The 141,104-nt window shown below is 44.2% G+C and overlaps 5 protein-coding genes across 15 annotated transcripts; 3 read left to right on the top strand and 2 right to left on the bottom strand.

Moving 5' to 3' along the window:
- Positions 1-23,907: 23,907 nt before the first annotated feature.
- On the top strand, positions 23,908-29,208 carry LOC100934407 (retinol dehydrogenase 8). 6 transcript variants are annotated; one of them, XM_003760647.4, is made up of 7 exons: positions 23,908-24,055; positions 25,245-25,413; positions 25,886-26,047; positions 27,264-27,443; positions 27,539-27,632; positions 28,190-28,373; positions 28,520-29,208. In XM_003760647.4, exons 2-7 carry the CDS (start codon positions 25,317-25,319, stop codon positions 28,760-28,762), a joined length of 960 nt encoding a protein of 319 aa, XP_003760695.2. In that variant the 5' UTR covers positions 23,908-24,055; positions 25,245-25,316; the 3' UTR covers positions 28,763-29,208. The 6 variants fall into 6 exon arrangements, with proteins under 6 accessions (XP_003760695.2, XP_031803590.1, XP_012397523.2 ...); XM_031947730.1 differs by having other exon boundaries at positions 23,993-24,055; positions 25,211-25,413; XM_012542069.3 differs by having other exon boundaries at positions 23,999-24,125.
- A 322-nt stretch (positions 29,209-29,530) lies between these two features.
- Positions 29,531-36,958, bottom strand: GPR108 (G protein-coupled receptor 108). 2 transcript variants are annotated; one of them, XM_031947729.1, is made up of 18 exons: positions 36,743-36,958; positions 35,219-35,338; positions 34,901-34,951; positions 34,424-34,506; positions 34,137-34,228; positions 33,969-34,024; positions 33,235-33,303; positions 32,915-33,019; positions 32,691-32,824; positions 32,456-32,531; positions 32,127-32,200; positions 31,754-31,871; positions 31,349-31,479; positions 30,807-30,850; positions 30,652-30,701; positions 30,025-30,108; positions 29,814-29,941; positions 29,531-29,699 (listed from the first exon to the last, which is right to left on the bottom strand). In XM_031947729.1, the coding sequence occupies exons 1-18, from the start codon at positions 36,941-36,943 to the stop codon at positions 29,627-29,629; spliced, it is 1,689 nt and encodes a 562-aa protein (XP_031803589.1). In that variant the 5' UTR covers positions 36,944-36,958; the 3' UTR covers positions 29,531-29,626. The 2 variants fall into 2 exon arrangements, with proteins under 2 accessions (XP_031803589.1, XP_031803588.1); XM_031947728.1 differs by having other exon boundaries at positions 30,652-30,850.
- An 11,105-nt stretch (positions 36,959-48,063) lies between these two features.
- On the top strand, positions 48,064-59,054 carry TRIP10 (thyroid hormone receptor interactor 10). Of its 2 annotated transcripts, XM_031947726.1 has the most exons (15): positions 48,064-48,162; positions 52,271-52,386; positions 52,636-52,692; positions 52,812-52,959; positions 53,092-53,154; positions 53,573-53,677; positions 53,757-53,885; positions 54,029-54,175; positions 55,123-55,317; positions 56,385-56,549; positions 56,865-56,974; positions 57,410-57,542; positions 57,751-57,881; positions 58,121-58,242; positions 58,571-59,054. In XM_031947726.1, the coding sequence occupies exons 1-15, from the start codon at positions 48,139-48,141 to the stop codon at positions 58,717-58,719; spliced, it is 1,794 nt and encodes a 597-aa protein (XP_031803586.1). In that variant the 5' UTR covers positions 48,064-48,138; the 3' UTR covers positions 58,720-59,054. The 2 variants fall into 2 exon arrangements, with proteins under 2 accessions (XP_031803586.1, XP_031803587.1); XM_031947727.1 differs by lacking the exon at positions 56,385-56,549.
- On the bottom strand, positions 59,033-65,021 carry SH2D3A (SH2 domain containing 3A). Of its 3 annotated transcripts, XM_012542072.3 has the most exons (10): positions 64,959-65,021; positions 63,531-63,620; positions 62,714-63,111; positions 62,079-62,164; positions 61,388-61,965; positions 61,187-61,302; positions 60,501-60,678; positions 60,316-60,427; positions 60,042-60,227; positions 59,033-59,962 (listed from the first exon to the last, which is right to left on the bottom strand). In XM_012542072.3, the coding sequence occupies exons 2-10, from the start codon at positions 63,609-63,611 to the stop codon at positions 59,802-59,804; spliced, it is 1,896 nt and encodes a 631-aa protein (XP_012397526.1). In that variant the 5' UTR covers positions 63,612-63,620; positions 64,959-65,021; the 3' UTR covers positions 59,033-59,801. The 3 variants fall into 3 exon arrangements, with proteins under 3 accessions (XP_012397526.1, XP_031803584.1, XP_031803585.1); XM_031947724.1 differs by having other exon boundaries at positions 59,033-60,227; XM_031947725.1 differs by lacking the exon at positions 64,959-65,021 and adding an exon at positions 64,849-64,948 and having other exon boundaries at positions 59,033-60,227.
- Positions 65,022-67,303: 2,282 nt separating this feature from the next.
- On the top strand, positions 67,304-102,608 carry VAV1 (vav guanine nucleotide exchange factor 1). 2 transcript variants are annotated; one of them, XM_012542073.3, is made up of 27 exons: positions 67,304-67,620; positions 79,880-79,996; positions 81,000-81,058; positions 81,328-81,396; positions 81,686-81,794; positions 81,912-82,007; positions 82,098-82,166; positions 85,569-85,672; positions 86,199-86,298; positions 92,140-92,235; positions 92,494-92,562; positions 92,890-92,976; positions 93,088-93,173; positions 93,784-93,916; positions 94,122-94,231; positions 94,500-94,601; positions 94,983-95,080; positions 95,284-95,306; positions 95,673-95,718; positions 95,902-96,038; positions 96,509-96,574; positions 96,718-96,749; positions 99,564-99,680; positions 100,293-100,380; positions 100,674-100,788; positions 101,860-102,014; positions 102,363-102,608. In XM_012542073.3, exons 1-27 carry the CDS (start codon positions 67,417-67,419, stop codon positions 102,414-102,416), a joined length of 2,541 nt encoding a protein of 846 aa, XP_012397527.1. In that variant the 5' UTR covers positions 67,304-67,416; the 3' UTR covers positions 102,417-102,608. The 2 variants fall into 2 exon arrangements, with proteins under 2 accessions (XP_012397527.1, XP_031803582.1); XM_031947722.1 differs by having other exon boundaries at positions 67,417-67,620; positions 101,866-102,014.
- The last annotated feature ends 38,496 nt before the right edge of the window (positions 102,609-141,104 follow it).

Raw genomic sequence — 141,104 nt, 5'->3', positions numbered from 1 at the left:
CAACATTGAGCTTTCAGATGCCCTACTTTACCACATTGAAAGTATCGACGAATCTCTCTGGAAGTCTCTTGCCAAAAGGGACCCTGTCTTCCCATGTTGGGATCTTGGGAAATCTGCATCATAGCCTGGCTATGAAAAGTATTTGTGCCCACTGTGGCACATCTTGTGATCCCCTCTAAAGGAGCATCCTTGTGTAGTTCTAGTATAATTCTTCTACAAACCTCATTAGCATTTTCTTTAGCAAGTTGCCTTATCATAATGTCTGTTACTGCATTTTCACCATTAGTTTGTATGACAGCAGTCTACAGATGTCCCACAAAATCAGCAAAGGGTTCATTTGGCTCTTGTGTAATTTTTGTGAAGGCTTCACCCTTGTCGTTTTTACTGGAGAGAAAAGCCCATACTTTGATAGCAGCAGCAGTAATTTGCTCATATGCTGCTATGGAGTAATTAATCTATATTGAAATGTCTGCATAAGAGCCTACACCTGTTAGTTGGTCATAGGTGACTGGAGGATTAGCTCCACTATGACTATTTCATTGGGCTTGTATCCTACAGAGCTCACTATATTCAGAAAGCCACAACAAGTTTAGTCCAGGTTCTAAGCATGTCCTTGCTATAGATTTCCAATTACTAGGGGTTAAAACTTCATAAGCCAAATTCTGTAATAACATCTTAACATAGGATGATGTATCCCTATAAAGAGTGCAAGCCTTTTTCAGGTCTTTGAGGATTTCTATATCAAAAGGAGCGTATCTTCTACTTTCTTGACCTGAAGAGTTAAACTGTTGAATCACAGGATACATTTTCAGTTGCAAATCTCCTAAATTCTGCCCTTCTATGGTAACTTTAAGTACTGCCTTTTGCAAAATAGTCATGAGAGGGGGTGAATTTGGGGGGGAAGGTGCTGGTGGTATCACTGCCCCTCCCAGTACTCCTCCCCACTCCATCCCAGAAGGTGAAGTTGATGGGGGCATGTCAAGAACCAGTTCCAGTTTAGGCAGGGTTGAAGCTGCTTTGTGAGAGTGAGAATCACCACACCCTTCATCCTCACTTGTAGAGGGCTGAAACTATTGAGTTGACGCATTGAGGTCAGGATTGCTGAGCACTTAAGGCTAATTACCGATTGGACAATACTCTATGGGCATATACTTGGGAAATGGTCCTTTCCACTATCTGTGCTGGCTCAATGATTGGTGTATACAGAGGATTGTAGGAGGGACTAGGGGGTAGAGAAAAACTAGCCAGAATCACATTTGGGCAGTAGACGGGGGAGAAGGCGGTTGCAGAGATTCTGCTTCTATCCTGTTCAATCCTACATCTAAGGACCAAGGATAAAGACTGAGGACGTTTGCTTATCCTGACTTTGGCTGATTCTGAGGTATCCTGGGTGCTAGTGCGGTCAGCATACTCACTTAACTTCCCATGCCCTCTGGTGATATTGCTTTTAATTCCTCCTTTGTCCTCCTCATTTTCCTCATACTTCCTCATCTGACCATTCTGAAAACTTTTTTTCTATAACTTGCAGGATTTTTTAAGGCCAATTTTATTATTTGTATATATATATTGATGAGGTATGGATCGGGGAAGGAATATGGGTTTTTCTCCTAGTTCTCCAACACATCAAGTTAGGGCAGGTTCGAAGCGAGAAATTTGCTAACACAAAAGGCTGTGATAAGAAAAGGCTTTTTATTAGCAAGACACCAAGATGTTCTCTTGGCGGGCAATGTCAAGTGATTGCAAAAAGACATCTTCTAGAGACTTATTTTTTTTTCCTTTTTTTTAAAAATTTATTTAATAGCCTTTTATTTACAGGTTATATGCATGAATAACTTTACAGCGTTAACAATTGCCAAACCTCTTGTTCCAATTTTTCACCTCTTACCCCCCCTCCCCTAGATGGCAGGATGACCAGTAGATATTAAATACATTAAAATATAAATTAGATACACAATAAGTATACATGACCAAAACATTATTTTGCTGTATAAAAAGAATCAGACTCTGAAATATTGTACAATTAGCTTGTGAAGGAAATCAAAAATTCAAGTGGGCATAAATATAGGGATCGGGAATTCAATGTAATGGTTTTTAGTTATCTCCCAAAGTTCTTTCTCTGGGCATAGTTGGTTCAGTTCATTACTGCTCCATTGGAAATGATTTGGTTGATCTCCTTGTTGAGGATGGCCAGGTCCATCAGAACTGGTCATCATATAGTATTGTTGTTGAAGTATATAATGATCTCCTGGTCCTGCTCATTTCACTCAGCATCAGTTCATGTAAGTCTCTCCAGGCCTTTCTGAAATCATCCTGTTGGTCATTTCTTACAGAACAGTAATATTCCATAATATTCATATACCACAATTTATTCAGCCATTCTCCAATTGATGGACATCCATTCAGTTTCCAGTTTCTAGCCACTACAAAAAGGGCTGCCACAAACATTCGTGCACATACAGGTCCCTTTCCCTTCTTTATAATCTCTTTGGGATATAAGCCCAGTAGTAACACTGCTGGATCAAAGGGTATGCACAGTTTGATAACTTTTTGAGCATAGTTCCAAACTACTCTCCAAAATGGTTGGATTCGTTCACAACTCCACCAACAATGCATCAATGTCCCAGTTTTCCCACATCCCCTCCAACAATCATCATTATTTTTTCCTGTCATCTTAGCCAATCTGACAGGTGTGTAGTGGTATCTTAGAGTTGTCTTAATTTGCATTTCTCTGATTAATAATGACTTGGAGCATCTTTTCATATGACTAGAAATAGTTTCAATTTCTTCATCTGAGAATTGTCTGTTCATATCCTTTGACCATTTTTCAATTGGTGAATGGCTTGATTTTTTATAAATTAGAGTTAATTCTCTATATATTTTGGAAATGAGGCCTTTATCAGAACCTTTGACTGTAAAAATATTTTCCCAGTTTATTGCTTCCCTTCTAATCTTGTCTGCATTAGTTTTGTTTGTACAAAAACTTTTCAGTTTGGTATAATCGAAATTTTCTATTTTGTGATCAGTAATGATCTCTAGTTCTGCTTTGGTCATAAAGTCCTTCCCCTTCCACAGGTCTGAGAGGTAAACTATCCTGTGTTCCTCTAATTTTATAAAGAAACAGAACAATAGAAGGGAATATGTAAAGCCATTTAAGTTTTGCATCCAAAGAGGTGCATATTTTAGATAATTTTTCTTCCTGCGAGGGTGTGGGACCATATAAGTTTGTGTATGAAAAGAGTCTGTCTCTGGAGTTTCTTCCAGAGGATGTAAATCCACTTAAGTTGTTCTGAGACAGGCTGTCCGGTTTTGTCCTCATCATATATAGTGTTTGGAAATTGACTCAGAACCATTATCATTATAATATTCACATAGTTGATATCCTACAACTTTCCAATTATTTAGACTTATTTCTTCTCCTAAGAAACAAGGGAACCTATATTCGAATGTATCCAGGAATCCATCAATCTGCCCACAAGTCATAAATAAGACCTATCTCTTTATCAGTCTGAGTATGCTTCCTGCAGATCTCCTTTGGGGTAGGGTTGGGGGAGAATCTTTTCCCAATATCTGCCCCATTGCAGCTAGAAAAGATTGCTAGTTTAGCCCCTAACAAAGTAAGTTGCCTGTTTGTCTATTAAAATACTCACCCTATTTCCTGGTCACCTGGGACTTCTGTGAAATTAGGGTTCTCGGGTCCCATGCTTGGGCACCAAATGTGATGACCACATTAGCATCCTGGATACCTTAGAATCATCCAGAGTCAGAATAAGCAAAAGTCCTTGGTCTTTAGGGGTAGAAGTGAAGGGGATGGAAGTAGGATCTCCAAAATCTCCTTCTTCCTTATCCACCGCCAAAATGATTCTGGCTAGTCTTACTTACTTCACCCCCTAGTCCCTCCTACAATCCTCTGTATACACTAATCATCAAGCCAGAACAGGATAGTGGGAAGGGCCATTTTCCAAGCATATGCTAATAGAGTATTGTCCAATTGGTAATTAGCCTCAAGTGCTTGGCTGTCCTGACCTCAGTGGATTGACCCAAGAGATTCAGCTCTCTACATACCACAATTTATTCAGCCATTCTCCAATTGATGGGCATCCACTCAGTTTCCAAGTTCCAGTTTCTGGCTACAAAGAGGACTGGTGGGTAAATGTTTTAACAGCTCTCTAGGGAAAAAAATACACAAGATCCATTTTTTAGTTTAATCTGCATCATTAATATTTTCTCTATTATTTTCTGAAGTCTAAACAACCAATAAAACCATTCATTGAGCCCCGATCTGTAATATATGCTGATTTCTGAGGTATAAATACTTCACACTGAAAATTTATCAACTTGGCTCATTTGGTTCAGCACACCTCTCCCAATATGTCATAATAAGAGTGGGCTCACATGCACAGGGAAGTCCACTTGAGGTGAGGATTATCTTTTTTAGATTTGAAGAGAGCCATCTCTTCTCTCTACTTCTCCAATTTTAATTCCTTCCAGAAGAGAAAGCAGGGACCACCACTCTCCCCGCAGTGGGACGGGGTTATTGAGATAGAATTAGATCTTTCTGCTCCCTTAAATATTCAAAAAGATATAATCAAATTTCATCTTACTTTTGATCAGCTTATCATTTTGGAGGGAAGGAGGGCCCTAAACTCTATAGTCAAAGCTTGGCCCATTTCCTATCAAATGCCAACTCTACAATGAATACACATAACAAATAGCAAAGAAGTCCATTGATCCAAATCTCAGAAATCAGAGAAGTATACATGAGAGAATATATACAAACAAAATGAAGGGAAGGAGCCCTTCTATTGGGAACAAAATAACTTAGGTCAACTACAAAAGAAAAGGTTCTGAATCTCATCCAAGGAAAAACTCTAAATCTCTAGATAGCAAGCTGAAGGTGGGGGAACATGAAGGAGATTGCCAGCCACTTTCATATCTTCCCAGAATTTTTCCTTCAACAACTAAAGTGGGGTTGATCTCCTACATTTTCCTTTCTTAAAGCTGAAGGCCAGAAGCACCCAGCTTCACCCAAGGCAGGGCTGGCCAAGGTCAGAGCTTTTCTGCTGTCACCAATTCCACCGGGCCCCTCAAATAGGGCAAGGGAATTCATCTTCACCAACAAGGAGAGAGTCCCATACCAATGGGCTTTGAGACAGGAGTTACCAAGCCATTTGGATAAGTTCTTTAAAGATACTGAGACAGGGAAAGAATGGGAAACAAAATGCATGAGGGCATGAATGAATGAATTTTAATGACTTTAAATACATATTTAATACATATGTGATTGTGATGGGATACTATTGTGCTGTAAGAAATGATGAGGGGAATGCTCTCAGAAAAACCTAAGAAAACTTAACATGAGCTGGTACAAAGTGAAATCTACTATATACAAAGTAACGGCAATATTGTAAGGTGACCAGACTTATCTATTCTCTGTAACATAAGTATCCAAGATAACTCTGAATGACTTATGATGAAAAATGCTTCCGAGAAAGAAATAGTGGTTTCTAAAGACAAGATTAGAACATACTTTTTAAACTTTATTTTCCTTGAGGATTTTTTTGTTCTATATTTTCTTTCACAACATGTCTATTGTGAAAATGTTTTGTATGACTGCATGTGTATAACCTATATCAAATTGCTTGCCTTCTCAATGAGGGAGAATAGGGAAGGAGGAAGGAAGAGAATTTAGAATTTTAAATTTAAAAAATGAATCTTTAAAATTGTTTTATATATATATATGCAATACATATATAATATATTATATATAATGATGCATATAATGCATAATGTAGGAAATTCATGTATGTAACTGGGGGAAATAAAATTTTTAAATAAACTTAATAAATGAATAAGTAGATAGATAAATATATATACCTCCAGATGGAAATATGGCATCTAGAAAGCACTAGGAAGAAAAAAAAAAGGATATGTGGGGATGACTAATGACTTTCTGCACATTCACTTTCCTAAGAGCCACCTAATAGCTTGTGTAGATACAATACTCCAAGCAACTACTACAAACCTCATTGCCAAAGAAGCAGTTAAGTGGCACAGTGGGTAGAGTGCTAGGCCTACAGTCAGTAAGATCTGAGTTCAAATTCAGCTTCAGATACTTACTAGCTGTGTGACCCTGGACAAGCCATTTTACCCTGTTTGGCTCAGTTTTCCCAACTGTAAATGGGGATCCTACCTCAAAGGATTGTTGTGTGGATCAAATGAAACATTTTTAAAGCACTTAGCACAGAGCCTGCCACATAGTAATGTTAGAAATATACTGCAAAGACAAAAGGACTCAGGAGTGTATGAAGTAAGTTGGTTTATTTACAATTCTTACAGGAAAAGGACCATCCATCAAGGAGCAGTCCCTGGGCCGATCACATTTATAGAAGCATGAATGGGCCTTTTATTTCCTATCCTGAAGTACAAGGTCCCTTCCTTGTCTCCCCAATTGGCTGGGGATGACAAAGTTAATAGACTTCTTGACCCTCCTATTGCATGTTCCTCCTTGACATATTCACCCTTCCTTGTCATACAAGCCATGTTCAAAAATGGTGAAAAACTCCTTTATCATAGAAAGAAAAGTACCCACATGTGCAAAGATGTTTGTGGCAGCCCTTTTAGTGGTGGCAAGAAACTGGAAACTGAGTGGCTGCCCATCAGCTGAAGCTGAATAAATTATGGTATATGAATGGTATTCTATAAGAAATGAACAGCAGGATGATTTCAGAAAGGCCTGGAGAGACTTCTATGAACTGATGCCAAGTGAAGTGAGTAGAACCAGGAGAATATTGTAATAGCAACAGCAAGATTATATGATGATCCATTCTGATGGACTTAGCTCTTTTTAACAGTGAATGTTAAATCAGTTCCAATAGTCATGATAAAGAGAGCCATCTGCACCCAGAGAGAGGACTGTGGGGACTGAGTGTGGATCACAACATAGTATTTTCACCTTTTTTATTGTTGTTTGTTTGCATTTTGTTTTCCTTCTAATTTTTTTTTCCTTTTTTGATCTGATTTTTCTTACACTAAGAATTGCACATGTTTAACATATTGGATTACTTGCCATTTAGGGGAAGGGGTGGGGCAAGGGAAGGAAAATAAATTTGAAACATAAGATTTTGCAAAGGTGAATGTTGAAAACTATGCATATATTTTGAGAATAAACAGCTTTAATGAAAGAAAAGAAGAGAGAGAGAGAGAGAGAAAGAGAGAGAGAGAAAGAAAGAAAACTTTCTCTTTTGGGGAGGAGAAGTTAAAATGAATTACCTCATTAAGCCGGTGCACTCAGTGCTTGCAGTTACCTTTCACCCACTTCTTGTTTTGGGGTGATTTTTATCAGTTTATCAGCTCAGTAGCTCAGTATCTTGTTTTGTACAGCTCAGTCAGTTGACTTGGCCTTTCTCTTGAGTCTTTGTCTGTATACGGAAATACAATTCTATACGTTGCTATAGAAATACTTATTCCCTTCCCCATCAGTAAATGTCCAATGGAGAGACAAAAATATTGATGAGAAAATAATAGAGTAAGAAAAATAACACTATAACATGGGACCTATAAACCTGGGGCACTTCTTCCAGTTTGTCATGCTGCTTTCTTCTGGGCCAGCTCCCAACGTATCATGTCTCTGTGTCTCTGTCTCCCCTCCCCTCCCATATCTGCTGGGCTCTCCTTGCTGCTGCCATCTGCCAGGCTCGGCTATAGTCCAAGGTAATGTGGGTTTCAGGGGGCCTAATTCATCTCCCCATCACAAAGCAGTAAATACTTGTTAAATTCGCCCCTTTTGTGTGGTGAATGAGCAGCCACAGCAAGGAGTGAAAAGCAAGCCCCCAAACTGATGAATCTGCATCTACATATATTGAAAGATGTTTTAGGGGTGTTTTAGTCAGTCCTTGGTCTCTAGTACGTGGGAACTCCAGTACTGAGCAACCTGGAGCAATTCCCACTCAGAACATGCTCTCCCAGGCTTTGAGCCCGGTGTGGATCATTCTGGTGGAAGCGTAACAGCTTCGGAGCTGTTGGGATCTGCCCAGATCCCAAATGGCAGAATTTCATCTGAAGTTGTTGTTCTTGTTAAACAATCGGGGTGAGCGGCAATCAGATTAATTTTTGGAAGTCAGGAAGACACAGGAGATAAAAAACAAAACAGAAAAAAAAAAGGAAAAGGAAAAATCTTTTGGGCCCATATGCTTTTTTTTAATCATGAAGGGAAATGTCTTTTAAAAACCACTTTAATTATTTATTTAGCAAGAGAGTTTCATTAGTTGGGCCTCCCAGGCCTTCTGGAACACATACCTTTCTCATAAGCTGCAGTATTCCTTGTGGCCACTAGAGGGACTTCAAGATTGCAACACCAAGGCTATTATCCTTATCACCATGAGGAGGTCTCAAACACATCGTTTAGTAACCCTTCTCTCATATGTTCATCTTGGAAGAAATGGCTCTTTCTTCTGATCAGTTCCTCCTGGGACTTACATTTCAAAGTGTCCACTCTGGTTACATTCACTCTTCTATTTGACTTCAGAGAGTATTTTACATTGCCCGTATTTTTCAGACTTTTTCATTGTATTGAGCAGTTATGCTGATTTTATTCTTTTTCCCCTTTTGTCTTAAAAAAATCCAACATTACTGGATGTCTCTCTGGGAAGGGGAGGTGGAAGGATTCTGGTAGAAACCGGGAATGTAAAAAACAAAAGACATCGAGAAAAATAGTTTAAAATAATACTATTAATTAATATATGAAAAATAATTTAATATATTGATCCAAATGTTCAATGATATATACCTGGTGAAATAGTTTACTCTCCCAGATTTCTTCTCAAACACAACTTACATTCAGTCTTAGCCATTCTGGATTCCTATAGCTATTGTACGGTACTGTGAGACTTTGAGTGACCCATTCACACAAGAAAATATGAAGAAACCACTAAAACTGGACAAAAGATAATGGGCTTCCCCCTAGAAATGGATAGCTTCATAGGGTTATTTTAAAATAATAGTTTTTTATATTCAAAGTATCCATAGGTTTTTAAAAAACCTTTGAGGGAATCAGGAAAGAACTCAGAACTTTGGAGATAGAAAACTGATATGACATTAAAGAAATGAACTGGACTTTCCATTGCTCCTGGAATAAGGAGGAGGGTTCTCTTTAAATAAATGTAGAAGGGAATACGAGTTTATTAAGAATCTACTATGTGCTAGGCACTGTTATTAAACATGATCTCATTTGTTCCTAACAATTCGGTGAGGTAGATGCTATTGTTATCTCCAAGTGAAGTAACTTGACCAAATTTACATAGCTAAGAAGTGTCTGAGGTCAGATCTCCTGCCTCCAGATCTAGCACTGCACTACCTAGCTCAATGGCTTCAGCTGAATCATAATGTGAATGTGTGGATTTTGTTGCCATCATTAACCCTGGGATATGCCTTCCTTCATCCCTCTATTGAATCCCTTTGGGCCTCTGTTTTGGGGATTGGCTCAAGTTGGCCATACTTCATTCCCTCCCGGCTGTGCTCCTGACTCTTCAGAGTTCATCCCTTTGTCCTTGCCCATGGTACCTTCTCTCCCCCTATTCCTTTTAGCTTCCTTTTATGGATTGCCTTCTCCCATTAGAATAGGCTCCTTTAAGGACAGGGGCTGTCTTTATTTTTGTTTGCATTTGTATCTGCAGTGCTTAGCAAAGTGCCTATCACACAGTAAATGCTTAATAAATGCTTATTGCCTGCCTGCTTTGTAGAGGCTGTGGCCTAGCAGCAAAACCTAAAGTAGAGATGTTGCAACCCAGGGAGCTGAGCGGAGAAGCAAATTTTGTAGAACAGAGAATGTAGTGAAAAGCAGATTTAGGACACGGTGAAAAGATATCAAGCGATCTGCAGCATCAGATATGCTTCCCTTCCACAGATTATTTTCCATTTGGAGAAGTATGTACAGTATATATATATATATACATACATATATTGTATATGTATATTTGTGGGATAATTTACTATAGATTTATGGGAGAATGCTATTATTATTATTATTTTATTTTATTTTATTTTTTTTGCTGAGGCAATTGGGGTTAAGTGACTTGCCCAGGGTCACACAGACAGGAAGTGTCAAAGTGTCAAAGTGCCTGAGACCAAATTTGAATTCAGGTTCTCCTGACTTCAAGGCTAGTGCTCTGTCCACTGCACCACCTAGCTGCCCCAAGAATGCTATTCTTTTACTGCCTTTTTTATTCCTGTAAATGTCGTTTGCTCTCAGCTAATTTTCTCCTTTGGCTGACTATTATTGGTGGGGGCTTATGAACTATAATTTAGTTTTAGTACCATTAGAGTACCTTGAACTTAGGGTACACACCCACTGGAGAACACAATTTTCAAATCCTTGAGACAGAGGAAAGAGACAAGAGTAGTCCAAAGGAAAGCTGTAATAAATAGAATGAAGTGAAAAGAAAATGGGCATAATACTACTGTTTTAAAATAATCACCCCCACCCCCAGTCATTTTCATTTCCTAGTCCTTCCATTTCACTGTGAGAGCTTTGCAAATGGGGTGAAATTCTGACCACAAACATTTTTAACTCTTGAAAAGGAAGTGGAAGAGATGGAGAGAAGCATTTACTAGACATTTTAACATCATAGACTAAAAAGGGAAAATGACTCATTCGCCAACCTGGATTCTAGAAGCTTTGCTGTTCAGTCATTTTTAAGTTGTGTCTGACTCTATGATTCATTTTTAGGGGTTTTCTTGGCATAGATACAGACTTCTTTGCCATTTTCTTCTCTGAGTCAGTTTACAGATGAGGAAACTGAGTCAAAGAGGGTTAATACAGTCCAGGGTCCACAGTTATTAAGTGTATGAAGCCACTTTTGAACTGAAGTCCTTCTGACTCCAGGTCTAGTATTCTAAATTGGATGAGTCACCAAGCTGTCCTCCCAGGTCCTCCCACTCATAACTTTTTGAAATTTATAAGTCTATATCCTCCTATCTTTGCCTCAGGAGGAGAGGGTCTGAATCTTCTCCCCTTGCAGTATTTTCAGTCATTGGATGCCATCAATAGAGTCAAACCAAGAAAAGCGGTCCAGTTAAGAAGGAAAAAGGCTGAGATTGACTAATGCCTCTTGAAGGCACCCTCAACTCCTATTCTACTGTTGTAGCTGATCAAACTGGATGCTCTTGTTGAAAAGTTTGTATATCAGAAGCAGTTAATGAAGTCTAAGTTTGGTGCAAAGTCCCTAAGGCACTTCCATTATGTTCCACTTAGGAAATTGTATCAGTGGAGCAAGCTGAAACACTAGGCTCTAGATCATAAGCCTTATTGACCTTCCCTCATTACATCAGCCCTAAGAAAGAAAGGATATAGCACTTAACTCGGGAGATACTCCAGCCCCTCATCCTGATTTCTAAATGGATCTGGTGGGAATTAATGACTCCTTCAGTGTTGGAATGTCTGCCAAGTCGATGGAAACTAAGCCAGTCTCTCTGGTCTATCAAGTCTTAGGAACAGCTTCCTTGACGTCAGGGCAAGACCTTGCCTAACCTATTGGTGAAAGTGAGGGAATCCCAGTAGTTATTGAATCTATCACACAGGGTAGTGACAGAAGTCCTGCCCCTCTGGACTGAGGGGCTACTCTGGAGCTGAGTATGTGCCCCGGCCAATTCTGGGTACATGTGTGCTTTGACTGCCCAGGAGGATGAGAATGTACCCTACTCCTTTCAGTGGCCTCATGCCACTTTTGGTGGCCTGAGTGTCAAGACCTTTTGCTGAAGGTATGTTGAAGCATACCTAATTTGTCTTTTGGTCCCCATCATTAGAAAAGTTTACTTGACAGAATTAGCTGCAGAGTTATTGACTGAATAAATAGATTTAAAAAAAAAGGGGGGGGGGAAATAAATAAGTACTTACTATGTGCTAAATACCAGTGAAAACAAATGCAAAAGCAAAGACAGTCCTTGCCCTTTAAGGCTTACATTCTGATGGGGAAAGAGAGAAGAAATACACAGAAGGGAGACTAGGGAAGGATCTCTTCCAGAGTTACCAGGATGCTCATTGGGACCATAAGAGGGTAGATCTAGAACCCACCCAGGAACAATGACAGAGTTGATTTGATTCCAAAACTATTTGGAGGACAGGGGTTGAAAGAGCTGGTTGATAGAGAAGAAAAGGTACATGATAAAGCAGTTGAAAAAAGTGGAAGATTTAGCCAGAGAGTAGAGAGTGAAGTCAAGTATGATAGCTGGGAATATTAATCTGGAAGAGGTGGTCATCCATTAAAACAGTGAGACCCCAAGGCAAAAATTCCTCTGGGACAAGATGATTGGTAATAAAAAATTATGAGAGCTTATGTTATAAATTGCACATCTGCAGTTTATAACTGCATTTTAGGGAAAAAAAAATCTGGCACAGGTGGATTGAAATAGGAGTGTTGAGGTAGGGAAAAAGATGGCTATTGTCATTGTCCAGGTGAGAAGAAATGAAGGCCCGAAGCAGGCTAATGGTTGTATAGTAGAGAGAAGAGGATGCGGGCAAAAGATAAAGAAAAAAAGATTGCAAAAGATTACAAGCCTTGAAAATGGATTGAATATGCAGTAATAGAAGGAAAGAAAGAAAAGAGGGGGAAGGGAAAGGAGAAGGAAAAAGAAAGAAAGGAAAGAGAGAGAGGAGAGGGGGAGAGAGAGAAAGAGAGAGAGAGAGAGAGAGAGAGAGAGAGTAGGAAAATCCAGAATAGTGGAGGGTTTGAGGAAAAAGAAATTTTTGGACATGTGGAATTTGAAGTGCCTATGCTACATCCTATATGGAACTAGAAGTCTGAAGAGAGTCTACATAGTAGTTAGAATCATCTGCATAATAATGTACAGCAATAGAGGGTGAGGTTCTGCCCTCAACTCCCCCAATAATGTAATCAGGAAGGTTCTGATATGAAAAGTGAACCCATTAATCAATCAAAAGTAAACTAGGTATAAATATGAATAACTTCTTAATCAATTTTGAAAGGATGGGAGTGTGGTAGGGAGGAGACTGGATGAAAACAAGTGATACAATGCAAATATTCCAGCATTGGGTTGGTTAAGTAATGATTAAGTCACTCAAGGATTTGTAAGAGAAAATTGACAAAGGAGAGAACATTTTCTTTCTCCCCTGCCCTCCCTTCTCCATTGACCAGATAATGACAGTTTAAATTTCAGAAATACTAATGGTTCTGTAATATTAAATAGCACTTGTAGTGTTACCCACTAATGCTGATAATAGTGTCTTTGGAACAGCAGTGACTGACATCAGCATTAGTGCACTGGGAACTAAGAGATAAACCTTGGACATTTTAAATGTGGTGAAGAAAGTCAACTTTTGTCTTGATACTAACTTTCAGAGCTGAATAAAGCACTTTAAACACCATAAGGAGTTATTATTAAAAACCCATTCCCTTCCCTTGTTTTCCTTCTCACCAAATCATCCTATTAATTCTACCAGGGTAATGTCTCACCTTTGTCTTTATGCTGGACCCAATAAGCTATTGCTAAATTTTCAGCCTGAGCATTTATACTTCAGAAATCATAGAGTGGTACAAATAAGAGCTTAATTTATGTTTTGACTTTATATGTTTATATGTTTAGACTTATGAAAGTGTTAATAAGGAGCAGAGCTAAGATGGCAGAAGAAGGCAGAGACTTGCCTGAGTTCTTCCAAATTTTCCTCCAGACAATTCAACAATAATGGCTCAAAACAAATTCTGGAGTGGCAGGACTCATAAAAGGATAGGATGAAACTATTTTCTAGCCCAAAACAACTTAGAAGGTGAGTAGGAAAGATTTACTGCACCTTGGTAAGAGTGGCGCTTAAATCAGTACATGAAGCCTAGAAAGATAGCAGCAGCCCTTGAGGGCAACAGAATCAATAGCAGTGGCTCTAGAGCTATCAGCTCACAGATATTAAGGAGTTGGACAACAGGTCCGAAGGAGAATAGAGGGATTCCTTTGCTTGCACTGGGTATAGGACTCTTTTGTATACATAAATCCAGGTTGCAGTCTTAGGTTACCATGCCACGAGTGAGGAGTGCTAACACATCAGAGCTTGTGACTTTGGGGGAGTATGACTCTAGTGACAGTTCAAGAATAGACAGGAGTTCTTGTGGTCACTCACAGGCCAAAGCAGTAGTAAACATACTTCTCCTTCACTCATACCAACTTGAAAAAACTGGTAATTTACAGACACTCTTCCTGCCTACCAACCACCCGTAAACACAATTAGCTCTGAAAAGAGCTGCACCAAAAAATCCCTTTATCTTAGGACAATATCCCTTCCATCTTGGAAGATGAACTCAACTTTTATATAAAATTCAAAGTTAAGAAATAGGTTGGGAAAATGAGCAAACAACAACAAAAGGACCTGATCATAGAAAGTTACTATAGTGACAGGGAAGATCAAAACACAAACTCAGAAGAAGACAATAAAATAAAATCTGCTACTTGGGTCCCAAAAGAATTTCTAGAGGAGCTCAAAGGAAGTTTCAAAATCAAGTAAGAGAGGTAGAAGAAAAATTGGGAAAAGAAATGTGATGTAAGAATATTATGAAAAGAGAACTAACAGCTTAGCAAAAGAAGTACCAAAAATACTGAGGCAAATAATACCTTAAAAAACAGAATTAGCCTAATGGCAAAAAGAGGCACAAAAAAATCACTGAAGAAAATTCTTTTAAAAGTAGAATTGGCCAACTGGAAAAAGAGGTATAAAAATTTACTAAAGAACACAATTCCCTAAAATTCAGAATTACACAAGTAAAAAAGTAAAAAATAAATAGAAAAAAGAAGAAAATGTGAAATATCTTCTTGGAAAAACAATTGACCTAGAAAACAGATCCAGAAGAGAGAACTTAAGAATTATTAGACTACCTGAAAGTCATGATAAAAAAAAACAAAAAGAGCCTAAATGGAATCTTTCAAGAAATTATCAAAGAAAATAATCCTGATATTCTAGAACCAGAGTGTGAAAGTGAAATTGAAAGAATCTACCAATTACCTCCTGAAAGAGATCCCAAAATGAAAACTTCCAGGAACATTATAGCTAAATTGCAGAGTTCCCAAGTCAAGAAGAAAATATTGCAAGCAGACAGAAACATTTTAAATATTTTGGAGCCACAATCAGGATACCACAATATTTAGCAGCTTCTACAATAAAGAATCAGAAAGCTTGTGAAATGATGTAAGGCAAAGGAATTAGAATTACAACCAAGAATCACCAATCCAGCAAAACTAAATATAATCCTTCAAGGAGAAAATAGATATTCATTGAAATAGAGGACTGCCAAGCATTCTTGATGAAAAGGGAAGAGCTGAATAGAAAATTTGACTTTCAAATACAAGACTAAAGAGAAGTTCAAAAAGGTAAACAAGAAAGAGAAAACATAAGGGATTCAAAAAGATTAAACTGGTTAGATTCCAATATGGGAAGATGATACTTTTAACTTCTAATAGCTTTCTCATTATTAAGGCAAATAAAAAATCCAACCTAGAAGAAGAAAAAAAACTTCCTAACAAGTACTAGAAGAAAGTTAGGGGGAAAAAATAGATTTTCCACAGGGACTACAGGAATACCCAGAAGAAATGAAGGAAAAAATTCAAAAACAAAACCAAAAACAAGAACTCTGAAGGAAAGAGTTAGGGGAAAAAAGTTCAGGTAGAAAATAGTAAAACTCACTTTTACAAGTAATAAACTGCAGATTCCCTGAATATTAGAACAGACAAAACAAATCCATACCACAATGACACATCAAGAAATACTAAAACAAAACCAAAAGACTGAAAAAAAAATCTAAATAAAATATCAAGTGTCTATTATAAAAAACAATTGACCTGGAATTGATCAAGGAAAGATCATTTAAGAATAATTGTACTCCCTAGAAGTTATAATTTAAAAAACAAAAACAAAGACAAAAACCAATTCTGAGTACTACATTTGAAGAAATGAAAACTGTACAGGTCTATTGGAACCAAAGGATAAAATGAAAATAGAAAACATTTACCCCTTCTCATAAGAGAAACTTCCAAAAGGATCCCAGGAATGTCATAATCAAAATCTTGAGTTTCTATATGAAACAAAATTGCAAAAAGTTCAACTGTCTGAGAAACATAGCTAGAGTCACATAAGTTGAAAGCTTTTAGTGTAAATGAGAAGAAATGAGAAGAAACAATCATTTCTCACTTAATTTAAATGGACTTTTCCACATACCTTTCTGTCCCCTCAGGGAGCTCAGAGTGATCCCACCCCTTTTGCAACTTTACAGCATTTGCATAATGCAAATTTATGTGAATCAAGAGTTATATTTCAAATGGCAAGTGACATAGACTTATAAATAAGAATAACTTATCCTGAGAGAGTTTATACTATCATATAGGGGGAAAATGGATTTTTAATGGAAAAGACTTTTAAACATCCCTGATGAAAAGACCAAAGCTGAGTAGAAAGTAAAATATAAACAAACACAATGGTCAAGAGAAACTGACAAAGATTAACTGATTTGAGCAACTAGAAGGGGCTATAGGATGGTGGAATACAAACTTTTAATAAGGGAAGAAGAAACAAATGTCCCCTCAAAACCATAAAATATTCAAAGGTTAGAGAAGAAATTAAATTAAAATACCCCCTCCCCCAAAAAAAGGAAGGATTGGTTCTTTTCTGAAGTTCTTAAGAAAAGAAAGGAAAGAATGCAAAAAGGAAAAAATATACTAGTGAAGAAATAAAATAAAAGGAGGTAGAACTTACTATTTTTTGGCATCAGGGGAAACTCACTCCTAAACAAAGGAGGGTCAAATATATGTATAATATACAAAATTTAATGTGGAAACCATGCATCAAAACTCAAGAAAGAAAAAGGTGCTGGACAGAAGGATAGAGGAGGAAGGAAGGAAACAAGAGTCTGTCTATCTGCCAGCTGCTGTGCTGTGTTTGACATATATTAATTATCTCATTCATGCTTCACACCAGCCCTAGGACAAAAGTACTCTTATAATCTTTACACTTAATTAAGTAGATAGGCAGAAAAAAAAAAAAAAAAGTAGGAGTAGGGGCTTATTTCTCAGAAGCCACAGAATCTTGACAGGGAGAAAGCCCTAAGACCTTGCCTCTTCTTGCATTATTACTCAATGGATACTGTGAACCAAGCAGCTGAAGAGTGACCAAGAAGCACAGTTGGGGTTGATGAAGACTTTTTGAATGCCTCTAGAATCAAGGCAGGGCAGTGCAAATTTTTTTTTCAGTCTTTTGGTTTTGTTTTAGTATTTCTTGATGTGTCATTATGGTATGGATTTGTTTTGTCTGTTTTAATATTCAGGTAGTCTGCAGTTTATTACTTGTAAAAGTAAGTTTTACTATTTTCTACCTGAACTTTTTTCCCCTAGTTCTTTCCTTCAGAGCTCTTGATTTTGGTTTTGTGGTGCAATGGATAAAGCACCAGGTCTGGAATCTGGAAGATCTGAATTAAAACCTAGCTTCAGAGGCTTATTAGTTTATTATTTAGGTAATTATTAATTACTCTAACTTATTAGTGTGACCCTGCACAAATCACTTCCTCCTGTTTCCTCACCTGTAAAATGAGATGGAAAAGGAAATGATGAACCACTTCTTTTCAAGAAAACCCCAAATGAAGTTATGAAGAGTTAGAAAGACTGAATGATAAACAACAGCCAATCAAATTCACCCGTGGTTAGTGGATTGATAACAGTTACAGAATGTTCACATATGCTCCAGGCTCTCCAAGCCAACTCCATTTTGTTTTATCACGATTTTCCTGGAGGCAGATGTCTCCTTATGGGAAGACACTAGCCAAGAATCTCTGTGCATGTACCAAACCTCCACTGAAAAGAGAGAGAGAGAGAGAGAGAGAGAGAGAGAGAGAGAGAGAGAGAGAATGCAGGAAAGGAAGGAAGGGAGGGAGGGAGGAAGGAAGGGAAGGCGGGAGGAAGGAAGAGAGGAAGGGAGGAAGAGAAAGGGAGGGAAGGAGGGAGGGAAAGAAGGGAGGAAGGAAGAGAAAGGGAGGGAGGGAAGGAAGGAAGGGAGGAAGGAAGAAAGGAAAGAAGGAAGGAAGGAAGGAAGGAAGGAAGGAAGGAAGGAAGGAAGGAAGGAAGGAAGGAAGGGAGGGAGGGAGGAAGGAAGAAGGGAGGAAGGGAAGAAGGGAAGGAAGGAGGGAGGAAGAAGAAGAAAAAGAAGTAAAGAAAAGAAAATTAAGACTGATTTGTTTTCATCAGAAGAAAAGGGTTGGGATAGACAGGACTCAGACCCAGACTCATCTCTGCTACTGGTGCAGAAGTACATGAAGTTCAGTTTGAGCTGGGATTGCCACCTGGTGGTTGGTGCAGAGATCACACATTGACCAACTATTCCTGCCTATTTAACTTGTATTCTTTCCCATGCCCATATAAGGTAGATTCTCTAGTGGAGAGGACATTTCTGGCATCTTACATTAATGATAGTTATCTGTGCTTGTTCCTTCTTGGCCTATTAGACTGTAAATTCCTTGAAGGCTGGGGGACTAAATTTTGTCTCTTCCCACACTCAGCACTGGACTTTTTGCACAAAAATGGATATTGAATCAATATTTACTAAGTGAATAAATGAATGAATTCTTTGCTCTGCTACCAGAAATTTTTTTCCAGTGTAGGATGTTGGAACTGGAAGGGACCTTAGGGATGATCTGGTGATCGTATTTTATAAATGAGGGAACTAAGGCTGAAGGATGGGAACAGAGTCAAAAAAAAAAAAAAGGTCATGAATTACATTTATGGGAGAGCTGGGACTTGAACACAGGTGCTCTGACATCCTTTCTAGTGTTCTTTCTGTTAAAGTTTTCCTTAATCCCTTTGGGGAGTCAAGCCTGAAAACCTGAGCTCAGAGAGCAGAATTGGCTGCATTATTTTATAAAATGAAGTTTTGATGTTTTTTTTTTTTTAATTTAAAATTCTCTTTTTGGTCATTTTCCAATGTCTTCTTCCCTCTTCTTCTCCCTTACCCCCCCCCCTCCGCCCCATAGTAATTCTTTCCTTTGTTTTTACTAATTAAGGGCTCATAGAAGTGGGAAAAAAAATGTTTATTAAGTCCCTAATATCTGCCAGGTACCCATTCATTTATATGGATAAATGGAAGAAATTCATAAGTAAAACTTGGGAGAATCTAGAATACTAGAGATAGTTTGTGGTTATTGGGGAAAACAAGCGTTGCTTGAGTTATAAATTAGCCTTCAAAGTTATAAGTTTAGGAAATACATTGGCTAATCATCAAAATAGGATGAGGTCTCTGACAAGAGCAACTAGCCCCACATAAAGAAAGAACTGTGGTGGGGAAATAATGTTTATCCTGAAAGTGATAGCTTGCTGTATGATTTTTTTTTTAATCCCAAAGGGATTACAATCTAGAGTTTAGAATGACCTTGGGCATTTGATTTCCTAATGTTAACGTCTCCTACTTCTCACCTCTATACAGTTCCCTTCTCCCTGGTGATTTGTATGTTTATAGTAGAGTTTATCAAAGATTTAAAAAGGAGATGCTAGGATTCTTATTATGCCCCTTCAGTAAAAGCCTTTTCTTTGAACTAATTGTGATCTGTGTTTTCCATCTGATTATTGCTAGAGGAACACTATAGGGCCTTCACAATTATAGTTTTGGGAGTTTAGACATTCAGTAGCTTAAATCTTTCTGAGTCTCAGTTTCCTCAGCTATAAAGTGAGGAAATTAGGCTTGATGACTTCCGTTCCTTTCAGTTCTAAATCTATGATGTGGTGAACCTCTTCGGATCTCTTATGAATATTATTTTATTTTTCATTTGTAAAATGAAGGGGTTAGTTTAGATGAAATCTAATGTCTCTCCTGTTTTTAAATCCCAGGATTCTAGCATTCTTTCCAGCCTCCTCCTCTCCAAATCCAATGATCTTTTCTCAATCATTATGCTTCTTGACTTCATGGCAGTTGTTTTTACTGCTGATCACCCTTTTCTCCTGGATACTCTCTTCTTTCAGGATACCAATCTCTCTTGGGTCTTCTATTTATGAGTCCATGCCTCTGTTTCCCTTGCTGGATTTTCCTCTAGATCATTCCCTCTAACTATAGATGTCCCTCGGGTTCTTGTCTTGGGCTTTCTTCTTTTCTCCCCCATCTTATTTCACTTTGTGATCTCATCACCCAAGGGTTTAATTACCATCTCCATGTTGATGATTCTCATGTCTATCTATCCTGCCCCAATCTTCCACCTCTGATTGCTAATCTCACATTTCTAAATGTCTTTCAGACATTTTACAATGGTGGATGTCCAGTAGATACCTTAAACTCAATATATCCCAAATTGAATTCATCTTTATCTTCAATGCCTTCCCCCCTTCCTAATTTCCCTGTTCTGTGGAGGACAAGAACATCTTCCCAGTCTCCCAGGCTAAGTATACTTTTCAACTCCTCACTGTTTTAAATACATTCTCTTTTCTCCTCAAGTACAACTCTATGAGATGCAGGCCCTTGCCACCTCATAGCCTGTTGGAGTGTTTTCCTGACTCAAGTCTCTTCCCATTCTGATGCAACCTCCAATCATCCTCCTACCTGATTTTTCCTAAAGCACAGGTCTAATTATGTCACCCTTTTATTCAGCAAACTCCAATGACTCCTATGACCTCCAAGGTCAAACATAAAATGCTCAGTTTGGTGTTCAGAGCCTTTCATAACTTAATCCTCTTCTTCCTTTCTGACATATACTCTTTGTTCCAGTAACACTGGTCTCTTGGCTTTTCCACAAATAAGACACTCCATCTCTACACTGCAAGCATTTTGTCTAGTTGTCGTTCTCCCCCTCCCCTCCCCTCCCCCAAGCCTGGAATGTTTTCCCTTTTCATCCCTCCCTAATGGCTACCCTACTTCCTTTGAGTCTCAACTACAATCCAATCTTCCACAGAAAGCTTTTCCCAACTCTTCTTAATTATGCCTTCCCTCTATTAATCACTTCCTTTTTATTCCATATATATAGCGTATTTATACATATTTGTTTGCTTGTTGTTTCCCCCCATTGGACTGTGAGGTTCTTGCAGATAGGACTGTCTTTTGCCATTATTTGTATCCCTAAAACTTAGCACATAATAGGCATGTTACTGATGTTTATTAATTGATGATTCTTTATCCCTTCTCCCTTGACTCAATCTGATCTTTTATTTTTATTCACAAAGTTCCTCCAACCGATTTCTCGGATTCTACTCAGATCTTCACCTTCAACTCAAAATCATTCCCTCCAAGAAGCTGTCCCTGGATGACCTCTTCTTCCCTACAGCCCTTAATCTTTTCACCTCCCTTGAGCTCCAGCAAGCCTGAGAGCCTAAATCACACAATAGTTTATTCTCATTTTCTATTCATTCTGATTTTCTTTCTATATGTCTCCCTGGGATCTGGAGCTACCTGGGGCGGCAGCTAGATATTTTCTCCTCTGATCTCCCCCTGGATACTGTTGAGGAATGTTAATGGGTTCCCTGAACTTGTCTTTTTTAGTTGTCATGTTTTCCAAAAACATTGGATCCAGAGTATGCAGGAGGCCCTGAATGTGTCAAGGATGAAACTCTCCAGCGCCCCCCCACCCCCAGCTGACATAATTTGTCATTTGCCCCTAAAACTGGATTCCCTGTGTATCCTTGTGAGTCAAGACAGGCACTAGTCAGGCTGCACTATACTGGAAAACTGCTTGTGCATCAGGGTAGCCTTGTAGATGAGTAGACCATCCCATCCCATCTTTATGGTCTAGCAGCTCCCAAGGGAAAAGAACTTGGCTTTTGACATCTCCATCTCCTTGTTCTTCCTCTTTGGAAGAGATTTTGTAGTTTTTTCACCCTAATTGCACCTTTCTACCTCTTGTGCCAAACCCCTTTAGGTTGAAGATTTATGTTTCCTCCCCCTTTCTTTGTCCTATTATTATAAATATGAAGACTTCTGTATGGATTGTGAATTTTTGGAGTCCAACATGTATGTCCATTTTTCTTGTAATGAACCTAGTTTTCAAGTAAGTCTTGTGGAGTTATGATTCCCTGTTTATAATACCAAGCTTTGATTTTCCTATAAAGTAAGAGAGTTAGATTAAATCATTTTCAAGGTTCTTCACTGCTCCAAATCTTCTCATTTGCTGAGAATTGTAGCTAAGAATATTGGTGCTTGGGGAGATCACAGACTATGCTAAGCAGGAAAATCAATCCATCAATAAAGACATCAGCAACAAACAGCACAACTTTTCACAACTTCCTTGTGACTGGGTTCAATAAAGGCAATAATAAGGATTAAATGAGGGAAGAACACAAAGGTCAGCTAGATGGTGTATAGTGGATGGAGTGCAGGGACTATAGTCTAGAGGAATTGAATTCAAATATGACCTCACACACTTGTATGACTCTGGGCAAGTCACTTAACTTTATCTCTGTCAAAATATTTTGCTTCTCAGGGTAAGGTCCAGCAAATAGACTGTGCCCTGAGCTTGACATAACAATAATTCTTTGCACTTCAAATCTCATCCTCTAGCAAAGTGAATTGCTTTATTAACTGAGGATTTATGATTAATCACTAGCTGCTTATTTGTTGGAAACCACCCCCTCCCACCCTAAATTTCCCAGGGACCTGAAAGCCATCTATCACATCTCTTGATATGTTCACAATCCCTTTCTTGTAGTTGCCAAGTAAATTGAACCAGGTTGGTTCTGAAGTCCACTGTGAGAAAAACCTAGAAACTGTTCCCACTGGACCCAGGATTGCCTGCATTATCCATGCATAAGCCTTCTGTGAGAATTGCTAATCAAGACTTAAGAATGATTGTGTCATGATCCAGCCCACTTGTGGTTTTTCATGATAAGTCCTGGCTTTACCCCAGCATGTTAAGCTCTTCTCCTCAGAAAGACTTCTGTTTGCAAGCATTTTCCTAGCTTTAAAATTAAACTTCTGCTTGATCCCTGTATCTCCAGTCTCTATGAAATACAGATTCAGTAAAGATACTACTGGATCAAAAGTTATACATAGTTTGATAGCCCTCTGGACATAGTTCCAAATTGCTCTCCACATTAGTTGGATCAGTTCACAACTTCACCAACAATGTATTAATATTACCTATCTCTAGCCTGCTCTGTTCAGCTGTAGTCACCCAAAGGTCAGAGGCCAGTTCCAGTATGGTGACACCTCAGTTTACTCATCTGTAAAATGAGCTGGAGAAGGAAATGACCAAAGATTCCAGTAGCTTTGCCAAGAAAACATCAAATGGAGTCTAACACACTGAGAAAGGACTATACAACAAAGAGTGAAGAACAGTGACTGCTAAGATTTCCTTTTCTTTTTCTTCTGGTTTAAATATCTTTGCATTCCCAACCAGAGAGGACCTTGGGGAAGCCCACTACTGTTAGACAGGGTGAAGTTTGACTGGAGAGAAAATATTCTATGGCTCAGTCGGCCAAATTTGGTTCCCTGATGTTCTTTCTCTTAGTTCCAGCCCTAGAGCCTGGGGTCCCCAGGCTAGGTACCCCACACTACCAGGGGAGATAAGTACAACTGAGCGATGGGAGCAGGTTTCAACTCTGGGGACTCAGACTATGATCCTGGTCTTCTCACTCCCTCAGCGGAAGAAAACCCAAATATTTCCTCTATCCCACAGGATTCCAGGCTCTGCCACTGACTTGATATTTGACCCTGGGAAAGCCTCTTCTCCCCAATTGGCCTCAATTTCCCCATTTGTAAAATGAGGGATCGGCCTGGTCTCTAGTGAAAACAAGCTAGAGGGGGTCCGGCTCTGCTACAACTCATTGTTTGATCTAAAACAAGTCACTGCTTCTATATCTAGGCCTCAGTTTACTCGTCTGAAAAAAAAAATGACAGGTCCCTTCTAATTCTGAACGGGCATTCCCATCCTATAATCTCAGGGTTCCTCCCTCGATTTTCTAGAATTCTGTCTCACCTCAGGTCCGGAGGGCGTCCCGGAGGCGGTGCCGGCTCCGGACTACAATCCCCGGCCTGCCTCGGGCCGGGAGGGGCGGGGCCGGAGCACAGGGAGTCGGAGCCCAAGCCTGGGCAGCAGCCGAGGTGCAGCAGGTACTCGGGCCAGGGCTGCGGCCATCGCCTTCGCGGGGCAGTGGGACGGACGGACTGGGGAGGCGCCGGGGTGAGCCAGTGTTTAGAGTGACCGGGCTGGCTGCCTGGCCCTTTAAATACCGCTGGATTTGGGGAGTGGGGGGGGCGGGAACAGCCCCCAGCCCCTCCCCCCCTGGGCTGGGGACCGCCCCGAATCCCCCAGATCCTGGTATCCTCCCTTTTTAGCCCCCGGGTCAGGGTTTTGGAAGGGTCTATCCCTCTGTAATCCATCCTTCCTCCACTTACTTCCCATCCCCCCGTCCTCAGCAGTGCCCTTATTAAGCCCCTAAATCCAGAACCTAAACCTGCCCGGAATAGCCCTGCGGGAACCGGGTCCCGGGCCAGGCGATGTGTTGGGTGGAGGAGGGGAAGGGGAGAGGGATGGTTCAGGAACACCCCCTCTTGCCAGAACGCACGGAATTGGGGGGAACGTAACCTCCGCCCAAGCCCCACGCCCGAGGGATTCCCAGTGAGCGCCCCTCAGTCCAATTCCTGTCCTTTAATCCAAGGGACTTCCCCCAGGTACCGAACCTCTTCTCCGCCTCCCCGACACACACCTGTCTGACTTCCTGCGCTTCCCCTCCCCACCCCCTAGCATCTTGGGGCCCCGCGGAGCCTCGGTGGAGTCAGAGGGAGAGTCCCTTGACCTCAGGTGGGGGTGGGGTGGTAGGAGATAATTGCCTCTTAGTATTGATGGGGCCCTCCTGCTAGGAGCAGGGAAGGCTAAGCTGTTGTCTAAGAAGGGGGGAGGGGGAGAAGAATAGTGAAAAGTCCCAGCTCTGCAGCTGAATTTTTGTAAATGCCTTCGCCTTCCGCTCCAGGTTCCCGCTTTGTCAAATGAAGTGCTTGTTTTTTTGTAAATCCTTAACGACTCCGTGCCTCAGTTTCCCAGGATGTAAAAGGAGCGGATTGGACTAGAGCCAATCTGCGAGGTGTCCCAGAATTCTTAGAATAGTTGTACACAGTGTATCCAGATCCTCACTATGTATCTGCATCCACGTGTGATACTTTGTCACCTTTAGAACCCACATTCATATCATGATGCTGAAATTATGATGCTGATCTCTGAGCTCTTCTACAGTATCAATATTGTGTTCACATGTCTTGCCTTCCGAGGTCCTCCATTGTCTGAGATGTTCTGTGTTTTAAGGATCCTTCCGAGGGGATGCTTTGAGTTCTAGGATTCAGCTGCTCGGCTGCGCCGGTCTTATCCAAAACACCCATGGCCTACAAGAACGTGTTGATCACTGGTTGTTCTTCGGGCATTGGCCTGGCCCTGGCTGTGCGGCTGGCCAAGGATGAGCTGAAGAGGTTCAAAGGTGAGCGGGGAATATCCTGGGCTCTCTTCTCAGGACCCCTTGGAGTTTTCTTCCTGCTTTTTGCACACCTGGGTCCAGGCTAGGAAGCATTGACTGTGGGGCCTGGAGAGGAGGGCACCTCAGTCTTGGTCTTCTCAGACTACCTGACCACATATACTTCCCCCATCAGAAGCAGAAAGGTGCTCAGAGCTTTGGGGCTGCCTAAGACCTGAGGAGAGAATAACACTGTGTTAGCTTTAGTTTTTCCACCTGTAAAATTTAAAGATTGATCTCCATGACCTCTGAGTTTCCTTTCCGCTGACATTTTGTGGTGAGTGGAGAGCTTAGCGGTGGGAGGATGGGGTACCTGCAGGAGATGGGGAAGACACATTTGGACTTTGACATGTAGAGTTTTGGTGGCTTGTTCTGGGATTTGGGGGCAGCTGCTGGTCTAGGCCTTGGTGGGAAATTTCTATTACCTCCTATCCTAAAGTGATCGCTACCATGCGGGACATGGCAAAGAAGGGGCCTCTGGAGGAGAAAGCTGGGGAGACACTGGAGAAGACACTTCAGATCCTGCCCTTGGATGTCACCTGTGAAGACTCCGTTCGTCAATGTGTGGCCACTATACCAGACCAAAGGGTGGATGTTCTGGGTGAGTCTGACCCAGTTCTTGCCCGGAAGGCTTCCCACAATGGGGGATCAGAAGTTAGTTTTGAGGGTCCAAAGCCAAGGAGGTCCAGCCTTGGAGCTTTGGAGGGGGGCAAGGTAGGCAGTGGTTAACAGGAGGAGCCCTGCCTCTAGCTTTTGGGGAAGGGAGCACAGTTAGCATGCAAGAAAGATATGATCTGTTTATTCTCGAGGTTAAGAAAGGACCTCAGAAACCATCTTCTCCAACCTTTACTTGACCTAAAACCCTTTCTGCCACATAGCAAACCTAGTTATCCAGTCTTTTCTTGAAGGTCTTTCACAAGGGACCATTTTTTTACTCCCAAGGCAGCCTATTCCTCTAGGGAATGCTGGAATGATTGGGAAATAGTTCCAGAAAGCAAACATAAAACTGCCTTGGAGTAACTACCACCCACTGCTCCCAGGTCTCTCCTCCAGGGCCAAGCAGAATAAACCTAGGCCATCTTTCCCAACTCAGGTTTCCAAATACTTGAAGACAGCTCCCTAGTCCCTTGAAGACTTAAGTCTTGTTTTCTTTAGGATAACATTCTTTATTCTTTTATGGGATCCTGGAATGACAGGAGCCTAGAACAGGAGTTTTTAACCTAGGGCCTATGAACTTAAAAAAACAAAACCAAAAACTGGTATTTCAATAAAATTGATTTCCTTTGCAATCCTGTTTTATTTTATGCACTTAGAAGTGTTATTCTAAGAAGGGGTCCTTCCTCTTCATCAGACTGACTGCCCAAGTCATGCCCATGACACAAATAAAATTAAGAACCCTTGCCCTTGATGCTCTTTCCTATCTTGGCCATGCCCTTATGGATGTTTCACTGCTTCTTAATAAGAGGAATCAAATTATATTAACTGTCTTCAAGTATTTCCAGGGATTGTCATGGGGAAAAGGCATCTTTTTCTATCCGGCTCCAGACTGTGGATGGGTATTGGGGTGGAGGTGGGATGAGAGGGAGAATGTGGAGAGGGAAATGTCAGCTAAATATAAGAAACTTCCTAAGTTGTGGAGCTGAGAAGGAAAACGAGCCGTGTTGGGAGGGAGTGGGCACCCCAGCTCGTTGGGTGGTCTGGAATGGCGTCTGTGAGGGGCAGTCCTGCTTGGTACAGATTCGGACAAGCCCGTGTTCCCTTCCCTTCTGGCCTTGAGATCTCTCTTCCCTTCTCTTCTCCCCCCTCCTCGTTGGCAGTGAGCAATGCTGGGGTGGGTCTGATCGGCCCCCTGGAGTGTCACAGCATGGCAGCCATGCAGCGGGTGCTAGACGTCAACTTTCTGGGCCTGGTGCGGCTGGTCCGGGAAGTGTTCCCCAGCATGAAGCGGCGCCGCCAGGGGCACATTGTGGTCATGAGCAGCATCCTGGGCCAGCAGGGTGAGGTCGGGGCCCCGGGACGGCAGGGCGGGGAGGGACGGAGGCCTCTGGGGCTCAGGCTCGAGCCCCCAGCCCCCTTTCCTTCCAATCTGCAGGGCTCCTTTTCAATGATGTGTACTGTGCTTCCAAGTTTGCGGTGGAGGGGTTCTGTGAAAGCCTTGCCCTGCAGGCCCTCAAGTTTGGGGTGAAGTGAGTGGGGGTGCGGGATGTATGTGGGAAGGTGGAAAGCAAAGGGCACCCAGCGGAGCACTGGGACACCCAGGCTGACGAGCCCGTCTCGGGTTTGCCAAGGGCCTTCCTCCCGCCAACCCAATGAGGCATGAATTAGTGTCTTATTTACAGATGAGGAAATCGAGTCTGAACGAGACATGATTCGGGGTGAAGTTAGCACCCCACCTTCATGGGCCGCCTTGGCCAAGCCCAGTCCAAACTGGGGTTCATGCCGTTAACCCTGCCCACCCTGGGCTGAATACCTGATTTTCCTAACTGGTTGTGAGATCCCTGAGCTTCATCTGGCTCATGTGAAGAATGAGTGATAGTAATGCATACTCTGCGTCCATACAGTGATGACATAACAGATTGCAAAGGGTTTTGGGCACGGGTCATGAAGCTCCAGGGTCCGATGTGCCCCTTATCCCATTCCTTGCCCCCATTTGTGGATCTGTTCCCCCGGGGGTGGGGCTAGGAGCTGGCTGAGGGGTCTCAGGCCCCAGAGGCAGCTGGATCCTGTGTCCCCCAACTCCCAGCATCAGCCTCCTGGAACCGGGTCCTGTGGTGACAGAGTTTGAGAAGAAACTGTACGATGAGGTGGCCTCCATGGACTTCTCCAAGGTGGACCCCGAGACTCGGGACATCTTCCAGGGCTTCTACATGGCCTACTCAAAAGATGTCTTCTCTGCCTTGGGCCAGACCCCCGAGGAGGTGGCAGAGGTAACCTCCCCCAGCACCCCCGGGCCTGGCCAGCTCCCGGCCAGATGCCCCCTTCCCTTCCCAGATACTGCAGTTTTCCCCTTTGGGGAGGCCGGGCATTGCCATGCCAGAGAACCAGCCCCAGATGATGCTCTGCTCTCTCCCAGCATGCAGTGCAGGTGATTGGGGCGGCCAGGCCTCCATTCCGCTGCCAGACCAATAGCGTGTACACGCCACTGACCACTCTGAAGCATGCTGACCCCTCGGGCCGGCTGCCCCTCAGTGCTTTCCATCAGCTGGTCTTCCAGCATGACCGGCTCTTCCGGGCCAGCCTCAGCCTCCTGAAGATGCTGCAGTGGAGGAAGCGGCGTGACCTGGGCCCTCTGCCCCGGCCCCCAGCCCCGCCCTGACTCCCAGCCCCTAGCTGTGGCCACCCCCGCCCCCCTTCTTCCAACAGCCCCAAGGACCCCAGGCTAGCATCGATGACGGTGGGAGTAGAAAGAAGTCTCAGGCCCTAAGCCTGCTGTTCTTTCTCTCCTCTTCCTAGGCGGCTGGATGCCCCGGGGTGTTGGAAATTCTAAGTGTGCAGGGCAGGTTGGCTGGTCCTACCCCCAGTTCCTACTGCAGATGATGGCATATTTTCTTAGTATCTCTGTCTCTTGCCCTCCTCCCGCCCAAGTTCCTCCCAAAGGGCTGGAAGCCCATCTTCAGGCCTGGTCCAAAGACCCCAAACATTGGGCAGTGACCGGCATGGAGGCAGGGGCTTGCCCCGTAGCCAGCACAAGCACAAGCCTAGGTGGATCTAGGTCCTGAGGGAGGGGAACCTTCCCCTTCTAATAAACGTGCATGTCTGAAACTCGCTGTCAATTCTGCTTCGCCTCCTATAGCTCGGGCCTGCGCCCCGCGGGGAGAAGTGGGGCAGAGCAAAGGAAGGCAGACTCACACAGACCGTTTAGCAAAAAAGACTGATTATTATACAGCAGGAATGTGTGTGTGTATGTGTGTGTGTGTGTGTGTGTGTGTGTTGAGAGAGGGGGGGGTGTCGGAGTGAGGGACCACCCAAAGCTGCCCTCCCCCACTCACCCGGGGCAGTGATAGGCATTGCCCTTCAAACCAAGGGGAGCTCCTCTGCTTCCCCCAAATCAAGTTCTCCCTGCTCCCTTTTGGGGGCCTTGCCCTGGGAGGGAGAATGGGGAGGAGTGTAGAGGCCACGGAACGTGGACAGTGGACGCCTGGTGCCGGAGGGGCCCCCTCATGACAGGACACACGAGGTTTCAGAGGGCTTCTCTGCTAGTGGCTGTTTTGTTGACCTTGGACAGGCCCTCCCGGAGTCCAGATTCTGTCATCCTAGTGAGGGAAAAGGATGGAGAGGAGGGGGCTCAGGGCCTGAGAAACGGGGCCCTCGCCTGCAGCCGGCAGTCTGGGTCAGCGCTCCCTCCTCCCCATTCCCAGGCTGCTTACACTTGGTCCATCTGCACATCTTCCTCGTCGTCCTCCTGGGGCAGCTGCAGGTAGGGATTGTTGGATGCCGGGCGGAACTTGTAGCCAGTGAGGATGAAGAAAACCAAGGTGGAGACCTCCACCAGAAGCTGGGACAGAGGGAGGGGAGAATCAGTGGCCAGCACCCGGGCCCAGTGCGTGCCGGCAGCAGTTGGTCTCCGGCCCCACTCACCTCATACAGCCACTGCCACTGAAAGGGCACACTGACCCGGAGCAGGACAGCCACGATCCGACTGAAGTAGATGTAGCACACCGTCTAGAGGCAGTTACCCGGGGAGACAGACGGGTAAGGGACAAACACAGGCGCAAACAGGTATGGACAGACAGGGGCAGCTCCCAGTGCACAGATGGACAGAGAGGGGCAGCTCCCAGGGCATGGATAAACAGGGGCAGCTCCCAGGGCACAGATGGACAGATGGGCAGCTCCCAGGGCACGGATGGACAGATGGGTAGCTCCCAGGGCATGGATGGACAGAGAGGGGCAGCTCCCAGGGCACGGATGGACAGAGAGGGGCAGCTCTCAGGGCACAGATGGACAGATGGGCAGCTTCTAGGAGTACATATGGACACATATGGGCAGCTCCAGGGGCATGGATAATCAAACAGACAGCTCCCAGTGTGGGAGACAGACAGGCTCAGGTCTGGGAGCAGCTATGGAGAGGCAGGATCAGTTCCCAAAGGGATGGCAGGAAGAGCTACTGGGCCAGTTCCCAGGATGAAGGTCCCAGAGAACAGATACACCCCAGGATACAGTCCCCCTCCCCTACCCCAAGCAGGCCCTGGTCCTTCTTGCCCCTACCATGACGTAGTAATGCCGGAACAACTTGAGCTTTGCCAAGTTCACTGCCACTGAGAGAGGGGAGAAATGAAGGATGTCAAGGACCAGAAGGAGATGAGGAAGCAGGGGAGTGGGGACAGGAAAGAACTCTGGAGCACAGAAGGGGCATGACTCACCCTTCCCATCAGTGCCCGATGCCTCTTGGAGATGGCGGATAGACCTGCCATTTGGTAGGAAGAGTGGAAACACATGGTCAGTGGAATGCCCTGCACTAGAGGGTTTCCAGCCACCCTCCCAGAATCCCAGGATCAAAGGCTCTTGGAGATTTGGCTAGTTCAAGCCCTTCTGTGTGATGAATGGAGATGAACTAAAGCCCAAGGTCACCCCCGTACACAGCAGACGTGCCTCCAAGAGGCACAATCCCCCATCTGCCATGCTATCCATGGCCTCTCCAGGAAGCAACCCCTGCCTGACGCCTCTACCCGGGATCAGAGATCCAGAGCAGGAGGGGAGACCAGACATCACACAGACTGAGCCACTCATTTAACAGAGGAGAAAATGGAACAGATGCGGCCCTGACAGAAGAGGGGAATTGCTCCGACGCCTCAAGGTCATGGCCTCTAAGGCAGGCTCCAGCTCCAGAGGCCTGCTGTGAGGAGACTGGGCCTGGGAAGCTGGAAGAGGAAGAAGGGCCAAGGACTGAAGGCCAGGTCCTCACCATACAACAGGAAAAAGGATGGCCCCGCAGCAGATGAGGTCGACCAGGAACAGAATCTCCTTCCACAGGGCATAATCGCTGGTTCCCTCCTCAGTGGACTCGATGATGATGTAGGCCACGTTGGCCAGAACCTGGACAGAGTTGGACGGGGGTCACCCCTTGACCTCCCCTCACATTCTGGCACCTCAATCCCCAGGGTAAATCTGAGGGCAAAGGTGTTTCACAAATGGAGAAACTGTGGAAAAGGCTTGCTCAAGCCCTAGAGCTACTAAGGACAGACACAGGATTTGAAACCTAGGTCTCTAGCTATAAGCCCAAGTGTTCCTCCATCTAGGGAAGAAAGGATCCCTGCATTCTGGGGGCAAGGCCCTGTCTAGTAGATCCAGGGCCAGGACAAGCAAGTACCTGCAAGGGGATGACAACCCCAAAAAGCTTCTTCTCCTTGTCGGAAAGGACATATTTGACAAAGGCCCAGCCAGAGCCAATGAGAGCAATGGTGATGAAAAGGAGGGCTCCTTTCAGCCTGTGATAGGAAAGAGGAGGAGGAGAGGGGAGGGTGAGAATAACTGGAATGTGAGTGCTCCTGAGTACTGGCCCAGAGAATGGGAAATAGCCTCCCTTTTCTTCCCATCCTTTCCTTCTGCCCTCTTCTTTCTCTTCCCTTCCCTCCCCTCCCCTTTCCTGGGTTCCAAGGCTGAACAATCTGGAATGGGGGAAGAGGATAGATAGCCCCCACTTTCCACCCTGGGACCAGGGAAGGGTTTGGACCCTCACTTACAGGTGGGTGATGTAATCAGTGACGGCAAGACCCTCGATAGGACGGCCCTGGCTGTTGATGAAGTAGTAGTTGATCTAGAGAAAGAGGCCCAATCATGGGTGGATTGGTTGGGGATGGGGAGGAGGCCAGGCGCCTCTGGCCCTGGGCTGACAGTTCTATAGAGGGTCAAGGTTTTCTAGCTGAGGCTCTCACGATGAACCACGCTTGTGGTCACCACTAAAACGGTCGGGAGTCAGATTCCCAAGGGTCTCTGGGAAGCCTGGGCCCTCCCTTCCCAGGCCTAAAGTCCCCCTTGCCCTTTCCCCATTTTGACCCAGCTGGGAACTCACACTGTGAAAGAGGAGAGATGCGCTCTTGGTGAAGGCCAGAGCCGCCATCAGCCAGTGGATTTTGAAGACGTTGTATCTGGGAAGAGGAAGACATGCTCAGAAGGGGAGGCTAGGGGAATGCCTTGGGATTTGGGAGGGGCAGAAGTCTGGGTCTGGGGGAGCTCCAGGGACTAGGGGCTTCCAGAGTTGTGGGAGGGGATAAGGGCTCCCAGTGTGGGGTAAGCAGGATTGTTACTTGTGTTTGCAGAGAACAGAAACCCATAAGGCTCCAGCCCCCAGAAAACAGGCCGACATGATCAAGTAGAGCTTGAAGAGGGGGATTTCAGTAGCAGACAGAAAGCCTTCGGGGTTCTTCTCTCGGATCATTATCTGAATGAAGAAAACAGGATGAGGGGCGGGCCAGGTCAGCATGAGGGCTGCGCTTCTGACTCTGCCCTTTCTCAGGGAAAAGAGCCTCACCGTGATGTCAAAAGGCCTCTCGTGACCAGGGATGGCATTGTAGCAGTTGTGAAAGTTGAGATTGTAAAGTCCTTCCTCAGCTGGGGAGCCAATCACCACGTGGAACTGGTTGGGGAGAGAGCAACTCTCAGGCTTCCTGCCTCTGAGGGCCTGGAGGAGCCCAAGCTTCCCTCTCCCTTTCCCAAAACAGGGGGCCGATTTTCTAGGAAAGCAGGAAGCTGCTGTGCCAGGGAGGGGAGGGAAGAGGTCTGGGTGGATGGGGATGAAGATCAGACATTGAGGCAGAGAAGATGGGGCCCTGAAACCAAGAGACAACTTACACTGAAGTTGTAGGAATCGTTGTTGTAGCCCAAGCTCAGGACCAGCCCCGTCTCCTTATGGCTGGGGTCCTAAGGAAAAAAAAGCCCAGCATCAGGGCCCACTACCTGTTCATCTTGGCAGTGGGGCTTCCATTGGGAATATTTATTGCCTGAAACAGCTCTTCCTGCCTTACACTCAGGGTTCTGAACCATGCCCCATCCAGTCTGGTCTTGTCATCCCCCTACCCGATCCTGTCTATAATAGGAATGACTTCACTCTTTGTACTTATATCCCCACTGCCTGGCACACAGGAGATGCTTAATAATGCTTGCTGATTGGCTGGACAAAGCCCAATGACATGCTTTCCCTCCAGGAAGTCTTCCCAATCCCATCCCATTTCCCTCTGAACTCCCCTCAAGTCAGGGAGGCCTGAATTGTAGTGAGAAAGCTCTGGATTTGGAGAGAGAGTTCCAGTCCTGGTTTCATGGGATCCCTCTTGCCCTTTCTGAGTTTCAGTTTTCCCCCCTGTAAAAATGGGGATGGTAAACCTTGTGCTCTCGTACTCTCACATGGCTGATGGGAGGAACAAATCTTGTAAACTCTAAACTGTGCCAAGTGGCATTGACCTTGTGGGAGAAGCCTCTCCTCCAACTAGTGGGGTATTGCCCATGTCCAGTGCTCTGCCTGCTCCCCTAGTGTAGTCCAGGGGCACCAGTAAGTGCTGGCAGCTTGATGCTCCCAGAATCCTCCTTACCTGGCTCCTCAAAGACAGTGATGATGATTTCCCATCCTGCTTGGCTGCACTAGTCCCTGCAAAGCAAGCACAGGCCTGTCGACCAAGGATGGCAAAGGGTCAGAAGGTGGGGTGGGGATGTGGACAGGCCAATGGTGACAGACAGACAGGGCTCCTACCGGAACGTACCATTGCCTGAACTAGACAGGGATATGCCTTCCTGGAGAAGTCCTGGAGAAATCTGGAGTTTCTTTTGCTCCCCAAATTGGTATACCTGAACCCTATAATCAGGAGAAGGAAGTTAAGAATTCTGGGTTCTAGCTCTCCTCTTGACACTGGGTTATCTTGATCTGGCACTTCCCATTTTTGGGGCCTAGATAATTTCCAAGACCTTTTCTAGCTACTCTCCCCCTTCTACCCTTATACCCCTCAGGCAATATCTAATCTCTGAACTTCTCAAATATAATAAAAATCACCGTTTTCCCTTGAAGTCAATGAGGAAAGTGGCCATCAAGTTGCTCCCATTGTGTTTGAGAGCACAGGTATGAGGTTCTGGGGCCTGGAAGGGAGAGAGAGACAGGATGGGTAGGAAGCTCAGGTTTATACCCAGACTCTGCTAGAGGTACCTCCTCCAGCCTTAGTGTTTTATTCCTCATACAGGAGCAGGGGTATACAGTGTACACACACATACACACACACACACACACTTCCCCCTCCTGCTTCCTTTCACTAGCAGGGGAGGGCCCTGGGAAGGAGGAAGATGACAAACAGTAGGCAGGCGGGCAAAGACAAATACCTGGAAGGGAAAAATACTGGCAAAGAGCCCCTTCCCCCAGTAATAATAGTCAACTCATTTCTAAAGAAGCATGGCAGGTTCTACATTAAATGTATAGAAAGCCAATGCTCCCCTATCTTGGGAGACCCATCCTCAATCCACCAGGCAAGGGACTCACAGAATAGGATCGAATGCTGCCAGTTCGAGCTCGGGACAGGCTAAAGCCCACCTAAGGTAAAAAGAAAAAGAGTTATTTGGAGACCCCAAAGGGGTGTCCTCCCTTTTTTTCCCCTTCCTTTCCTCCAATTCCCTCCAAAAGACTCCTAGATTTAGATCCCTTCCTTTTCCCTTCAAATTCAGCCTCACCCAGCCTTTCATTTGGAGACAGGGTATCTTGACCACCCCAGGTCTAGGGCCCTGTTTTTCACTTCCCTGAGTTTCAGATGAGGGTGTCCCCTCAAACCCTAAACCAAACCCCAAATGTCTCTGTCCTCACCAACTGGGGTTGTTCTTCCTTGCTTTCCAAACGGAGACGAAGGAGGCTGAGTTCCACTTCCAAAGAGCCATTGGTAAAGAAGCCGAAGCTGTTCAGCTGGATGTCGGCCCGCTTTTCCCCCTAAGAGAGAGTCCAACTATCTAATCACCAGAGCCAATGGACCCCAAAGGCTCAACAGCCAATCCCTGATACAAATCTTCTTCTCATATGATGGACCTAATCTCACCTCCTGGGTAACATCCAGCCCATGGCCTGTATTAAGGTCTATGAAATCATTTGCTAAATGATGAGCGGAAATCTAGTTACAACAACCTACCACTGATCGAGTTCTAGAAGTTGATAATTTTGTATGGCCTGAAAATGCTGTTATAAATATCCAAATGTTCTTGGCAGAAAAAAAGCTTCCCAACTCCTGCCCTAAACAATACCTAGACCCAGAACGGAAATGGAATTTTCTCAGGATCAGACACCCGCCTCCCTTTACTCAATTTACCCTTCCATCCCCAGGTTCTTTCCCTCCTTCAGCTCAGAAGCAACACAAATAAAGCGAATGCTCTCGCTCATCAAGATACCCATGCAGGAATATCCAGCCAGGATCTCCACCCATCAGAAAGAAGATAGACTACTAGCTCGGGAGTCACGGCCCCCTTCCAGAGATCATGATTTTAAATGCATAAGATAAAAAACATAGGACTACAAAAGAAACCAATTTATTGAAGTGGCCATCGAAATATTAAGAAAAAAAAATCCCAGGCCCCAAGTTAACAACCTCTGGTGGATCAAGCCAAAGATCTTTTTTCCCCATCCCCCTTCCGTCCCACCCCCTCGAGATAACAGCAGCCATTGGAATTCATGAGGCTTTGGGCGAGGAGAGCTTCCCGGGGCTGGCAAGCACGGGCTGCGAGACCCGACCTGGGGAAGTTTTTTTTTCCTGTGTTGCCGGGCTTTTATAAATTACAGGACGGCGCTAATCGAAACAATTCCGGGAGGGAGTTTCCACCCCGGGAGGTTTCGAATGAAGATGAAATCTCTGTCCCCGCTCCAAGGAAAGATTCCAGAGCTGCTTTCTTTCCCAGCGCATCCCTGCGCGTCACCGCGCCCCCGGGAAGGGAAAGCGCTTGCCTCACAGGGCCACCAGCACAGACTTAGAAAGCGTCTCATCCCGGGGTCCTCGGAAGGCGAAGTCATTCATATTTTGGATGCTGGGGGGGGGGGGAGGGGAGGACAGTACACGCACGAGGGAGGAGGAGTCGGGAGGAGGAAACAACCCCGCCCGGGGAAAACCAGGAAATTGGCGGGGGAACCAAGGATGGGGAGGCGGACAGTCCCATCTGGGCGGGAAAGGGGTCCGCCGCTGGGGGTTCTGGCCGGACGAGCCCATGAGGAGAGGCGGCGGGGGGACGTGCGTGTGGGGACGCGCTGGACCGCGCCATCGGGAGAAAAGGAGGGAGGGTGGACGAGTCCACAAGCCGGGGGGGGGGTCCCCAGGAAACCCCCCACTCCCTGCATCGCCCGCAACCTCACCGTCAGCACCAGCTGGTGGATCCTCCCCGAGCAGCCGTCCAGCAGCAGCAGCAGCCCCAGCAGCAGAGGTAGAGGCAGCGGCGATAGAACCCGCTTTGCCCGGGTCCCACCGCCGAGCCCCCTCCTCCGGTCTTCGGCCATCGCTGGAGCCGCCGCCGCCTCCGACAACGCCCCCGGCACTCTAGAGTCCGCCCCCCACATGGCCAATCGCGGCGGACGGAGGCAAACCCTACCTCCCGGGGCGTAGGAAAAGCCAATTCGCAACCAGGATTTCGACAACTTGGCACCTGACGGACAGCAAGTACAACAAATCGGAGAGCCGGACACTCTCGTCCGACCCCCCCTGGCCACACCCAATAAGAGATGAGAATCCATCGGGTGTGCCTGACAGATAAGCAGATGAACCAATTGCAATGCGTCCGCTTCGGGTAGGGACGGAAGAAATCTTCCATCACCCTAACTGACAGAGTCAGGACTACCATTCCCAGAATGCAGCACGTCAAATGACAGTATCCGAGAAAGGACAGCGAGGTAGTGGGACTACATTTCCCATAATACACAGGAAGGCAAACCAGTAAATTGGAATGTTTATTTCTTTCTAGGTCCAGAGCCAGGCACGCCCAACCCTGCGGCGGGCCTGATCCGGCGTCTGCCCTCTCCTTACCCTCGTCCCACCTAGTCCCCGGGCTTAAATTGTTGCGTGGGCTAGCGAGCGCTTCAGGGATCATCTTCTAAGGGTCCCTGGGGTCTCCAAGGTCACACGGCTAAGAATAGAATTTACGGAGCGCTTTAAGGTTCGCGAAGGTCCTTAGCGAGTTTGTCTCCGCCGATGCCGAGGATTCTGGGAAGTTGGTGCTTTTCTTGTTCCCATTTCACAGATGAGGAAGCTGAGGCAGAAGGAAAGTGACTTGCCCAGGGTCACATAGCTAAATTTGCGTTTAAGACAGGATTAAACCGCTCAGCAGTGCCTGACACACAGTAGGTACTTAAGTATTTGCTGAATGGAACTGATTCCAGATCCTGAGCTCCCTTCCTTGTGTTTGCTACCTAGCTGCTTATGAATTAAGCAGAATTTAGATTCCAGAACTAGTTAGTTAATAACTAGGTCAAAGAGGATTCGAACCCTGGTCATTTAATTTCAAGGGGCAGCAGGCTTGCGTGAAGGAAGTCTCCTCTTGCTGAGTTCAAATCTGACCTTAGATACTTTCTAGCTGTGTGACTCTGGGCAAGTCACTTAACTCTGTGTGCCTCAGTTTCCTCATCTGTAAAATGAGCTGGAGAAGGAAATGGCAAACCCCTCCAGTATCTTTGCCAAGAAAACCCCAAATGGGATCGGGAAGAGTTGGACACAATTCAACAACAAAAACATCTAATTTCAAACCAGAGTTAGATATTCCCTCAATATCTTCTTATCTCATTCTGACACCCTCTAGAACAGTGGGAGTGTCTATAAGGGATTCCCTCTGATTTCCCTTTGCTTGAAGACTTCTCTTTAAGAGGAAGCTGATTTTTCTAGGATTTGGTCATTATGTTACAGCAGATTTGTAGAGAATTTTGCTGCTGTTGCTAGATCACTGAAGGATCTCCCTAGTGGATATATAATTGAAGAGGAGAAGCAGCAACTACTACTGCAAGAAAAATCTGTCTGCTTTGGAATGAATCCATTTGGGGCTGTTGGATTGGTAAAGATGAAAAGGATTTTAAAGATTGTCAATGGCCTTACATGGGCGCCAGTGTTGGATTAAGCAGATTTGTGCAAACCTTCTGTCCTGTATACAGGTGCTGCCCTCAGTGGCTTTAGTGCCAAGAGTGGGAGAGGACTTCCTGACACTGAGATTTCGCCCCATACATAAACTGAGTTATTAGTTTTGAAGGAGAGAGATTCCATATGTATAAAGCTAAATTTCAAGTGTGATTGAACAGCAATCCTTTGACATATTTTGTATTATAAATTTAAAAAAAAAAATCTTTGGTTACATTTTAAGTTCTGAACTTCTGTACTTCTTGTGTACTTCTAGTTCACAGTTCCTTTTCTGGAGCTGAATAGCATTTTCCTTCATTGGCTTTTTGTGGTTGAGTATTTATACTAACATTCATTCATAGTTTTTCTCCGAATGCTCCTGCTGTTACTGTTTATAACATTCTTTTGGTTCTGCTCATTTCACTCTTCATTATTTCATGCTTGTCTTTCTGTGTTTTTCTAATCAACCAGCCCATTATTTCTTACTATCCAGTAGTATTCCACATTTCAGAATTTTCTTAAGTTCTTTACTTAACAAACATCACATAGATGTTGTCCTATTTGGACATTCTCATTTACATAGTAAAGCCAAAAAGAAGATTACACATGAAATTGTAATTATAATGTATAAGACAGCTTTCTTGTAAATATATATATTTTCACATATATACCTATATTTATGTGCATATGTGATTTATCATTTATCATATATATCATCTTGTACCTATGTTTCATATTATCATTATCATGATGTTTAGATGCAATTTTCAAAGCTGTCCTTGTCTGTGATTCTTTCTGGCTTTCTTTCTGTTTTGTGCCTCTCTGACTTATATTTTACCAGTACCAAGGTGGATGTTGCCTGCCAGAGATAGATAGCAGTGCTAATTGACAAGATTTTGGAAGGACATGAATACAGATGTTCTGTTGCAGAGGTCAAAAGATAGTGAGATTGTGGCAGGAAGGGAGCAAAAACTATTTGGGATGCCCAGGGAGTTGGCTACTGTTAAATAGAAATACAGCTGAGAAGTTGGGATTTCTGTCCAACAGTTTGACCGCGGTGTGTGTTAATTTTGCTCTATTGGTGGGAAGTTTTCACGTTGGTATTGCTATAGCTAGCCTTTCTAGCTTTATGTTGGTAATGGTGATAACGTACTTACTTGCTTAGAATCGGCAAACAGTGGTGTGAGCATTTATACCTCAGAAATTTGGCCTGTGCCACAAATTAGGCCTTGATTTACTGTTTTGTATTGTTCAGACCTAAGAAAATGTGAATGATGCAGATTAAATTTAAAACTGTGTCATGGATACATTTACCTCTTTGGAGAGCCGATTGTTAAACATTTACCAGTGTTCCCTGTCCGGCCCAGCTCCCTTTCCCCATGTTATTAGAAAGACTTTTAACCTTTCTCTTGTTAAACAGTATCACAAGTCCATGAGACACGTGTTGCAAATGGATACATTACAAGAGAAAAGCACATGCATATGGGAACTCCTTATACAAAGGAGGCTAGAAATATGGGGAAAATCTTGGTATTTCAGCTACAGGGATGGGGGAAATCTTAGGGATTGATAAAGAACTAATCACTTCCAAAGGGAAGGAGAAAGGCAAAGGCAAAAGCAGCATTTTTTCCCTTGGGAACTGCTGGACTGCTGGAGTTTGGAATGGTCTGCTTATCTACAAGGGTCCCAGAGGCACAAAACAGTTTTACAGTCTGGGGCAAACCAACTGGTGCTTGTCTTGACTCCCAAGGATACACAGGGAGTCCAGCTTGGGGTGCAAACAACAGATTATGTCAGCTGGGGGCAGGGAGGTTTAGTCCTTGATGCTCTTAGGGCCTCCTGCATACTCCATTTCCAATGTATCTGGAAAATATGGCAGCTTAAGACAATTTGGAGGGCCTTCTCATTCACCCCATTAGTCCAAGATAACCCCTGGATACACAGAGAGTATACTTGGTAAAATGTTATCATGGATATTATCCAGGAAAGGTCTCCAAAGGTTAGGAGGAAAAAAAAACACTTCACAAAGATAAAGGTCAAAAGACAGAAAGCTTACATCTGGGGGTGATACAAGATATTTCTAATTACAAAGTGAGGTCAGAACCATTAACCAAGCACAGTACAAGCCAAAGAAGACTATTTAATCTCAGGGACTAATCCAGAGGGAAAAATCATACAACATCAAGATCACCAAGAGAACTTATTATACAAATACAGAAAATAAAAGCCACAGGGGTATAATAATAGACATCAATATTAACACACAATAAGTCTCCTTGGAATTTTGTAAGCCATTCCCAATGTTCATTGGAGTAAACATTTCATAGGGATCTCAGAGGCACACACAGATATCCAGATGGTTTTAGGACAATCTGAGGGCAAAATACCATACTCTCAGAGGCAGTGCTTTGGTGGATTTCCTTTCTGGTTCCCTGTAACTGTATATGTTAATAAATGTCAATACTTGTGTCAATTGTTATTGCATGTCTCCAGTCCTCTCTTTTTCAGATTGTTTTGATGCTTACTTATATTTGCTTATATGTTAATGTTATGCTCATATGGTTGCTATGTAGAAGACAAACTTTTTACTCTGCATTTTAAGCCAAACTCCCTTAGACACTATTAATCTGTTAAGTATTTTGGAAAGATGTTCACACAGGCAGAATTCCCTCTACTAATCAGAATTCCTACTCTTCCTCAAGAATCTTCTAACTTATGTTGAGGAACAGAACACAAAACTATCTGGCAAAATCAAAGCGGAGATACATAGTTTAAGTTTAGGGTTTATGATTTGCCAAATAGAACAATAGAAATGTTAATGCCTGAAGTACTCTTGGGAAAATATCTTCCTGAAACCAACTCCTCCTCTGGACTTGAAGTCAGGAAGGTTTGTCTTCCTGAGTTCAAATCTGGGTTCTGATACTTACCAGCCATGTGACTCCGGGCAAGTCACTTTTAACCTTATTCACCTCAGTTTCCTCATCTGTAAAATGAATTGGAGAAGGAAAAGGCAACTCACTTCAGTATCTTTGCCAAGACTACTCCAAATGGGATCACAATTTAAACAAGAGAACAATTATTTCCCTTTCATTCAAAAATGAGCAAAGATAGATCTCTCGTAATTGGATTAAACCTTTGTTTAATGTTCTATAAACAAAGGTATGTCCATTCTATGGTTTGTTTCTCAAAAACAAGACAAACCTCTCTCTGGGCTCCCTTAGCCATTAAATCTCCCCTCAGGGTTATAGGAGCATCTCTGAGGGGTTGGAGTGATGAAAGCAAATTGCAGGTAGAGACTTCTAACTCCATGGTTAGCAGACCAGAACCAGTTTCAAAATGTCTAAGCCTGCTCCAGAGTCCCTCCCAGGCACTTCCATTGCATATAATGGGGAGTCCCTTGGAAGTAGGCTTCCCAGCAGCCTCTTCCACGTAGGATAGTTCATTAGCTGAGCATACTGATATATTCTGTCCAAGCTCAAAAGCACTGGGCTTATTAGCCACTCCTACATTATACTCTAATGATTCTACTTTTAAGGGATTGGATCCTCCCTAAAATGAAATCTTGAATTTAAGGAAGACTAAATACATCTTTGATTCAAATAATCAAGATCTTTAGACCAGGATACTGCCATTATTTTACTTTGTTTTTACAACACAAATTGGCCCTCAGACATCTTTATCAGCCGCTGTCTACCCTCTTTCCCAGCCTTCCCACTTTCCAATTATAGCTCCATAATCAAGTCAGCTCTGTAATTTCACCTGGAAACCGTATGTCAGTCTACTCCCCTATGTTTCCACTAACCATATGGTTACATACCTGTAACTTTCCAACCAAAGCACCCCTCTCTCACAATTACTTTTCTGCCTGTGTGTGCCCCAGATCTGGGCAGCTTGGGGCTTGGAATGGGAAATCATCTTCATGAGTTCAAATCTGGCCTCAGATATTTACTAGCTGTGTGATCCTGGACAAATTACTTAACCCTATTTGCCTCAGTTTCCTCATCTGTGAAATGAGCTGCAGAAGGAAATGGCAAACCACTCCAATATCTTTGCTAAGAAAAACCACAAAATAGGGTTACAAAGAATCAGACAAAACTGAAATGACCAAACAAAACAGATGTTCTAGGTCTATAGGCAAAATGTCCTACTGCTATTTTTCTTAATGTTTTCATTCAATGAATGCCTTTTCCCCTCAACAACATGTCTTCTAGCTTCCAGCTTCTTAAACTGTGGTTTGCTGTCCTATCTGGGGTCTCATAACTGACTGTGGGGAATCACAAAATTATGATTTCTTATTAGTAATTGTTTGATTTATATACCTATATATCCAGGGTCATGTAAAAATTTCTTGGACAAAAAGGAGGCACAAGTGAGAAAAGTTTAAGAAGTCCTGAGTCTAACTGACTTGTAAAAGTAAACACACCAATGAGGACTTGCGAACTTTATTTCTGACTAGGATTGGCCCTCTGATTACCTTAAAGCTTTTCTGAATGGACTCATTAGCAAGTTGGTTGGTGTCCCAGGTATTCTAATAATAAACTACAAACTCACCTTTATATGTTACTGAAAAGTTTACAGAATATTAGACCAGTACTCTTTCAGTTGACTGGAAGGCACTCTAGAGGGCTGATCATCTAGGATAAGCCCCTCATCCCAGAGAGGAGCAAAATAAAGCAGAGGCATGTGAAATACTAAACACATAGCCACCTTGGGCCCTTTAGAAGCCTTACCATTCATTTTAGTCCCTCAGTCCTTATTTATTTATGAGTACCTCAGGATCTCAGAGGAGAGAGAGAGAGAGATGTGGTATAGAGTCAGAGCTTTGGACTTTGGAGGCTTTGGAGTTAGAGCAAGTAAGTCCAAATCCTGTATCTGAAGCATGTTGCTTGTGTGATGTTAAGCAAGTCATTTAATTTTCCTTAGACCTCAGTTTCCATGTATATAAGTTGTGGGTATTGGACTAGATGACTTCTGAAGTCTCTTCTGGTCCTGGGGCTCTAATTCTTATTTTTCCCCCATTTGTTGCATCCTTTTTGATCTCTCTGGAACCTTGGGTATGACTGACCTCCTCTTCCCTCTCCTTGTCCTTGTCTTCCTCCTCCTCCTCCTTCTCCTCTGTATTTTCTCTATTTTTGACTTTCATAATGCAGTTTTTTCCTGATTCTCTTTCTTCTCATTCTCCCTTGCTGGACCATTATCCATGCCTTCGCTCTAACTCTAGGTGCTCCCTCCATTCTCTGTCCTAGCCTTCTCTTCTCAATGCCTGCTCTCCATCTAATTAGCTCCCCTAGATTCAAAGGCCATTTCTTTTTCCTAGTCTACTCTGTCCCTTTTGTTCTTTCAGGCCCCAACAGACCCCTCAGGTTTCTTAACTCTTTTATTCTTCTTCACTCCCCTCAACCCACCTTCCTATTGCCCCTTCCCCAAATTTCATGCCCCTTCAGTCCATTCTGTATATATATAGCTCTGGGCTCCCTAGCCTAGTCCTTCTCTTAGCCTTGTCAGCTCATGCTCCATCCTCCAGTCCTACCGTCAACTCATCCTTCTAAGCCTCTTCAATTCAATCACAAACATTAGGTATCTACTCCATGAAGATAATATGGAAAAAGTTCCTGCCTTGAAGGATATTACATCCTATTGGGAAGACACAAGGTAGATACAAAGAAATAAATACACAGTTTATAAAACATGTAGTGGGTGGGTACATACACCATAAATAAGGAGTTTTAAATACCTTGCTCAATGTAACAGTTGATAACCTTTCCTCATTGTTGCTCCCCAAATCCCAAGCTTCTGTTCTTGTGGCACTTTTTTCCAGATGAAAGGAAAAACACTTGCAAAAACAAGATTTACATAGAAAATGATACAGAGTAAATTCAGGAGGCAGAGAGTGCTCAGTAACCAAGTGACTAGCTCAGGGTGAATCTGAACTACAGCTATGGTTTATGATGTGTTTACCTTTCAGAAGTTGAACCAAGGATAGAATTAGCTCACAGCAAAATTAAATAGCAGAGTTAAGAAAAGCAGAAACATGTCTGGTCCATAAACTTGAGGAACACTCTGCCACAAATCCACCCACAGGATCAGCAAGAGTATGTACACAGAGCATTCTCAACTCTGGCGACAAACTGGGATGAGTTGCAACTGCAAGGTACCCTGCCTGTCACATGTCTTCTTGCCATCTCCTTGTGTTAATCCTTCAACTACTGTGAGATTAGGTGCAAGGGGTCCAAGCCTTCTAATGTCTCCCCCATCTACATTGACATCCAGGCCGAGGGTACTTTTAGAAAGAACTGGAACCCTGATTTAGGACCAGTGAGAGTTTTGATTCAGGGGGTTAGTGCCTCACAAGCAGGATCCTAACTTGAGTTCCTTTCAGATAACTCAGCAATTTTACTTAATACTACAGCTGTTCCCTGCTATGTGCTTTGGTTGCAAGGTGCCACTGCCAGTGGGGAAGGATACTCTATCTCTCCATCTGTTGAAGGAAGGAGAGAAGGAAGGAAGGAGGAAAAGAAAGAAGGATAAAGAGAGAGAGAAGGAAGAAAATGAGGAAGAAGGGAAAGAAGTAACCAAGCATTTATTATTTACTCCATAAAATATTTCATTTGACCTTCTAAACAACTCTGTGAGGTTGGTGCTTTTATCATCCCCATTTTATACTTGAGGCAAACAGAGATTAAGGAATTTGGCTGGGGTCAAATAGTAGTGACTTGAGGCCACATTTAAATTCCTGGATCTCTTACTCCAGACTAGAATTTGCATTGTAGTGATTTCATTGTTTGGATCAGTGAGGTTCAATTGATCAGGATCAACTCCTTTCTCCCATGTGTTTTAAGAATGTTAGCTTTGTAACTATTGGAATAATACATTAGAAATGGGTGAGATTGGAAAGAGAGACTAATCAGAAGGCAATAGTCCAAGAGGAGGAAATGAGGGACTTGACTAAGAAGTGGACTGAGTGGAGATATTGATGCAAAGATGTCATAGAGACAGAATCTAATATTAATTTATTTATAATTTACTTATTTTATTTCCAGTTTTGAATTCTCTCTCCTTCCTCCTATTAAGAAAGCAAGAAAACCAAAATCCATTACATGCACATGGATAAGTAAGTAAAACAAATTCCCTAATTAGGCATGATGGAGGGAGAATCTTGACAAAACAAAAACTTCCCCAATTTCCTGGATCACAAACCATGTCCTGGAATAATTAATCCTTTGAGCTCAGGACCTCATTGTGGCCCCCTACATCAAGCCGACTCCAGTCCCCCACCATTTTCTCCTCGGCTGCCTCCAACCCTGTAACTCTGGGACTATAATCAGATCAACACTGCTATTGGAAAGAATGAGTCAATATACCTCCCTGGGAAGATGAGGGTCAGAATTAGGAGAGAAGTCGAGTGACTGAAGATTTGGAGAGAGATGCAGATGCTTCAACTCCTTCTGTTTCCTGAATCCCATAGCTTCTCTCTAACTCTTCAAACCAAAACCCCCTGGCCCGGCCTTCCCCTTGTTTATTTCCCTCTATTAAAGTGTGCTCTTGAAAGAAGGGACTATCTTCCCTTTTGACTTCATAGCTCCAGAACTTGGCACAAAAACATAAACTGAAATAAACGTTCACCTTATACATAGCCGTTGCTTAAGAAATGCCTGTTGGTTGGTTGGCATTTCATTCATCGATTCATTTATTAGGTGCGTCGGCACGTAGTAGGCACATAGTAAATGTCTGTTGGATTTATTGGACCCCAGCATGGCAGAGAGAGCTAGCCTCAGTACAAGTGACTACTCTGCCCCTCAAGAATATGCAATCCTGCACAAGTTGCTTAATTTTTTCCGTGTGGTGCAGCCCTGGACTCTGAATTGCAGAGATGGTGCTGACTCCGACTGGCAGAGATGATTTCCACATTTCAATAGTTCCCGGTATCAATAAAATCACAGGTCCAATCTCTATGCCCTATCACTTCTTGGGAGGGGGAAACTGAGGAAAATAGACCCGAGAGAGAGGAGAGGAAGGAGATCTCCGTTTCTGTCTCTTCAGGAACTGGATTTGCTGCACTCTGAGATGTGTGCTAAGTGATAGGTACAACTTAGAGCGGTTGCTTCAGCTTCCAGGTAGAGGACACCATAGCAATTTAGGGGAGGATTTGGCCCTGCTTCGGCATGGCGCAAGGTTCGTGTCCAGAATGGCCAGTAGGTGGGGCACTAGTCCGGGCAGTGACTGAACTTCGAGGTTCCCAAGTCTGCCCTTATTTTGGGGTATGGGCTCCCCACAGTGCAGACACCCCTCATCCTAGATCCTCGTCTCCCCCCAGGAGGATCTGCAAGCACTTAACTCCTTGAAGGGAACAACAACTTAATGGACTCTAGGGTAGTCTGAGGGAAGGAATCTTTTTGGCTCCAGCTGTGACCCCAAAGTGGCTGGGAACCAGGTAGCTCTGGACCCCAGCCCAGGCAGCTCTAAAGAATAAAGCTAGTCTAGGCGATAGGATAAGAAGGAAGATGGGGGCAGGTTGGAACCTTTCGCCCCAATCTCTTTTCATCCCAGTGCCTCAAAGAGTTTTACAAGGTGGGAACTGACTTTTATGGGTTCTGAGGTAGAGAGGTCTCCAGGCTTGGGATGGAGGTGAGACTAACTTCCCAGTCCCTCAGGGCAGGGTGTCTGGGGTGAGGGGAGGGGAAGGGGGCTGGGGCAGATCTAGGTGGAAATGAATCAGATGGTAATTAGGCCTGTCTGAATCCCAGGAAATGGGATGGTGTTAAAGCGAGCTGGGCAAAGGGGATGAGACAGCTGCTGAGGCTGAGGAGCTGGGGACTGCTCCCCCAGCCAAGGTCGGTCTGTCTCTGCATTTCCGATGCAGAGAAGCTGGGGGCCTTGGCGTTTGGGCAAACCGGGCCAGGAAGCCGCGAGGGTTTTTGGTAGGGGGGGGAGTCACTAATGGAGCTGACCGCAAGGTGGCCTTGGAAGAGGTCAGCCTGGGGTAGGATCGAAGCGGCTCCATTCGCCTCCTTCCCTCATCTTCCCCACCTCTTCACCTCCTCCCTCCCCCCCGCGCCTCCCACCGCACACCCTCTGTCCTTGTGGCCGGAGACCATTAGTGGCGACAAGGTAGCTGTCTGGAAACTGGCCCTGTACTCAAAATAACCGAGTGACCTCAGCCTCCTGTCTCCTCTTCTGTGTGGTCTGGGCTGGGGAGCTGGGGAGGGGATTCTGGCCGTGTCCCTTTAAGGGGGGGGGAGGAATTCGGCAAAGGGTGGTCTTGGGAAAGCAGAAATAGCGTCTAGTCCCTTTAAGAGATGGGGGGGTAGAGAGAGCGGGAGTGAGGGGGTGGGAGGTCCCTGGAAATCGGATGGAGCTGGATAATGAATGGGTTAAGTGGCTGAAGGTAGCTCCGGGGCTACAGAATGAGTCCTAGGTCTTTAAAAGGGGGCGGGGAGGATGCCGCTCCATTCCCACTCGCGGCTCCGCCTCTCCCAGAGTTTCCATTCCCGGGTTCGGTGGTGCTGGGGAGGTGGGAGGTGGGTCTAGCTTTTGGGGCGGAACCGGGCCCGGCCGGGGGAGGGGCCTAGAGGCGGAGGGCGGGGTTGGGCCGCGCTGGGCCGGGCCCGGCCGCGCGGGGCTGGGGCAGTGTCTCGGGTCTGGCGGCGGGAGCAGCATGGATTGGGGCACGGAGCTGTGGGTGAGTCTGGTTCCGGCCCCCCCCCACTCTTTCCATCAGCCCCCTCCGTCTCTTGGGAGCCCCCCCCCTCTGTTTCCCAGTGCCCCCTCCCAGTTTTCTCCCTTAGCTGCTATCCCAGGTCAGTCCTCGTCCCCTTCTCTCCCCGCTCCGGGTGAGTCCTCTTTCCGCGCCCTCTCTCAACTCTTCCACCGGCCTCTTCGCCGTTCTCTTCCATTTCTTTCCCATTCCCCTCCACTTTCTCTTCCAGTTCTCTCCTAGTTGGCCCCTCACGTCTATTCCAGTGCCCCCCCCCCTCAATCTTTTCCAATTCCCTTTCCTCTTAACCCCCCTTTGCAATTCTCTTCACTTTGATTTCAGTTTCTCTTCCCTGGCGGCTGCAATCATCTCCCTTAAAGTAATTTCTCTCCAGTTCCCTTCTATTCTCAGTTTTCTCCTAGTTCCCCTTCTCCTCTCCCGCTCCTTTCCCCCGACTCCCTTACAGGTCTCTTCCACTCCCCCTCCCCCGGTGCTTTCAGGCCTTCTAACTCCCCTCTTTTCTCTTTCTCACGCTCCCTCCCGTTTGCCTCCTTTCCTCAGTTTCTTCTCCCAGAATTCTTCTCCCGTTCCCCTTCCCACACCTCCCCGGTCTCTCCTAGCGTCTTCCTCCCCACCGCGCTTAGAGTGCTGCCTTTTGTCGCCGGACTAGCCTCCCTCTCCCCTTTTGAACTCTAGGGTTGGAAGGGTGGCGGAGAGAGCTAGGAGACTCCTCCGGGCCGGGAACTCCCCTTTCTCCAGTCCTGACCTAATTGACCTCAGCCGAAGTTATTTATGCCTCATTTCCAAAGGGCCCTCTGCCAGTCGGACCCTGTCCCTCCTGCCCCACCCACACAGGATCCCGATATCCAAGAGGTCCGAGGTGGAGGCTGGACTCCTTGGAGTCCTGTAGCCAGCTCCCTCTCCTTCGCATATATGCCCCGCTTTCATAGCCCTGAGGAGGCCGGGCCGGCTAGCCCGGCTGGAGGGGGACCGATGTTCGGGGGAACCGAAGGGTTTCCCAGTGACTAGGACAGGCCACTCAGCACCCGACCCTTGATTTTTGGGGGGAGAGTGTGGAGGGTTGTCACTAGTGACCCCTCCCTTGGCTTGAGCTACTGTGTTTACATCCCTTGCTCTCCTCCCCCTCCCACCCCCCCAACAGGAAGTGGATTTCCTTCCCAGCCTAATGCCTGGGCCAGGGATCCTAGCCCTCCCCCCACCCCACCCCCAAAAGGCCCAGTCCTTAGACTGCCTGGGTCCCTTCCCCTGGCTGGGCCTCAGGCCCTCTTCTCCCTGTTTTGTTTTCCTTACCCCTGGCCCTCTGGCCCTCAGTCTCTCCCTCTCCCTGGCAAACCAGTTTGTCCTCGATGGATGTCTCATAGTTTGGCTCCGTTCAACTTGGACCTTTGGGAAGGCTCCTAATCTAGGGCTGGAAGGAAGATTTCTTCCCACCCCTAGCCCTGGCTCTGGCTCTGGCTCTCCCCCTGCCCTCCTTGACCCTCTGGCTTTGGGAGTTCCTGGGGGAGGGGGAGGGGTGAGTGGGGGTGGGAGCTTCACTCCATGGACTCTGGCCTTGGGTCCCTGGTGAGCATCGAGTTGCCCCAAGTTACTGGGGCCTTCCCTTGGGGAAAGACTTGATTTTTGATGGGCCCGGCCTTAGTTTCTCCTCTCACTTTGGGGCCTGAGCTCAGTGGAAGGCGGATGAGCTGTGTGGGGGCTCCGGCACTAGGGTCATTCCCTGGGAATCGAGCTGGTGCCAGATGAAGGGGGGGGGGAGTGTGTGGCAAGCTGGAATAGGTCACCTATTTTGAGCTCCCTGACCAGGTCAGGCTCCTTCTTATCTTACTGGGTCTCTGGGTCTTTGCCCAGGGGCAGCTGGTTCAGTACATAGCTGGAGGGTTAGGGTGGGGTAGAGTGTTAAGCAGAGAGCTACCAGGTGGTTGTTAGGACCCAGGATTTCCCCTTGTCTCCAGTAATGCTTTCTTCAGCCATATTGTCCCAGGAAAGCTCTGACACTTCTTCCAGTGTGACTTGGAGACATCTTTCCCTCCCTTGTTCTCTTTTAGGGAATGGGGGCCTGGTTCCTGAGCTCCTCCCTCTTCCTGGCTGGGATTAATCCATTTACTGGGCTCTAAAGGACTGGCCTGAGACTGATAACATCCCTGCGGGGAGAGGGAGGGCAGACTGAAGGCTAAAGGCCTTAAATAGTGGGAGAGGGGTTGTCCTGCCTTCTTTTAGAATCTAGGGTCTTCTCCCATGAAGGGGGAAGGGATAGAGAAGCTGAGGACTCTGGGGAAGGAGTCTAGTTAGCCATGGGAGGTGTGAGGAGTCTGGTCTCCAGAAAAAGTCTTAATTCCTCTTTCTCTAACTCTTCATCATCATCCCCCTCCCTTGGCTGCTGGGAGTTCCCATCCCCAGGGGCCTGGAAAATCCAGGGCCCTCCAGAAATCCCCAGGAATCCCAGTCAAGGAGGGGGATCTTATGCTCTGCAGTCCTGTTCCCCAGGAAAGTAGGAGTACTCTACCTGGGAGGAGAAACTTCAGAATAAATGGCTACACCAATTTCTTGCCACTTTCTAAAGCCTGACTCAGATGAGGAAGGGCAGGGAGATAGGTTAAGAAGGGAGTATTAGAATATCAAAATTGAGAGAGATCTCAGACATCTTCTCATCTTACAGATGAGGAAACTGAGGTCCTGAGAAAGCCAGGAATTTAACCTAAGGTCACCGAACTAGGAATGGGGAACAGAACCCAGTCAGCTTTTGAAACTCCACCTAGTGTGGGATTGCCTAATGGAATAGCTACATGCTATTGGGGGACAGGGGTGGGGAAGAGAGTAAATATGGACAGGAGGAGGTGCTTTGATGTTATATGATGGGGCCTGGAATAAGAGAAAAGGAGCACTCCAAAATACTTGGGATTTTATGGATACTATTTGTGACTCAGGGGGGGACTGAGTCAATGAATAGGGTTTAGGATAGGACTTCCCTTGAAACTCTTGAGGGGGAGGGACGGAGGGAGGGAGGGAGGGATGAAAAGAGACAGAATGTGTGTGTGTGTGTGTGTGTGTGTGTGTGTGTGTGTGTGTGTGTGTGTAAAATGAGAATTTTCCTCATTTGGGGAGGGCAGTGATGATATTTCCTTTTATCTTCCTACTGCACCCAGGTAATTGGGGAAGTAACAGGTTAATAGATTTTAGCGGGGAAACCCTTTTATGGGGAGACTGAGGCCATGGGAATTAAGTGATATCCTCAAGGTCAGATAGGGAGTAGAACCAGTACTCTAAACCACAGGCCCATTTTCTGATTCTTGTGTTCCATGTGGGCCAAACAGCTAGGGTCCACCTAAGCTGTAGACTTCCTGGGTCCCCCTGGAGGAACCCCTGATCCCAGGCCTTGGGGGTTGGGGGGTTAAGTACTATTAGCCTCTGGGGCAATGCCCGCCTCTTGCCTGCCAGTAACACTGCCCCCCTCTCTGTCTTTCTGTAGTGCCTGACTCACCCACTCCTGCCCGCCCAGCCGGATTTTCCGGAATGGAGGGGGATTAGGGGTGTGTGTGGGGTAACCTGGCTGGAGCTGGGGCCTTGGGGGTAAGGACCAGGGAGCAGGCAGGCTCCAGGCTAATTTTGTCCCTGGGAGAAGAGCAAAGATTCTGTGAAGCTCTTGTAGAGTCCCCCCTCTCTCTTCCAGCCCTGCCCTGAAAAACTCTTGGTTTTTGGTGGATGGGGATTCAGTCCCACCACCTTCGCTCCTTCTGGCTCTGGGACCCTGATGGGAGGGGGAACACCTTCTGCTGCCCATGGCTTCTCTTTTCTCAGGTCCCTCCTCCAGAAGGGCTGTTTTCCTGGCCACTCCCAGTCCAGGCCTTTGGGGTGGGGCTTTGTTGGCTACACCCACAGAAGGGGGGGGGGAATTGAAGCTGGGAGCCCGGACTCCCCGGGCCTCTCTGAGGTCATAAATTTGGAGATGGCTGCCCCTGGAATGAACATTAGATTTCTCCTTTTACAGAGAAGGAAACTGAGGTTCAGAGAGGGCACAGAATGTGTTTAAAAGTCATGTCCCTTTTCTTTCCCCACATTTCCTGCTCCCCTTCAGGACCAGTTTGAGGTGATCGAACGCCACACGCAATGGGGCCTGGACCTGTTAGACAAATACGTGAAGTTTGTGAAGGAACGGACAGAAGTAGAACAGAGCTATGCCAAGCAGCTCAGGTGGGCCTCAGGGTGGGGTAGCAGGGCTCAGCGTGGGGACCCGGGCTGGTTAATTCAGCTGCCAGGCTCCGGGGAGCTTAGGGGAGGCTCAATCTGGGGTAAAATCCCTTAGGATTTGGGCTGTGAGCGGAGGTGGAATGCTGGGAAGGACTATGGGACGAACCTTCTTGGGATCCTTTTCAGTGTGGAGGGGGCCGAACTTAAACTTAACGGTTCTCTTCCTTTCTCTCCTACCCATCTTCCTGACAGGAGCCTTGTGAAAAAATACCTACCCAAGAGATCGACAAAGGATGATCCGGAGTCGAAGTGAGGAGGGAAGATGTGGCTGGGGTTGTGGAATTGATACCCTTCTCCCCTCCTGCATCCCCTGGATGCAGATGTCAATCATTACTAAGTTCTCCCCTCTGTTTCTGTCCCTGCCCCAGGTTCAGTCAGCAACAGTCTTTCATGCAAGTTTTACAAGAGCTCAATGACTTTGCTGGCCAGCGGGAACTGGTGGCTGAGAACCTGACCATGCAAGTGTGTCTGGAGCTGGCCAAGTATTCCCAGGACATCAAACAGGAGCGGAAAATGGTGAGGGCATCCCCAAAACTCCAGGCCTTCACTCTAATTTCCCCCTTCTGCCAAGGCAGTCCCCCTACTCCATTTCTGCTGGTCCACTTGGGTCCCAGGACCTCATTCTAAGCTCTCCCTCCAAACCTGCAGCATTTCCAGGAGGGCCGCCGGGCGCAGCAGCAGCTGGAAAATGGACTCAAGCAGCTGGAGAATGTGAGTGCTCCGAGAGGGGGAAAAAGAGAAGGAGAGAGGGCGGAGAAGTGAGCAGAACCACACCTGGGGGTCCTACAGACCTCTCAGCTGCTGGGCCAGCAGGGCCAGGACACGGGGTGGTGGACCGCCTTAAATGTCCCTACTTAAGTCCTGGCCACAGTCAGTGAGAAAAGCCCGGGCAGAGGGGCAGGAGCCTCGAGTTTTTAGTCCTACATTATTACTAATTAACTCGTTTGACTGTGATACATAAAATAAAAACTCTGCCCCTGATAGACTGGATTGGGAGTGAGGGGCTTTCACCTCGGGACTCAATTTTTCCTTCTGTAAAATGGGAAAAGGAGCCCCTCTCCCTCTCCCCCCGGGGTGAGGGGGAGGGCTCACCCTTAGGTGACTTCTTTCTCCTTGTCACCTTCCTCAGAGCAAGCGGAAGTTTGAACGAGACTGTCGGGAGGCCGAGAAGGCGGCTCAGACGGCCGAGCGGCTGGACCAGGACATCAACGCCACCAAGGCTGATGTGGAGAAGGTGGGAGGGCTGTGGGACTTGGGGGTGAGGGTGGGGCTGTGCGTGGCGCGGGCCATAACCCCAGAGTGACCTCCCGCAGGCAAAGCAGCAGGCCCACGTGCGCAGCCACATGGCCGAGGAGAGCAAGAACGAGTACGCCGCCCAGCTCCAGCGCTTCAACCGTGACCAGGCCCACTTCTACTTCACGGAGATGCCGCAGATCTTTGATGTGAGCAGCCCGAGCCTCCGGGGGTTCCGGGGGTCCAGGCCCTTCTCTGTTTCCCCAGATTCCCTAAAGACCCTCCTCCGAGCCCCAGCATCTCAGGTACTCCCCCTGCCAGCCCTTCCCCTCACTCCCCTGTGCCTCCCCAGAAGCTCCAGGACATGGACGAGCGGCGGACGGCCCGGCTTGGCGCGAGTTACGGACTTCTGTCCGAGACCGAGCTCCAGGTCATGCCCATCATCGGGAAGTGCCTGGAAGGCATGAAGGTGGCTGCTGCCGCTGTGGACCCCAAGAACGTGGGTGCTGGGCCCCGGGGGGGCTGGCAGTGCCAGTGATGGCCCTGGGGGAGGGCGGCTGCAGGGAGGGCCAGAGCCCCGAGGAGGCCCGAGAGCCGAGCCCAGGGCCAGAGCCCCGAGGAGCCCCGAGGAGGCCCGAGAGCCAATCCCCAGGCAGGGAGCTCCGAGGAGGCCCGAGAGCCGAGCCCAGGGCTGGAGCCCCGAGGAGGCCCGAGAGCCAATCCCCGGGCAGGGAGCTCCGAGAGCCGAGCCCAGGGCCAGAGCCCCGAGGAGGCCCGAGAGCCAATCCCCGGGCAGGGAGCTCCGAGGAGGCCCGAGAGCCGAGCCCAGGGCCGGAGCCCCGAGGAGGCCCGAGAGCCAATCCCCGGGCAGGGAGCTCCGAGGAGGCCCGAGAGCCGAGCCCAGGGCCAGGGCCCCGAGGAGGCTCGAGAGCCGAGCCCAGGGCCAGAGCCCCGAGGAGCCCCGAGGAGGCCTGAGAGCCAATCCCCGGGCAGGGAGCTCCAAGGAGGCCCGAGAGCCGAGCCCAGGGCCAGAGCCCCGAGGAGGCCCGAGAGCCAATCCCCAGGCAGGGAGCTCCGAGGAGGCCCGAGAGCCGAGCCCAGGGTGGGAGCTCCAAGGAGGCCCAAGAGGCAATCCCAGGGCAGGGAGCTCTGAGAGCCAAGCCCAGGGCCAGAGCCCCGAAGAGGCCCGAGATCTGAGCCCAGGGCAGAAGTTCTGAGGCCTGCTCAGGCACAGGTGATCCTGTCCTGGGGCCCTCCTTGCCCTCGGCTCGATTCTCCAGCCGTAAAATCAGATTGGTGAACTTAGATGATCCCTGAGGTCGCCTCGGCTCAGGCGCCCAGAGGGCCCTTTCTGCTATAATCTGTGAGAAGCCACCAAGTGGGATAGCGGCCAGATGGCAAGAACCTGGACTGCCCCCAACCCCCCGTCTTCCGCCTGCTTCCCAGGATTCCCAGGTGCTCATCGGCCTGCACAAATCTGGCTTCACCCGTCCCGGTGACGTTGAGTTTGAGGACTTCAGCCAGCCTATGACCCGCGCCCCCTCAGATAGCAGCCTGGGACTCCCCCCAGACGGGCGCCCCGACCCACGAGGGCCAGTCAGGAATCGCCCCAAGCGCTGGCCCTTTGGGAAGAAGAATAAGGTAGGGGTCAGGGAGGCCTGGGCGGGCTCGCCTTGTGTGCAGGCATGCTCCATTCTGAGCCTTCCCCTGATGGGGGCGGGAGCCGGATGGGGAGGGGTATCACTGACCAGAGACACGAATGACTGGGGGTGGGTGGGGCCCGTTGAGTCAGCCCCCTCACCCCAGGGAGCCACCGGCCGGAACACCGAGTCCCGGGCTGGAATCTTCCTCTTGGCTCTTGTCCCAGCTGGGATTGAGAACCCAGTCCCCTGGGGCTGGAGCTTCAGGGCGGGGGCAGAGGGGCTGAGGAGGGTTCCCAGCTTGAAGGTTTAACGTGGGGCTTCCTGCTCTGCATGCAGCTGGCTCTCACCGAGATTGGGGTCAGAGAGAGAGCTCTGGGGAGGGGGCGTGTGAGAGAAAGTGTGTCTGTGAGTGTGTGTGGGTGTGGGGAGATGGGGAAGTGGGGAAGTGGCTCGCAGGGGAAGCTGTTCACTGTTCCTTCTCTCATTCTTGGGGACATCACTTCGTGGGGGGGCGGCGGTTGGAGGCTAAACTTTCTTTTCCCGCTGACCTGGCCCCAGGCCCACTCCTCCAGGGCTCTCCCCAGTGCTCCTCTCAGGTTCTCCTGCCTCTGACCTAGCCCCAGGCTCCCAGATCCTGAGGGTGACCTTTGATCCCAAGGGATTTAATCTTTGACCTGCCACCTCTTGCTGTCCTGGATCTGCTCCTTCTGCATGTGTGGACTAGGGAAGACAAGGCCTGAGATGGGGGGGCTACAGTAGGGGAGAGCAGGGGAGCCAGGATTCCTTGCCCAACAAAGGGAGGCTTGGTAAACAGTAGGGTGTTCTGGGCCTCCTGGGAGCTCATGGCCTTGTCTTCTTGTCCCCCAGCCCTCGCTCCGTATTTTGTGTTGCTCTCTGGAATGTGCATGTTTTGTGTCCCCGTGTGTATGTGTGTCCCAGTTTTCTTACCGTTTTTTTTCTCCATTTTGTGTTTCTTTTTTTCCTTTTTTGTGTGTTTGTCTGTCCATCCATCCCTGCTCTTGACCACCCCCATCCCATACCCCATCCCTTGCCCCCCGCCTGTAGCTGCCCCCTCCACCCCTGTCCCCCCTGGGGGGCCCCCCTCCCTCGGCGTACGCTAATGGACCCCCATCCCCTCGCTTCGGCCGGGACCCCCTGGCCTTACTGAGTGAGATCAGTAAGTCAGTCAAGCCCCGGATAGCCTCCTTCCGCAGCCTCCGAAGTCGAGGGGTAAGTGGGCCCTCGGACCCCTGGGGAGGGCCTCAGGGTGCTGAGGTGATGAGCCCACCCTCCCCACACCGGTAAGGGAAGGGGTGGGTCAAGACGGCTGGGCGCCAGGCAGCTCCACCCTGATCACCCTCCTCCTCTCCCTCTCACCCCTGTCTTCCCACTGCCCACTTAGGGTTTCATTAGGAGGGGTCAAGGGCTGAGTGTCAGCCCCACCAGTCCATGACTTTGCTCCTTGGGCTACTGGGCTGGGGGGCGACAGGGAGGACATTAGGCCTCCTGGGAGAAGGTTGAACCTCCTTCCATCTTTCCTCATAGACAGTGGCCACGGAGGATTTCAGCCACCTGCCCCCTGAGCAACGAAGAAAAAAGTTGAAACAGCAATTGGAAGAGCGAGGGCGGGAGCTGCAGAAGGAGATCGATCAGAGGTGAAGAGGGGGGCGAGAAGGGGGGCGTCGGGGGCGCCCGGGCCAACCTCTCACTCTCCAGAGGATGTGGGCAGCAAGGCCCGGGGCGGGCAGGGGCCTGCCAAGGTCATGCCAGCAGCAGAGACGCCCTCCCAGCACCGGCTCCCTCGGGCCTGGCCATTTTCTTTTTATATTTGCTCTGCTTGGCTGAAATGGAAAGAGCTTGGAGGGGTAGGGGCATGGGGCCAAATGGCTGCTTTACGTAAGATTTGCTCAATTAGAATTACACAGTTGGGTTGCCTTGCTGAGGGAGGGAGCTCCCCGTCGCCAGAGGCCTCGCAGCCACTTTTGGGGCAGCCAGCTGGGGCTAGGGTGGGACCAGAAGCCCTCCCAGTCCCCTTGTGCTGACCGGGAGAGCTGGGCAGACTGAGGAACCTGCCTTCCCTCGCTTGCTAGGGAGGCTCTGAAGAAGATGAAGGACGTTTACGAGAAGACGCCGCAGATGGGTGACCCTGCCAGCCTGGAGCCCCGCATCTCAGAGACCCTGGGCAACATCGAGCGGCTGAAGCTGGAGATCCAGAAGTATGAGGTGAGCGGCTCCGGTCTGGGACCTGGCCACCGGCCCCGCTGAGTCACTGGGGGAGGGGGGGCTCCAGCTGTTTCCCATCATGGCCTAGGCAAGCAGCGGAGTGACCTCAGGAAACCTCCCCGGCTCTGCTCCGAAGGTGGTGGGAGATGAGGCGCGGGGGGACACGGCCAAGCAGCCCTTCCCAAACGCTCTTTGCTTTGCTCTTTAGACGTGGCTGGCCGAGGCCGAGAACAGAGTTCCGGGGAACCGCAGCGATAGTCTGGGCCGGCAGGGCCGCCCCCCAGAACCTCCCTCTGGGGCTCCCCCTGATACAAATAACTGTTCTTCTGATAAGGAGAGGTAAGGGGCTGGGGCCTATTTCTCCTGGGGTTGAGGGGTGGGGATGGGGGTTAACATCTGTATGTTGGAGAAGGGCCCTAGCTGGAGGGACAGGATGGAGGGAGATGGGAGGGAAACACACGAGAGATCGGATGCACAGCCTGGGTAATGGAGGCAGGCGGAGAGAGGGGGCTTCATGGGGGGGTGAGAGCAGTGGGGTCAGGGTATGGTGAAGGTTCACTTCCCACTCCTGCCCTCAGCCCAGAGGCCCCCCCTTCAGATGAGGGAACGGACACCTCCATCTACACAGAGTTTGAGGAGGACTTTGAGGAGGAGCCAGCCTTCCCCATCGGTCACTGTGTTGCCATCTACCAGTTTGAAGGTGAGAAGGAAGGAGGGGATAGTGGGGAACCCTCCTTGCAGGGCTTCCCCCCGGCCCCTGGGCCCTTCCAGGAGAACCGCCCCTTGGCGGGGAGGGAGCCCTGGCTTTGGAGTCAGTGCCTGGGAGAGACTCTGGTCTCTGCCACCTGGTGCTGACGAGATGCTGAGCTAGTGCTTCCTAGGCCTTATCTACAAATGGTCCCATCTCCACAGCCCTTCCATCTGGATTCTGGGACCTTGGGATTGGCCCGCATGGGGGAAGTAACTCCTATCCTGGGGTCCGCGGGGGTTTCTGGCCCCTCCTGAGGCTTGTTCCCATTTCCCATCAGGCTCGAGTGAGGGCACGATCTCCATGGATGAAGGAGAAGATCTATGCCTAATGGAGGAAGATAAAGGCGACGGGTGGACGAGAGTCCGGCGGAAACAAGGGGGCGAGGGCTATGTGCCCACCTCCTACCTTCGAGTCACCCCTAGCTGAACCTTCTGCCATCTGGGGGGTGGGTAGAGGGACCGCCGACGGGCAGTCTGCCCTGCCCCCTCCTTTCCTCCTAGGGCCTGGCTGTTGCTGCTTTAGGACCCTGCCCAGGGGGCCGGGAGTGGGGCTGGGCCTGGCTGCCCCTCACTCCACACCATGTATGCACTTTATTCCCGGAGTGGCCTAGGCTTCCGCTCCCCACATGCTCCTCAGCCCAGAGTTCTAGCTGGGGCCTGTGTAACCTCTGCTGCCGGGCCCAGCCCCACTGTGCCTCCTACACTCGATGTAAATACTTGTGCTCCAGCAAGTGCAGTTCTTTTTTTTTTTTTTTTTTTTTTAAAAAACAACAAAACAAAAACTTGTATAAATGGACTGTGTGCAGCCCCTGACGTGGAGCTTTATTGGGGGTTTGGGTGGGCGGACCCTCCCCCAGCCTGCTGTGTCCTCCCCCACCTGTCGGCTAGGGCCACCACAAAGGCCTCCTCTGTCCCTTCCTGCTGCTCAGCTTCTGGCTCCGCAGCCTGGAAGGGAGCCTTCATTTTCCATCTAGGTCTGCTGTGCCTCAGACATTATTGATCTGATCCCTGTGACTTGTGGTTAGGGATATGGCAAGTTCCCACTTTGTGAGCCTAAGGAGCTTATCCAAGAGGGGATGGGAGGGGGGTGGGCCTCTTAGCAATGTCCCCTTCCCCCTGTGGAAGCAAAACAAGGTTTGCTTCGGATGAAGAGCTGATCCAAAGCAGCAGATTCTGACTTAACGGGCAGCAACGAGGTAGTGAGTCCCTCTCCCCAGAAGCCTCCCGGGTTCTGGAAGGGCAGAGAAGCTGGGGCACTTCCTGGTCCCAGGAGGGAGGAGAGAAACTGGGAACGAGGGCTCAGTAGTTGTTGGCCCCCCCTTGCTCTGGAGGCTCTCACTGCTCCAGGTGTGGGTCCGGGTGGGGGGAGGGGGGAGAGCAGGGCTCACACCTGCCCAGCTAGCATTAGTCAGACTGGGGAGCAGGGGCAGAAAACTTCCATCTTCCCAAGAGGCTTGCGGTCCAAGGGGAGTTCTGGCTAACTAAGGGATCTTGATGGCCCCAGGGACCTCAGCCTTCGGGCTCCAGCCTCCGGGAGAGAGCACTGAGAACAAGGTGGAACTTCTTGTGCCGTTCAGTTGGTCCCACGCCAGCACCCCGGCTGCCCCAGAGGAGCCTCAGGGCAAACTCGGTCTGGAAGGCTTCGTACAGCTCCGGGGTGGGCTGGAAACCTAGGTGAGGGAAGAGCAGAGGCCGGGGTAAGGCAGGAGCTCCCAGGGGTGGCAGGAAGAAGGGGAGGACGCCGCTTACCCTTCAGCTTGGCCCTGGCCACCTCTCGGTAGTGGGAGGCGTTGTTGGCCATGGCGCGGGCTCCCTGCAACGTCCACAGCAGCCGCTCACAGCTCTCCTCGTTGGACCCCCACAGCTGGACCCCCTCCAGCAGCCGGGCCACGGGCACTATGTGAGGCAGGGCCACCTCCCCAGGCCGGCCCATCCCTGGGACAAGAAGAAGGGACCGCTGGGGCTGCCTGGCTCCGAATCTCGGCTCCATTCGGGTGGCCCCCTCCCTGCTGCCTTCACTTACCAGTCCCCTCATCCAGGGCTCGCACAAAGGGCTTGAGCTCCTTCTCGAAGGCCAGCGCAGCCTCCGTGTGGTTCTGCCGGAGGAGGCGCCATGTCTGCTCTAGCCGGGTGATCTGGGGGGAGCCGACACTCAGGCCCCAAACCCCTGGGACCCGGCTCCCTTCCCCCTCCCCTCCTCCACCTTACCTGGGGCAGCTGCAAGGCTGTCATCACTGAGGAAAGTGCAAACAGATCTCCGGTGCCCCCGGGGGCCCGGAGGGCCAGCGCCAGCTGGATAAGGCCGAGCAGGGTGGCCGCGCGTTCGGCCACCGGCCCTGAGCATCCCACCACAGCTATGGCCGCAGCCAGGGCCAAGGCCTCGTGCCTGGGGGGAGACTGGAGGGTCAGGGAGAAGAAAAGGGCGTTGGAGCCTGGGGCAGGGCTGTGGGCTGGGGAGCACTGCCAGGGAACAGAACCGAACGTAGGAGGCTGTGAAGTCTGGAGGGCAGAAGTAGCGATCCTTGGGAACCAATGACAGCCAGTGGGGTGCGAGAATGTATGTGTAAATCATAAAATAGACCCCACATGATACGGCTTATTTTTGTATATGTAGCTAACTAACTAGTTTTTGCTACCTGGGCTGCTAAGATCCCCTTTACACTCTTCAATTTTGTTTGTAAGCTGAAAAGGTAATGCTGCCATCTGCATCCCCTTTAACTTTTACCATGCTGGACCAGAATCCCTGTGGTCTCACCCTAGTTATGGCTCTGGGGAGGATTGGAAGAAAAAGGAAAGTTTGAATAGTTCTGAGGATGGCCTGGTTATTCCCTGATGCTCCTCAGGGGAGAGGGGGAGAGACCGAGGCAGGCTTAGGGCTAGAACATGGAGCTCACCTCTCCAATAGGTTAAGCCGAAGCTGGTGACCATGAGGTAGTGTGAGGAGTTCCAGCCCCGATGGGACACCCATTGCCTGGCGCTGAATTCGAGTCACACCCAAAATCTGCACTGCCTGGGAGGAGAGGGGTGATGAGCCCAGGGAAAGTTGCCTTGGGGACATCTCGGGTCATGATGCTGCCAGATTCTGGGCCCCTGACCTGGCAGTCGGTGAGAAGCAGGTGTTGGGCTACGGTGTTCACATCGTGCTGCAAGAACAGGGCGCGAAGGGTCTTCAGGGCACTGGGCTCCAAGGGTCGGTTCTCAGGGCCCAACAAGCAGGAAGAAAAGGCTTGGGGCTGAAGGGCAGTGGGAATTCCTCCTCGGGGTCTCACAAAATCTTCAGCCTCTTCTTCCTCCCGCTCCTCCCACCAAGGGATCTCCTGTGCACCTTGTTTGTGGCTGAGGTGGGCGTGTGAGGCCTCGGGCTCCGGTCTGTCTCTGGGTCCATGGCCGGCCTCCTCCCTGCTCCCAGCTTCCTCCCCTGGCCTTCCCTTCCCTTGCAGGTGGAGCATCTCCTGGGGCACCAGCTCAGAGGAAGGGGGAGTCCCAGAGTGTTCAGGCAACATTACAGAAGGTGCCCGTGGAGGTTTGGGTGGAACCTTGGGATGCAGCTGCCCATCTGAACCCCACTGTGGGATGCCCCTGCTCAGGTACTGGGCCCTGCGCAATACAGGATCACTGCCAGTACGGAAAAGGGGGGAAACGGGAGGTACCACTTTGGCCATCTGGAGCTCATCTGGGAAACCAGAGATAAAAAGGGACAGATTTGGGGCTTGGAGACAACAAGGCAGCGATGGGGAGAAGTCAGAGGGGCACAAAGAGAAGGATTCCAGTGGAGTCCCAACGTACCTGGGCCTTTGCTCCCCTTAGGAGGGCCTCCCTTGTGCCCCAGGATATCTAGGCTGGCTGGCTGGCTACCACTGAGCTCCTTGGTCCTAATTGGCAATTCAGTTCAGGAAACATTAATGAAAGGTACCCATTTTCCCCAAGGAATTGTGCTAAATGTTAAGTAGTTACAAAGGAATCAATCCTCACATTGAAAGAGTTTACTTGTTATTAGAGGGACTGGGGAAGGGGGAATACCACATGCACAGATTAGTAACTACAAAAGACATGCTAAGTAATTTGGGGTTGGGGGGGAATTTCCATAACAACTGGTAGATTAGGAAAGGAAAGGCTTCCCCTCCCAGAGCTGAACTTTAAAGGGAACCAGGGAGTATACAAGGTACAGAGGGGAAGGGAGTACATTTTGAGACAGAACTGTAAAGCAAAGGTGTGCAAGTGGGAAATGGGAACATGAGACAGTTTCCTCCCTTTCAGAGGTCTCTGTGCCCATGCCCCCAGCTCATTTTGGGTCTGTCTAAATGAAGTCCCACCTCAAGGATGGGGATCCCTCTTCTCTTCCAAGGGTTTTTCAGCAACAGAGTGCTGTGACTGACGCTCTTCCCCGCCTTTGGCCCCAGTGTCACCCCATCTCCCCTTACCTGAGCAGGTCCCTGAAGGCCTGGCGAGCACCATCACTGCAGCCGTCCCCGCTCAGGCTCCGCCGGTGGTGGGGCTTGCCGGAGGTCACCGGATGTGGAGGTCCGTGGCGGGCTACAGGGCGAGAGGCCACGGCCCCCGAAGCCTGGGACAAGGGACGCTGCGTCGTCACATAACAGTTTACCAGGGCGGGCACGCTGGGGAAGCGCTCGCCTTCCAGCTGGAAGAGCGCCCGAGGCCTGCCAGGGCGAGGGCGCAGCTGGATCCGCACCACCTCCAGGTGGAGTGCTCGGCCGCCCCAGCAGCAGGACAGCACCAGGGGGCTGCAGCCCGAGGCCAAGGCAGAGGGGGAAGCCCATACCAGGAAGTCCCCGTCTGCCAGCAGCAGGGCTTCTGCTTCCTGGGGACAGAAAGGGCAAGATTGGCTTAAGGCTTGCAGCATCCGCAGGGCCAGGCTAGATGGTAGCCAGGGACTCGGTCCCAGAGACAGGAGTTTGACAACAGGGGGTAAAGGGCCCAGCAATGGGCCCAGATGTCTGACGGCCTGAGAGGCTGGACTGGATGGGCTAGGGGGCCCTCATTGACGGACGGAGGTACAGAGGTAGTAGTGTAGGGACACTGGGATGTGCCTGAATTTCAGGAGGGCGAGGAGACCTCAAGTAAGGGTGTGTGTGTGGTGGTGAGGGCTCAGATGTCTGGTCAATCCCTTCCCCCGAGTCTGGCTTTGCTAAGGGAGGCGATGGGAAATTAGGCTTGAGCCCCAGGTACCCAGAGTACCTCTCAGCCAGAAGTCTCCACCAGGGGGTGCTCTGAGTTTACCTTTTCAGACAGTCCTCCATGGTACCAGATCTGCTCAAGCAACTCTTTCTCAGGATCCAAAGGCTCCTCTCCCTTTTCCATCTGCAGCTCCTGGGCCCATAGAAAACACAAAGTAGGGGACAGGGATCCTTGAGGGGCACAGCATCTGGACTGGGAGTTAGGAGACCTAGAGTCTGACCCTAACTTGGCCAGGACAACTTGACCAAGTTTTTTACCTCCTAGGGGATCCCAGTTCCTTCATCTGTTTTAAAAAACCCAGGCCACATGGTAAAGGAAGCATGAGGAGCAATCAAAACATCCCAGAGTTGGAAAGGCCTTTAAAAAATAACAATGCTACATATATAAAAAGCTCCAAAGTTTACAAAGTCATTTCCCTGCAATTAATACCCTTAAATAAGAGCATGATGGGACCTTAGAATGTCAGAACTGGAAGGGGGCATAAGAACAGAGAACAACCAATGCTAGAGACCAAAGGAATCTTAAGAGGAGGTCATCTAATTCCAATGCTAGGTGGGCAGCGGACAAAGGGCTAGCCTTTGAGAAGCAGGAAAACCCGAATTCAAATTCAGCCTCAGACACAGCAGCAGTGTAACCATTGACAAGTTTGTTTGCCTCAGTTTCCTCAACTGCAAAGTGGGCGGTCCCTCTCGGAGTTGTGACGATTCAAAAAGTTTAACAGTGCCGGACACATAGTAGGTGGCTTAATAAATGTTTATTTCCTTCCTTCAGAGAGGGGAGTGTTATTTGTCTAGGGCTATACAGAGTTAACGCTCATTTTAGATAGAACTCAGGACTCAACTCTCAGTCCTGTTGGAGGGCCGAGCACAATTTGGGAGAGGAAACGAAGGGAAGGGAGCAAATGGACGGTTTCCCCAGTAGTTCTACTGTGCCAGAGGGTAGGGAGAATTCAGGACCTTAGGGCGTGGAGTTGGAGTTATGACTGTACCTGGGATTCCAGCGGCCTGAGTCAAGAGGGATGGGGAGTGGGGGGTGGGGATGGTGGAGAGGAGCAGAAGGAAGTTCCCGGGACAGAGCGAGGGGAAGGACTCCTTTCCAGCCACTTTCTCCTAATTCATGACCCCAAGCCTCGCATCCCCTCACCCCCAACCTACAGAAAGTCCCCGAGTGTAAATGTGGGAAGGAAGGGGCGGATGGGTGGAAGTTTCTATGTACTAGAGGTACGCGTGAGCACGGATGTCTCCAGCAGTAAGCGACCGCGGTTTCCCGTCCCCTTCGACCCTGCAGGTACAAAGTCGAAGACCTCTGGCAACAACCCCTCCGCCCCCCCGCACCTCTGCCCAGAGCCTTAGGAACCCACCTGGAGGGGCTTAAGTCAGGTGCAGCTGTTTCAGCTCCGGGCGCCTCAGTTCTGCACCTGGGCCGGCCCTACCTACAGCCCCAACCTCTGCCCAGAACCCCCGAACTCACCTGCAGAGGTTTAAGTCAGGAGCTTTCCTTCCAACGAAGAATGCACCTGGCCCCGCCCCAGCCTGGCCCCGCCCACCCACGGCTCCTACCTGGCCCCGCCCCACCCGCGGCCCCAACCTCACCTGGGATCTCACCTGGAGGGCGTTCTAAGTCTGGCGCAGCTATTCCAACCCGGAGCTTTCGCGCCTCGGCGCCGCCCTCCTCCGACAGCACCTGGCCCCGCCCACGGGGGAACCGCGCTGGCTCCGGCCCGTAACACCTCGCCACGCCCCCTCAGGTTCCTCCCAAGAGCGAGCAGCTGCGGAGGGGCGGAGCCATTGAATCATCCCCTATTCTTCCTTTCCCACCCCTACTCCTCCCCTTTCTGGTACAGAAATTTTTTCCGGGCCGTGGGGGGAGGGATGTGTCCGGGAAGGGGTGCCAGGGAAATGCCTCGACTTCTAAGGGGGGGAGGCGGCGGCGGTGGGCAGGTGAGCTGGGGACGTGGAAGAATAAAGCACCCGCTTTGAAGTCAGAGGGTGGGCCCCGGATTTCAGCTCCACCCATGTGGACTTGATGAAGTTACTTAATCAATCAATTAGAAGTGTTCACTTTAAATATTTATGTATTTATGAATGATTTTCAAGGATTCAATATCAAGTCGCTGCTGTTGCTTAAGATGACTGGCCAGCTGAACTAGGCCAGAATCCCCCTGATGAAGCTGCTTTTTCCTTATTCACAACTTGTTTTCCCTAAGAGAAGACAAAGTTGCCTCGGATTCCGTTGGCCCTGGATGTAGTTTCCTGATTACCTGGGGGATATAAAGTCCCAGCCCCGTGGAGTCTCACCCTTGAAGACTTGGGTGTCTAAAAGCATGGGAATCCCTTGATAAAACCTACTGAACCAAACACATTTCTACATGGAGATGAGAGAAGTTTTATCTAGAAAAAAAATTTTTTTTTTAAATAATAGCTTTTTATTATCAAAATATACGCAAAGATAGTTTTCAATATTCATCTTTACAAAATCTTGTGTTCCAAATTTTTTCATTCCCTCCTGTCCCTCCCCTAGGCAGCAAGTAATATATGTTAAACACATATAATTCTTCTATACATATTAGGAAAATTTATTTTTTACTAAGATTTTTTATATCAATATTCATTAGGGAAATTGGCTATAATTTTCTTTCTCTGTTTTGACCCCACCTGGTTTTGTTATCAGCATCTTATCTATGTCATAAAAGGAATTTGGTAGGACTAGATCTTTCTTTCCCTAAAGCATTTAATTAAAAAAAAAAAAAGATACATTTAGGGGCTTCTAGGAAGCACATTGGATAGAGCAGCAGCCCTGGAGGACCTGAGTTCAAATCTGGCCTTAGGAACTTAACACTTCCTAGCTGTGTGATCCTGGGCAAGTCACTTAATCCCAATCACCTCAGCAAAAAAAAAAAAAAGGCATTTATTAAGTGCCTACTATGTGTCACTTGGAGATACAAGAAAAAAAGAGAAACTTCCCTTGGCCTCAGTTTCTTCACCTGAAAATGAAGAGGTTGAATATGATCTCTGAGGTCCTTTCAGCTCTAAATTATGATGATTTCTTCCCAGATACAACTGAGATATGATTCCCTCACCTCCCTTCTCTCTTCCAATCCTATGGCCTTGAATTCAAACTAAGTGTTTGCCCAAGACCAGTTTCAGAGACTGTCCATTTGTATATATTTGCAATTATTTAATATCATGCTCCTAAACAGAGGTAAGGAGGAGTGGTGATGGACCATGAAGTTAGGTCCTTTTTTTTCCCCCAGGAGAAGGAAATGAAAATGGATAGTGAGCTGGGGATGGCTTCCTAATCCAAACCTCTCTTTTAACCAGCCTTCTCAGAGCCCCTAAGTAATGATGGGGAAGGGAAATTAGAACTCCCTGATTTCTCTTTTTCCATTCCTCAGTCCTGCAGTGCTTCTTAAGGACAGGAGGGAGGAATCTTAAGAGATCATTTCAGTTATCCTTCTTCTCCCGATTCTGAACAGGAATGATTGGGGGCCCAGAGTTAGGAAACTCTGCCCCATCAGAAAGAATCTCAGTTCATATTCAGAATACAACCAGGAAGATGCTTCCATCTCAGTCATTTGAATAGATGAGGTAATTGAGGCTGGGAGAGGACTTGGTGGCAGAGAACTGGGCTCCAGACCTGCTCATTTCTGTGTCCCATTTTTCCAGCCTCCCCTGGGGAGGTGAGACTGAACTGGGCCTTATAGAACTGGGCATTAATGACCAGGTGCTCAGGGCTCCTCCTCCTCCTCTGGGGGTGCTCCCCCCTTTTCACTCCCCCAACCGGAGGCCCCTCCTCCGGGACTTAACATCTTTGTAACTGGCAGAGAAGAGGAAGTGGTACTTTAGGCCTCAGAGAGTGAGTGGTGTTTGGGCGGCGGGACTAGCAGTCTGGGCCTTGGGGTCTGCCTGGGCCAGGTTGGGGGGCCACCATGGAGTTGTGGCGCCAGTGTGCCCACTGGCTTATCCAGTGCCGGGTGCTGCCCCCCAACCACCGGGTGACGTGGGACGGGGCCCAGGTCTGTGAGCTTGCTCAGGCCCTCCGTGATGGCGTCCTCCTATGTCAGCTGCTCAACAACTTACTGCCCCATGCGGTTAACCTTCGAGAGATCAACCTGCGCCCCCAAATGTCCCAGGTGAGTCCTAACCACTGGGCTCGGGGAGCTCCAGTTGGCTCAAAGTTACCTGAGCATTCAGGTCAGGGAGAGCAGGGGACTCCAAGATGTCAGGCTCGTACCCCGGGGCGAGGACAGTATCTGAGTGGTTATTTATGGGCTCAGAAACCTCAGAATGTGGGGTCCCAAGCTGCAGGGGCTTGGTCTTAAAGTCCCTTTCCTCCAATGCAGCCCCTCCGAAGGGCTTAGCGTGGTTCAGCCCCACTTAGAGCTGGTCCCCATGTCTGGGGGTGGCTTTTGGGTTGAGGAGAGGCACCTAGGGGTTTGGTTAGGGTCACAGAGGGTATTAAAGCCCTTTTAGTAGAGGAAAAGCTTGGAGGATGAGATGGAAATCATTGTGATAAATGTGGAGTGAAGCTTGAGAGGAAAGGGGTGCCAGAGGGTGGAGGGGGGATAGTGGTATAGTCTAAAGAGTTTCAGACCGTTGGGTTTAGAACCAGAAGTCCTGAATTCAGTTCCCAGCTCTTCCACTTACTAAATTATATGATTTTGGTCGTTATTTTTCTTCTCTCTTTGGATCTAAATTCCCATCAGTAAGGGTGTTAAATGGTCTGCATGGTCCCTTCCAGCTCTAAGTCCTATTAGAGCATACAATCTGCCTGGGTTGGAATCCTCCATCGCTGGGGATTCTGGGAGAAGGCTCATAGGGTTGAAGCCCCCATTGCTGAGGCTAGGGGAATTGAGATGAGGGATGGAGGGTGATGAATCCCCCTTGACTGAGATAACAGGAGGCTGCAGCTTCCCTTCCCTGCAGGGGTATCCTGACTGGACTCCTAGCTTCCTCAGGGTCCTTCTCCCTGGATGCTTGCCACCCCCATCCCTATCCCTACTACACACACACATTCCCACAAATCCCCAGAAGCCTGTAATTTCCAGCTGAGGTAATTGGTCTCAGACTCAGGAAAGAGGTTACTGTATTTTCAGAGCTTTTGCTGTTCCTACAAGGCTCTCCCCCAGTTTCTGTCCCCTTTTCCCCGTGGGCCCCTTCTTTCCCAGGCTGCCCCAGACCCTTCCTTCCTCTTCCCCTTTCTCCCCGACAGCTTCCTGCCCCAGTCTCCAGGAAGACTCTGAGCTTAAGGAAGGGCTCTTTTGGGGTTTTGGGGGGGTGGAGTCAGATACTCCTGGTTTGCCCTTCGGGGCAGGGAGGCTGCCCTTAGCTTTAGGGGAGGGAGACTGGGATCCTGGACAACTGGGGTTTCTCCTGGCCTTGCGATTGAGGCCTAACTCCCTGAGGTCCTTAAACTTCCTGCTATACCCCAAGGCCCCTTGGGGCTAGTAGATAGAAACGGGAACCCAAAGCAATGAGTGCAAGTGACAAAGAGACATTTTAGTTTTTATCTCTGTAAAAAACCCCCAAAACCTTCCTAACAATTAGAATTGTTCCAAATTAGAATGGACACCTCAAGAAATAGTGGGTTCCTGCCCATTGGAGATCTTCAAACAGAGACTATATTACCACTTGTTTAGTATGATGGGGTTCTTCTTTGTGTGGGGTTGAACAATAGGGTTTTTGAGGTCCCTTCTGTAATTCTGTGAGCCCCCCCCCCCCCTTCATCTAGGCTCCTCTAGCTCCATCCCCTTCTTGGCTTTTATGAGTGCTCTACTGCTTCCCACTCCTCCTGCCGATGAGGGTAGGATATCTGGTTCTTCAAGGGGGTGGTCTGTCGTCTCCAGAAGTAAGGAGAAGAAACTATGGCTTCTTTCCAGAGGGAGATGGAGGCTCTGAGTCCCCCATAAATTAGGTCTAAGCAAGAAGACACAGGCCCCATCTCCATGTAGACGTCATCTTCCAGGGCTCCAGACTTTGAAGCTCGGTGGAACAGAAGTTAGAATGAAGCCATTTGTACATAGTGGGAGTTGAGGGAGTAATCTGGACAAGCTTCCTGGGGAGGGCTGAGTGAAAAAGGGAAGTGAATGATCATAGTGAAGGCAGAGAAGAGCCTCGAGGGTCGATGGGGTTTTCCCAGGCTTGGTGATGGGTTAGTCTGGAACAGTTAGTTACTAGTTCCTCTGTCTTTCCTCCTCCTTCTCTTCCTCCTCTTTTAATCTCTGCCCTCTTATTTCACCCGGACAGAAAATACAGAGCTCTGAGAAGACCACTGGGTGTTGAGCTAGAAGATGCCGGTTTGAATTCTGAGCTCTGTTACTTACCTGTGTGACTGAGGAAATGATTTGCCCTGTCTGGGGCTCAGTTTCTAATCTGTGAAGGGAAGATATTGGATTAGATCAGGGGTCCTCAAACTACGGCCCGCGGGCCAGATGCTGTAGCTGAAGACGATTATCCCCCTCACCCAGGGCTATGAAGTTTCTTTATTTAAAGGCCCACAAAACAAAGTTTTTGTTTTTACTATAGTCCGGCCCTCCCACAGTCTGAGGGGCAGTGAACTGGCCCCCTATTTAAAAAGTTTGAGGACCCCTGGATTAGATGATCTCTCAAGTGCCTTCTTGTTCTGTCTCTCCCAATTTCCTTGGAGTACCAGACTCCTGGCAACAGACCTTTCCCTTTTCCCTTCTCTTCCCCACCTTTTCCCCCCAGGGATGCACAATGGGTGTAGTGTAGAGAGACTGACAGGAGCAGATTTGCATTGATTTGCATCCATTTGCATATTACTCCTTTTGTCTAAACTCTGATGGGAAAAGAACCCCTTTTCCCCTTCTCTTCTCTGTCTGTGGTACCAGAGTCCAGAAGGGCAGAAGACAGGGAGTGCAGGGATTTGAGCCATGTCAAACATCAGTTGGAAGACGCCTAGATATCACTAGTCTAACTCTTCCATTTATATGTAATAAAATTGGTGACCAAGAGTCTTTGTCCACTTGGAAATAGTGCAGGCGGGATTCGAACTCAGATCTATCTCCAAATCTAGTAGCATGCAACTTTCCCAAGGTGCCTCCAGTCAGCAGATCTTCTGGGTCCCCTTGAGGATCAAGACCTTCTTCATCATGTCCATGTTCTGGGAGGGGATGGGAAGCCTGGAATCTGCCCTTAGGTTTCCCAGGGATACTCAGCCTGGGAGGAAGAGGAGGGATCAGTATGAGGTTCCAAGAAGTCATCATTGGTGGACTCAGAGGAGGCCGGGTTTGTGGGGCCTGAACAGGTCTGAAATGGAATGATGTGACCTTTTATGGTCTCCTGGGGACCTCAGGAAGGCAATTACCTGCCTATAAAGGCAGCTGGCTGGAGCAGTAGGCAGAGTCCAGTCACGAATGTGACATTAGCTGTGGGATCCTGGACACAGGAGTGGGGACAATAAAATCACCTTCCTCAGACCAAATGAATTAATATAAAGTGCTTTGCAAACCTTAAAGTGTTAAATAAACGTTATCTGTGGTTATTATTACAATAGGGACAAAAGGGAAGGGACAGCAGGGACTTTGAGGAGACCTCCCTACGACGTTTAGACTAGTCTTGGGTAGAAGTAATGAGGGCTTGGGTTGGAGGAGAGGCAGGGAGTATGAAGAGGAGGGTATTGATTCAAGAGATCTCATAGGATCTATCAACTGATGGGAGAAAATTTGGGGGAAGAAAAGAGGCTGCTTCAGGAAAACCAGTAGTAACAGTTCTAAAATAGAGGCAGAAGAGCTAAATTCAAATCCTGCCTTTCATTTTAGGACTCTTTTGATTTGATTATTTCTTCGGTCCTTTTTTTTAAACTCTAAATCCTGTGATTTGATCTGTGGTTTTAACCTGTGGCCAGGGAAGCTAAATCTGTAAGATAGAGATGGGGAAGTCAGGAGGAGATTCTGTAACAGATATACTCTGACCCATATCATCCTTTGGTGAATGGGAGAGGGCCAAAATGGTTCCAAAGAGGTTCTACCAGCACCAGAATAATAAAAGCAACTTTCTTTCTTATAGCATGTTAGAGTTTACAATGCATTTTCCCTGCAGTAATCCCTTGAAGGTGGTAGTACAGGTATTATTATTCCATTTTATAGATAAAACAACTGAGGCTTAGAGAAATAAAGTGAATTTTCTGAAGTTATATATCCATGAACATTCCCCTATTATTCAGCTAAGGCAGTGGTTCTTAAAAAGCATGTCTTGAGTTTTTCTGGGTGTACTTTGAAATCCCCAGCTCTTGCTTCCCCTCCCTCCCCAGCTGTTCTTCTTACCTTGACTTTGGGAAGGTCACAAATAGCACTATCCTGCATAAAGTCTCCCTCTCCCTTAGGGAAGTGAAGACGAGATTGAGGGGGTACAGGAGGGGAAGGAGTAGTGGTAGCATCCTAAGGCCTAAGCCAGGGCTTTTTAAATTTTTTCCACTCGTGACTCCTTTTTTTGCACAAGAAATTTTTAAGTGATCCTGGGTATATAAGCATACAAATCAAACAGTTACTGATAATAAATCATAATTTTGCAACCCCCCTCACCCACATTCATTTACAAAACTTCATATGATGTTGAAAACCAGCTTAAGAAGCTAGGGCCTAAATTCCAATAGAGTTGGGATAGAAAATGCCACCCGCATCCAGAGAAAACTGTGGAGACCAAATATAGAGACATGATATTTTCACCTTTCTTTGGGTTTTTTTTTTCTTTTTGGTCTGATTTTTCTTGCTTAATATGACAGATATAGAAATTTGTTTAAAAGAATTGCACGTATTTAACCTTTATCAGATTATTTGCTGTCTTGGGGAGGGGGAATTAAAGGGAGGGAGAGAGAAAAATTTGGAACACTAATGAATGTTGAAAACTATCTTTACATATATTTGAAAAATAAAATATTTTTGAAAATTAAAAAAAAATAAATACTGAATACTATTGCGGGGGGGGGGGAGGGGGGGAAGCTGGGGCTTAGACCATGGGTCTGGAAACTCAACGGCCTGGGAAGATTTTTATTGCTAATTTCCTTGTTCAGTATATCTTGATTGCTCCTAAGTGAAGAATATTGTACTATAAGGAAGAAAAAAAAAAGTATGAAAACCACTGCCCTAAGGTATGGTCAGTGTAGCTATGTTCACACCCAGGAAAACAGAGGAGCCTTTAAGAGGGATGGGGATGTGGGTAGTGGGGAAGAGTGTCAACTATATCAATTTTCAGCAAGACTGAAAGAAAGGAATGGCAGATCAGTGATAGGAATTTAATGTTGAACATTTGAGGAATATTTAATGCAAGAGCAGGATTTAGACCTGGAATAGACTTTTATGATTACATAAACCAATCTCCTGATTTTACAAATGTTGAAACTCAGAGAAATAAACTGACTCAATTTACAAAACCGAGGTCCAGAAAGATAAATTGACTTATTTAAAGTCATCTATGGAGTAGGCAACAAAACTAGAATTCAAACCCAGGTCCTCTGATTGCAAGGATTAGTCTTTGTCTGTCTTTGTCCCAGGCTGGTTAGTAGTGTGGTTCATTCTTGTTTTTGAAATCGATGAAGGCCTAAGGCCTTAAAGAAATGCTTCTTGTAGATCTTAGAAAGTTGGGAGGAAAACTAACTCTACAGATAAGAGTTGGCCTGAAATATTAGGGAGTGAATGGCTGAAGATCTTTAAATTTCCGAAAAACTACCAAGAAAGAGAGAAATTTGTAATACACATTCCCCTCCTCCCCCCTCCCCACAGGTCCTGTCCAGGACTATAGAAAATGATTTATTTTGCTTTGTCCCAAGAGACAATGAGAGTTAATAAGGAGAAACTGGAGCCCACAAATTTTTACTGTCTATCTGAAAGAACATCTTAAAGACAGTTCAATTTAATAAGCATTTATTAAATTCCTACAATTTTCCAGGCAGAGTGCTTGGAGTGTCTTTGGATTTAAAGACAAAATCAAGAAAATCTCTGCTTGCCTTCATGGAGTTTATGTTTTTGGGAGGGTGAAGGAACCAACATGTCTTCAAATGTGTAACTGCAAAGGAAGTGAAGAGTTTAAGAAAAATTGCTGGTGGATTAGAAAGATCTGCAGAATGTGGGACTAGAAGTAAACCTAAGGGGAGAGCATTCCAGGCCTGTAGAAAGGCAGGAAAGTGGGAGCTGATAAGATCCCAAATGGGGGAAACAAGTGGGCAGCTTGGCTGGAATGAAGACTTCATGAGGGAGGGTAATGTAGGATCCTGGTATCCTATCTTTGGAACCAAGAAGGACCTCAGAGTTTATCTAGTGAAAATGTAATCCCTCTTATTTCACAGTCTAGAAAATCAAACTGGAGGAGGCCTAAGGCCTGAGAGAAAGAATCCAAAGAGAATGGGCCAAGTAGTTCTCAAACTTTTTGATCTCAGAACCTTTTTTTTAGACTTTAAAAATTATTAAATTAAATTATTAAAGAACTTTTTTGTTTATGTTGTGGGTTATGACCACTAATAGTTGCTGTATTAAAATATAAAGATGATCAATAAAATATTAATTCACTGAAATAACTAATAATAGAAATAGTATTTTCTTTTTTTATTATAGCTTTTTATTTTCAAAATATATACAAAGATAATTTTCAATATTCACCCTTGAAAAACCTTGTGTTTCAAATTTTTCTCCCTCTTCCCCTATTCCTTCCCTTAGACAGCAAGTAATCCAATATGGGTTAAACACGTGCAATTCTAAACACATTTCCGCATTTATCATGCTGCACATGAAAAATAAGATCAAAAAGGAAAAAAAATGAGAAAGAAAAAAAAAGCAAGCAAAACAATAACAAAAAAGGTGAAAATACTATGTTGTAATCCACATTCAGTCCCATAGTCACTCTTTCTGGATGTAGATGATGGCTCTCTTCATCACAAGTTGAAATAACATTTTCTTAATAATAAAAAAAAAGTATATATATTTTAAGACAGGAAAAATATCAGGGCAGCTAGATGGTGTAGTGAATAGAGTGCTAGCCCTGAAGTCAGGAGGACCTGAGTTCAAATTTGGCCTCAGACACTTAACGCTTTCTAGCTGTGTAACCTTGGGCAAGTCACTTAACCCCAATTGCCTCAGCAAAAACTCAGATAGACAGTAAAAATCTGTGGGCTCCAGTTTCTCCTTATTAACTCTCATTGTCTCTTGGGACAAATCAAAATAAATCATTTTCTATAGTCCTGTACAGGACCTGTGGGGAGGGGGGAGGAGGGGAATGTGTATTAAAAATTTCTCTCTTTCTTGGTAGTTTTTCGGAAATTTAAAGAAAGAAAGAAAGAAAAACAGGAAAATATTAGGGAGAAAGAGAGTACTAACTTTTTTAGTGCCTACTATGTGCCAGGCACATAATATCTATTATGAACCCATATTTGAACTCGGGTCTTCCTGACCCCAGTTCTAACCATTTATCCACTATGCCACCAGCTGCCTTAAGAAGAAGAGTGATATCGTTTGACATATTTTGCAAAACTCTCTAATGTCTTCTATTTTAACATGTTTAACAAATATTGGATTACTTGCCATATAAGGGAGGAGATGGGGTAAGGAAGGGAAAATTTGGAACAAAAGGTTTTGCAAGGGTGAATGTTGAAAAATTATCCATGCATATGTTTTGAAAATAAAAAAGTTTTAATCAAAAAAATTTTTAAATATCTCTAATGTCAGACGATAGAAAGCAACTGGATTCTTACCTCTGCGTTTGCATTCAGTCTATTGAAATATTGTTTTGGTTGAAAAATATACAGAAAATCTGGTCTCACACAGATATGTAGTAGGACCAGGGAGAAATATTTTAATAGACAAAAATCATCCTATTATTATTATGAAAATTGTTTTGACCTCCTTTACCGTCCCCCAGAGACGACCAGAGGTCTCTTGACTACACATGCAGAACCTACATTATACGAAAAATTGGCTAGAGCCAGATTACAAAGGGCTTTAACCATCAAAGAGAGGAGTTAGTATTTTATCCTGAAGGCAACAGGGAGTTATTGAAGTTTATGAGTAGGGGAGTGATGTGAACTTTAGCAATATTAGTTTGGCAGCCATATGAAGGAGGAATCAAAACTGTTTCTCTATTGGTAGATAAACTTGTCTAGTGAAAAGATATTTGGTCCTGTAATGAGGAGACTTTGTATTTGCTATTTTCTAACCCTGTGACTTTAAACCTTCTAATTATTATTCTTTTCCTTCTAGAATTATTTTATTTTTTTAAAAGTAGAATTTTCTTGATGTCTTTCATCTTTACATTACCTAAATTATCCTTTGTACCTTTCCCTCTCCACCTCCCAGAGAGCCATGATGTATAACAAAGAATTTAGTGAAAAAGGAAAAGGGGTAAAAACAGCAAAATCAATCAATATACTCCCCTAAATTAGCTCTCTATATTATAACACATCCATAGGCCCCTACCTCTGTAAAGAAGGATAAGGAAGTGGTTTCTTATAATCTTTCTTTCAAGACAAGTTTGTACTTTGCTGTAACATTGAAATTATTTTCTCTATATTTTTGTATTTATTGATCAGGATGTACATTTTATCTCCTTAGTAGAACACAAGCTTCAAGTCCATAACCACCTTTTTGTGAATCTATTCCCAGTACTTACCACAAGGCCTATAACCTCATTTAATTGAACTGAAGTGATTTAGGGCAAAGCTTTGTTGAGCCTCGGTTTCCCCATATGCAACTAGGGATACCAATACTCATACAAAGTTATTGTGATATAAGTGCTATATTAATATTATTATAAATAATATCAGTAGTTAAAATGGGATGAGCTGCCTTGGGAAGTAATGAGCCCCCCTAAGTGTCCAAGCAGGAAAGGGATGGATACCTTTCTTCCAGAAAGTTATGGGGAGGATTCCTGCTTTGTGGATGGAGGCTGGACCTAGGATCCTGAGGGTCTTGAGAGCCCAGAAGTTCTAGGATTCTTTAAGGGACTAATTTGCTGAAATGTGAATTAGTGAGCTGAAAGAAGGTGGGACCAGAGCATCACGGATTCAGCGTCCAGTAGTGAGGCTGACACGATGCACAGCGCACACAGTCACTGTGGTCCGACAGCTGGGCTGTATTGGTGGCCAAGGAGGGAGACAGTAACTGCAGGGGGTTTAGGGGCGGAAAGGGGCCTCCCCCTTAGGCAGGGCCTATTCTGGGCTGTCATTTCCTGTTTCCGGCCTTGCTCCCAAGGGCGGTGGTTGGTGGGGAGTGAATGGGTGCCCTCTCCCCTCCCCCCTGCTAGGTTTGGGGCACATTCCCTGGGGTGGGCCATCCCTTTCCTCAGCCCAGAACTGCACCGGCAGGTGACTGAGCTTGCAAGGAAGAAAGCTATTCCTCTTTCCTCTCCTTGTGGGATCTGGCTGAGGTCCCTTCCACTGTGAGCTCACCCTAGGGAGAGCTAGTGAGAAAGTCTATCCTGTGGTTTAAACCAGATCCCTTCCGTGGTGCCGGGGAGCCCCCAGTCTTGAGTCATAGTCTCTTGTCATAGGACTGAGGGTAGGAGCCTTTGACCATCAGCTGATCTTCCAGAGGTCAAGGAGGAACTTCCCCAGCCTCTTTCTTCTATCTTTTCTCTTACCTCTTTTCTCTCTCCTCTTCCTCCTTCCCTTTCTCTTCTTCCTCCTCCTCTTCCTCCTCTTCCTCCTCTTCTTCTTCCTCTTCCTCTTTTTCTTTTTTCCTCCTCCTCTTTTTCTTCCTTCTCTTCTTCTTCTTCTTCTTCTTCTTCTTCTTCTTCTTCTTCTTCTTCTTCTTCTTCTTCTTCTTCTTCTTCTTCTTCTTTCTCCTCTTCCTCCTCTTCTCTTCCTTTTTCTCCTCCTCTTCCTCCTCCTTTTCTTCTACTTCCTCCTCCTTTTTTTTCTCCTTCTCTTCTTCCCCTTCTTCCCCCTCTTCTTCCTCCGTCTCTGTCTCTGTCTCTCTCCTCATTTCCTTTCCTTCCCCTTATTCCTCTTCTTTCCTCTCCTCTTTCCTATCTTCCTTCTTCTTTTCTTTCCTCTTCTCCTCTCATCCCTGTTACTTGGGAGGTTAAGGCTGGAGGATCACTTGAGTTTGGGAGTTCTGAGATCTAGCAGTGATAAAGCTGATCAGTGTCCACACTAAGAATGGTACCAATATGGGGAGTCCCTGGGAATGAGACCCACCAGACTGTCTAGGGAGGGGCTGACCTGTCCAAGTTTTTGTTCTGATCTGTGGTTACTCTGGACTGTGAGTAGTCATTCCACTTTAAGCCTGGATGAAATGCGTAGACCCAGTCTCCCTATTGCTCCCTCTCCCTATAAGAACCTAATAGTAACTAACACTTATACAGTGTCTACTATGTTCCAGGTGCTTTATAAATAAATAGCATCTCATTCCCCTCTTACAATGACCCTGTGAAATAGATAGTTGTATTATCCCCATTTTTACAGGTGAGAAACCTGAAGAAAAACAGTTTTAGTGCCTTTCTCAATCATGGAAGCCGATTTTAACCTCAAATTTTCTTGACTCCAGGTCAGGCACTAGCTCAAAGATTTTAGAGTCAAAAAGTTTACAATCCTGATCTTCAGAAGCCCCTACTGTGTCTACAGAAACACACAGACATGTCTTTTGACTTTTTTTTTTTTGCCTACATCATTGGTAAGAGAACTCCTAGGGAGGGGATAATTACTTCAAGTAGTGAGATGCTAAATAAGTTAGCTGAGGGTCCTGTAGACTCAGAAGGTCAGACAGAAGAAGGTCAGGGATGTGCTAAAGTTACTTCCAACTTGCCCACAAGAGGGGTTGTTAGATTTTTGGAAATCTAAAAATGATTTAAAAAAACCAAGGCTTGATGTATTGTTTTGTTGATCATCTAGACTTAAGAAAAGGAAGGGAAAAGTATTAATGAAACAGACTGCTGTGTTGGTGAATAGACCATATTGTCTCTTCTATAAATACATTAAAAAAATACAAAGTCATTTAATGGGGGTGCTTTCCCTTTGGGGCGGAGCAGTGGATCAAGAAGGGTGCAGAGGGGATGGCATATATGTGGAATTTTAAAGAATCAGTTGGTTCTAAGAGACAGTAGAAAGGAGGGTGGATGATCCGGTCATGGGGAACCAGCTAATAATGCAAAGGCACACAGAGAGGAGATGGAATGTTCCATGTTTTAGTGAGTGAAGAAGAGGAATATACAATAAATCAGGAAAGGTAGATTGGATCTAGGTTGTGTATTTCCTCCATTGAGGCTATTGGGGTTAAGTGACTTTTCCAGGATCACAAGCCAGGAAGTGTTAAGTGTCTGAGGTCAATTTGAACTCAGGTCCTCCTGAATTCAGGTGCTCTATTCACTGTGCCACCTAGCTGCCCTTATGGTCTGTTTTTTTTTTTTTTTTTAAAGAAACTATGTATTAAGGTTTTTATCTGTCAACAAGGTGGTTTATGGATAGAGTGTTGGGCCTCAATTCAGGGAAACCTGACTTCAAATCCAGCCTCAGATGCCTAATAGCCACATGAGCCTTGGAAAAGTAATTTTAACCTTTCTTAATCTCAGTTTCTTCAACTGTAAAATGTGAATAATAATAGCACTTACCGCTATGTGGTGTTTTGAGGATTAAATAAGATAATATTTGTGAAATAGTATAATGTCTGGTGCAGAGTAAACATGATAAATACTAGCTATTATTAATATATTATACATAAATATATTATAGCATATATTATATGATATTATTATTATTAAGTTGAACACAATAATAACAAAACTACCCTGCTTGTCTATCTCCTTCTGCTTTCTTTGGAACATTTTTTTGTTTCATCATTCTTTCATTTCTTCTTTTTTTGTGTGTATCACCGTCATTAGCTACCAACTCCACCTTCCCTCAGTCCTTTAGATGTTCTCCCTCATAACAAATACAGTCATGCAAAACAAACCCCCACGTTGACTTTGTCCAGAAATGTCTGTCCCTTTTGTCCCTCCATGGGTCCCTAACCCACCCATCATTCCTCTCTCAGGAGTTGGGGAGCATGCTTCCTCTGTGAGTGCTTGTGTGAACCTTCTTTGGGCATTTCATGCTCCCAGTCTAAAGTTTCGAAAACTTTTTTTGACTTAACTTTTGCATTCTTACAGTCATTGTATGAATTGTTTTGGTTCCACCTGTCCTCCCAGGTTTCTCTGAATCTCTCCCTTTTGTCATTTCTTAGAGCACAATGGTATTCTGTTTCATCCAGGTGCTATAATTTGCTTAGCGTTTCTCCAATTGAAGGATGCTCATTTACTTTCCAGTTCCTTGCCACAGCATGAAATGCTCTATGAATATTTATGTGCATATGGGCCAAGATCTTGCTGAGAAAAGAGCCTTGCTGCTGAGCTGGGGGTAGGATGGAGAGGGTAGGGGAAACATCATTCCCTTTGCTCCTCTCTGTCTTCCAGTTCCTTTGCCTCAAGAACATCCGCACCTTCCTGGCGGCCTGCTGTGAGAAGTTTGGGCTCCGCAGAAACCAGCTATTTGAGGTCTTTGATCTTTTTGATGTGCAGGACTTTGGGAAGGTCAGTCCTTTGAACAGCTGTCTCTCCTTGCCCCCACCCTGGGACCTATCATCGTCTTTCTAGGACCAAGAAGGCTGAACTAGTATCCAGGATTTAGAGCTAGAAAAAATATCAGAAACCATCTAAAGATCACTAATGTTGACTGCTCTCTGACTCCTGTAAAGTGAAAGCCCAAGATCCCAAACTTTGAAAGAAACTGGCCAATGTATATGTGTATGTGTGGGGAGTGGTCAAAGGAGCAAAATGACAGGGTAAAAAAATTGAATTGTATAAACCACAAGTCTACCTACTATGTATGAGTGGAGAGAATCCAATCTGAGGGATATTATCTTAGGGATGATATAGGGAAGAGAAAATAGATTTACTTAAATTAATCAAGGAGAAGGGGAAGGTGAGAGAAAAAGAAGTCACTGATTAAATAAATTGGAAGGATCTGGTAAAAGCAACTCTTAGTAAAGGAAGCATCAGATACTTGGAAGGATAAGTTGGAGGGAGAGATGTTCGGTTAGAAAGGCTTTCATGAGGAAGCGGGCTTTGAGCTTGGACGTTTAGTGACTTGTTAGGAAAGGAGGAAAAGAGAAAAGGTTGGCACTGCAAGTCCTTGCCAAGGAATGCTGCACTTTGGGAATGGAGATCCAAATTATGTGTCTCCAGGGTTTTTACAGCTTTGTCTGCCAGTGAAAAGTTAATGGATAACTGACTTGGGGACTCTAACAGTCCTGGAAGCTTAGAACCTCGAAGTCCTGGAACACTGAATACCCAAATTCATAGAGTTTTTAAATCCCAGGCTCTTGGTATCTTGTGAGTATAAAACTACTAAGTTTTATACTCCCAAGGCTAAGGAGCTGAAATTCTGGGATTTACAAAGATCAGAATATTGGAGTACTGAAATTAAGGTTCTAGGGGAGCCTGGGCTTAAACTCAGGTTTATCTGAATTCATGATGCCATGCAAAGGATGGTTACCACTTTGGCCCCAATTTCTGAGTCTTTTTTCATGTTCAGGTAATCTATACCTTGTCGGCTCTATCATGGACAACAATTGCCCAGAACAAGGGGATCATGTGAGTTTTTTTCTTGTACTTTCTGTGCTTCTAGCTCCCTCCTCTTGCCCCCTCCCCCATTACCTAGCCCTCCATTTTTGTTCCTCTGACTGCTTTCTTCTTGTCGTGTGGTGGAGACCAATGTACACACAGGATTTTTACCACACTTTACAATGCCTATAAATGTGAGTAATAATGATGATGAGCCCTGAGAAGGGCTCAAAATGCCAGTTCACTGCCCAGGAAAGGTTCCCCATCCTTCTCTTCCCAATTCTGTCTCTCTCCTCCAGGCCCTTCCCCACAGATGAAGACAACTTTGGGGATGATGATATTTACAGTGGACTGTCAGATCAGATTGAGTGAGTGACCCCCTCTTGGAGATGGATCAGAAACCTGGAAGCTTTTTCAGAAGCTGGAGATGAGGCTTCTTTCTATTTTTTGACAGAAAGAGGGAGAGCAGGAACAGCTTTATCTTTGGGCTGGGGGGGGGGGGGGGCTGAAAAGCACAGGAGAAAGCCAGAGATGGAGCTGCCAGTAATCAAGGGAGGCTTCCCAGAGGAGGTATTTTGGTGGGACCATTTTAATTCCTAGGCTTTGGGCACCAGAGAAAAGGGGGTATAATGTATGATGAGCATGCCTTCTCCTAAGTGATACCGTGGAGGAAGATGAGGACCTGTATGACTGTGTGGAGAATGAGGAAGCAGAGGGGGATGAGATCTATGAAGATCTCATGCGAACAGAACCCGCACCCATGATGGTAAGTTGGGGAAGATTGTGGTGATGATCCTGGGTATGGGAAGGGGCTGATGAATGACCCCTGGGGCTGTTCCTACGAGGACCTCTAAAATGTATGTGTCCCTCCTGTTTTTCTCAGCCAAAGATGACCGAGCTGGACAAGAAGGCCTGTTGTCTGCGGGAGATCCAGCAGACAGAAGAGAAATATACTGACACTCTCAGCTCAATCCAGCAGGTGGGCAGCCGGCCTAGGGCATGTCTTGTGACCTGGCTGGGGGACCCTTTCCTTTTCTTCAAGCTCATTTCTCTCTTCTCCAACCTCTAGCACTTCCTGAAGCCTCTGCAGCGATTCCTAAGACCAGAAGACATTGAGATCATCTTTATCAACTTGGAGGTGAGCTTAGCCCTTCCTTTCTTAAAGTCCTACCAAGGCCCTCCAATCCAACTTTTCTGTCCCATTCTCCCTTTATCCATTCACGTGTTCATTCTTTCTATCCCAAATTCATCATGACAAAGTGTCCGGAGTACTGGTCTCACAGTCCTGTCTCTCATGGACAGTAACAGGCTGTATAATCTTGAGCAAGTCACTTGGGATCTCCGAGCCTCATTTATCAACCTATAAAATACAATACCTGTAATATCTATCCTATAGTAACCTAGCCTTACCAGACCTAAAACTCCGTTATAAAGTGGCAGCCTATTTTATAGTGACCAGACCTAAAACTCTGCTATGAAGTGGCAATCATCAAAACTATTTGGAACTGACTAAGAAATAGAATAGTGGATCAGTGGAATAGGTTATGTTCACAAGACATAATAGTCAATGACTATAATAATCTGGTATTAATAAATACAAAGACTTAAGCTTCTGGGATAAAAGTTCACTATTTGACAAAAATTGCTGGGAAAATTGAAAAATGGTATGACAGAAACTAGGCACTGACCACTACCTAATACTCTATTCCAAGATAAGGTCAAAATGGGTTCAATAAAGGATGATATTATAAGCAAATTAGGAGAGCAAGGGATAGTCCACCTTTCAGATCTGTGTAGAAGGGAGGAATTTGTGACCAAAGAATCACTAGACAACATTATGAAATGCCAAATGAGTAATTTTGATTACGTTAAATTAAAAAGTTTTTGTACAAGTAAAACTGATGTAGCCAAGATTAAATGGGAAGCAGAAAGCTAGAATAAATTTTTTTTCAGCCAGTATTTCTGATAAAAGCCTTATTTCTTCCCCCCTTCAGTTTTTTTGTTTTTTACTTTTATTGTTAAATTTTTTATTTCCAATTATTTATTTAGTATTTCTCTCCAGTTATATTTAAAATGATTTTTTGCATTTCTTAAAAAAATTTTTTTGGGGTTTCAGATTCTTTCCCTTATCCCCAACCCCAGCCCCCATTAAGAAACCACATATGAAGTTATGCAAAACATTTCCATAAAAGTCATGTTGTGAAAGGAAACCCTACCCTTAAAAAAATCCTCAAGAAAAATAAAGTAAAAGATAAAAAAAATTAAAAAGAGAAAAAAATCTACCTTATAGGATCAAACCAAGTCAACAAAAAATTATTAAATGTCTACTAAGTGGTGCAGTGAATAGAACATCAGTCCTGGAATCAGGAGAACCTGAGTTAAAATCTGGGCTCAGACACTTACTAGTTGTGTGATGACTCTGGGCAAGTCACTTCACCCTGATGGCCTCCAAAAAAGTCCCTGCCCTACTATGTGGCGAAGGCAAAAAATTGGGGACAAATAAAATATAAGCCAAGCAATCGGCAAGAGGCAGGGAGACTGGAATAGTTCTGCTTACAGGTCCAAGAGAAGGATGAGAATAGAAAAGGAGTATTTTCTGCTTTCCTCTGGGTATTAAATGCTTCTGAGAAATCCCAAATCATTTTGTTCCTGTCCCTGGTTCCTGAAGGACTGAGAATAGTTCTTAGGTCTGGAAAGAGGTTGCTCTGGGCTCAGAGGGACATAGAAATTTTTTGATGTTAAGGGCCCCTCTTCTCTATAAGGGAATATATGACTTGGTCATCTATATATGTGGTGGATGTGGCTGTAAGTTCCTTTTGAGGGACACCACATCAAAGTAACTATAAATCCGGGCCCTATAAGAAGGTTGCCAATGATTTTAGATTTAGATTTAATAAGCATTTTTAAAATAAGCAATCATAATTTTAAATATTATTAAATAATATTAATTAAATAATTACATATTAAATAGTTACTATGTGCCAGGTACTGTGCCAAGCATTTTTATAAATATTAGGTCATTTTATCCTCTTGACTACTTTGGGAAGGAGATACTCTTATTACTCCCCTTTTATATATGATGAAACTGAGGCAAACAGCAATTAAGTAACTTTCTTAGGGTTAAATAGTATCTGAGGGTAGGTCTTTTACTTATGTTTTCTAGACTCCAAGTATAGGGCTCTATCCACTGGGATACTTTGCTTCTTCTCATGATTTTTTTCTGTCCTGGGTTTTACCTGTTCCTAAGGAAGCCTTCATAGCTCAAGATCAGTCCTCTACCCACCCCCTACCCCACATCTATTTAATGAAGATACATGAAAAGCTCTCTAGTTGGGGTTCAAAAACAAACTGCTCAAGTACAGTTTATGCAAAATGTAAAGCTATTTAGTTGAGGTTCAAAAAACAAACTGCTCAACTATAATTTATGTGAAAAAGACTTAGGTATTTTAGTGAATGGTAAGCTCAATGTACAAAGCAACATAGTTCTTCCCAATTTATTTATTTAGCTTCACTATATTTATATTCATTAAGAGAGGCAGAAGTGTCTAGAAGAAGGGAGGTATTGGTCTTTCTGGACTGTACACTGTCAGATCACATTACATCTGGAATTCTGTGTTCCATTCTGGGTGTCTCATTTTTAGGAAAGATATTAACAAACTGGAATAATTCCAGAGCAGGGCCACCAGGAGAGCAAGGGATCTGGACATCAGACAATTTCAGGCTGATTAAGGAAATAACAAGATCACTGATTTAAAGTTGAGAAGGGATTTTGGAGGTCATGTAGTTCAAATCCTTCATTTTGTAGATGCTAAACTTGTATCTAGAGAGAATAAATGAATTGTGATTATACAAGGAGTAAGGGACAGGTGTTAACTCTGGTTCTCTCACTCCTCTGAGTCTTAATTTAGTGTTGTCTCCATGATATTTATCTTGGAGAAGAGAAGAGAAGATTGGAGTCTGTGGGGAGATGCATAGTATCTGTTTTCAGGTATTTGAAGGCTGTTGTGGAAGAAGCCAAAATCTCACCAAACCTCAGAGTGCTATATAAAAACAAGATATTGATTGATGATATTATTAGTTCTGCTTGGCCCGAAACAGCAGAACTAGATGTATTGGGTGGAAGCTGCTCAGAGACAGATTTAGGTCTGATGTAGGCAAAAACTCCCAAATTCCTAACAATCAAAGAGAAAGGTAGGAAGTTTCTTCATTCATGGAAGTTTTCAGAAGGATCAAGGATGGTTGATTGAAAGGGATGTTAGAAGGAGAGTCCTGGTCATGTGTGGATTGGACCAGAGTGATGGTGTCAAACTCTGATAGAAATGGGGGCTACCAATCCATGTATGAGACCATCTGCCAGCTGTCGATGGAGTTCGTTTGTAAATGAAATATTATTTAATTATATTTTTATTTATTTTGTTAAACATTTCTAAATTGCATATTAATCTGGTGCCCTATGCCTTGTGTTTAACACATCTGAGTTCTTGGACTCCTGAAGTCCTTATTACCTCTGAGATTCTTTGATTCTGTATTTTCTACTCAGGACCTTCTCAGTGTCCATAGCAGCTTCCTGAGGGACCTGAAGGAAGCACTTTCTGCCAGTGGTGCTGCAGAACTTTATCAGGTGTTCATCAGCTATAAGGAGAGGTGAGGCTGGAAGGCGGAAGGGTGGTTAGAGGGTCTACTTCTGCCCAAGCTGATACTATGTGGTCTCTAGGGTCCTCTGACCACTAGCCACTGGAGGGCTGCAGATTTGGGTCCAACTCACCCATTGATGGGCTGTGTGAGTTTGGGTAAATCATTCCCTTTCCCCTAGACTTTAACTTCCTCCACAGTCAAATGGGGGTACACCAAAGCTCAATGGAGTTTTGGGGTTAGGAGAAGGGATACTCAGGCCGAGGCACTGAAATTCCCTTGCTTTCTCAAGGATGTGCTAGACCAATTCAACTCTTGAGAACTGATTGTTAAGTTTTCAGTGTGAGCATTTACATTGGAAATTGACAAATATTACAAATAAAAGATTAATTTATTGTTTTGTTAATTGTCTAGACTTAAAAATGTGATGGATAAAATGCTAACAATACAGATTAAACTTTTAAAAAATATGTTGTGGACACATTTTCACTCTCCTAGAGAGCTGGTTGTTAAACATTTACCATTTCTTCCCCTACAGATTCCTTGTGTATGGCCGTTACTGTAGCCAGGTGGAGTCAGCCAGCAAGCACCTAGACCGAGTGGCCAGTATGCGGGAGGATGTGCAGATGAAGCTGGAGGTTGGTAGGCTTGGAGTGGGATGGGAAAGGAGGCACTGGTAGCAACAAGGAACAACCAGTGCTTGTCTATCTAATAAGATTAGATTGAAGTATACGCCATCTAACTATAATCATAACAGCAACAACAATAGCTCAAAATACCTAACTGGCTCTGTGTTTTCATCAATATAATATTCTCTCTCATAGTGTAGATTGCTACTCATCTATATATTCATGCTTTTTCATGTTACTTCCCTTTCTATGGTCTACCAGAAGAGGACCATCCAAAGTTCTGGAAGTCTTTCTTGGTTTCCCTTGATATTAAGAGAATAACAAGGGGGCACATCCAACTCCCTTGTTTTGAGATCCAAATAGGTTTAATCATTTACCTATGATCATATAGGGAATAAGTAGAAGAGGCAGATTTTGAACTCGGCTCCTTTGACTCCAAATTCAGAGTTGCATTCTCCTTCATTCTCACTACTATATCCTTTTTTTTTCATTCATATATTTCCTCGATTACTCCTATTACCCCAATTTTCCTTCATAATTCTCTGTTGGTAATGTATTAGTTTGCCTGAACCCATTATGTGTCTATTTATAACCCTTGGAATGATGGTACTCACGTTCAGTTCTTTAGAGATTGTAGTGTTCCACATCTCACAGTTGTACAAGAATACCAGAAGACTACAATAGTATTAAATGAATGGAGCCTTTTGTTTTCCTGAGGACTTTCTCAAAGTCCTCCTGATGCTTCATTGTGGTGTAAAGGTGACTTGGGAGCTTTCCAGGTTATGTCAGCAAAACATAAATTCTGTCAGGTTCTAGTTCTCAGAGAAGGCGGTGAGTGTGATCTCAGACTGTGTATGCTTGCTGAAGATAAATCTAGCAGGACCTGGAAAGACCAGACAACTGAGGATCTTTGGTTTTGGTCACCCATGAAACAAAAATGCAAAATGGCCCTTATTTCTCACCTGCTTCTGCAGTGATGGTGGCAACACACCAAGAAAGGCAGCAGATGTGGCAAGAATTGAAAATTTTAATACTCTGAATAAACTTTTTCCTTGGCCAGTGGTGCAATTAAAAGTGCTCCTTGTCTAATGATTAACAATGGTACATACTACTGACGGGTACTGAATCATATCCTTCTTGACACTCTCACCCTGGAGAAAACCAGAAGAAAGGAGGAAGTTGCCTCTGAATGGGAATGATGGCTCATAGGTTTTGATTTTTTTTTTTTAAAGATAGGCAAATAAAGGAGCTGGTGAAGTTGGTTTTAAGGGTGTGTCAAAAGAAAACAAGAAGCATCATTTCATGGGACATTTAGCTATTTGGTATTACACCAATCATGATAAGAATTTGCAAAAAGGACCACCATCAAAAAACTGTAGCTTCTGCACAAACATTTATTATCAAGAATGAAGAGAAAGAAAATTTATGAAGAACCTAGTAAAACTTTCTAAATTAAATCAACATATATTCTGATTCTTGGGAATTTCAATGCAAAGGTGAAAGTAGCTGAGGATGGGGAAAAGTATGATGGAAAATGTGCCAGGTGGGCGCAATAGAAGCCTCTCTTCTATGTATCATAAATGCTTTCTTTTGGAAAAGAATTGAAAGACTCTGGTCTTGGAAAAAATTGAATAGCATTCTAGAAAACACACTTTATTTTATTTAACAGAGAGAGAAATGGCCCTTTGCTCATATGAGGAATCATCTCTGAATTATTAGTTGTCTGTGTACAGACTACCAACTTAATAAAGCAAAGATAAAGAGTCATATAGATCTAGAAGGAAGAAATGAGGAAAAGATATACTGTACATTAAAAGCAACTCAAACCTGATATGGCCAAACATCTTTTTAAAATATTTTATTGATCCCTTATTTTTTATTAAAGCTTTTTATTTTCAAAACATGCATGGATAAGTCTTCAACAATAACCCTTGTAAAACCTTGTGTTCCAATTCCCCCTCCTTCTCCTATCCCCTTCTCTAGATGGCAAGTTGCCCAATATAGGTTAAACATGGTAGAAATTTATGTTAAATCCAATATATGCATACATATTTATAAAATTATCTTGCTACACAAGAAAAATCAAATCAAACTGGAAAAAATGAGAAAGAAAATAAGATGCAAGCAAACAACAACAAAAAGGGTGAAAATGCTTTGTTGTGAACCACACTCAATTCCCACTATTCTCTCTGGATGCAGATGGCTTTCTTCATCACAAGATCATTGGAACTGGTCTGAGTCATCTCATTATTGAGCTGCATCCATTAGAATTGATCTTGATACCTTGTTTTTTACATTACATCAGACAAATAGTCAATGATGACAGTGGGATATGGGTGGAAGAAAGGACCTAGACACAAACTATAATAATTTCATATAGATGTTTAGCTGGTATCAATCAATAATCATTAAAAAAAAAAAGAAACCAAAGGAGTCTAAAAAGTGCCTTAGCAAATACTTGACTAATTTGCCAAGAGGAAAGATATAACATCTGTAGGTTATGCCACATTAGGATATAAACTGATTTGCAAATTCTTATGGAAAAGGATGATGGGTGATTATGAGATGTAGTGTCTAAAAAAAATTAGAGAAAATAGATCAACATTTATTAAGTGCTTATTGAGTACCAGGTACTGTGCTAGAGGCTGGGGATATAAGGACAAAGAATGAAATGAACTTTTCTTGCAATAAGCTTCCATTCTTCTAAGGGCAAATAAAATTTTCACTGATAAGTCAATCCAGTTTATAGATGACATTAAATATTAATTTGGCAATTGTGTAGAGAATGGATTAAGAAGAGGAGAGCCTGGATAAAGGATGACCAGTAAAGAAGTCAGTATAATAGTCCAAAGGAAACCTGATGAGGGCTCTCACTAGTGATTTTAATGGGACTAGAGAGAAGGAAAAAAAGGGGTAGATGAAAGAGATGTTGAGGAAGGGATAGTGTTATGACTTCATAAGTGAAGTCATAACTGGAGGGAATTAGTGATAATGAAGAGTTGAAAATAACAACCGAGTTGTTAATGTGGGTGACTGAGTGATGGTATTTTGATAGAAATTGAGATATTAGGGGAGTGGAAGTTTCAGGAGAATAATAATGAGTTCTGAGATAAGTGATGGCGAGCAAGCAATGGGACATATAAGATTGGAGTTCAAGGAAAGAGATGAAGACTGGCGATATATATCTGGGAATAATTTATATAAAGATGATAGTTGAATCCATAATGAAAATATCTAGAAAGACAAGAGAAAAAGACTTTAGACAGAAGGAGGGAAGTGGAGGGGCAAAACCAGTTTAAAGAAAGTTTAATAATAAGAGACTCAACTAAGCAAAGTCATCCCAAGAATGAAGCTGGAAAGAAGATAACCAACAAACGGAAGATGGAAAAGATATGAAGAGGTCTTAAAAAAAACCCCAAAACTCTTTTACCATCAAGGACAGTAGAAATATGACTGGCATTAATTATATTTCCAGAAGTGCTTAAAGAGAAGGAAGAAATGCCACTTAAAAAAAACAAAGATGGATAAATCAGCTGGACTAGGACAAGTATTCCAAAAGGAGGTCCAAACTGGAGGTGGTATAATTATAGGGACAATGAGAATTAATTATTTTAAGTTTCTGAAGGGGGCAAAAATAGTAATAGTGTAGAAAAATAAACTTGGACCTTATTACCATTAAAAAAAAGATGATGGAGAGAACAATAAAGTGAAGGCTATTTTTCCATCCACTCATACACATACACACAGACACACACACACACACACACACAATACAGTGATACACATGTACGCATAGTACACATGTCTGCAAATGTCCACGTGTTACATATAAAGCATGCACATAGACATCAATCTTACAATATACACACTTGCATAGATATTGTATATATATTACATATACATATATATGCATATGTGTATATATTGAGCATATCCTTGATGGAATATTAATTAGAAGGATTTTTGCATATGAAATTCCACCACAGAGCACATTTTTTTCTATCATGCAAGGAAGTGAAAGATAGAGATCTCCCTTATTGTTTATTGACTATACAAATGGACTTGATTTGATAAAATAAAATACCTCTCCTTCAACAAACTATCTCATGCATCTGTCAATATAATTATAGATTCTTTTAAATATATGATAACAAATATCCTTGTTTGACCAACTTGTGATCATTAAGATAAGGCAACACCGAAAAGAGGAAGATCTACGCTGTTTACAACTACCATAGAAGAGATCCAGCTTGGAGTTCAAATTGAAGATATATTCCATTATGGGATGTTGAATTGTAGATGCTACTCTTGGTAGATGACATTGTGCTAATTGCATGAAGTCTCCTGGATGAGATCCATAACCATTCAAAAGAGTTTTTCCTCATTATCCATCCAGCAAAATGGATGAAAATGACACGGACTGTTTTTGCTTCTCTTTGTATCAGCATCACTTAGCACAATGCTTGGCAAATAGTAAGTGGTGATGTTTGTTGATTGATTGATTGATATACAGCTGGTTGGAAAATCTATAGAACTCATCTATCAGAATAGGTGTATGTATATGCACAAAATACATGTATATATGCACACATACATATCATATATTTCAGAGATTTGAATTGGACAATAAACTGGCACCAGATTTGAACAGAAGCAGCAGCAGCAGAATGGATTGAGTTACCTTTGGGAAATTACCAAGTTCTACAAATGATAAATAATAGAATTTGGGACTGGGAGGGACCATCTAGTCCAAACCCTTCAGTTTACAGATAGAGAAACAGACCCAAAGAAGTTAAATAGCCTGCTCACGATTATCAAATTAATAACTGAGCTCACTAGATTCCTGATCTAGTCTTCTTTCTACTAGCTAGCACTGTAGTGATAATTGTCACAGTTCTTCACTTCCAGTGCGCATGAGTTTACAAAGCCCACTCCTCACAATAGACCGTGTGAAGGATAAATATCATTATCTCCACTTCACAGATGTGGGAACTGAGTCAGGGGAAGGGAAGCGACTTATCTAAGCTCACACAGCTGGAATAATAACTGATAAATTATATCATCTGGAGACTATCAAAAAGCTTTACATACATTATCTCTCTTGAACCTCTCTTGAACAGAGCTTGAAGAGCTCTGTGGCTACTCCTGGTCAGTACTACAAGCATTATTCATAGCCTTACTGAGACTCAGAGAGATGCAGCTGTGACTTGCCCAGAGTCACCCAGCTGGCCATTATTATCAGCATATTTGCAATCAGGCAGCAGGAGGGTGCTGGTAGTTATTCAACAACTCTCAAATAAAACAAAACAAACATCACCAGCACCGCCAAAAACTCAATCAACCGTGCCCATGTCTTGCTTTTAAATTTAAGCTGCATTATTTACTTTTCCCATCTCTTTACATCTAGACCAGAGGTGTCAAACGCATTTCTTGTGGGCTGCCTCCCTTATACATCTGCACCAGTAAAATGTAATTGGGAAATATTTAACAAAATCAATATTATGTTAATTTGCTGTTTTCTAAGCCATTGTGCTGCCGCCAGGGATCTTCACATGCAGCCCTGGGCCCTCTGTCCGATACCACCAGTCTAGACGGTCAAGAATTGATGGATAAATCAAGCCCTGACTTGTAGCATTTGTGGAATTTCCCAGCTGTAAATGCTTACTCTGAAGATTTTCTTACTGACGGGCGTGGGTCTGATTTGGCTCCAGCCCAGCCCTGAATTTGCATCCCCCTGGCTCCCAGAGCAGCATTGTCTATCTGGATGCCGCATCTCTCTGCCTCTCCAGCGTGACTTTCTTCCCAGAGAATGGTTAGGGATGTGAGCTCTTCCCTGACTTCTCCCCCCAGGAATGTTCTCAGAGAGCAAACAATGGCCGGTTCACCCTGAGAGATCTGCTCATGGTGCCCATGCAGAGGGTGCTGAAGTACCATCTCCTGCTTCAGGTGAGTTCTCTACCTTGCAATTTGGGGAGGGATAGGAGGCATAGGAACCTGTGCCAGTGTTGACTTGGGGGGCTCAAAGCAGCGGAGTGACTGACTGGGAGAGGGAGAGGGGGAGAGAGTGCACCCAAAAAAGAGATAATTTATCCCACTTTATCTGGTGTGAATCTGCTTCTCTAGCAAAAGGTGTGGGAAGAGGGGGGACTGTCTTGGGAAAACTTGGACTACATATAACTCTCTCTTACTTTTGGTCTCATTCAGGAGCTGGTGAAGCATACAACGGATGCCCTAGAGAAGGAGAATATGCGGCTGGCACTGGATGCCATGAGGGTGAGGAGGAGAAGGGGAGGGGAGAGGGGCTCCTGGTATTGGGGGAAGGCTTGAGAAACACACAGACCTAAGATACAGATGGTAGGCAGCCCCTCGTTTGACAAAATAATCAATTCATAGTCGTGGGACCTGAGTGAGAGCATGGACTCAGATTCTGAAATTTCTTCCCTCTCTGGAGTTTCCACTTCTGTGACCTGAAGGACTTGAGTTAGATAATTGTCAGAAAGACCCTTCTGGCTATTAGTTCTGGGGTCTCCCTGCTCCTCCTCCTGAGGACCCCTCCTGCCCACACCTGGCTCAGGGCTGCTCTGACTTCTTTGTCTCTAGGATTTGGCCCAGTGTGTGAATGAGGTCAAGAGGGACAATGAGACGCTGAAGCAGATCACCACCTTCCAGCTCTCCATTGAGAACTTGGTGAGGACTGCGGTTCTGGACAGAAGGGACACTCCTGTGGGCCGCTGGGCTGGGGAGATGGGCGAGATTCTTTGTCCCCAGTGCCAGTCCCTTTTCATCTTCCACCCCTAGACCAAGAACCTGGCACCCTATGGACGACCCAAGATCGACGGTGAGCTCAAGATCGCCACGTCTGAGAGGAGATCTAAGATAGACAGGTACTAGTTCTGCCTCTGGCAACCTCCAGCTTGATCCCAGGCCCTCAAGCACTATCTCTTATTAAAGCATATTAATATTATTATTTAATCTTAAACATTAAATAAATAATAATATTAATATTGATATAACTTATTAAAGGTAATAATAACACACCCCCTAGGGATTCGCTTGTAAATGCTATCATTGGATTACAAAGGAAACCCACCATAGTGCAATAAAGGTGCATTTCCCCCCTAGTCCAAATCCATGGACCCTTTGAGATCTATCTTTGGAGGCTGCAATCTCCAGATGCAGAACTCCTGTATTGGAGGCTTATCCTGCAGCTCCTGGTGTCCCCTTCCCAGCCTCCAGATTAGCCTGTTGGTAGTCTATATGTACTTGTATGTATTACTGGGGTTCATGTAGTTTTCTCCCCAGTGGAGTAAACAGAAGCTCCTTTGGGGTAGGGGACGGTTCATTTTTGTCTGGTAGACTCTTGGCACATGTAGGTATGTAATGAACATTTGTTACATGAATGAATGAGAGACCGGAGGAAGAATGGGGAAAGCTGGCAAGGCAACCCTCCTGGGGCCTTTCAGGGATCAGGGACCCTTCTGTCCCCTGCTCCAGGTATGCTTTCCTCCTGGACAAAGCCCTGCTCATCTGTAAAAGGCGAGGAGACATCTATGACTTAAAGGACTTTGTGAACCTGCCCAACTACCAGGTCCGAGATGATTCCTCTGGAGAACGAGACAACAAGAAGGTACCTTGCCTGAGGACGCTCGGGCTCCTGGTCTTGTGTGCCTGGTGGGGGGGAGAGGCCCTCAGCCAGAGATGGCAGCTCCACTGCCCTACCTCCTTCATATATGTGTGACTGGGGCTCTGAGTTCGAGTGACTGGGAACTGGGACCCTATTGGGGGGCGCAGGAGCCAGAGCTCTCCCTGACATCTCTCCCCGGCCTCCACAGTGGACACACATGTTTCTCCTGATCGAGGACCAGGGCACCCAGGGCTACGAGCTCTTCTTTAAGACGAGGGAACTGAAGAAGAAGTGGATGGAGCAGTTTGAGATGGCCCTGTGAGGACTGGCCCCAGACCACCCCCCTTTCCCTGCCCTGGCGAGGGTGTCGGGTTACAGCCCCTTACCTTCCCACACAGGGATCTGGCAAGGTCCCAGAGAGGCAGAGAGTTGGGGGAGAGGGAAGGGTACTGAATGAAGGGGATTGTGGGTGGGGTGAGTATATGTGGGGGAGTTCTAAGGGCACTTCTGTGCTCCTGGTCCCCACCTCCTTTCCCTTCACTATCCCTTGGACCAGACCTGATCTCCCTTCTTCTGCTGCCTCCAGGTCCAACATTTATCCTGAGAATGCTACCGCCAATGGCCACGACTTCCAGATGTTCTCCTTCGAGGAGACCGCCTCCTGCAAAGCCTGCCAGATGCTGCTGAGGTGGGGGCTTCCTGGGGTGACTGGTGGGGGCTTCCTGGGGTGACTGGTGGGGCTGGGAAGGTCAGCAGTCCAGATTCTTTCCCTGCAGAACAAGGCCCCAAGTTCTGGCTGACAGGCCCCATGGCCTAGGTTCCTAAGGACTAGGGGGTGGAGGTGGGATGAGTACATGATAAAAGGCCTGGAGCTCAGAGGTTTGAGACCAAATTCTGTCCTCTGCCCTCAGTTTCCCCAGTTACAATGTGAGTGAGCTGGGGAGGTCCCTTCTAATTCTGACCTTCTGCTACCTCTTCTCCCACTCCCACCCAAGCCAGAGGAGGGAGATTGAGGGATTCAGGGGCAGGAAGGACTGAACTCACTAACCTACCCCCTACCCTACCCCAGAGGCACTTTCTACCAGGGATACCGCTGCCACCGCTGCCGGGCACCCGCTCACAAGGAGTGTCTGGGGAGGGTTCCTCCCTGCGGCCGACACAGCTCAGGTAACTGGGGAGGGGTCCTATTGGGGATGCAGCTGTTGAGGTCCAGGATAACCGTGGGGTGCTGTGGTAAGGATGTAGGGTGCTTCAGGCTGCTTGTCTCTGGCATTTGGGGGAGAGAGAAGGTGGGGGAAGGGAATATACTTCCCCCCATACCCCCCGGGGTCTCTGATATCAGATTGCCCCCTTTTCTTCTTTCCTCACAGATCATAGCACTACTATGAGAAAGGTAAGGCAGTTCCCTGTTCCTAGGATGGTAGCAGGGCCAGGCCCGAAGGTGGTCATGGATCGAGCTGGGATGGGGTGACCTGTAATCAGGAGAGGAGGGTGGGAAGCAGGGAGGCCGGCCTGTTTGCGAAAGAGCAGGATTTGGAATGAATAAAGTTGGAAGGTCTCCATGTGGATCCTGCCTCCAGCATTTCTTATGTGACATTGAGCAAGGCCCTTAACTTCTCTGAGTCTCAGTTTCCCTTTGTATAAAATGGGGATGATCATCCTGGGGCTCTTTTCCTGAGTTTGGAGAAGAGCAAGGTGGGACACGGAGGTGGCAGGGATGGCAGGAGCCAGGTCCCACCCCCCTGCCTTCTCTTCTTAGCACAAGACAAGCCGATCGGCACCGGACAAGAGGAAGAATGAGCTGGGTGAGTCCCCGTGGGAGCAGCCCCATCTGGGCCCGGCTGCGGCTGGGTGGTGGCTGGGAGAGGAAGGAAGCGAAGGCCTTCCACATCCTCCTTCCAGGAGAAGGCCTCCCCAGCCTTCTGGAGCCTGGGCCCTGATTACCTGCTCTTTGCCCCTCCCCTTTCCTCCCCTGCCTTGTTCCTCAGGCTTGCCCAAGATGGAAGTGTGCCAGGAGTACTATGGGCTGCCCCCACCCCCTGTAGCCTTTGGCCCTTTCTTGAGGCTGAACCCAGGAGACATTGTGGAGCTAACCAAGGCAGAGGCCGAGCAGAACTGGTGGCAGGTGAGGGATGAATGGGCCTGGAGTCCGGAAGGACCTGAATTCAAATCTGACTGCAGACATTTACTAGCTGTGTGAACCTGGGCAAGTGATGTAACCTCTGTCTGCCTCAGTTTCCTCATCTGTAAAATGGGCATCATGATACCACCTACCTGTTAGGGTTGTTGTAAAACTCAAACGAGATAATATTTATAAAGCATTTAGTGTCTGCCATACAGGAGGTACTTAATAAATGCTTATTTCTTTCCTTCTTGGGAGGAAAATATAGAAGGTGGAATGTTTTTTTTCCTAGTTTTATTTTTTTCATTTTATTTTTTATGAAAGCTTTTTATTTTCAAAACATTTACATGGATAGTTTTTTCAACACTGACCCTTGCAAAACCTTGTATTCTAATTCCCCCCTTCCCCAACCCTCTCCCTTCTATCCCCATAATGCCTCTTTCTCAATGTCACCCCTATCCCTCCACGTACAGGGGAGGAACACGGCTACCAATGAGGTGGGATGGTTTCCTTGCAAGAAAGTCAAACCCTTTGTTCATGTGAGTATAGCCTGGGCCTCTGTCCTGGGTCCGGCGGGGCCAGGGCTGGAGAGTCCCCGCGGGCAGTTGTCCCAGGGTTCCTGGGCCGGGGAGGAAGGCTTCCCTGCTCTCTCTGACTCATTGTCTCTTTTGTGTCTTCCTAGGGCCCCCCGCAGGACCTGTCTGTCCGTCTCTGGTGAGTCTGGGTAGGAGGACACTCTTCCCTTCCTTCAGTCAGTGTTTTGATGTCTGCAAGGTGTCAGGCCATGGGTGAGAGGGCAGGGGTGTAGGGCTAAAAGATTCAGTGTGGTGTGAAGAACACTGGACCAGGATCATAGTAAAGATCAAATCTTTTTATTATTTTTTTATTAAAGTTTTTTATTTACAAAATAGAAGCACAGGTAGTTTCCAACATTGACCCTTGCAAAGCCTTCTCTTCCAAATTCTCCCTCCTTCCCCCCCCCTCCTCCCCTAGATGGCAGGTAGAAGGATCAAATCTGGCCTCAGATCCTTAGTGACTTAGTGCAATTTAAACAAAAATCACTTAACTCACGATCCCTTAATTTCTTCATATATAAAATGGAGCTAACAATAGCATTTGCTTCACAGAGTTGTGAGGAGCAAATGTGATAATAATATATGTAAAGCCCTTTGTAAATCTTAAGATAATTAGATAAAGCATTTAATTAGTGCTTACTGTATGCCAGGAGGCAGCTAGGTGGTGCAGTGGATAGAGTTCAAATCCAGCCTCAGAGGCTAACTAGCTGTGCGATCCCAAGCAAGTCCCTTAACCCTGTTTATCTCAGTTCCCTCATCTGCAAAATGAGCTGGAGAAGAAAATGGCAACTGCTCTGATATCCTTGCCAAGAAAACCCTGGGTGGGGCCATGGAGAGTCAAATAGGGCTGAACCAAATGAACAACAGCTTATTCCAAGAAGAAAGGCAGTTCCTGCCTTTGAGGACTTTACAACCTAATGGAGAAAACCACACGCAAACAAATATACAAAGCAAGTTACATGAGTAACTTGATGAGTAGGAAATGATAAAAAGTAGGAAAGTGCTGGAATTAAGAAGGGTTAGACCAGTGGGCTTCCCAGGGGCCATAATGTGCTATATAAATGTTGGGATTATTATGAAATCATAGAGAGATGGAAGGGACAGCACAGAGCCTGGTCTATCACATAGGTGTTTAATAAGTGGTTTTCCATCCATCCAACCAGTCTAGTCCATTTTACAGAAGAGCAAACTGAGGTAAATTGAGCTATTTAAGATCACCCATAGAAGTGGGATTTTACTGATTAGAAACTGACATTTAAATGACTTTAAAGTTTATAGTTTTTTTTTTTTTAAACATTCATTATCATATTTGGCTCTGATAGGTGATTAATAAATGGTTTTTCATCCATCCAACTAGTCTATCCCCATTTTACAGAAGAGCAAACTAAAGTGAACTGAGCTATTTTTTTACATCAATAATCTTATTTGATTCTTATCACAACCCTGTGAGGTAGTTTCTATAGGTATTACTATTCCCATTTTACAGATGGGCAAATTGATGCCTGGAGAAATACCAAGTGTTTTGCCCAAGGTTGCACTGCTAGTAAGTGTCCCAGACAAGGTCCGGACCTGGTCTTCCTGGCCCTTGTCCCAGTAATAGCCGCTGTGCCATATTGCCTTGCCCATCCTGCCAAGTGCTCTGACTCCCAGTCTGCCGAGCTTTTCTCAAGGAGGTGGAGCCTGGCTTTCCTTCAGCTTCTTACTTCATACAAGACACAGATTAAAGCACAGGGCCGCAATAATAGCCTCTCATCTCCTCCCCAGCACTTTCTTTTCCATTATCTGATCCTGGAATCGGGCCCTCAGCACGCCCCTGGGAGGAGGTCCTTGGGCTGGGCCGGGCTTGGCCAGGAGAGGTGGATCCTGCCCCGTCCCTGTCCTGGGGGAGCCGTGGCCTTGCTGGGAGGGGCGGCCAGGGGACCGAGCTCATGGGCAAGCCAAGGGCGTTTCAAGTGTGACTCACAGGCTTGGAGACTCAGAGATGGAAGCTTCTTAAAGTTCATTGAGTCTCAATCTCTCGCTCTGGTTTAACAGATGAGGGAATTGAGGCTCAGGATCTGTGTCTTGCCTAAGGTCACAAAGATTGTAAATGTTAGTTGAAATGTGAAGCTGGATCCTCAGTGTATACAACATGGATAAACTCATTGTTGGAAAGAGCAGCTTAATGGCCCAGGGGATAGAGCTGGGCCCAGAGTCAGGGAGATGAATTGTGTGACTTAGCTCTGTGCCTCAGTTTCCACATCTATAAAATGAGCTGGAGAAGGAAATGGCGAACCCCTCCGGTGTCTCTGCCCCCAAATGGGGTCGTGGAGAGTCAGTGAAAAAACTGCATATCACCCCCACACTGTGGGAAGTCTAGGTTCTGTCTATGTATTGTAGCCCCCAGTGGGTGCTAGCCCAGGGGTGAGAGGGATGGACTTGAAGTCGAGAAGATCTGGCTTTCCACACAGGCTTTGGCTGCTTCTTAGCTTTGTGACCTTGACTGGGTCACTTAGCCTCTGGTGCCTCTGTTTCCTTATCTATAAAATGGGGATCTTAATAAGACCTATCTCATGGGGAAGAACAAACAAGATAATGGATTTAAACCCCTTAGCAAACCTTAGGGCACCTGCAGAAGGTCTGAAGTTGTTACAGCGCTGATGGGGAGGGGTTGATGTCCCTGGGGCAGTGTAGAGGAGAAAACATTGTTTGGGGTCAGGAGACCCCAGGGATGGAACTTCTCTAAGCCTTTTCTCCATCCCTCCTCATCTCCTTGGATGAATTTTTAACGGGGGCCCTGCTTAATCCCAGGGAAGAGTTTCCACCCTGATTTGGCTGGGGGAGTGTGAAGGAGAGGAGGTACTTGAGTGCTGCCGAATTCCTTCAGCTGCCTCTCAGGATGGGCTGCTCTGAGGCCCCATGGGCCTGGGCTGGCCTGCAGTCACCCCTACCTCTGTGACTGTCTGTCTGGCAGGTACGCGGGCCCCATGGAGCGAGCGGGAGCCGAGAACATCCTCACCAATCGTTCCGACGGGACCTTCCTGGTGCGGCAGAGGGTGAAGGACAACGCCGAGTTTGCCATCAGTATCAAGTAACTATCGCCCGTCCCGGGCTTCCCCAGACCTGTCCCTGCCTTCTCCCTCCTTCCCCTTAGTGGGGGTCAGAGCAAGGGGGGCTCTCGGCTGCCCAGTCCAGCTCCCCCTTCCCAACCCTCACCTGAGGCCTAAGCCACCTGTTCGGCGTCACCTGTACAGCACCAAAACTGGGAGGTAAAGTCTCTGGGCTTCCAACCCAGGGCTCCCCGGTGCTGTTCTGCTGCCGAGATGGAATGGATCTCATCCATACCCAGCGAGCCCTCCTGTAACATCCCGGACAGATTCCCCTCCATTGTCCACCTGAAGGCCTCCATCCCTTAGGGGGTTTCCTCCCTGCCAAGGCAGCCATTCCACTCCTTCCATACATAGAATGTCCACCCACCAGACCTAATTGTGCTCTCAGGGGCCAAACAGAACAAATAAACCCCTCTTCTCCACAACAGTTCTTCAGAGACTCGCACGACCTCCCTGTCCCCATGAAGGTGCCTCTTTTCCAGCTAAAGATGCTCCCACCATTGCTTGGTCCTTATATCACATGGTGGTCCCCAGCTACAACACTTGCTGGCTATGGGATCACAGCATTTATCTCTGTCTGTCTGTCTGGGCAGGTTCAACATGGAAGTGAAGCACATTAAGATCCTGACCGCTGAGGGGCTGTACCGCATCACGGAGAAGAAGGCGTTCAGGGGGCTCGTGGTGAGGACCCGGGATGGGGCCGGGCATGTGGGGAAGGCAGCTGCTCTCATGTCTGGGAGGCTGGATGGGTAGTCTGTGTGTGTGTGTGTGTGGGGAGAACATGGATATTTGTGTGGTTGGGCCATGTGTTTCCTAAGGTTCCTCTCAGAGACAATTACCTTCCCTCCCAGTCTCGGGGCTCCCACAGGGCCTGGGATGACTTTCCCCAAGCTCAGTCAGGCCCAGCCTAGTTTCGTTTGCTGAGCACCTCCCAGACTGACGATTCCAAACTGGTCCCCGTATTTCCCTCCCAGGAACTGGTGGAGTTTTACCAGCAAAACTCCCTGAAAGATTGCTTCAAGTCCCTCGACACGATGCTGCAGTTCCCCTTTAAGGAGCCAGAGAGGAGGGCCATTGCCAGAGCTCCAGGTAGGCTCCCACAAGGCAGTTTAGTTTGAAATCTTAAGTCTTGGGTGCAAATCCTCCTCTACCACCAATTCTTCCTGACCTTAGTCACATAATTTAACCTTTCTGGGCCTCAGTTTCCCTATCTGTAAAACATAGAAGTGGGTCATTTTGATTTCTAAGGTTCTTTTCATGTGAACTGGAGCCCAGAGGAATGGAGGATCAAAAAAGCATTTAATAAGCTCTTACCAAATACCTGGCTACAATTACAACTATTGCAAGGGGGAAGGGGGAGGAGTAGTGGTCCATACTTACTCTTCCTTGCTCTTTCTCTTTTTGTCTCGTCTCTTTTTCTCTTTGCGTCTCTGTCTCACTTTCTGGCTTTCATACACACATATCCAAGTACAGTCACGTGCTGAAAGAGATACACACACTAAATCTATCCCTTTCCTCCCGGATTCGCTCACAGAATCACAACCCCCCAGAGTGGGTGGCGAATAGGCATTTATTAAGCACCTACTGTGTGCCAGATGCGACGTTAAGTAGGAGGAGAATTGAAACTAAAGCAATCCGAGTTTCCAGTCTCATAGGCTGAGACGGCACACACGGGTGGGAGTGGCTAAGGAAGTGGGACCAGGGGATGCAGGAATGGATGGACCCTGGGGCACGACAGTGTGCGATGGGGAGGGTGAAGACGGGAGCACAGAGCGCAGAGAGGAGGGATTTAGCCTCTGCAGCCAGCTTCTTGGTGGGCTCGGGGAAGGCCGTGGGGGACCCTTCCATCCGTGAGATCTGGGTCCATGGGCGCGATTGGAGGACTTGGCAGAGGGCGTCCTCCCGGGCCAGAGAGAGTGCAGGCTCTGGGTAGCCCTGCAGAGCCCGGCCACAATGGAAGGGTCCGATGGAGTCGGCCATGCGGGCCGCAGCAGGACAGGCAGCTTGTTCCGAAGGCCTAGGCTCCCTATTCAGAGCAGCCCACGGTTGTCCTGTTCCCGCTCCGGGCCCTCACCTCCCTCGCTCCCACGCGCCGGCTGCTCAGTCCCGACCTCTGGCACGGGGGCACCGGGCGGACTGTGAGGGGGCTTGTGTCTCCAGCCGCAGGGAGCACCAGATACTTCGGGTCGGCCAAAGCCCGCTACGACTTCTGCGCCCGGGACCGCACGGAGCTGTCCCTCAAGGAGGGGGACATCATTAAGATCATCAGCAAGAAGGGGCATCAGGGCTGGTGGCGAGGGGAGATCTATGGCCGGGTGAGCTGGGCCTGGGAGGGCAGTGGGGGCGGGGGGGGGGCAGGGGGAGGAGTCTGAGGCCGGACTTTACCTCCACGGGCCATCTTCACCTTTTTTATGTCGTGGCCCTAGGGTTTTAAAATGTGTTTTATTTAATACTTATGATTACAACAAAAACCGATGATGCTTTAAAAAAAGACAGGACTATATTAAATAAGTCCAAATTCATAGACCCCGGGATAGGAAACCTTGCTGAAGCCACTGAAAGCGCTAGAGCCGGCGACAGGGACTCCACAGCCCCCCTCCTTCCGAAGGCGCAGAAGCCTCTGGGGGAGCTCCACCTTACCCCTCTCTCCCTGCCCCTTTCAGATCGGCTGGTTTCCATCCAACTACGTGGAGGAAGACTATTCCGAGTACTGCTGAGCCCGGAGCCAGGTTTCTACAGAGCTGAGGTGCTGCCTGAAGCAGGGATGCCTGAGGCCAGCCTGAGGGGGTCCCCTGGGGTCCCATGGAAGGCCCTTATCAGGTGTTGGGCCCAAACCCTAGAACTGTTAATTTATGAAACCCTGGTTTCCTCCTTGGTGGAAGGAAACCAATTTAAATAAACAAATAAAAGAAGAGAATGGGCAGGTGGTGTATTTTGGGAATGGGGGCCCAACAGCCCAGCTCTGAGGGGGCAAGAAAGAAGGGGGCTTCAGGGCTGGTGAGGGGGGGAGAGGAGAGACATCCTGAGTGGGTCCTGACCGGCAGAAGCTAAGTGGCCCCCAGGTTGGAGAGGGGGGGCTGCCCTATCTCTCTGTCAGCCTCACCACTTCCTGCTGCGTACTATCATTCCTCCCTCCCCCCGTCACCGCATGTGGGTGTCTACACACATACTCGTGCTCACTCTCACACACATATACACACATCCTCACTCATTGCCACAGAGACACAGAATCCCACACGGGCAGAGGTGTTCAGACACACAGAATCCCATGTGACAAAGAACTGACGTCAGTGGCTTCCCTTCTGTGGGACTCAGTTTCCCCATTTGTGAAATGATAAAATATCCGTTGATGTGAAGTGGAAAGAACATTGGATTTGGACTCAAAAGGCTTTGGCTGGAATTCACTTAATGGCTGTATGTCTTTGGCTAGCTCGCTTCATTTCTTGAGCCTCAATTTCCTTACCTGTAAAACCAGAGGGTCTTTAATTCTAGCTTAGCCACTGAGAGCCCTGGAGGATCCCTCCTTTTTAAAATGAGTCATTGGATCTCCCAGACCCCTGGCTAGCTCTAATACTCTATACTTCTCACAGAGAGAAGCAGACATACTGAGGGCTCACTCCCCCAGAGGGAAGCAGACACACTGAAGGCTCTTCCCAGAGGGAGGGGGACACACTGAAGGCCCACTCCTCAAGAAGTAGATACACTGAAGCTCCCCCCTACACATAAAGAAGCAGACACGTTGAAGGCCCCTCCAGAGGGAAGCAGACACACTGAGGGCTCACTCCTCACAGAAGCAGACATCTTGAGGGCTCCCCCCCCACAGAGAGAAGGGGACACACTGAGGGCCCCCCACAGAGAGGAGACATATTGAGGGCCCCCCCAGAGAGAAGCAGACACACTGAGGGCCCCCCCCCACAGAGAGAGGGGGACACCCTGAAGACCCACTTCCCTCCCACAACTGTGCACGGTCTCATTGATTTCCTGACTTATAAACCATCACTTTCCCCCCAGAGAGAGTGGTTGGAGACTGTCAAAAAGTAAAGGAAATAGTCCTAATTTGGGCACAGGAAAGATGTTCTTCTTGAGTCAGGGAGGAATTGCTGTCTCTGGTTTTTCCCTTTCTCTCCACACTGAACCTTCTGGCCCAAGACCTCAAATCACAGCATGTCAGAGATCATAGGGCCAGACCTCTCATTAGGGGGCATCAGCTGGATGGAAAGGCCATTGTGTAGATTTGAGGGCACAGGACTTGGGTTCCAATCTCGCCCCGCCACTGATCACCTTTGACCCAGTCCTTTCTCAGGGAGGTTTCCTATCTATAAAAAGAGAAGGTTGGGTTAGACCTCGGATACCTTATCCTGCTCTAAATCAGTAAACAAAGGAGAGACAAGAAGGCTTGTTCAAGGTCATGCCATTAGTTAGTGGCTGAGCCTGGTCCAGAATCTCAGCCTCCTGGAATCCTGGACTTTTTCCATTCCTCATGGGCCCCTGTGCTTTCCTGGTGAGTGGCAGGGGGTGGGATGGGGAGGGAAGGGTGACTCTGGAGGAGCAAATTTCTAGTGGTGGGACTCTGAGTTCTGGACCACGCAGGAGTGTGTGGGTGTGTGTGTGAGAGAGAGAGATAGAGACAGAGACAGAGATAGAGAAACAGAGACAGAGAGACAGAGACAGAGACAGAGAGAGACAGAGACAGAGAGAGACAGACAGACAGAGAGAGACAGAAACAGAGAGAGAGACAGAGACAGAGATAGAGAGACCGAGAGAGAGAGACAGAGACAGAGAGAGAGACCGAGAGAGAGAGAGAGAGACAGAGACAGAGACAGAGAGAGGGACAGAGACAGAGAGAGAGAGAGAGAGAGAGAGAGAGAGAGAGACAGAGAGGGAGAGACAGAGAGAGACAGAGAGAACTGGTAGGGGGGAATTTGTGCTGGGCTCTGTGAAGGGCCCAGAGTCTCCACTTTTACTCTTCCCATGGGCCCCAAAATCTTGGGCAAACTGAATGGAGGGATAGATTAGCTTAGGAGGTTCAATTACATGATCTTGGAGCTTAGTCTCCAAGTCCTGGACATTCAATTCAGTTTAATCCAATCTTCATTTATTAGGTTCCTCCAGTATAGGATGTTGTGCTCAGCCTGGAAAAGGATGGAAAATTGAGATAAGACCCTTGCCTTCCTGGAGCTTATAGTCCATATGAAGGAGGGGTGGGGGATGGGATGGTGCAATGTGAATCATGGAAATGCATGATAATACTTTAAAAAGTGTCCCAGACAGGTGCAGCACAAAGTGCAGAGTGCTTTGTTTGGTCCAAGGTAGGGAAAATCTATTTCCTGGAGAAATCAGGAAAAATGAATAGAGAAAATCCTGCTGTTGGGTTTTCAAGGTCAGGAATACAACTGGTAAGGAGGAGGTGGAAGGGCAATTCAGAATATAGGAAACGGCTTGAGCAAAGTCGTGGAGGTAGGAAAGGCAGGAAGTGTTCCAGGCGTGGGAAATAGACTCAGTGTCAAGTGAGATCAAAACTAGTTGTAGGGTGGTGGAGAGCCTTGAATGCCTGGTTAAGAATTTTGAATTTTAGGCAAAAAGTAAGGGAATAATTGAAAAAAATTGAGCAGTAGAATATGGTACTTTTTTGTTTGTTTGTTTGTTTGCTTTTAATAGGACTATGAAAGAAGGACCGGAGGGGGCAGAAAGGAGAAGAGGGAGGATGTTATTGAATTAGTTTTTTGGCGGCCAACATGGAGATGAGCCCTTTCAGGTCTGATCCTCCAAGACTGAGATCCCTCTGTAGCTGTGTAAAATGGGGATCTTTGACAGATTCCTACCTAGTAGGGCTATATGCTGCCCTCTTGTGGGCTGATTACGCAGTTCTGTCCTGACATTCTTGGCTGAGCTTCTGACCCTTTGGGGGACACGAGGGTACTTGGTGATTTAACTTGTAGAATATGCCATAAAACCGAAAATTTTAGTGGCAAAATGCCTTTATTTTACAGATGAGGAAACTGAGGCTCATAGAAGGTCTCAGAATTTGCAGGGATACTCTAGGAAGGTATTTTTAAAATTTGTGTTGGAGGCTAATTCACTTCCAACTCTTTGTTTTTGTATATTTTTGGATATTTTCAGTGACAAACATCTTTCTTTGTATTTAATTTTCCTTTTTTTAATATTTAAATTTTCCCCTCAATTACACGTAAACAAAGAATTTTAACATCCATTTAAAAATTTTTTTTGAGTTCCAAATTCTCTCCTCCCCCCATCTGTAAAAAGGCAAGCAATTTGATATAGATTATGCAAAGACAATCATGCAATCCTTCCCATATTATCCATACTGCAAAACAAAATACAGAGCAAATAGACCAAGAATAATAAAGTCAGTTTTTTTTTTTTTAAGTGTGTTTCAATCCATATTCTGATGCCATAAGTTTTTCTCTGGAAGCAGCATTAAACTCATTATCTCTTAAGGAAGCTTATTCCATTGTTGGAACACTCATTATTTGGTAGTTCTTGCTCCTATTGAGCCAATATCTACCTTCCCATTCTGTCCATTGCTTTTAGTTTTGTCCTCTGGGGCCAAGCAGAATGTTCACTCCTCTTCCACATAATAGTTGATATAGTTTAAAGAGAGTATTCATGCTCTAAGACTTATTATTCTTCAGGCTAAATATTCTGAATCTTTCAACTGAATCTAATAGGGTTAGGGTTTCAGATTGTTCAGATTGTTCACCTTTGTATTAAGATTTTTTTGCTCAATATCCTGCTTTAAAAATGCATCTGGAGTTAGACACAATGTTCTAGACCAGTAGTTCTAAAAGTATGGGCTAGAGAATCCTGGGGATCTCTGAAACCCTTTTAGAGGGTCTACTAATTCAAAAATAGTTTTTATTTCCAATATGGTAAATGTCTGTAAATATAACCCAGAAAAACAAAAACACTTGGAGAGATCCTCAATAATTTTTAATAGGATAAAGATACTGAAAACAAATTTGAGAACCACTGTTAGATAGTGGCTCACCATTGCAGAGATTGGTTGCTAGCTCCCTTGCTTCCCACAATAAGGAAAACAGGGAAGTTGAGGTGGTTAAGAAGGTAGCAGTTGCTACCACGAGTCCGAGAGAGCTCCTCCAGACTGGCAAGATGTTAGTGTTTGTGGCCTGTTTAGACATGGATGGTACATTTGACTATAGCTGCAGAGCTGATTCTCACTAGACTAGAGGAGGAAGAGGAAGAGCACGTGAGTATGCTCTTCATGGTGGAATGGGGCATTTGTGCTAGTCTGATGTTCCTGGGTGGTTTTCTCTGTGTGTGTCTCTTCCCCTATGTTGTGGGTAATCTTGGTGGCGTCCCATTTGCAGTATACTGCCCATGATCTTGGTATTTTTTGGTTGAATTTTGGTACCTGTTTATTAGGTCCAGTTGTCCTGATTTTTTGTTTTTGTTTTTAATAAGTGCAACTCTATCTTAACCCTTCCATCTGTATTTCTTTTTTGAGCCCTTGGTGATAGGGAGGTAAAGGGAGTCATTTCCTAATAATATGGGCTGATTGACTAACCATGGTCATTATAGAAATCATAGCTTCATTTATGAAATTGTTTTAAAGTTTGGAAAGTTCTGGACAGATGTTAACACATTTGATCTTCATAACAACTCTGTGAAAAAGGGACTATTGCAAATGAGGAAACTGAGTCAAAATTAGGGCTAAGTGACTCACACAAAGGCACTGGTTAGTAAAGATCTTAAAAAATTTTTTTCTAGTTATAAAGATACATTATTTTTAAAAACCATACTTTTTTATGCATCATATTGGGAGAGAAAAAAAAATCAAACAAAAGGGAAAACTACAAGAGAAAAAAAAAGAATAAAAAGAAAAAAAAAAGTGAACACAGTGTGTGTTAATTTACTTTCAGTCTCCGGGTTAGTAAATATCTAAGGCTAGATTTAAACCAGATCTTTCCAAAACCATCCATGGAAATGAGGTATTAAAGGACAGATGCCCTGTTTGATCCGGCATGCTCAAGAGTCACATCTCTGGGACATCTTGGAAGCCAGAGATTTAAAACTGGAAGAGATCTTGGAACGCATTTATTTCATTGCTTTTCATTTTACATAGAAGGAACTGACAGAATTCTACTCTTGGACCTCTACCTTCAAATCCAGCGTTCTGGGGCTTCCGTGGCTTCAGAGATGGAAGCTTCCTTAAAGATCTCCTAATGAAGTCCCCTCATCATACAGATAAGGAAACTGAGGCAAAGAGTAATTAATGACCTGCCTAAAGTCACACAGTAGCAATAAGCATCAGAGTCAGGATTCAAATATTCTGGCCCCAGTTCCACACTCAATACCACACTGCAAACTTCCTCCTGGTCTGTGGCCAGATGACCCTGTCTAGGGAAACTCCTGATGAGCCAAGCTAGGACTGAAGAGCTATAACAAGAGAGAAACATTCAGGAAACAAGCTCAGGTGCCATCAAGTCTGGAATTAAATAGACTTAAATAGACTTCTAATGACCTTGCTTTGTGATTTCTAGATTTATACATTCTCTCTCTCTTTTTTTTTTTCTGGGTGTGGAAGGAAGAAACACTCTTGTGGTCTTGTGGAGGCAGGAGAAAGAAAGGAAAGTGAGAAGTGGGTGGTTCTGGAATCCTGTTCCCAAATGTGATGGCAGGGGCAGGAGAGGGGCACAGAACACTAGCCAACAGATGTGGTAGATCTCTATAGCCGGGAAGCTCTGCTGGTTCAGGGGCCAGGAAGTTTCAGGTGTCTGGGACCTTTGAAGGAGAATGGGTGACTGAGAAAGAAATGGTATAGTGGATAGAGGGTGGCTTGGAGCCAGGATGACTCCTAAGGTTAGAGTCCCACATACTCTCTGGGCAAATAAGTTAATTCCCTTCCCTAGGCAATTTTAAGATTATAAATTTCAGTGCAGTTGTGGACTTACATAGGTAGAGGGAGTTTCATCATCGGGAATTCTAGATATTAATGAAAAATTAGTCTGGAAAGGGAAAAAAAGCAATAATGATAGCTCATATTTAGATCGCTTTAAGGTTTGCAAAAAATGTTATGAATATCTCACTTTTTCCTCACAACCATCCCAGAAGGTATGTGTTATTATCCCCATTTTACACTTGCGGTAACCGAGGCAGAGATTAAATGTCTTGCCCAGGATCACACAGGCAGTGAGTGTCTGAGGTAAGATGTAACTCAGGTCTTTCTGACTCCAAGACCATCACTTTCTCCATTATGTCACCCCGTCTTTGAGGCTGACTCCAAGCAGAATTGCACTCAAATTTAAGGCGGCTTCCTCTTTAGATTCTGAGAAGTTGAAGGATTTGACTCATGATGACTTTATGCAAAAAAGTCAGTATCAGCTGAGTTCTTAATGATGTAGCATTTGGGGGGGTACCCCCGTCTCACACGTGAGTCTTTCAGATAGGCTACAGAGGTTCAAGATAGAATACGTGTTTCACCAATTCAGAATCATAGCCCACAATCCCTACCAATGTGCTTACTTTTATTAGTCAGCACCAGGGGTCCGGATCTACATCTTGCCACTGGACCCAGAAGACTCTGGGGCACATTGTGAAGCTGGTGATTTTGCACTTCAATCCAATTCACTTGCATGCCATGGCACCCCCTCCCTAAAGTCACGGTCCTTTTCCAGAATAAAGAATAAACTACAACAGTAGACAAATGAGTTCAAAGCAAAAGTATTTAATGAAGTAGCATAGTAAAAAAAAAAAGGGGGGGGCAGCAATAAGACTTTCTTCCTATAAAATGGTGGGCACACAACCACAAATACAACACCATCATGAGAAACGGTGGACAAATGTAATGTGGAAAAGGCATGCGGCTAGAATGGGTATTTCCTCTTCAGAAAAAAAAAAAAAAGATTACAAGCTCTTTGAAACCTAGAACTATCTCAGACAGCCATTACCTAGAGACTTACATCCAAGTCTGCATTTTTTTGCTTATTAAGGGTAGGCCCTCCATCCCGTGTACTTGCAATTCTTGCAATTCTTCTTCCCTGCTTAACTTCCGATTGCTCAATAGTTCCCAAGAAACCTCAAACCGAGAGACTACTTTTCTGGGAAATTGTCAAAGCTTTTCTGGTTCAGGGACCCTCAGTTTTTAGATTCCAACACAGTTTCGAAAATGTGCATTCCATGCAAATGAAGGCGATGGGGAAGATACTAAACCCTAGGGTGAGGATTTTGTCTTCTTGCCTAACTACATTCCTTCCCTTATTATGTATATGTGATGGAGAACTGGCTCACCCCTTCTGCATCCTTCCCTATTCACTTTGTCTGAGACCCTAAGACCCAGGCTGTCTCATGGGTTTCATGGAGTTTCCTTTGCCTGTTCTTCCAGTTCTGGTGGTTTTTACTGCTGGGTTCTAGCATGGAATCCTTACGCTTATCCTAGGGATTGCAGGAACAGAACTTGGGTTTTTGAGGTCTCTGTAAAGTAGTATTTAAGACCCAGGTTGGGATTTTTGCAATAGATTTTTTTTTTTTTATCATAAAACTATGGGTAGATAAGAGCTCTTTGGATGTGGTCCTTCCTTTGATAGATAATTGCCAGTATTTTAAGCCAATGCCTAACTTTCAGGGGTACCTATGTCAGAAACAAGATGTAGAAGCCTTGATATTAGGAATATGACAAAGGAGTCAGTTATTTATGTGACTCCATTCTCTCTGGGTCTCTAGTTAACTTTTCTGAGTTGAAAGTATTTGTAGATCAGAATCCTTTCAAAACCATGGCTCATGAGCCCCCCCCTTCCCCCACTAATGAGTTTTATGTTTTTTAACCAACCAATCAGACGATACACTTAGCTCATTAAAAAATAGTATAAACTGCAAAAGATATTCCTCCTCTGCCCCATGAACCATAACCATACTTTCTCACAAATAAATGCGTACGTGGTGAGAAAAATGGACCTTTATAAGATGTGTGAGACATACACATGGGGAACAGGTGGCCATCCATATGTTAGGGAAACATACAGACAGGATGAATTCATATATATGGCAAATTCGGCAAAGATGGTCAAGTTTCCTCTTCTACAGATATAATTATTCTATTTTCTGTGAGGCTGCTTCCTGCTGGGAATTGCTTTCTACTTTAGCTGCTCATCAACTTCAGCTGGTTTTTTTCTCTTGTTCTTCCCCCCCCTCCCCCCCCCATTAATCTCAGGTCTCCACCTACTAGACATGCCATGATTCGTAAATCTTTTTCCTGTAAGAAAGGTGAACACTGCAGACAGAGATTAAATGACATAAGCTAAGGCAAGATTTGAACTGAATTTTTCTGACTGCCTTGTATTCTATCCATATTCTATCCACTGCCCCACCTAGGTTTTTATTTTTTTTTTTCATTTTCCTTTCCTTTGAACTCTTCTCTCATTGAATTGCCTTATCCTCTACTGCCTCCCTTGGGTATTTCAGTTTAACTGTCACTTAATCCATGATCAAAAACTTATTTGAGGCCTTAATATCTCCAACATAAAGTAAATTAGATTCTGTTTTTTTAAATAGACAAGGGGAACAAGAGACAGTAGTAAGGAAAGTAAGTTAAATTCACCCTACTAGAACCTCTATTCTATATAAAATACCAATGAATAAAGAAATCTAAAAACTTCTTGATAGTTATTCAACTTTCCCCAGAAACACATTATAGCCTCATCTTTTTCTTTGGACTTTCTTCCATTTGTATCTAGGAGTTTCACAAATTTAGAGCAGGAGGAAGTAGCATTATGGAAAAATTTTAAGCAGTAGGTAAGCAAAGACAAATACATTATCTTCTCCAGATACCTGACTAGTTGGATGGATATATTAGTCTAACTAGGTGGTTCCATAACAGATGGGGAAAAGAAGTAGATCCATAGCTGGACCAGGAAAAGTATTCCTAGTTACTGGGGAGCAATAAACCCAAAGCTATAGGAGAGCCCAAAATCCATATAGTTATATTTCCTTAAGGAGTTGCCATGTTTCTTTTTTTTTTTTCTTTTCTTATTAAATTAACTTTTTCCCTAATGAACAAAAATCTATTTTCTTTTTTTAAATAGATTTTTATTTTAAAAATACATGCAAAGATAATTTTCAACATCCACCCTTGTAAAATCTTGTGTCTCAATTTTTCTTCCTCCCTTCCCCTACTCCCTCCCCTAGACAGCAAGTAATCCAACATATGTTAAAAATGTGCAATTCTTCTCTACATATTTCCACATTTATCACTCTGCAAAAAAAAAAAAAAAAAAAAAAATCAGATCAAAAAGGAAAAAAGCAAGCAAACAACAACAAAAAAGCGAAAATACTATGTTGTGACCCACATTCAGTCCTCACAGTCCCCTCTCTGATTGCAGATGGCTCTATCAAAAGTCTATTAGAATCAGCCTGAATCACCTCATTATTGAAAAGAGCCACATCTATCAGAGTTGATCATGACATAATCTTGTTGCTGTGTCTTTTGATTTTACTTACCTCACTCAGCATCAGTTCATGTAAGTCTCTCCAGGCTCCTCTGAAATCATCCTGCTGATCATTTCTTATAGAATAATAATAAACCATAACTTATTCAGCCATTCCCCAACTGATGGGCATCCACTCAGTTTTTGCACATGTGGGTCCCTTTCCATCCTTTAAGATCTGTTTGGGATACAGACCCAGTACACCCACTACTGGATCAAAGGGTATGCACAATTTGATAGCCCTTGGGCATAGTTCCAACTTACTCTCCAGGATGGTTGGATCAGTTTACAACTTCACCAACAATGTATTAGTGTCCCAGTTTTCCCATATCCCTCCAACATTTATTATTATCTTTTCCTCTAATCTTAGCCAATCTGAGAGGTGTGCAGTGGTATCTCAAGGTTTTCTTAGTTAGCATTTCTCTAATCAATAGTGATTTAGAGTAAAAAAAAATCTATTTTCTTTCTTTCTTACCCCCCCCCCATACTACTGGGGTGTTGGGGAAAGAAATAAAAAAAAAAACTTTTATAACAAATACAGTTAGTCAAGCAAAACAAATTCCAGAATTGGCCATATCCAAAAAACATATCTTAATCTGCTTCCTATGTTAATCTCTCTTAGGAGATTGGTTGATCATTGTATTGATCAGAGTTTTAAGTGTTTTAGTTTTTACAATGTTGCTGTTGTATAAATTATTCTTCTGGTTCTGCTCACTTCACTCTGTATCATTTCAAATAAGGTTTCCCAGGTTTCTTTGAAGTTATTCTCTTCATCATTTTTTATGGCACAATAGTATTTCATTACATTCATATACTATAATTTGTTCAGTCATTCCCCATTTAATAGACACTTCCTTAGTTTTCAGTTCTTTGACACTGCATAAAGTATAACTATTAACCTTTTTATGTATATAGGTCCTTTTTCTATTTCTTTGATCTCTTTGAAGTATAAGCCTGTTCACTATATTTTATTTTTGGGAGGCACTCGGGGTCAAATGACTTCCCTAGGGTCATATAGCTAATAAGTATCAAGCATCCTGGCTCCAAGACCAATGCTTTAACCACTGAGCCACTTTGTTGCCCCTATGATCAGTATTTTAAATTCATCCCCTTAATCTTCTGGCAGTATTACAAATCTGGAGTCTAAACAGTAGTGGGGATTTTAGGAAGGCAGAGGAGCTGTGAATCTGGAGGGGAAAGCTGGAGATCTCCAACTCCTAAGGTATAGAATGAGCTCATAAAGACTAAGGCTTTTGATAAAGTCCAACTTCTTAAACTGTTGTTCGTGATCCAATATGGGGTCTCATAACTGAATATGGGGGTTTCAAAATAATGATTTATCATCAATAAGTGTTTAATTTATTCTTTTATATATTGGATCTTGTAAAGATTTCTCTGACAAAAAGGCAAAAAGTTTAAGCAGTCCAGGTAAAGGACTTTGATGTGCTGGCCACAGCCAACCACGGGGAGGAGGTTTATCTGAGGGAAATAGAGGAGTCATCCTTAGATGTTTAGTTGGGGAGGCTGGGAAGCCTGGATAGGGATAGCCCTAAAGAGTTTAGGGAGTCTTCAGAGCCTATATTATCTATATTTACCTTATTAGTGAGGTGGGGCATGATATTTCAGAGGAAGATTGTCCCTGGGTAGCTCATTAAAATTTAAGAGGGACATCTAGGAAGAGGGCCACTATGACAGGAAGCCATTCTACTCACCTTGTTAGGATTGGGGAGATCATAAGTGAACACTGGAATCAGTCTTAGGAGTTAATATTATGGTAAAAGGGAAAATTGATAACAGCTAGAAAAACATTCTTCACTCTATGCTCTCCATGAGTTCTATCAAATTCTAATATTTTGTAGGGTTGGAATTCTTTCTGGGTAGTTTACATGGTCTCAGCAGGACAGTAGAAATAGTCCCTCTTATGTTGGTTCCAGTCCCAACTCGGACATATACTAACTCTGTGACTCTTATCTTTAAATATTCTAACAATTCTGTATAAGTTGCTAAGAAAGTGCTGACCTGATTAGGTAGAGGGAATATACTCCCCTGGGAGTGAAATCCAGGATTAATTCTGCTGGTTTCATATTATTGAGAGGTAAGGAGGCAACTCTGAAACCTGAGAGATCTGAATTCAAGTCCTGCCTTGAAATGCACAGTCTGTGTGACTCTAGGCAAATCATTCATTTTCTCAGAATTTTAAGATCATAAATTGCCAAAAAAGTGACAATTTATGTTGGTAGAGAGAGAGTGTCTTCATTTGGAAATTCTGTATACCAATGAAATCCCAGTACTTATCTCTATTCCTATTCAGTGTTTGTGTGTTTTGTTTTTCTGACATTCTTCAGTACTCTGCTGCCCTTTTATATTAATATTTGATTATGCACCCCTCCTGTCACTCTTTGAATGTGCCCGTTAAATATTTGGACATATCAAAAATCTAATTTTTAAAAATATTTTTATATTTGAGAATCTCGCTGTTTTTTCTTTTAGACTGTCAGATCATAGCATCCTACCCTTTCCCCTCTCTGTATTAAAAATATCTGTTCTGTTTCTGTCTAAGGGATACATCTGACTGACTCTTCTCTGGCTAGTATGATTGTTGTGATGAGGCTGTCACTTTTTCCCAGTGTTCCCCCCTCCTTTTACATACTCAACCATTTCCTCCTTGTGGGTCAGATTTTTCGCCCAGAATAGTGGTTGTCTTCATTACTTCCTCTATCTTTTCTGAGATAAAATGATTAGGAAGGTACGTTATTATTGTGTCACATACTTGGCTTTAGTAGAATAAAACTGGGTAAATGAACCTTCTCTTCTCTCCTCACCCCCACATACAACCCTACTATATAGGGATCTGTATGTACATATATGTACACACATACACACACATCCTAGCTGGCCTTGGCTTTAGATCTTTGCCTATAATCTTGGCTTAATGAGTAGAACATGTTTATAAAGAGCATTATAAATAATTTTCCTTAAATTGGCCTGTGAAGTTATTGTAATAACTACTGTTCCCTCCACTAGATTGTGGACTCCTTAAGAAGAAGGACTGGCTTTTGTCTTTCTTTATTTTCCCAGAGCTTCACTAAATTTCTGGCACATAGTAGGTATGTTTTTTTTTTTTTAAAGAGATATTTTACGAAGGTAGTACAGTACAAAATGTCCCCATTCCTCTCTAATAAAAGTCTTGAACATACTATCTTTTCAGTACATTCTAATTTCAGGAAAAGTAGACTCAAGTTTTTGTGCACATGTGGCAAAGGAAATAACTCACAACTCCTAAAAGTCCTTTGAAAGGAGAGGTTCTCAAGTCCTTAAGTAAAATTCTTTTAAAAATCATTTCCTCTCAAATTACATGTAAAAACAATTTTAAATAATCATTTCTTAAAACTTTGAGTTCCAAATTCTTTCCCTGTCTTCTTCCCTTCCCCCCTCATTGAGATGGTATTGCAGTTTGACATAGGTTATACATGTGCAGTCATGCAAAACATATTTCCATATTAGTCATGTTGTGAAAGAAAACAGACCAAAAAAAAAAAAAAAACCAAGAAAAATTTAAAAAGTTAAAAAAAGCATGCTTTGATCTGTATTCAGACTCCATTAATTCTTTCTCTGGAGATGGATAGCATTTTTATTATAAGTCCTTAGAAAATGTCTTGGATCATTATGTTACTGAGAAAAACTAGGTCACTCACAACTGATCATTGTACAATATTATTGTTACTGTGTATAGACTCCTGATTCTGCTCATTTTATTTTGCATCTATTTATGTGTCTTTACAATTTTTTTTTCTGAGAAAATCCTGCTCATTGTTTCTTAAAGCACAACAGTATTTCTTCACAATCATATATCACGATCATAAACCACAAGTTGTTTAGTCATTCCCCAATAGATAGGCATCCCCTCAATTTCCAGTGCTTTGTTACCATTAAAAGAATTGCTATAAATATTTTTGTACATATAGATCCTTTCCATAGGTATAGAGACTTAGTAGTAAAATTGTTTGATCAAAAGGTATGCAGTTTTATAGCCCTTTGGACATAATTTCAAATAGTTCTTCAGGATGTTAAATCAGTTCACAATTCCACCAACAATGCACTGATATCTCAATTTTCCCACATCACCCGATTTGGGGGGGGGAGTTGTGTTAGTATTTCAAAGTTGTTTTAATGTGCATTTCTCTAATCATGAGTGATTTAGATCATTTTTTTCATATGTTAGCTTTAGTTATCATTTTCATAGATAGCTTTAATTTCTTCACCTAAAAACTGCTCTTTTTTTTTTTTTTGACTATTTGTTAATTGGGGAATAGCTCTGATTTTTATAAATTTGACTCAGTTTTCTAAAAATTTGAAAAATGAGACTTTATCAGAGACATCAGAGATAGTTGGTATAATTTTTTTTCAGTTATGATCACTATGTATTTCTCACTATTTACCTGTATTTCCCTCCTGTTTCTCTCTCTCTCTCTCTCTCTCTCTCTCTCTCCCTCTCTCTCTCCCTCTCTCTCCTTTCACTCTGTCCATCCTCAAAAGTATCTTGCTTCTGACCATCCTATCCCCCAGTCCACTCTTTCTTTCATCCCCTCAAGTGTTTAATAAATGCTTTTAGATTATTGATAATTATTACTTATTTTGTGGATGTAGTGGTCCACACTGGGGCTTGTTAGAGGTTATACTCCCATAAAGCATCAGACTTGAGTTTTGAAGCCAAAACCTCTGCTTCTAAGTCTGACCTGTCTTGCTATGCCATACTTTCTTTCCAAAAATTGCCAGAATGATCTCTCACTTTATTCCCTCAAATTCCAAGCCATGTACTTACTCTCTCTGCAATTTGCCCTACAGTGATAGGATCATAGGAGTAAAGAGTTAGAATTGGAAAAAGTCCTAAGAGGGTTTTTAATTTAATCTACTGGTTTTAGATATAACATATCTAATTTTAGATATAAATCTAAATATCTAAATTTTAGATATAAAAACTGAGGCTCCAATTAAATGTCTTGACTATGGTTGCAGGAGGTAGTAAATAGTGTAAGTAAACATCTTTATTTACACCTCTACTTCAAATCCTGAACCTGCTTTCCCCTGGATTTTTCTGATTTTATGTATTAGAGAGTGGAAGTACAGTTCATAAAATCAGGACCTCTATTGGAAAGGATTGTTATTAAGGGCCATATACTATAAAACTCTTTAAAAAGCCCTATACAGACCTAGCTGGTGCAGATAATAAAAAATTTCAAAATAATAATAGTGTTTATATTGAAGCTTGAAGGTTTACCCAGCACTTCACAACTATTATTTCATTTTATTCTCATAACAACTCTAGGAGGTAAGTGATATTATTCCCCATTTTACATATGAGGAAACTGAGTCAAAGAAGTTAAATGACTGCCAAGGAACAAATAGCTAGTAAGTGTTTCAGGAAAGATTTGAATTCAGAACATTCTGTCTGTAGCTCTATCCAGTTGGATACATAGTTACTATTTTTTTTTCCTGAGGCAATTGGGGTTAAGTGACTTGTCCAGGATCTCACAGCTAGGAAGTGTTAAGTGTCTGAAGTCAAATTTGAACTCAGGTCCCTCCTGACTTCAAGGCTGGTGCTCTATCCACTGCACTACCTAGCTACCCCACACATAGTTACTGTTTTCCTTGTAAAGAAATACAGAACTGGGGCTAGTGTCCAGGGAGAAAGCTCAGATTTCCCAATGCCAGCCTGCTGACTTGTGGTATAGCTGGATTTAGTTGGTGAGTGGCCAGAAATTGGGCACAAATACAAACCATTCCTTATAGGAGCAGCAAGATGAAGGGAGATGAGGGAGCTGAAATGACATTTCTACACTCTTCGCTGTTCTTGAGATCTAGAATACTTGATAGCAGCCCTCTTTCAGTCTTCCTCCAAAATGGCTTTTATTATCTATCACATGTAGAACCATAGGTGAGGTTGTTAGGTCATAAGTTCCATGTGGGTAGGGGTTGTATCTAAATTTTGAAATCTGAACAAAAATTATAATATTGATTTTAAAAAATAACACAAAACAATTATATAATAATTTCCCCCTCAAAAGTTCACCAGAAACTCCATTTTAAGGTCAGCCATGTTACTTTTTAATTTTCAAAACATATGCAAGAAATATTTGTATAAATATGTATGCCTATATTGGATTTACATATATTTTTTGTCATGTTTAACATATATTGGATTACTTGTCATCTAGAGGAGGGGGTGGGGAAGGGGGGGAATTGGAACACAAAGTTTCGCAAGGGTCAATGGTGAAAAATTATCTTTGCATATATGTTTTTAAGCTTTTTATTTTCAAAACATATGCAAGCTGGACATATTGTTCTAAAATTGTTGTTTTTCCTTCTTTCTCAGAAAGGATCATAACATCAGGGAGGTGATACCATGACATGCACATGAATTGGATTTTAAGAGGGAGGGATGTACAAAGTCCCAGCTTTACTTTTATTCCTCTCTGGACACCACTCCTCACTCTTTGAATTTCTTTCTCCCCTGTTCCCCCTTTTTCTCCCATCCCTTTCCAACCCCTATTTTTGGGTCTCCTTTTGTCTTTTCAATTAGAACATAACTTCTTTTGGGGCAGGTGCTGCCTTTCCTTTTGCTTGTATGTATATGGCCAGTACTTACAGCAATGCGAGGACATAATCAATTCTAAGATTGATTAAGTTAAATCTTTATTGACTTAACCTGGCAGACAAATATAAAACAAAATACCCTAAAATTAAAGACTGAGTCTTTTCTAGTAATTACTTAATAAATGTTTGTTGGCTGAATCAATGTATGAATGGGCATTTCCTGTCAACTCTTACTCCTGGGCAGGAGGGAGTATGAGAGAATAGTAAAGTCATTATATTTGGGGTTTCAAACCTGGGTTCTGTTATTTAGTAGTTTGTATTAGTTTTTTAGTAGTTTGTAGTTGTTTGTAGTTATTTAGAAGTTTGTAGTCCTTGACCACTCTGAGACTTCCTATTGGAAATGTTTTAGAGTGTAAGATTCCCTTTTTAAATGTGTCAAAAACATGCCCAAATCTCACTAGATTTGTAGTTGTATGTGTTAGAATTTATTGTTTGAAAACAAACCTGAATATACAAAGCTAGTGTGAATTTAGCAATGCTTTTAAATGCACATACACACACATATGTGTATATGTACATGCATGTCAGCATATATGTACATATATGTATATAAGTATATTATTGTATCTGTATACACACATATACGTGTGTACCGTGTATACATATATACACAATCTGTATCTGTGTATATATGCTTGTGTGTGTGTGATAGTTACATCTATGCTATTTGAAAAAAATACCATAAATATACAAGTCTACATACAGCTTAGTCTACAAAAGGTACATTTAGGATCATAGATCATCATTTGGTCCAACTCCCTCATTGTAGAGATGAGGAAACTGAGGCACACAGAGGCAAGGTGACTAAGCTTAAGTCACATGAGACCAGATCCTTTGACTCCAGAATCAATTTTTTGTTTTATTATTTACACTATGCCACATGCATCTCTATTTAGTATAGAATTTTGTATGGATTCATGGGCCTATTGTAATCACCTATAACTCCAATGGGAATTTATGATCCATTGATTAGGAATAATTAGACCAGATGGCATGGAAGGTTCCTTTTAGCTCTAAATTCTATGATCCTAAGAACCCATAAGAAAATAATATTATTGTCAAAACTTAGTCTGTAACTGTGGAATGGATAAAAGAATATCCCTGAGCCATCCTAGGTTGTTTCTATCAGGGCCAACTTCCTAGAAAAAAATGACTTATGATCCAGGCTTTAAATGTATGAAGGAGGGAAGATACTGTGGGCAGAAAGGAAGAGAATGATCTTGTGGCTACCAGGTCTGATCAAGCTGGGTCCTAGCTTTGTGTGACCCTTTCCTTAGGTCTCCTGATTCCAGTTCCCATTCCTACCATATTCGACTTGTCCAGGGCTGACCAGATATTTAGACAGAATAGTCCCATAGCATATAGCTTGACATGGAGTTAGAGCTTGATAAATGTTTTGACTGACTGGTAGACACATTAATATTTATGTTATGATATGATATTGTCAAGCAATATGCTATGCTCTAGGATTACAAACAAGTTTAATATATATATATATATATATATACACACACCACACATATACATACATATATATAATATGACAAATCAGAAATAATCAACAGAAGGAAGACACTAAAATTAAGGGAGATTGGGAAAAGCTTCTAGTAGTGGGATTTTAACTGGAACCTGAAGGAAGCCAGGAAGCAGGGATAAGGAGGGAGAACATTTCAAGCATGGGGGATAGTCAGTGAAAATGCCTGAAGTCAAAAGATGCAGAGTTTTGTTGGAATAACAGCAAAAAGACCAGTGTCATTGAATCAAAGAATATGTGGAGGGGTGGTGGAGTGTAAGGTGTAAGAATACTGGAAAGGTGGGAGGGGGTAGGTTATGAAGGTCTTTGAATAACAAACAGGGGATTTTGTATTTGATGAGAATCACTGGAGTTTCTTGAGGAGAGGGAGTGACTGTCAGATCTTCAGTTTGAGAACATCACTTTAAGAGCTAAGTGCCTTCACTCAGAGTAGAATGGGGCTCTCCCCATTGTGGGATGTAGACCAAGCAATAGGCTATTGCAATAATTCAAGTGTAGGATGATGGGGGCCAGCACCAGCTCGGTGCTGAGATGGTGGAGAGAGAGAAGGAGTATGTGAAAGATGGTATGAAGGTAAAATCAACAGCAACCGATAGAATATGGGCTTTGAGAGAGTGAGGAGTTCAAGATGACATCTAACTTGTGAGTCTGGCTGACTGAGAGGGTGGTTGATAACCTTGACAATAATAGAGAAGTTTGGAAGTTGGAATGAAATATGATAAATTCACTTTTGGACATGCTAAATTTAATATGATTACAGAATATCCAGTTCACAATGTCTGATACACAGTTGGAGATGTGAGATTGGAAGTCAGCAGAGAGATTAGGGCTTGATAAGAAGTTTTAAAAAACATCAATGTATCTGTGATATTTGAATTTATGGGAGCTGATGAGGTCACCAAATGATAAAATATAGAAGGAGAAGAAACGAAAACTCAGAACAGAGCTCTTTGGGACAACCATGGTTAACAGGAATGATGTAGATGAAGACCCAGCAAAAATATCAGAGAAGAAGAGGTCAGATAGGAGGAAAAACAAGAGAGAATGGTCTCCCAAAAACATAGAGGAGATAATATCAAGGAAAAGAGGGTGCTTAACAGTGTCAGAGGTTGCAAAGGGTTAAGAAGCATGAAAATGAAGAAAAGGATATTGGATTCGGCAGCTAAGAGACCATTGGTAACTCTGGAGAGAGCAGTTTTGATAGAGTTAAAGAGTGTGAGGAAAGGAAGTGGAAGAAGTGATTATAAAAAGCTTTGTCAAGGGCCTTAGCCACTTGTTCAGGGATTATCAAACAGGGTTTTTTGAGGATAGGAGAGACATAGGTATACTTGTAAGCAGTAGGGAAATATCCAATAGAGAAATGCAGAAGACAAAGGGAAAGTAGATATGATGGGAATGAGGCAAACTGATGGAGAAAATGAAATAGATGGGATTAATTTGACATGTAAAGATTGTTAGCCTTGGTGAGCTTCTCCATGTAAAACAGATGGAGGAGGTGAAAGTGGCAGAAGGAAACTGGGTGATGTGAGGTGGGAAGAGGGCAGAAGAGGGAGCTCTTAGTGAATGACCTCAAATTTTTTCTTCGTTTTAAAAATTCAGTTTTCTTTTCTCTTCAATTCGAATTCTCTCCTCTTTATCTATTGACAAGTCAAGAAAAATACAACTCATTACAAATATGTTTAGCCATAATCTCAATTTTTTTTCCCAGTAAAAATATGAGGCAAGATTCTCAGCTGAGAAAAGATGAGATGAGGGAGAGCCATGGGAGGCTTGAGGAGAGAGGAGGTTTGGTGAGTTCGTTAGTGAGTTAATTAGCAAAATATAAAACAGTTACCTTGCAGTAGTGAGAGCTCATTTGAAGTTATGTGACATAATTTTGTATCAAATCCAATCAGTGCTATTTCTAGCTTTTCCCCCGTTTTATTCAGCAGCTTTTGTGAAGAAAAAAAGACAGTAGATGGTGGGAAGGATTCAGGGTTTGAGGCTTGGCAGGGGAAGATTAACAATCCAACAATGGAGTAAGGGACTTAGAAGAAGACAGTTTAGAGTTAAATCTTGACCCAGGGGTCAAGCTGGGACATAAAGAAGAGTTTAGATAGTGGTAAATTCTGGGAGAGAACTGAGATGGTGAAGGAAGTGGAGATCATACAGCATGGATGAAGAACAGGATTTGGGTTTACAAGGCAGAGGGAAAAGTGGAAAGGCATCAGCTTGTGGTCTGATAAGGGAATTTAGACTTCATGAATACAGAAGTAGAACATTTGTGGGTGATGGCAAGCAAGGATATGACTATCACTAAGTATGACTGAAAGAAGGAATAGATCATGAGAAATGAGTAGGTTGAAGTAAGTTAGCAGATTTGTAGAAATATCAATATGCATATTAAAGTCCCATAGTATGAGGGCAGGACTTGGGGGAAGAAAAGAGTGAGCCAGTTACTGAATTGATTGAAGAACGAAGGGATGTATCCCAGAGATAGAGAACATCCAGGTGGCCTGTAGTGCATAACGTCAATCTTGGAATCAAGAAGACTCATCTTCCTGAGTTCAAATCTGGCCCCAGACACTCATTAGCTGTGGGACCTTGGGTAAGTCATTTAACCCTGTATCTCCTTAGTTCTTCATCTGTAAAATGGGCTGGAGAAGGAAATGGGAAATCCTTGCCAAGAAAACTCTAAAAGGATCAACCCTGACTGAAATGACTCAACTGTAAAAATTCTGGAGATAGACAATAGCTGGGATTTAAGGGGTTCAGGGAAGTTTTTTCCTGAAAAATCTTGCTGAAATGATGCCATTTGGGTTTTATTCCTTTGATTTAAGCAGTGTCTTCAAACTCTTTTTAAAAAATGCAATTATCTCCTAGAAGGAGATAATTTATGCCTTTGTATGAATGGTTTCAATTGGGTTTCAAATTTCATAGATTATAGGAACTGAAAAGACCCTTAGAAAAGAGAACAGAGATCATCAGAAATAGAAGGGACCTTAGGACACATAAAGTTTTATTAATGTTTTTTTTGTTTTACATTTAAATAAATTTCCCAATACTTCTTTTGTTCTTCTTACTTAATATCCACATTGAAGTCACCCTTGTAACTGAAATACATTTGAAGGAGGTCTTGGTAATCAAAAATGTCATGAATCACACATTGAAGCCAACACTCATCTTACAGATGGGAAAACTGAGGATGAGTATTAAAGAGAGTTAAAGAAAAGAAGCAAGATTTGAAATCACATCTTCTGTTTTTGCTACTTTGCCTCAATGTCTCCCTGCCTAGGAGCTAGAATTCCAAGTTCTCCCTTCCCTCCTTCCTTTCCTTTCCTTTTCTTTCCTTCCTTCCTTCCTTCCTTCCTCCCTTCCTCCTTTCCTCTTTCCCTTCCTCCCTCCCTCCCTCCCTTCTTTCCTTCCTTCCCCCAGTATCCACACATCTGCTTCTTCCATTTCTATTCTATACAGCTAGCACACTGATTGACTTAGAGGACTGATCTGATTTCACTGCTTCACTCCCCTCTTCAAAGAAATTTTAGTGGCTCCCTATTGCTTACAGGGAAAATTATAGTCTCTTTTGTTTCCCATTCATTTTTCTCCTCTGATTTTGATGAGGTCTTCAATATTAGGTATGGTTAGCAGAAGAAATGATAAAAATTAATACTTTAGGCAAGCAGGAAGAAGGTTCTGATAATGGAGATCAGTTTCATTCCTTGATACACCCTCTAAAGGTAATCCAGTCAGAAATCCAAGTTATGTCAAGATCCTGAGATTAAATTTCCCCTATAAAAACAACTTATAGTCCATGGCTTTGCTGCTACCTTCCTTTGGGTCAGCCCCCCACGGCACTCTGCTTTGTGGTGTCTTTTCCCTTCCCCCATGCCACATGCTATCTCCCCTAACTCCACTATGTTTCTCAACCCCACTTCTCCTTACAGTTAACTCTTTTAGGGCTAAGTCCTTTTCAGGATTTAGATTGCTGGCAAAGATCATGTCCCATTCTCATAGGGTGCTCCCTTTTTTACTGGGTAATTGGGAGTTCCACTGCTGTCCTTTTCTTTCATGTGTTCTCCCACTCTGTTTCATATTTATCATTCCCTGTGTCTGTTGTATCCCTTTATTTTGTCTGTAACGTGTCCCCCTAAATAAATCTACCCTTTGCCAAAGAGAATGGCCATTATAAATTTGTCACATGACCGAACCCCAACTTTTGGTGACTGTCAACATTTGGTGTCAAACCCCACATCATAGATCACATCAATTTTATCTTACACTGCCCTACCCCCCCCAACTTCATGTTTCACCACATTCTATCTCTAGACTTTGTACCTTTACATGGTTTGTCCCCCCATACCTAGAACACAATCTCTCCTCACATTTATTTTTGGGAATCCCTACGGCCAGTGACCTCTGATTGATTAATCTGCTTTTTCTTTTCTTCTGCATTTTTCATTGTCATTCCTGGGGTCGGAGAAAAGGAAGAATGGAGGAGGTGAGTAATCCTCATTACTTAATGTAAAAGCAGTTACTGTAATTCTAATGTCTCACCAGCACTTGAAAAGAATCACTCTTCTTTGTGGAACTGGTCCTGGCAGATGTCAGAGGAAAATGTATGAGAAACCTGTCAGAGATAAAGAGAGGAAACAAAGGGATGATGACCCTTGATCTCAGCTTCCTGGTGGCCAGCCTAGAAAGTATCTGGTAGGACTTTGTCTAGCTGTATGCCAAGAGGAAGGGCACTGAAGAACTGGGAGAGAGTGGGAGATCAATGAAGTGAGCCAAGTTGAAAAGTTCCTTGTATGCATTCTTCATCATTAAGAACAAGGTGCTTGAAGAGAGAATCTCTCACCAATCCGGGTAGTGGATGCATCAGTGAAAAACAAACACATAAAAAGGAGGAGGAGAAATTGAGATTTCAGCTTCTGCCCAGGAGTAGTCTATAATCAATAGTCAATAAATGTAATTATTAAGCACCTGCTATGTATCAGGCATTGTGCTAAGTAGTAAGGATTGTTGTTTATTCCTTTTAGTAGTGCCCTTCTCTTAGAGACTCCATTTGGGATTTCCTTGGCAAAGATATTGAAGTGAATGGACCACTTCCTTCTTCAGCTCATTTTACAGTTGAAGAAATCGAGGCAAAACCGGGTTAAGTGACTTGCCCAGCTAGTAACTGTCTGAGGCTAGATTTGAACTCAGGAAGGTGATTCTTCCTAATTCCTTTACACTACAAATTAGGGTTTCACTTACAGTTTTGATGATGTCTAAACTCAAGAAAGGGATGTAGAAAATGTTAGTAATATAGATTAAATATATAAGTATGATATTGTACAGTCCCCCTCCCCCTTCTGGAGAGTGGGTGGTTATGGGGTTTTCAGAGAGGACTAGCACCTCTGGTGTGAGGGTTTGCCAAGCCTTTTTTCAGGACTACTCATCCGTCTTTGGTGTCCGACCAGTCACCCAACTCTCATGTAAATTGACCACACCCCAATAAAACCATCTCGGCAGACCGGTTGAACCAGGTTGAGGGTAACCAACAGGTTCCAAACTCTCCTGTGAGTTAGGAGGAAGTCTACAGAAGACTTCCCTGGGGGAATGAGCAGATGAAAATGATTTATTCTGATTTGGAGTGATTAGAGTGATTACTGAAGACAGCCAGGTCATCATCCACTCCATCACTGACTATTGCCAGTCATCCTCACTTTTGTCTTGTTATTAGACTTTGATGACTCTGGAAGAATGAGGCTGATGACTGTGCAATTCTGCCTCATTTTAGTCCACATCAAGACATCATCCCATGATGCCTTTGATGGTCCTCTTGGAAAACCAATGACCAACAGCAACAACTAGCATCCCATTGCTTAGGAGCCAAGTCGTGCTAAATTTGAATTATTCTGCTTATTCCAATCCCTAGAGAGAAACAGGCAGAGGCACTAAAAAGCTGATTTCCTTGAGGACCAGCTTTATCCTGTATACACGTTTGCAAAGGCGTTTTAGCGCAGAAAGATCCTACCAATCTTGCCTATGCAATTACTTGAGCTGATAATTCAGACCTTGGAAGGCCATCTGGTGGCTTATATAGATTTAACATCTAAACTACTTTTGCCAGCTCTGCCTCTTAGAAATGATGTGCAGCAATCTCATAGAGGGGCTGAAGGCATCCTTTGCTTAGTTCAAGTGCAATCTTGGCAAGAGGTTTACAAATGTCATTATATTTATTTCCCATGTATTTTATATTCACATATTCCCATGTATTTTATATTCACATATCTTTGCATATGCTATTTTTCTGCAGAATATAAGTTCCTTGAGGGCAGGAATGATTTCATGTTTGTCTTTGTATCTCTGGGGTCAGGAATGGTATCAGACACAAAGTAGGTGTTTAATAAATATTTATGGAATTTAATTAGAATACGATACCGAAGGAGGGAGACACCTTTAGGGAGGCAGAATGTCAAAGCTGAAAGATACATTAGAACATAGAATGCACTTTCTTTTTTAAAGGTTTATCAGTTCCTTTCATTTTTTACATCACAATCATTTCCTAAGGTACTCCTTATCATTTAGCCTTCTTTTGAAACTGAAGCCCTTCTGTCTCCTTCCTCCCTGACTCTTCCATAATATTATTTTATCATTCTAGCTGTGTGGCTGGAATAGCTCCTTGGAATGTCATAGCTGAGTGAGTCACCAGGTGGTACTCTAAGCTTAAGCTATGAACAAGGTCAAGCAAATGAGTACATGCAGATTCCCTAAATGTCCCTAATGAGGACCTGTGTCACTAGGGAGTTGGCAGAGAAAGTCTGAAGTACTGATAAGATTGTTCCCTGAGGCAAGCAGGGAAGGGCAATGAAGGGGATCAGCTAGACCCACTCCCTGTGAAGGTCTTGGGTAATCGCGCTTTACTGTATCTAATCAGAAAGCCAAGTTATTTCAAACCCCTGAGGTTCAATTTTCCCTATAAATCTGCCCAAGACCTATGCCATCTTTGCTGAATCCCTTTTGGATTAGCCCACTAGTGTTCTGCCTCATGTCTTTCTCGTCCCTCCTCCCCCATGCCTCATCATGCCTTCTTATAGCTAACTCTTTTGAGGTGCTAAACTTCTCTATGGATTTAGCCTGCCAGTCAATGGTGTGCTTTCACCTCATGGCAAATTCTCGTTTTCCTGGTTCCACTTGGAAACTTGTCTTTTCCATAGTTAAAACCCCTTTCTTGCTAACTATGTGCTCTCCCAAATCTATTTCATATTTACCACTTCTGGTGTACCTCTTTATTTTGTCTGTAATCTCTTCTCATAAATAAATGTACTTTTTGCCAAAGAGAAAGGTCATTGGGAATTCATCACATGATTGAACCCCACATTTGATGTGCCTGTATCAATCTCATCATTTGTTGCTGAACTTTAATCTCATCACCCTTCCCTCTCCAAATTCTGAATTTTTATCTAAAATCTAGGTAGAGATAAGCATATTTCAATAATAATCAGGAAGTTCAGAAGATATCAAATCCATAGAAATGAATAGTATTTCTATATAATGCTTTAAAAAGAAAATGAGGAAACAATAGAAAAAGAAATTCCATTTAAAAGTACTATGAAATGTGTAAAGTCTTTGGTATTTAACTTACCATTTTTTGATAGGCTAAATTACAGTTACAAAACACTTTTTTTTTCCTTTTTTTTGTACCTGAGACAATTGGGGTTAAGTGACTTGCTCAGGGTCATACACTTAGGAAATGTTAAATATCTGAGATCTGATTTGAACTCAGGTCCTCCTGATTTCAGGGCTGGTGCTCTATCCATTGAGCCACCTAGCTGCCCTAAAAACACTTTTTATAAAAACAAAGAAAGATTTAAATTACTGGAGAGATAAAATTGCTGAAATATTATAATAAAGATGATATCACCCAAATTAATTTACATATTTAGTGCTCTATTTAATCAAACCTACTAAGTGACCATTTTATGGAAGATAATTCACTCTCATTTAAATTGTTATTTATAACTTTAATTTTTCTCTCTTGCCTTTTTATTATATTAACATTTTCAGCATGATAATGGGAAAAGGATATCTTTTTTTATCCTATATTCATTGTGAAAGCTTCAAGTTTCTCTATTGAAAGTGTGATAAGTTCATTGGGTAAATAAAATACTTGTGGTATAGAGCATTGACTCATATGTGCTGTCTGTCACATTTGTAAAAAGTCAACTAAGGAGATTGAATTATCTCAAATGGAAGAAAATCAATTAACCAAAGCTTTCAGTTATAGTAGTTTCTGTACTACTTGCGCACATAGATGGCTCAGTAAATGGAAGATTCATCTTCCTGAATTCAAATCTGGCTCAGACACTTCCTAATTGTGTGACCTGGGCCGGTCCCTTAACCCTATTTGTCTAGTTTCTTCATCTGTAAAATGAGCTGGAGAAGGAAATGGCAAATAATGCCTGTATCTTTACCAAGAAAACCCCAAATGCATCTCGAAGTGTCAGGGACACAAATCTGCCACTTATTAAGAGATTGCCATATCTCCTTTGGCCACTAGAGTGTACTTTAGACAACAAATGCCTAAGCTATTCTGTTTCTTTTTAGTATTCAAATTAGAATTTTATAAAATTTATTTATTTTAATGCACATTGCTTTATGAATTATATTGGGAGAGAAAAATCAGAACAAAAGGAAAAATCATGGGAAGGGAAAAAACAGAAAAAAGAAGTGAACATAGCATATGTTGATTTACATTTAATCTCCATAGTTCTTTTTCTGGATGCAGATGGCATTTTCTGTCCAAAGTCTTTTGGGATTATTTTGGATCCCTTAACCACTGAGAAGAACCAAACCTTTCGTTGCATATTCTTGCTGTTATTGGGTACAATGTATTTCTGGTTCTGCTTGTTTGGCTCAGCATCAGTTCTTTTTTTTTTTTTTTTTTTTTATTTGATAGCCTTTTATTTACAGGTTATATGCATGGGTAACTTTACAGCATTAACAACTGCCAAACCTCTTGTTCCAATTTTTCACCTCTTACCCCCCTCCCCCCTCCCCTAGATGGCAGGATGACCAGTAGATGTTAAATACATTAAAATATAAATTAGATACACAATAAGTATATATGACCAAAACGTTATTTTGCTGTACAAAAAGAATCAGACTTCGAAATATTGTACAATTAGCTTGTGAAGGAAATAAAAAATGCAGGTGGGCATAGATATAGGGATTGGGAATTCAATGTAATGGTTTTTAGTCATCTCCCAGAGTTCTTTCTCTGGGCGTAGCTGGTTCAGTTCATTACTGCTCCATTGGAAATGATTTGGTTGATCTCGTTGCTGAGGATGGCCAGGTCCATCAGAACTGGTCATCATATAGTATTGTTGTTGAAGTATATAATGATCTCCTGGTTCTGCTCATTTCACTCAGCATCAGTTCGTGTAAGTCTCTCCAGGCCTTTCTGAAATCATCCTGTTGGTCATTTCTTACCGAACAGTAATATTCCATAGTATTCATATACCATAATTTATTCAGCCGTTCTCCAACTGATGGGCATCCATTCAGTTTCCAGTTTCTAGCCACTACAAAAAGGGCTGCCACAAACATTCATACACATACAGGTCCCTTTCCCTTCTTTGGGATCTCTTTGGGATATAAGCCCAATAGTAACACTGCTGGATCAAAGGGTATCAGCATCAGTTCTTGTAAACCTTTCTTGAACACAATTGGGAAAAATAAAACCAAAACAGAGAACACTCTTGTCTTGGGTTCCATAAAGATTTAGGAACTAAAATATTTGTCAAGTACTAAAACATGGAATTTACTATTTGTATTTGTGGTTCATTGCTTCTACCCTGTGGAGTATTTTACTCTCTCAGGTCTCTTCTTTGAGAGATGGTATTACCATCCTTCGGATCATTCAGTTCATTCTCAACTCTTCTTTTTACTTTTATATCCTGCAGAACCATAAAGTTGTGAGATCTTGTCATTTCTATTTTCAGAATATATATATGTCCCTTTTCTACAATCACAGTTACCATTTTATTTGTACAACATGAAGAGGTCCTTATCTTTTACAAATAGGCTTCTCATTGGTCTTTGAACCTCAAATTCTACCCTTCTTTAATTCACCACACAGTTGTCAGAGTGATTTTCTAAAATGCAGGTTGGACAGAATCCAGCAATATGTTATGTGCAAGAGGTACTCTTGGAAAATCTTTATGAAATGAAGGGCTGGAGTATAATCTATCATGCTTCAGCTGAACTGAAGAAGGTGGGGTGATAATCATGGTCTCAGACAAAGCAAAAGCAGGACCAGATATAATAGAGAAATAATTATGGAAAGTGCAGTTTGCTAAATAATCAAGGAAACGATCCAATGAAGTAATATAAAAATTTTTTACAGCAAATTTCTCTGTTAAAGTCTTTATTTCTCAAATATATGGTGAATTGAGTCATATTTATAAAAATAAAAGCCATCCTCAAATTGATAAAGTGTCAAAGGATATGAACAGGCAGTTTTCAGAAGATGAAATCAAAGCTATCTGTAGTCATATGAAAAAATGCTTTAAATCACTATTGATTAGAGAAATGCAAATTAAAATAACTTTGAAGTTCCACTTCAAACTTATCAGATTGGTAAATATAACAGAGAAATGATAAATGTTGAAGAGGATGTGGAAAAATATTTGAAATCTTGGAACATTTCTACTTTCTGTCTTCTCTATCTCTCATAGAAAAACCTGCATTTCTGGTACCAGATCTCAGGGTTTTGCTTTATTTTTTTTTGTGATCTGAACTATTCCAGATTCAAAGAGAAGACTCAGAGAGGTAGTAAAACCAAACAAGAAACTGTGGACACTATTGCATAGTTGGTCGAGTTGTGAAGTGGTCCAACCATTCTGAAGAATAATCTGGAACCATATCCAAAGGGTTATTATAAAACTATACATAACCTTTGATCCAGAAATACCACTATTAGGTCATTACCTCAAAGAGATCAAAGAAAAAGAAAAAGAATCTAGATGTACAAAAATATTTATAGCAGTTCTTTTAGTGGTTGCAAAGTACAAGAAATTGAGGGATGCTCATCAATTGGGGATAAATAAGTTGTGATCTATGATTGTGATGGAATAGAAGAAATAATAAGGAGGGTGGTTTAAGAAGAAACATAGAAAGACCTATATGAACTGATACAGAGTGAAATGAAAACCAAGAAATCATTGTGCACAGTAACATTATTGTTATTATGGTACTATGATTCTCATTTGTAAAAGACTTAGTACTCTCATCAGTACAATGATCCAAGACATTTCCAAAGACTCAGGATGAAAAAATGATTATCTGTCTCCCAAGAGAAAATTGATGAACTCTAAATGTAAGCCGAAATATAATTTTCTTGTTTTTTAAATTATTTTGCTTTTTGCGTTGCAATATAGTTAATACGGAAATAGCTTTTGCATTATTTCATAGGTATAGTTGATATATTATTTGCTCATCAGTGGAGGAGGAAGGCATGAGTAGGAGGGAGAAAATATGGGACTCAAAATTTAAAAAGATAAGAATGTTCAAAATAATTAAATAAAAACTAAAAAAATAAAATACATGTTGGATTAAGTGAGTTTTCTACTGGCTAAAGTTCAGTGGCTTCCTATGACCAGCATGTATATATACATTTTTCTCTTTCGATTTAAGGATCTTCATAACCTGGCAGAATCCTATTTGTTTAACCTTATTATACATCATTCCCTGTAGTGTTCTAGAGTACAGTTAATAATGACCTTACTGATGCTTTAATGGAACATTCTATTCCATGTCTTTTTAATGACTGTCCCTTATGCTTGTAATACACTCTACCTTTTGCTCTGAGGACCAAGAATCTTAGTTTCTTTCAAGAATGAGTTCAAATACCACTTTCCAAATGGTCTTTCTTCATGCTTTTCTAGTTACAAATAACCTAACTAATAACCTTAAATTTATTTAATAGGCAACTTAGGTGGTATAGTGGATAGATTGCTGAGCCTAGAGTCAAGAGGACCTGAGTTCAAATTTGACCTCAGACATTTACTAGTTGTATGACCTCAAGTCACTTACCTTTGCCTCTGTTTTTTCATTTGTAAAATAAGCCTGAGAAATAAATGGTGAACTACTGCAGTACCTCTGCTTTCCCTACTGCCTAACATAGTGCCTGGCTCAAAAACCAGGATTTAATACAATTATCCCCTCCACTTCATTAGGTGCTCCTATGATCTGGAAAATCCACACTCTTTTTTAAACTCTCCATACCAGAGAAAAAGTCTGATTTTTTTTCTTTTATGGCGTGTTTAAAATACTGAAAGATAAAATATGTTGGTATTATAGAAAACTATACATATATTTTATGCATTTCTGAGTTTCCAAACTTTCTGTGTCATCTGCTGACCTCTGTGTATTATCTGTGGCTTCCACAATACTCCTCCCACTTTCTCATTTAATTTTTTATGCGTTGCCTATATATGTATTAGCAGGATATATTGAAACTGCAATGGGGATTGCCATGTGGAAAAGCTAACTGTAGATACTTGTTGATTGATTGGTTTGCCTGGCTCTTATAGATTTGGTCTCCTTGTATTTAAACATGGAATTTAAAATTCCATGGAATTTTAAACATGGAATTTAAGTGCAAAATAAAACTCATCCCTATCACTCCCATTCCCTTCCAGATCTTCAAGGAAGATGAGACTATTTCCTTAGCTAATACCTGAGGACTCATGTGTCCTCTGCCTCACAACTCAACGTCCAAATGGGAAAGAGAGTTCAAAGGGCAGATAATGGCATTAATGTTGCACTGCTCCTAGTCAAAGAGAAGTATTTTCTTTTGGAATCTTGGAGCATTTCTACTTCCTGTATCTCTTTTGTTTTTCTTACAAAGAAACTTCATTCCTGGTAGCAGATTTTAGGATTTTGCTTTGTCTTTTGCTAATCTGAATTATTCCAGGTTCATGGAGAGGAACCAGAGAGGTAGCAAAGACAAATCAGTATTTTTTCCCCCTGGGCCATTGAAATAGAACTAGCTTGTTTTTCAAGTTGATATAATAATAGAGGTAATGGGGCATTAATATGTTAATAAGGTGAACTCTCTTCATTTATGAAGTGTGAACAGTCCCATGAGCTAGTCATTAGATGAGCAAAAATTTGAAACACCATTTTAGAATTTTATATATATGAAGATCCCAGAGACAATTGAAGAGTTTGAGGGAATCCAGAGTGCTTTGTGGAGAAGACCCTGTAGGGAAAAAGGGATTTCTTTCTTGTCTTCCCTCCCATTGGTCATGATGTCTAAGAGTAATTAGTCCAGAGAGACATCTCATTTAGTAATTCCAGAGTTCATGGACTTGAGAGAGTTTAGGCTAAAATGAGAAAACAGAGACACATATTCTCTAGCAGGGGTCATCAAACTATGGCCTGCGGGCCAGATGCGGCAGCTGAGGATGTTTAACTCCTTCACCCAGGGTTATGAAGTTTCTTTATTTAAAGGCCCACAAAACAAAGTTTTTGTTTTTACTATAGTCTGGCCCTCCAACAGTCTGAGGGACAGTGAACTGGCCCCCTATTTAAAAAGTTTGAGAACCCCTGTGTAACTAGACAAAGATGGATATAGGACAGTCACTTGAGAGAGGAAGTTATTTTGAGGAATGGGAACCACTGGCAGCAAAGGAGAGAGCCACTTGTAAACTCAAGAGAAAGCTAGCTCAACAGAGAATTGAGTCATGAAGAGAAGAAAACCTGGGAACTGAGCTTAGCAGCCTGTCCATTGCAGAGATACTATATCCAATAGGAGACCTGCTTAAGGACTCTATGGACAGGAAAAAGACCTGAGGCCCCTTCAGCGCCATGACTGTGAATGCTTTGGCCACATATATTGCCTATATTTGTGCCTCATCATCATTATTTTCTGTGTCCAATTTCCCCAGGATTACTGTGTAAATTTGTGGAAGACTACTCCAGATTTAAGGGAAAAATATTTTGTATTTACCTTTCTTACTATACTATCCCAGTAAATATCTTTATTAAAAGCTATTTTTATCTATTAACTGATCATTAATGGTAATCACATTAATGGGGAATTGTAAGCTATAGTGTTGGAAACAAAGACTTGCAAAATTACTCTTAGAAGACAAGATAGCAGTTGCTCTGCTATCTTGAGTGGGAGAGGAAGTTGTGGGAGTCACCTGGAGGATTGTTACATTATTATTCAGTTTTCATTGTTGGTATAATAGTTTTATAATATTTTATTGACAAAAAAAATCATTCAACATCAAAACAACCACCTTAACTTATTTAATAACTATTTACATTTCAATGTAATTTGAAATTAATTAACATCAAAATAATTTTTCAGTCACTCTCTGCCTTTAAGGGCTCACCTTTTTAATCTACTCTCTATGTAGCTGTCAATTTGATATTCCTAAAGTGTAGGTCTGACTTGGGAAACTTACCTCTAAGGTAAAATTCAATCTTCCCTATCTGGCATTTAAAGCCCATTCTAATTTTGCTCCAACCTACTTGTCCAGACTGATTTCACATTCTTCTCCTTCCCTCACACACAATGTACATTTCAGCCAGACTAGCCTTCCCTATATTTCTTGGACACAGCATTCCATCTCCTCTGCATTTACCCAGCCTGACCTCTATACCACGAATACTTACCCTCTTGAGTTCTATCCCTTGGAATTCCTAAGTCCTTTCAGGTTTCAGGTCAGAGATCTTCCTGAGGCCTTTGTTTATTTCCATAGTTGTCAACGATCTCCTATCCCTTAATCGTTAGTATTTATTTTGCATATAACCTATATATACTTATTTGTTAGCATGTTGAATATCTCATAGAATGTAAGCTACTTGAGGATAGTTCCTGTCTTATCTCTGCATTTGTATCCATATTACCTAGCAAGGGTCCTCAAACTTTTTAAATAGGGGGCCAGTTCACTGTCCCTCAGACTGTTAGAGGGCCAGACTATAGTAAAAACAAAAACTTTGTTTTGTGGGCCTTTAAATAAATAAACTTCATAGTCCTGGGTGAAGGGGATAAACGTCCTCAGCTGCTGCATCTGGCCCGCGGGTTGTAGTTTGAGGACCCCTGAAATGCCTTGTACATAGTAGGTACTTACTAAAATCTTGTTTCTTGTTTGATTGCCTACCTGTTCTCATTCACTTTTCCTCTCATGTGATCCTAGTTAGTGTATATGCCATTCTTTCACCTCTGCTTTGTTTTTTACCTTAAATTATTTCTTATTGATCTTTCCAGATTTATTTGTGTCACTTATGGTCCTGAGAGCTCCAAAGACCTTGTGCTCATATGAATTAGATCCTTTCTTTTCTTTGGTTGCCTCCATTGGAGTTCTTCAGGAAAAACACAACAGCTTTAAAACATAATTTATCTAAGTTTCTCCAAATGTGGGTAATGAGGTCTTCAACTCTTATACAACTTGATATACTATATATGTCATAGGAATGGTGAACTCTTTATTTAAAAGACTGAAAAAAATTCTTAAGGTCGAGAAATCTCATGAGAATCATGACTTATTAAACTACTATGTGCCAGGTGGGACAGCTAGCTGTGTGACCTTAGGTAAGTCACTTAACCCTGTTTACCTTAGCTTCTTTATCTGTAAAATCTGTTTAAAAAAAAAAAAAAAGCTGGAGAAGAAATTAGTGAACCACTTCAGTATTTTTGCCAAGAACACATCAAATGGTCACAAAGTGCTGAAAAGATTCAACAACAACACATACCAGTTATTGTGTTATATACTGGAGTTTATTAAGAAAGTCATCTTTTCATTTCCCAGCAGGCACATGGCTCTAGGCTTCCCCAGGTCTCTCCATTGGCACATTTCCCCTCCCCCTGTTTTCCTTTTATGTGTTGTTTTTTCCATTAGAGTATAAATTCCTTCAGAATAGGACTTGTCTTGCTTTAGCTTATACTGTGGCACCTCCATATTCCTCAAAGTAGTTCCTGAATGGGCAAGAAAACAACCTGCCCCAAATGGATTTTTCCCAGAAAGAGTACATCTACAATCCACAACCTACAATCCACAATCTACACTTCCCCACTCAATTCCCCAAAGGCGCAAATGGAGTTTTCACTTGCAGAGAACCAAGCCAGACTGCCTCAGCCCAGCCAGGCTCTTCCCTTTTTGATTCAATTCACTTTCTGAGAGGAACTTTATTTTTTTTTTTTCGATTTCTTTTTTTTAAATTAAAGCTTTTTATTTTTCAAAACATATACATGGATAATTCTTCACTATAACCTTTGCAAAACCTTGTGTTCCAATTTCCCTTCCCCTTCTCCCCCTCTTTTAGATGGCAAGAAGTCCAATTATATATTGGTGAATATGGTAGAAATATGGTAGAAATGGTTAAATCCAATGTATGCATACATATTTATACATTTTTCTTGCAGCATAAGAAAAATCAAATCAAACCAGTAAAAAATGAGAAATAAAATAAAATGTAAGCAAACAACAACAAAAAGAATGAAAATACTATGTGGTGAACCACACTCAGTTCCCTCTGAGCAGAACTTTAATCTTTATATTCTTTCCTCTCGATGCACTCTGTTCAAACTTCCTGGGGGTAGGGAGTAGGGGATGGGGAAGGGGCGCCTGGAAGTGGGAGGCAGAAACTATGGTCCATTGCCCTCCACTACTCAGGGCTCTGTCCTCCATCTGAGGCTCCAGGATACCAGGAGTCCTGAGTCCTCTGCTGCCTTTACTGCCTCCTCTGCCTGGGTTCTTCCACTTGGCTACTTCTCCTGCCACCATCTCTCCTCCTGCTCCTCCTGCTTCTCCTCCTCCTGAGCATGCTAGTTTCTCTGTACCCCTTCCAGTACTACATTTGGAAACCAAGAGACTATATCTTGCAGCCACATCATCCTATAGGAGCTGCCCCACCTGCCAAGGCACACAACCTCAGCATCATAGGCTCAGACCCAACCTTCAATGTAGAGGAGCTGCCCATGGAGAAATAGCAGGGGCAGTAATAGTCAGGGTGGGTGAGGGGCTGAGAGGGGGTCTGGCCCCTCTCAATACACCTGGCCAACCTCACAAGACAACAACTAAGTATGAGAATTGCTGAGCAAGTATCAAGTACTGAAGTGTTCTCCCCCCCCTCCCGCCCCCCCTGTAGAAATATGGGATACTGAATTCTCTGAGTATGGAAGCAGAGGAAGTTAGGTCCCACTGTATTTGTATTTTCTATGATTATTACAGTGCTCAGTTAGCACTTTAAAATGTACATTTTCTTGTCTGAACTTGAAAAGACAGTCTATGCTCTCAAGGAGCTCACAACTTTTCTGTTTTTCCCAATAAAATGTTTATTGCTTTTCAATTATTCCACTTATAAGCAGCATGGAAATTCTTGACTTCAGAATACAAAGCAGTACTGTTGGGGTTCAGGGGTGTTACAATGTTGTCTCTGAAAGAACTCTATTTGAGTTTCTTTTCTATTCTTTTTGAGTTTCATGTATTCAATGTACCCACCATAAGGGAAGAACCACTCCCCCCCCCCCAAAAAAAGGAAAGCAATGATTTATATAGAGAAGGAAGAATTGGACAATCTCAGATAAGATTTTTTACACATAGGTGTAGGCGCTATATGGGAAAAGGAGTCCCTTTGTGACTGTGATTAGATATCTGTTGCCAGACATCCTGGTGTAGGCAGATATCTGCTTGTGACTGTTTGCTCACTGGGGCCATATACTGGCACTATATGTTTTTACTCAGCAAAACGCTTCTGCTTATCTCATTAGTACTAAACTATAGTCTAGTAGTGTGGGTATCATGATGGGAACCAGGAAAAGATCAAGCCTTGTGGAGACTTGGCTATAAGTAAGCTATATACTGAAATAAATTGAGGAAAGATTTTCTGAAGAAGTGGGATATTATCTGGGACTTGAAGGAAGACAAGAGTAGGAAAGACAGAAGAAGAGTATTTCAGATATGGGGGACAGGCAATGAAAATAGGGTTGGGAGAAAATGTGTCATGTTCAATAAATGGCAGAATTTGGGCGTGTGTGTGCGTGTGTATGTGAAGTAGTCTAAGATGCACACTTGGAAAGTATATGTGTGTGAGTGTGGGTAGATTATGAAGAGCTTTGAATGGCAAAGAGATGATTTGATATGTCAGAGTTCTCATGACGTCTATGAGACTTGACCATAGATTGGATATGAGAATTGAGAGAGTGATGAGTTGAGGATGACATCTAGATGGTGAATTAGGGTGACTAGGTTCTCCTGATGGTACTCTCAATAGGGGAATATCTGGGGGAAGATAATGTTTGAGATGTCCAATAGGCAGTTAGAGATAGGAGCCTAGAGGCCCTCAGAGAGATAATTTTAAGAATCATTAGCATAGAAATGATAATTAAATCAATGGGAGTTGATAAAATCACCAAATGAAATAATATAAAGGAAAAAGAGAAAGAAACAGAACAGCGCCTCATGTGATGCCCAAGGTTAATAAGGTTGACCTGACTGAAGAGTGATCAAGGAAGGCTGAGAAGGAGCAGGCAGGTGGATAGGAGGAAAACCAGAAGAAAGTGGCATCATAAAAACCTAAAAAGAAGAGGGTCTCAAGGAGAAGAGTGTGATTAACAGTGTTGGTCTGCAGAGAAGTCAAGAAGAAGGAGGATTGAGAACAGACCATTAGATTGAGTAATTAAGAGATCATTGTAACTTTGGAGAGAGCTGTTTGGGTGAAATGATGAGGCTGGAAGCCAGACTATAGAGAGTTAAGAGAATGAGAAATAAGGAAGTGGAGACATCTATTGTTGACAGCCTTCTCAAGAAAGTTGGCCAAAAAGGGAAGAGAGATATGGTGTCATAGCTTGTGGGGGTGGATGATTGAGAACTTTTTGAGGATGGGGGAGATAAGGATATGTTTGTAGGCAGCAGGAGAATAGCTAGTAGACAGGGAGAGATTGAAGATAAATAAGAATGAGGGTGATGAGGGGAAGCAATCTTCTGTAATGGGATTGTTTGAACATAAAGAGGAATTTCTTTTGGCAAGAAGACATCTCATTATGTGAGACTGAGTGAAAAAGCAGAGAGTGGCAAAAGGCATCTGGGGGATATGAGATGAGGAGAAAAGGAGAGTTTAAGAACTCACAGTTAATGGCTTTAATTTCATCAGTAAAATAGAAAGTTCTCAGCTGAGAGAGTGGGGCAAGGGAGGTGCCTTAGGAGCAAGCATGTGCTGGCTTCTGAGTGCTTATTCCTTAAGAAGCCTTTGTTGATCCCCCATTAATGCGAGTGCTTTTCCTTTGTAATTTATTTCCAATTTATCTAACTTATTTGTATATAAATGTTTGCATGTTGTTTCTCCTAGTAGACTTTGAGCTCTTTGAGAGTAGGACTGTTTTTGCCTTTTTTTTTTTTTTTATCCCCAGCTCTTATCATGGTGTCTGACAGAACTAATAATTAATTTGCAATATTATGAAAAGGAGGCTGAGCATGCCTTCTTCTTTGAGTACTTTACAGGAAAGCCCACAATTGGTAGTGGAAAAGAGAGTGACAATCATACTTTAATAAGCACAAGGAAGATTAGGGCAGACAGCACAGAAAATGCAGGGACAAGTGGCCAAAAGTGGGGAGGGATACAGAGACTGATATCTTGGGGACAGGGGATGGGGTGGTGGAAGGAGGTAGTTAGCATAGGCAAGAGGAGGATACAGAGGAGGGAGGCTCTCAGGTAACCATGTGTTAGACTTGGGACCACTAGGCAACATGGACTCAAAGGTGAAGGAAGAGTGTTTGGGGAGCAGGGGTTTGAGGTCTCCTTTTTATAAAGTTTTTTGGGAAACAGATCAACTACTATGTGTGCTAGCTTGGGGTTAGTTCATTACCATATCTAGATCATCTCAAAGTTCTTAACACCTTCTCTGATGTTCTGCTGATCTGGAGATGTGGAAGTCTAGATTTTTGTCTGGAATTTACATATTATAGGACCAGAACCTAAACAAACAGTACCTAGAATAGTTTCTCCCGATTCATATACATATTACCTTGATGTAACTTTGACCTAATATATGATACAATTTGTAAATGATGCTCCTTTGACCTTTGCCATGGTTTATAAGTGACTTCCAAGTTTCCCTATGCTATCTCATCTCCTTCTATTATTTATTTATACTAACTTATTATATATATAACTTATTATATATCATTATTATATTATATATATATATATATATATAACTTATTTATAGTAAGTTATAAACTTACTATACTGACTAGAAGGGGAGGGACTCTTCAGGGTGTCTAGAACAAGGTAGAATTTTAACACACTGGCACATAGTAGGTACTTAATAAAAAAATTTTGACTGACTGCATAGGAAATTCTGAGGTTCTTTTGGTTTCTGATTGATTCTTCAGGGAGAGAAGCTACTCAGCTGAGATGGAGAGAAGTTTGCCTGGCTGTGGCTTGGTCCTTGCTCCTTTTGCTGAGCTTGTTGGAGAAGGGAAGAGGCAGTGCAAATGATGAGACTATGAAGAAGCAAAGAAATGGCTGATGGGAGAAGACATAGTTAGACTAGTAGAATGAACGTGGGATAAAGACTAGATTTAGGGTTGATGTTAGCATACAGCACCTTTCTTCTTGTATCCATTTTTCTTCCAAGTGCTCTGTCTGACCAGGAGGATTGTATGTTAGGGAAGGAAGGCAGAAATTCAATTCCTCCCTCAGCTGCAATCAATCATATCTCACTGTACTTCAATATTTGTCTAAGTTTTTATATTAAATTTCTCTTAAGGAACATG

This window comes from Sarcophilus harrisii, chromosome 1 (assembly GCF_902635505.1).
Source record: "Sarcophilus harrisii chromosome 1, mSarHar1.11, whole genome shotgun sequence".
In the NCBI taxonomy this organism is placed as follows: Eukaryota; Metazoa; Chordata; class Mammalia; order Dasyuromorphia; family Dasyuridae; genus Sarcophilus; species Sarcophilus harrisii.
The sequence above is the reverse complement of the archived record's forward strand: the minus strand, read 5'-3'. Positions and strand labels throughout refer to the sequence as shown.

Coding starts and splice junctions, on each gene's coding strand:
- LOC100934407 (XM_003760647.4), top strand. CDS start 25,317: ATGGCCTACAAGAACGTGTTGATCACTGGTTGTTCTTCGGGCATTGGC. Junction 26,048..27,263: donor CCAAAGGGTGGATGTTCTGG/GTGAGTCTGACC, acceptor CCTCGTTGGCAG/TGAGCAATGCTGGGGTGGGT. Junction 27,633..28,189: donor GCCCTCAAGTTTGGGGTGAA/GTGAGTGGGGGT, acceptor CCCAACTCCCAG/CATCAGCCTCCTGGAACCGG.
- GPR108 (XM_031947728.1), bottom strand. CDS start 36,943: ATGTGGGGGGCGGACTCTAGAGTGCCGGGGGCGTTGTCGGAGGCGGCG. Junction 35,339..36,742: donor TCCACCAGCTGGTGCTGACG/GTGAGGTTGCGG, acceptor ACTCTCTCTTAG/GGGGAAAAGCGGGCCGACAT. Junction 33,304..33,968: donor CACTGTCTTTGAGGAGCCAG/GTAAGGAGGATT, acceptor TTTTTTCCTTAG/GACCCCAGCCATAAGGAGAC.
- TRIP10 (XM_031947726.1), top strand. CDS start 48,139: ATGGATTGGGGCACGGAGCTGTGG. Junction 54,176..55,122: donor CCGCTGTGGACCCCAAGAAC/GTGGGTGCTGGG, acceptor CCTGCTTCCCAG/GATTCCCAGGTGCTCATCGG. Junction 58,243..58,570: donor TGCCATCTACCAGTTTGAAG/GTGAGAAGGAAG, acceptor ATTTCCCATCAG/GCTCGAGTGAGGGCACGATC.
- SH2D3A (XM_031947724.1), bottom strand. CDS start 63,611: ATGGAAAAGGGAGAGGAGCCTTTGGATCCTGAGAAAGAGTTGCTTGAG. Junction 63,112..63,530: donor ATGGAGGACTGTCTGAAAAG/GTAAACTCAGAG, acceptor TTCTGTCCCCAG/GAAGCAGAAGCCCTGCTGCT. Junction 60,679..61,186: donor CGGCTTAACCTATTGGAGAG/GTGAGCTCCATG, acceptor GTCTCCCCCCAG/GCACGAGGCCTTGGCCCTGG.
- VAV1 (XM_012542073.3), top strand. CDS start 67,417: ATGGAGTTGTGGCGCCAGTGTGCCCACTGGCTTATCCAGTGCCGGGTG. Junction 93,174..93,783: donor AGGAGATCTAAGATAGACAG/GTACTAGTTCTG, acceptor CCCCTGCTCCAG/GTATGCTTTCCTCCTGGACA. Junction 95,081..95,283: donor CTGCGGCCGACACAGCTCAG/GTAACTGGGGAG, acceptor CTTTCCTCACAG/ATCATAGCACTACTATGAGA.